The following is a 144,179-nucleotide window of genomic DNA, read 5'->3' on the forward strand; positions in this document are numbered from 1 at the left end:
AGGCTACAGTAGATAGCCTACGTGTTAATTTTTCTCAAGAAAAAATATATCTCACATAATGCTGTAAACATACAGAGAGCCCTATCAGCTGGTATTAGTAAAGGTTAAAAATAACAAATCAAATATAATGCGGTTTTCATTATAATAACAATTATTTAATGATGACACAAGTAAAAATATAATAAATATGTAATATAGTGCACATATTTAGCAAAACAGGCAACTCCTCTCTTTAGCTATTTTTTTTTTCTAGTCAACTAACCTGCTATGGTCATTAAATTGCTTTCCTGAGGTAAATGTAACGTTCTTTGCCATAATTGTTCTCCTGCTGTTTTAGTCTGTGGTTGAAAAACACTGATTGATCAATATTATTTATGAGGCATATTATAAACCTTTTGGTAAGTTGTAACTTAGGCTACTGTATCTTTAAATAAAAAGTAACAGATTATCGGTTATAGCGATCTGTCACGTCACATTTACAAGCGCCAAAACGGTATTTATTGTCTGAATTTCGCAATAAAATGGACAGAACCTGAGAGCTGAGTGTTTTGGTTGTTGGTGTTCTGTTTCTCAAAGTTGAAGGCCATATCAGGAGAGATGTTCTCAAAGTTGATTTTGACATACTGGTCACTGGTTTGCTCGTGGTAAAAGCCCAGGGCATGATTGAGCTCATGTTGTACGATGCCACTGTAAATACAGCCGTACCTATTGAGGGAGACCACCTGTTTGCCACCAGTTCTACCTAGAGCAGAGAAGCACCTGAGAGGAGAGAGGAAATAAAGGGGTTAAATATTGATCTGTTAGAGGTCTGTTAAATGTTTCTTGTTGGTATAGTATGATTGTTCTCACCCATCTTTGTTGCCAATAACAATGTAGGCCTAGTCGGTCTGAGATGATCTGTCCACAGAGCAGATGCAGGTTTTGGCTGATCTATTGTGGCCTTATTGTTAGACTTGTAAACCGAATGTTGTAGGTTCGATTCTCAATACTTGCAGGAAACAACTGAGGAACCATTGAGCAAGGCACCTAACCCCAATCACTCCCTGGGCGCCGCAGTGAATGGCTGCCCACTGCTCTGGGTGTGTGTGTCCAGTCCACCACGGTTTACAGTGTGTGTGTGTGTTCACTACTCCTAATGTGTGTGCACTAACTTGGATGGGTTAAATGCAGAAGACAAATTCATGGTTTGCCATACTTGACCTTCACATCACTTCACTTCACTTACTCGGCTAATTATCAATGGAATAAATGGACATGAAACTCTTTTTTGATTTAGGTATATAATACACTATGTAGCCTACTATATCAAAGTATATGTGGAAATCTTTTATATTTAGCTTAAAATATAAATGTCAAGAAAATTACAATAATACAAAAATATGCAAATCAAAGCTTAGCGTGCTGACCCAATTGAACTAAATGCTTTTTATGGTTTACCCTTGGCGATAAAAAAAAAAAAAAAAAAAAAATCACACCCCCTCATTACAATGGTATGACCCGCATTGGGCTTACAAATCACTGTCAGCTGGGAGGGGGTATGTTTTTATGAACTTTCACATATATAGTAAGGCGAGTAAATCTTTTACTCTACGAACATTTTTATGATATTTAAGTTTTGTAAGTTACAAAACAATAGTTGTAAACGTCTAACTAGCATTATTTTATCAATAAACACCTCTCTAACCCCCCGCACTCCCCTGTAACGGACGGGTCCATTGTTTCCCCCCCCCCGTTCTTCTTCAGCGCAGGCGCATCAGGCTCTTGCCATCAGGGAGGGTTTTGTGTGTTGAGTTTGGACCTGCTATTGTCTTGCTTTGTTCTTTGGTTCAAAAAGCCGTTTTTTATCTGAATTCATTTCGGTAAGCCCACCATGTATTTTATATACGTATAATAAGCGTATACAGTTCAAACTTGAGTTGTTGTATATCCTTTTTTTATAAGGATGGCTGTTTTTTGGGCTAACGTTTATGATCAACTGTTTAAACCATGATGGCGGAGCTCGCGACATGATATCATTTTAACATAAACGATAATACCTTTAATAGTTCCCGTTGTTTAATGTTAATTCAGTCAAATATTGGCATTGCGCTCTTTTTGGTCTGAAATACTTGTAAATAGTGATTATAAGTGGCTCTTAAAAAATGTTTTGAGTGGTTAGGCCTCATTTTAGCCGGTTAGCTTTAGCGCGTGCCCGGCGCGTGAGTTGCAGTTCAGACCCCCCAAAATAATAATACATAAACGCTATTTAATACATTTATGCAGCAACATATGCAAGTAGTAATTAAACAAGTTTTGGATTTTATCTGAGCAATAATAAACCCTAACGTATATAATTTGCCCACGAGACAATGTGATTGATTACTTTCACGTTGGATTAATTAGCTGCTACAGGTTTCACTGGTACTAATTAAACTAGTTTATTATTAAAGGTTTAAATCGCTTAAAGTATTAAGGGTATTGTTTTGCGTATTTTCTATTGGAATGTTATTTTTGGTTTTGGAAATGTCCTGCCACATCTACATGCGGTTTCTTTGTGATTTTCAATGAAATGTTCTTAAACATTGCTATTCTTTTCATAGGTGTCTTTTATGAATAATCAAAAGCAGCAAAAGCCAACGCTTACCGGCCAGCGTTTTAAAACTAGGAAAAGAGGTAAGTAGCCTAACCATAAGGGCTTCTCAAACTGGGGTCCAGGGGGCTGTGATGGAGTACTAAGCAGTCCGTAGAAAAATTCAGAGAAAAACGGTGTGTACATTTTTACTAACAAGATATTTCAATGAGATTTAACTAAATATTCAGTAAAATAATTTTATTAAATTGATTTAGAGTCTGTTCATAAGACACCACTCAGCTAAAAACTGAAGTAAGCTGTTCACTTACATGACAATTTTTAATTGGCTTAAATTTTAAAATTTCACGATGTGGGTTCCTTTGTATGAGGATGATCATATTTGGGGCTTTGTGGTATCTAAAGCCTTTTTTGCATTTCATACTTCTATGAACTTAGTTATAGGAACTAGCCACCAGGGTGGTTCCCTGAGAACTAAATATTCCCCTAGGGCCATTTTCCTGGTTGCATTCGCACCGCCAGTAGGAACTCTGAAGTTGTGCTGCTTGTTAATTTTATTTTGATGGGTTATTTTGAGCCTGAGCACACAGCACTCCCATTCTCCGTTTAGCAATCCTGTCTAAAACATTATTCCATAAAACTGTTATACAAAGAAAATAGACAGTAGGTTATATGAAAAAATATTAGTGTTTGCCGCGTGGTTGAACAGAAATATATTAGGCCTATGTTTCACTTGGTCCCCTTAAAGTTGCGTTGGATTTTCTCCTTATCGTAAAGGTCGAGAGGTCCATCTATTAATGTTTGTAGAGTTCGTTCATGGAGTAAATATAAACTATAATCTGTTTACACATCTTTTTTTTTTTTTTTTTTTAAATGGCTGGTACTGGTTTCGTGTGCGTTCGGCCAATCAGCGTGCACTTATGCCGCTGGTAGTTGTTATTGTGCAGGGTTAGATCCTACTCTGAAGTAGGAGCTAGGGGTGGGACAAAATATCGATAGGGCAATATACCGTTGTCCTTCTCCGTCCGATACAAGAATTGATATGCTGGCACCAAATATCAATATTTTAATGAAGAAAATAACGCTCTAAATAAATTTCTCTGCTCCCAGCATCATTACTTCATGGCTTCTCAACAAATTAATTAGGGAATGTGAACATTGTTAAATGTCCTAAGAAAAAGATTTTTAACGGAATTGCGAGCAACAGTGTGAGTAAAATAAGTCCAAAGTCTGGAAAAACCTGCACTTAACCTTTTCACAGGCGTTTTGTTTTCATAGACCGATATCGTGATGTATCATTAAAGGATTGTCTAGCAATAGATTATCGCAGAATTGCTGTATCGTGATATTATCAGTATTGTGAGCCATGTCTCGTGAGGTACCCTGTAATTCCCACCCCTAGTAGGAGCTAATTTTGTTCCCCCAAAAGGCATTCCTATAGCTAAAATCATTCCCAGTTCCTGCGGTGTGAATGCGCCAAAAGGTTGGTACTTCCGCCATTAGTTCTAGGAACTATGAAAAGGTTCCTCTGGTGCGAAAGCCCCTCAAGAGATTAAACCCTTAGCCTCAGGAACTTCCTTGTAAAAAAAATAAATAAAAGTGCCGCCCATTTTAAAACGCTCATTTCCCCACAGATGAAAAGGAGAGATTTGACCCTACTCAGTTTCAAGAAAGTATTGTTCAAGGCTTGAACCAAACTGGCACTGATTTGGAAGCGGTTGCAAAGTTCCTTGATGCCTCTGGTGCCAAGCTCGATTACCGCCGGTATGCTGAGACACTCTTCGACATCCTGGTGGCTGGAGGAATGCTGGGTAAGCAACTGTTTATGGCTATTTCAGTGGGCTGGAATTGAAAAACCATCTTAATTCAATCTTGTATTTGTATATATAAATTTTTTTCAGCCCCAGGAGGGACTCTGTCTGATGACTTGACCCGTACTGAGTTCTGCCTCTTCACGGCAAGTGAAGACCTGGAGACCATGCAGGCGTACGCTCAGGTATTTACCGTTATAAACTGCTTGACTGGCAAATAGTCTCACGTTTCAGTTTGTTCTGATTTAATGTCACTGTGATGGATATAAATTGTACTTTTCGGCTTTCTCTTTACATGTTTCAACACATTCACCTTGTGCTGTAGGTTTTTAACAAGCTGATCAGGCGTTACAAGTACCTGGAGAAAGGGTTTGAAGAGGAGATTAAGAAGGTAAGCAAAATTGTTGAAATAAGGATTATCACGTATTTGTTAGTCAAACAAAGACCGCGTCATTATTCATCTGGAAAGTCCCATAATATCATTTTTTTTTTTTTTTTTTTTCTCACAGCTGCTGCTGTTTTTAAAAGGGTTCACCGAGTCAGAGAGGAATAAATTGGCCATGCTTGCCGGAATCCTGCTGGCCAATGGCAATATATCAGCCTCCATCCTGAGCAGCCTCTTTAATGAGAACTTGGTCAAGGAAGGTAACGACAGACTTGTTTATCAGCAGTACTTTCTGAGTAAAGATTATGTAAACTAACTCATCGTCTGGATTTTATTGTAGGGGTGTCTGCCGCCTTCGCTGTGAAACTCTTCAAGTCCTGGATCAACGAAAAAGACATCAACTCAGTTGCTGCTAGCCTGCGTAAAGTTGGCATGGACAACAGGCTAATGGTAAATATCGTACTGCAGACTCAACTCAGGGAAAATCTGATATGTAAATAATTGGGAGTTATAAAGGCTAATATATATATATATATATATATATATATAAAACAACATTTCCTTTGAATTTTCACATTGAAAAACACAAATATAGTTAGTTATTGTTTAGTTTAATTGGTTGGTTAGGCCTTAATTGCGTCTAGATGGTTTTCTGTAATCGATATCTGGCAACAGCACATTGTTTTTCTGCTCGGGCGAGCAATTCCTAGTAGATGAAGGGCTCATAAGCTTTGTTGCACCTCAAATGACAAGGAAATTGATAATTGTTAATATTCAGAAGCAAATTCCCATACTCATTCTCTCATATGGCTGGGGTATTGCAGAGCAGAGTTTGAGGTGTGCGCCGCTGCTGCACCGGTGTTCTGGAGTCTTTGGTAATTTACACATAGAAGCATGGATTGACAGAAGGGGGATAATTACGTTGTCACAGATTTAATGTTTTTGTTTTAAATAAAATATTGGAGTTGGTTTATTTTAAGAGAATATCTGACGCCCGTGGCAAAGTTTTGGACCTGAACTTTCTAAGTGGACCTGTGAAGACTTCTAGTTTTTTTTCTTACCTATCATCCTCTTGCCCAAAACAGGAGCTGTTCCCTGCCAACAAGCGTAGCTGCGAACACTTCTCAAAATATTTCACCGATGCCGGGCTGAAGGAGCTCTCAGACTTTGCTCGCAACCAGCAGTCCATTGGAGCGCGCAAAGAGCTTCAGAAAGAACTGCAAGAGCTGATGTCCCGCGGCGAGACCCTCAAAGACGTGAGTTTGTCTTGTCAACAGCTGTGCTACTTTCCCACTTTCAATTTAAAGATTTAAAACTTCTTAAATAGGCATCCAAATATTATGATTTATTTAAAATATTAAAGATTTTGATTAATATTCATCCATATTTTGGCTATGCAGGTTTATTGTTGCCGTAATCAGCTAATGTGTTTTTGTTCCCCAGATCATTGCCTACGTTCGTGAGGAGATGAAGAAAACGAGCATCTCTGAGCAGACAATGATCGGTATCGTGTGGACCAGTGTCATGAGCGCCGTCGAGTGGAATAAAAAGGAGGAGCTCGTCACAGAGCAAGCCATCAAACACTTGAAGGTATCTACATCGCTCATGGAAGCGGCATTACTTCCTTTTATTGAATTTTACCAGTAGTAATATTTTCTGCTAACTTGTTTTGCAGCAATACAGCCCACTGCTGAAGGCCTTCACCTCCCAAGGCCTGTCTGAGCTCACCCTCCTGCTGAAGATCCAGGAGTACTGCTACGACAATATCCACTTCATGAAGGCCTTCCAGAAGATCGTTGTGCTTCTTTACAAAGGTGTGTCTTCTGTACTTGATCCTTTCAAAACTATGCACTTAAGCCAAAGGCTTGCGACACTATGGTAATTTTGTACAAAAATGTTACTTGGCTAGTGGAATGCAGAGGTTATATCTGTTTTTTGAAGCTTTCTTTTTCTTGTTTTGACTGCCTGTAGCTGATGTTTTGAGCGAGGAGGTTATTCTGAAGTGGTATGCAGAAGCCCATGTGGCCAAAGGAAAGAGTGTCTTCCTGGAGCAGATGAAGAAGTTTGTAGAATGGCTGAAAAATGCTGAGGAGGGTAAGCATTTTTTTTTTTTTTTCTGTTTTAAATGGCTCATGATATTAATTTTGCCTGTTGTCTTTTTTTTTTATTACCAGAATCTGAATCGGAGGAAGAGGAGGCAGACTAAAACACAATGTCAGCAGAATGTTTTGTTACAGAAGTGCTCGTCTTTCTAATTTTATTTCTTTTTGGCTTTTTTTTTTTTTTTTGATTCTACCTCCTGTTTTTCAAACCATAACATTTAGATGTCATTTAAGGGCTTTATAACAAATGGTTAATTTTAACAGTTTTTTCTAATATAAAGGTTTACACTTAAAATAGCACAAAAGTTGTGGTCAACCTTTGTAATTATTTACTCACTCAAGGAACTTTTAAGTGTCAATACACTTTGGACATCTTAAATTATTGTTAAAATGATTCCTTTATGAATTGACATTCCATTGATTTTGATCAGGCTGCCTTGTTTGCTTTTAAGACTCCCTTTTCTATATGGTATTGATGCCTTCATGCCCCGTCATGATCAGTGTCCACAAAGGAAAGAACAGTCAGCTTGTCTCATTGTGATGTTATTGCCAACGGGTTAAGTCCTTCTCCCATAACATCCATCAGCGTTCTGTTCCCTGCCTATGAAACTGTACAGCGCTGAAAACAAATTGCTGATCACCCTGTAAAGACCCTTAAATGACTCCCAACCACTTCTATGATGTATCTCCATCTTATTTGTCACCAGTTTCTTTAAACTGAATAACTAATTGACTTTTTTTAAGAAATAAAGACCTAGAAGTATATGCTTTGTGTGTGGTTCATGCCTATTCTTAACATGCTGGTTTTTGAATGATTGTAAAATCAGATTTAAGTCCACCATTTTAAAGGGGTGTGCAATATGTCTTTCACAAGAGGGCACCGCAAAACCCAGGAAGAACCACATTCAGAACATGTTTTTCAAAAAATAATTTATTGGTTTTGAAAAAGTCACAAGAACAGACTTTTCTTGTACAAAAATATTTGATCATTAAATAGCAGCTTGTTTAATGTTTGGCATGTGCAAAGGACTACTTTTTGAAGACAATTCAAGTATTAGAATGACAGGCTAGTTTTTAAACTGTTTTAGAAGTAGGCCATATTGACATAATGCACTTTGACCTTTATTTTGGTGGGGAAAAATAAAATTACAAATGACTTACAAAAGCCATGTCACAGTATTTCCAGTGTAGTATGATACTTCCATTGCACTTTTTTTTTTTTTTTGGTTGCACATCTTTAGTAAAAGGAAAAAAAAAACTCCATTTTCACAAAGTGAATGCAAGAAAAAAAGTCATGCAGTCTACAAAAATACAGGAAAACCTTACAAGTGGAAGTTTTGATTTGTGCAAGATACACGGGTAAACATTGTGGATTATAAATGGCGATTCTCTACATCTTGATGCTTTTACAAAAGTAAAACTCACCCTTAAATATTAAAATAGCAGGTGCAGATTCTGAAAATAAACTAAATTGTAATCACAGTAAATGTTAGGCTCAAATTTGTGATTCCTCTTCTAATAATGTAAACTATACAACAAAAGTTTCAGCACATGTGAGAATTCAGTGGTGTACTTGAGTCTAGCGCATGATACAAGCCAGAAGCTGCTTGACCTTTCCCCCAAACCAGGGGAAGGCAAGTTTGGTCTTAGAAAGCCGTTGTCCTTCAGATTTTAGCTCCAACCATAATCAAACACACCTGAACAAGCTAATCAATGTCTTCAGGATTACTAAGGCTACAGGCAAGTGAGGTTTTTTTTTCAGGGTTGGAGCCAAACTGCAGGACAGCAGCTTTCTAGACCCAAACTTGCCTACCCCTGCCCCAAAACCATTGTTAAATTAAACTGCCCCTTAAGTCTTGCACACTTCGACAAGCAAAAGAGCTGCAGTTAACAATAGCCAATGAGAATTGAGGAACCAGAGGAATTACCAGCTACTCATGTCTCATAAATATTTTGGTTCCATTTGGTGCAAATTCATTCTCATATAACTATTTGCATGTTTGTAGGAGATACAATTGTGGAGAAAGTTTGTGTATTTGACAAGGGCCTCATTAATAAAATGTTGTGTAGAAACTGTCCTTCATTTGATCTTCCTATCATTTCTCCAATGTGCGTACGTGTGATTCAGAGAACTATCCTCTCTTCCAGATGTGAAATCGATAAATCGCAAATGATCTTAAAATTGTGTTAGTTTTCCAAATACCTGCAGTGCTCCGACTCCAAAGAACAAGTCTGTATGTCTGCTTAGACCCTGACGTGGCACTAAGCAATTTTCAAAGTCAAAGACTTTTAATAAACTAATAATGAACGTTGGCATGGATTTTAGCATACACACACTCTAAGATCAAATATGTGCATACGCACATTTTATAAATGAGGCATCAAGTGCACACTATTACATTGACAGCAGTCATGATTTGAAATGCAATCTTGTAGCATGCCCAAAGCCCTGTTTGCACCTGGTATTAAGATCACAAATTATGTTTGATTAACAAAGTTCGGGAAATGCACGTTCAGATATTTAACCTGATTAACACGAGAGGGGCGCATTCAGCCAATCAACCCAAATAACGATAAGAGGTATATCATCAGTATCCCTCCACCGCCCCATCTCCTCACTTCTAGTCGTAACTATTCTTATCACAACCGGGGGGGGGGGGGGTACTCTGGGTTCGGGCCACAATTCAAAGCTCGGAGCCCTCCCCCCAGAGAGCACGCCAAATACGCATAACCCATACTAAATTATATGCAAGTGTGAACTCATGAAGTGGACGACGCTAAATACAGGTGTAAACGGCCTGAAACGCTTTGAGCTTGTCCACTCGCATTCGACCGGATTGCTTTCGTAGTATAGATGCTGATGTTGTCGATTCTGTTCGAACAGCCACAAAAAAACTCCTGCTCTCCGCCTACTGACCTAATTCATAAACATTATGTTAAATGCGCTAGCCAGACGGGATTTAAACTTTGTTGGCTGAAGACCCAAGCTTGGTTTGAAGACAAAAAACCAAACCCAGCACAATGTTCTCTCACCATTCCTGATTTCTAACATACACTCACAGCGTTCAATGTGGTCTTGTGGCTGTCAGTGCAGAAACGAAAGCTGTTGCTCTCCGTGTGTTTTTCCGGCGTCTCCGGCGCGTTCATATGTAAATTGCAAAAGCTTATTTGTCCATTAGATCGAAAGATCTGAAAAAGCCAATACATTTACCCGCCCATGGACCTTACTATCGAAGAAAGCAGGACAGAAGTGGTTGAAAGTGGACAAAAAAGAGGTGTAAACAGGTACGTGTCTCCCTCGTCTACTTGTGATAAGATCGACCAAGACCAGGTGACCTTAATACCAGGTGTAAACAGGGCCCAACATGTATATGCTTGTGATTTGGACTTGTGGTAACATGGCCTTCTCTCACACAATGTCAATGGAATCCACAATACCGAATTTGGTGTTCTATGATTTATAAGCACAAGCTTCTCTTTTGTGTTTGCAGTGTGACCTTGTTGTACCCATTTCCCTGAGCATGCACTGATGCGCGCTTTTACACGACTAGTCTATGCGGCGTTATGTCTAGTCAAGTCTTTGCGGCGTTACGTCACCAAACTGGACTCAAAGAAAGACAGCAAGGACTGCGGGTAGCATTTGAGACAAGACTATATCATATTTGGGGTCAGGGTCATGACCCAAGGCTCGTGTTAGGGATCATGTACCTTGTTCCCAAGACATGGAAGATTATGTTCTCATTATGAAATACTTCCACCTTTAGCATTCAGTCATGCCACTTGAACTTTCTAATAAATATTTAGAATGCTTTGCCCAATCCAAGTTCTCGTGCTGAGGTTAGATTCTTGTGTGCAGTCTCCTGAGAGCCATGTTGGGATTGGGGTCCCAGCTTAGATGTGGAGACAAGAGGGAGGGGATGAGATTTTGCCTGCCGTTGTACTGACAGCGACTACTGCAAACCGCAAGGTTTCAGTTACCATCATGTGACGAGCAAGAGGCAGACACAAGACTGTTTTTTAAGGCAAGGGATGGTGTAGCTTACTATATCTGATACTGAAATAGCCTCCCACCAGGTGCAACATTACACATATTCTCTGGTTACATTAACCAATACACAGTTGATAAGGTGGCCACACATGCAGAAGCAACACATTTATAGGAAATGCAGAAAAAGTGCAGATTCTTCAAGAATCTTTTAAAGAAGATCTCTCTTCTTGTCGCTCATTTTGTCTGTCCTCAGAGATAAAAATAAAAAACATACAGCAGAAAGTCTTGTCTCTGTGCAAGGCGATGTCTCTATACATGTAAACAATCAGAAGTTGAGAGCTTGTACATAGCAGCAGTCAGTCAGAGAACTTCTGCTGTCACGCAGTTGTTTGCTTTTCCCCGTCTCTAAGCTGCAGAAGTAGATGATAATTGAAAGGTGTTAGAATTCACACATGCACAAATTTTATCATATCAGTTTACAATTCTGTGTGAAATACACAGGCATGCGTTATTGCTGTTAAACAGCTAAAAGGACAATTCGAGGAAAGGTAGTTGCAATACTACTGGCAAGTAACATGAAATCCAATAAAGTTTGGTATGCAAATATATTCCCAAATACGCCACAATTTCTGGACATTTTCAGGCAAGCCCAACCTGTAAAGACTCAACAGGTAGAAGTTGATAGTTTCGCCACCTTCAAGGACTCACCATTTTCCTTTGGTTACTCAGGCAAAAGGTGCAGATGGGTCGTACTGGTGGGGTTTTGAGGTTGGTGTTGCTTTGTAAGATGTTTTGATATTTTAGACACGGTTGCCCGTCCCTGCAGTCCTCCCCTAGCAGAAGCACGTTGGCCAGGTGTGAAATGTAGCTTGATGCCAATCGCAGAGTCTCGATTTTCGACAACTTCCTGTCGGCCGGCTCCGTGGGGATGAGGGTGCGTAGAGCCGTGAAGGCGGTGTTGACGCTGTGTGTACGGTCTCGCTCCCGAGCATTAGCTGCCTGCCGTTGTTTACTGACCCCTGAGAGTCTACGGCCTCCTCTGTGTCTCCCCGCCTCCCTGTGGCCCCGCGTTGGGCTCCCCGTGGATTTCTCCGAACTGTCGCTGCCGCTGTCGAGCTCATCAGGGTCGGAGGGTAAGCTCTGGGTATCGTGTGCAGGATGTTCATGAGTTAGCCCTCGTTCGCCTGCAGTGGACTTCATGGCGTGCAGAGACAGACTGGTTGTTGTGGGTAGTCCATGGCATAGATGCTGGCTGCCCATGGTGCTTTAAGCTGAGTGAAAATAGCAGCCGGGGGGCAGCTGCGTCTGATCCGGTGTCCAGAGATCTTCCGTGGCCCCGTGGCACTTCAGCATGCCATTTCTTGAATGACTGATCCCTTTCTGGATTTGTCCGCTACCATGTGGCTGTGGAAAAGGATGGACAGGTGGAGCTGAGGGGCACCTGTCATGGCCCAAAGAAGGAGGACGTTTGAAGATGTATAAATAAATGCACGCACTAACACACATACAGGGATTTGGATGTTTGTTACTCCTTTGGGCTGTAATATTTGGGAACCGGGTCCTCTGGGTGATCTTGGTGATTTGCTCTACTTTCTCTGACAAGACCCACCTCTGTTTTTGTCCCTTCATTCTAGTCCATTCATCTCTCGCTCCTGATATTGTTTGCTTAAAATATCATGTTCTCTATGGCTTAAACATGTATTTGCATGCTATATAATATGTATGCAATAGCTAAGCAACCTTGTTGTTTGACCCAGTGCTAAATTTAGCCCAGAAAAGTTTACAGACAGAGACTGTTGTCGTTGCCTGTAAAATTCGTATCACATGGGCTATGGGTCACTTCAGGTCCAAAAGGAGAGACACAGTTGGGACTTTACTGCACATAGGGGGCAGTGTTTCAAATCTGACAGATTGTAATTCAAAAAATCTGTTTGACATGCTAGCAATGAGAAAGACTGTGAAGAAAGTTATTGGAGAGCTTTTTACTTAAATCAATTGTGTTACTATCAATGTAGCTGCAATCATTTGCTTACTTGTAGGTGTAATGAACATTGGTGTTCTGAAAGTTTACATTATTTACGATTATTTAATGAGCAGCTTGTCAGTGCAGTGCGGCTGATCGGTAGTAAATGCTGCTCCACCTGAACGCCAGAGGGTGTCTCACGCAGACACGCCAAATATGCCCCACCGCATAAGAACAACAACACACATCATTCCAGGAAATCCCTATTGGGCATTATCTTGGAGAAGGATGCTCAACTGTCATTATGAAGTGAGTTGGGAGTAAAAGCATGTTATTAAATGTCTTTTGTTGGACAAGAGGTTCATAAATGCTTCTCATGTTTGGAAAGATGTTTGACACGTGTTGCTTTTTTCAAATGCACATAAGTGACTCAAACTCAGTGCTTTCAGATAGAGCAGCGTTTACCGAGCCGTACATCAATGCCAAGCAGCGCATAACATATAATCACAGCCTTTGTGAAAATCGGTTTAAGTGCGATTAATCGTGCAGCCCTAGTGTAGTCGTTTTCACAGATCCGTGTGAACTTCATTTTGACTCGTTGTCTGTACACGAAAAATGCAAAGGAAAAACTTTTCCATTATTGTACATCAGTGTCGCATAAATGTACCCTAAAAGTCTTTTAACCAGTAGCTGCAGTTAGTGTTAGCTTGTAGCTCACAGAATTAGCACTGTATAAGTGTGCTCTCTCTTGTATGCTGTCATCCTATTTCTCTTTAATGCCCTGTCTGACTGAACAGCCCAGGTGTGTCCATGTCTCTTGCAAGCGCATACTGTGTTCCATCTAAAAATATCAGTTAGAGTTCACCATATAATGCATTGCTGCTTTTTTGTATGCTAGTTTAGGCAGTGTTTTCATTTTTGGTTTATCTATTAAGTTAGTTACACTCTGTTATGAAAAACATTTACTTGATCATTTTTTATCTTTAGTCATATTCTATGGTTTAGTTCAGTTGTTCATGTCCTCCAGAGTTTAGCTCCAACTCGCCTCAACACACCTGCCTGGAAGTTTCTGACATGCCCAGTAAGACTATAATTAGCTGGTTCAGGTGTGTTTAATTGGGGTTGGAGCTGAACTCTGCAGGACAGTGACCCTCAAGGAGCAGGATTAGACACCCCTGATTTAGTTAGACTCAGTAGTAGGTCACTAGGCTCAAATTTTCATGTAACCACCACTAGATGTCAGTAGCACACCACTAGAGATTGTCATTCCACCTTTTAAAGGCAAGAAGCACAAACAGTGTGTACATGTTAATGTTTGAAAATTGGCAAGAATATAAGTGAACTAATGGGGCATGAAAACAAAAATAAAATCTAGTGTGCTGTTCCCATATTAGTGATTTAAAGTTCTAGTGTGGAAATTGTTTTATGAGCAGTCAAATCATAATGTATCGAACTTGTCGGGCCTTCATTTACATCTAAATTCCCAATGATTTCCCTTTAGCCTTTTGGTAAGTTTGTCCAAATTAGTTAACTGATAAATCTATTCTCTTATCCATTCACATGACACCTCTTTACTAATTTGTTTAACCCTCTAAGCTCTTCTTGCAGAGCTAACATGCTAACGCAATGCGCGTGCTGCATCCTCAATGAGCCGCCCGTGGCCCAAACATACGCTCCAACTGTTTTTTTGTTTATCCTGACAGCATCGCCTCTAATCTTTAAGAGTGCCTGCTGGGATGCAAAACAAAGATACGCCATTGTAATCCTCTGAGAGTTTGCTTGGCACTTAAATTTGCAGGTGAAAGCTCCTGGTAAGTTGCAGAAACCAGGCATTGGCTTATAGCAGTGGTTTCCTGGATACCCGCCTTCGTGGAAGCAAGTGGAGCATGAAACAATTCATAGTTGTATTGAACAGTTTTGCAGCTCCAAGTTTACATAGACAATATGACATAGTTTACACTCCGGTTCCAGTTGAGCAAAGGTGAGTGCCAATTAGCATTTTAAAGGCCTAACTTCCTGTGGAGCAAGATTATCAAGCTCTGTGCACACATTTTTTTTAAGCACCTGTTTTTAAACTCAGTTGGAAAGAGTGTGATTAGATTGCAAAATTAGAACTCTTTCAAAGCCTCAACAAAAACTGCACAGTCTCTGGCATCTTTCTCTCTATGGTTTTGGAGTGATTTTAAATACAGGTCACCATACAAAGGATGCCCCGTCCACCTACATAAATTCACACACTTTAACTAATCTATTTTGAAACCATGCCAGAAAACATAATCCAAGTGCTAAGGGCAATTGCAAATCATATCTGTGAGATGCTGGTCTACTGCACAGAAGCACCAAGAGACCATTAGCATCTAGTTATGCAGTGCATTTTCATGCTCATCCTACAGTATGTATATTAAATAACAGTCTATATTAGATAAAATGCTAAAATCACACTTACACTTTAAACATTTTAAACCATATTACTTCCCAATTAAGTGAAAAATTGGGTGAATTTTAAATAATTTTACTACTGTGGTTTGAGTTGATGTTGACATGTTTGCTGTTTGTGCTAACTGTGCTATGCTAACGTATTCAATGTTTAAGCTTTTTCTTATACCCCAATAACCCCTTCCATCATGTTAGTCTTTTGTAACATCCAGGTCCTTAAAGTTGATATGTAACGGATTAGATCATATCTTCCATATTGTGATGTACATCTGAGTGAAATGTATCATCGAAAAAGAAAAAAATGTGGGATGGGACAATGAAGGTGGAACTGAATTCGAGCTTGCAGTTGAATGTAAGAAAGGGGCATGGTTTAAGCAGACTAAATAATTGGAAAAGTCCGGCATACGTCACCAGCAGTGTTGACAGGTCCACGGTTTTCCTGTGAAATTAGGCTACTTTTACACTGTTGTCGCTGTGGATAGTTTTTGAAATCTGCAGGTTGTTGCGAGATTTTCACAGGGGAAACCCCCCGGAATGTAATTGAGCTAATTTTGATTAGCAATTGGGAGGGTTTTGTTGTGGAAACCTGGCAACCCTGGTCACCAGAGAGAATTCTGGAATTTCACTGGAAGATTGAGTTATGACATTTTGATAAAAAATGTGGGTAAAAAAAAGAAAAGAAAAGAAACTTATGCATAGGTGAATCATTCACAAGATTACAATTATAAAACAGAATAAACATCAGACAATATTAACAAAGGATTTAGTGAACTCTGTGATGTTTTATGGTTTTAATTTTGAATGAATCACTCTAAAGTTCACAACTATGTAACAGGAACAACCCATTAAACCCAACAAAAGACAGAGAGAGAGTGGAAGAGACAGAGTGAGAGACCATATAATAAGGTAAAGAAACATATGAAAGTCCAGCCTAGATGAGAGACACACTTCATGCTTTTATTTCTTCTGCTCGGCAGGAGAACCTTATGAGGGTCACTCTAGTGCCCTTGCTGACCATTAAAGGCAACTAATTGGAGCCCAGGGACAGACAGCTCTGAGAGCAGCAGAAGAAAAGTGTTCCCAGAGAAGATCTCTTCAAGGAAAAAAAGTAAATACTACTGTAGTTTTGGACCACACTCCAGCACCTTTTACTACTCAAGAGAAAGAAGGAAAAAGGAAGGGGGGAAAGTCTGAGGTGATGGGTTTCTGGACAATATTTGGTTTATTCTTGAGTCCTCATGCAAGAGATTTGATCTGACCAGAAAACTGCTTTTCTTTCTTCTCAGCTTTTCCCTTTTCCTCATCTAATCTCTCTGCTTGATGGTCTTCAGAGACTGCATGGACTATGGCATTTCAGTTTTAGCCCATTTGGAGACATAAATTTGTACCTAAATGTTACTAATCGGATTCTATAGACACATTTAGCCAGCTAATTAATGCAACAGGAATAATTTACAGTTATTATTGCAAAATATACCCAGACATGGTGATAAAGACCTTGACATAAAGCTGACGGCTCTTTTGTCACCCTGAATGTTTTTATTTTTGCATTAATGAGCGGCGTACCGTAGGTTGCTTGCTACAGTACATGAATACTTGCCAAATAAATAAATCACATAACTAATTGAACTTGTTAGATAAGCTAATCAAACCTAATTTACATTTATTCATTTAGCACTCTTTTATCCTAAGTGACTTGAGGAAAACATTGATACAATAACTTGTTTAGATTAGCTTAATGCTTATGCTTATCTACAATCTAAGATAACATTTAGCTATGAGGTAACATGTCTTCATCCATTTAAGTTCTTTGTCATTTCTTACAATTTTCTTGTTCTTCCAGTTCCAAGCAATGTTGAGGCCGCTTTTACTGCAATCTGTAACCACTTTAAGTCAGAATGTTTGCTACTGCTAATCAGTCAAGTCCATAGAAAACAATTTATTGGTACTCAGTAAAATATCTCACCTCATGGTTCATGTCATGTTCAAACAATAGATCAATAATCCTTCAATATGACCTCTAGACTAGTAAAGTGTGATTGAGAGAGCATATAGCATAAATTGGACAATCCCCAACAGGTTTAATTATAACACATGGCGTGAGAATCACAGCTTGACTAAAAGATGTTAGAAGGCTGTCATCATCCTCACCATAGTTAACACATCTCAACATGCTAAATAACAACACTGAAGGAGGTAAGAACACAAATATATGGCTTAATCTTCCTATGTGGCCCCATGTGCTTAAAGAGACCTTAAAACACATATTATTAAAGAAATAATAGTGCGTACTGCAATACAAAGTAAAGCTGATTACCTAAAACCCTCTTGACTAATGTTAAATAACTGTAACTTCTCGTGTCAAATTTCCATTAATAAATGGCTGCAATGTGGGAATTATAAAAGACACCAATGGTTAATTTATAATAATAGCAATATTCTATAGCATATTCTAGTACAAATATATTAGCCTAACTATTTAATATGCATTTTCTAAGTAGCCTAAGCATAAACTATGGCTGCTTTTAAAACATATGTGTACTGAGATTATAATTACGTACATGAATTATGCACATGACTGATTAATCGCAAATTAGATGCATTACCCAGAGGATATTTACACGATTGAAGACTTCATAGCGATAAATTTCTTTCTCAAGGTCACATTATAATTAGACATTTCCAAGATCTAAAGGACAGACTGAGAGCAATCTGTTGAACGTTAACTGGAAGAGAATTAAATAAATGCCTTTTTTATTAGGTTAAGAAGACTCCATAAAAAAGTTAATTTAGCCCATGGAGCTCAAATGTAGGCCACTTCAAAATCAAAAGAAAAACAATAACTTTTCATTATATTTCCGTTACTGTTATACTTTATATTTTTGGGGTCAAATGACTCAAACATTGTTTTGGTCCAACTTAAAGTAACAAGACAATTCTTCCCACGTCTTCATCTGTGTTGATACGTTTGTGAGGCAAACATAAATGCTGAATAAAAAGACATCGACAGAGACTATTTTTCTCCACGGTTTAGCTCCAAAACCACTAAGATTCAGAGCAAAAGAACAGACTTTGAGCATATGTTTGCTTGCCTTGGCAGACATTCAAATGAACATTTAACGCACGCGCGCTTCACTCACTGTCTCTCTATGGAAGTGTCTGTCGCCGTTTGTCAGTAATTGACTGGCCTTGATGGAGTCAAAAGTATTACGATTAAAATCCAGGTTTCCGTTTTTCCCATAATCCTCATGTTTCTATTCCCACCCTGTAGAAGTTCACACCACCTGTGGCGGTAAGTCTGACAGTGAGATGATGAAATTCTTTGTCATGCCATCTTAACGGGAGGTACGAGACAGGGAGGAACGCCTCTCTGGGGAAACACACACACTCAGTCAAACACACATGGGCGGACACATTTGTAAGGTGCTTAAAGTTGTGAACTTGTTGCATTATCTAAACGTGCAGGATTTTTTAATGTCTTTAATTGAAGAGTTATCTGAAAATCCCCTATGACTTTCCGTAATACTTCGCAAAAGTCGAAAGCCCTGTGCAGGACGACAGGCAGGCCTTAAAGGGACCAGGACCAAAAATGAAAATTCTTTCATCATTTAGCTATCAGACCTTAGTCAGGTTGGAGGCCAAAATGAATTTTGCGTGGCTTAAAACGAGTAGTCTTTACAATGGCATGTGCTGTATGTTTTGGTCATCAGGTAATTTTCACAACTTTCAAAACAGTTTTGTGGCGTTTTTGTTTACTGATAGCACACGGACATATCAGAGATGTCTATTGGATGTCTGCATTTACATCTGCAATATGTATTTTTCTGAATGTTTTTGTTCATCTGCAATACTCTCAGATGTCATGTAGACATCTAGAAGATGTTTATGGTTTAGAATGTATGTAAAACTGCTCTTTCTTAGATGTTTATCAGATGTATTACACAGCAGATGTTTTCCAGATCTTTAGCAGACATCTCACAGACGTACCTGTGCTATCGCTATCCATGCAATTACAATGAATGGGGTCTGAGGCAAAAAAACAACAACAACAACTGGAATACTATGAAAATTATTACGATTTAAAATAGCTGTTTTCTATTTTAAAATATAATATGTGATGACAAAGCTACGGAGCTCCTACAGGGACATGGTGGTGGGGAAAAAAATGAGATGGGAGTAAAAAAAAAATATGTCAATGCTTTTGCGTTCCCCTGAGACGTTCTCTTTGCGTTCATTTGAGTTCCCGCACAAAAACCTTGGAGTTCCTTCACAAACAGTAACTTAAAAGTTTCTCTGGGGAACGCAAAACTTCTGCGAGAGAATGAAAAAAGTTTTGACGTATATTTTTTCCTCCCGTTTATTTATTTATTTATTTTTCACCATATGTCCCTTTAGGGTCTCCGTAAAACAAAGCTACATTTTCAGCATCATTACTCCAATCTTCAGTGTCACATGACCCTTCAGAAATCATCCTAAAATGCTGTTTGCTGCTCAAGAAACATTGCTTATGTTGAAAACAGTTGTTTTGCTTAAAGGATAATTCCGGTATTTAGCACTTTGAGTCTCTTTTCTGGTTTGTTTTGGATGAACTAGAGTGGTGGACACAGAAATTTTGACGATGGGTCCTGTCTCGACTTTTTGACTAGTTTAGAATCGCCTTTGACCGCTTCAGAGTGGCTGGCTACGGGCATGCACAAACATGTTCTTAAAACAACCCTTAACGTTCAAAACTGTGCAACTCACCGAGTGGTTAGTGGTGTTTGCTGATGTTCCAAAACAAGTAGAGTAGCGAAATACAGTTTCTGTCGTGTTTTATTTGCCATTTTGTAAAATTCCATTGATTTCTGTTGGAGGACTCATTGCTCGTTGATATTACTGAGCTAACGCTTCAGACTCAAATATCGAGCGGAAGTTTATACGCGGTTGTGAGGTATCTGAAAAAATAGTTCCACTATAGCAAATAACACGGATTGAAATCATACATTGCGCTGATATATTTGTTTTTAATCATCAACGAACACCACTAACCACTCGGTGAGTTGCAGAGTTTTGAAAACGAACGTTAAGGGTTGTTTTAAGGACATGTTCATGCATTCCAGTAGCCAGCCACTCTGAAGCGGTCAAAGGCGATTCTAAACGAGTCAAAAAGTCGAGACAGGACCCAAGTTCATCCAAAACAAACCAGAAAAGAGACTCAAAGTGCTAAATACCAGAATTATCCTTTAATATTTTTCCGTATTCTTTGATTAATCAAAAGAACAGCATTTATATGTATTTTGTAACATTCTAAATGACCAATTTAATGCATCCTTGCTATAATAAACATTGTCTTTCCAAAAATACACCCAACTTTTGAATGGTAGTCTGTGCTTTATATAGTTATTCATACTCAATAAATCAAACACTAATCGGCCTCCTTGCAACCCTTTCAAACCACAGTTTGAAAGCGTTAAACAACAGCGAGTTGTTTAATGTTTACCGTCCTTTTCTCTCTTTTTGCGCACCTCAGGTAATCGTATACAAACAGCTGGATTATTAGCTATGCATGAGAGGAACTATCTGCGACTGACTCATTAATGGCCGCCATCAATGGCCGTTAATTAGTTTAGATGCTTGTTTGTGTTGTCACCGAGATGTCTGTTTGTATTTGCGGTAAAACTGCAGCCACTGCACGCTCCGCCAGGCGTGACACAAACAGCATGTTTACGTGTTTTTTTTAACATTCCAGTCACATTAAAGGGGACGTCCTCTGAGAAATAGAGTGCAACTGAGTTTCAGGCCACGTAGTCGGAGGAAGGATGGCAGAGGATGCTAAATTGTCTGTGCCTCGGCTTGAATAACAAGAGAGATCGTTTTTCTGTCAAACTTAACTTTAAACTGCAACGCATTAAAAAAGACCTTCAGAAATCAAAGGTCATTTAGAGGTGAAGCGTGTCATTTCTGCATCACTAAACGGAATGACACAAATGTGAGTGGATGTTAGAAAGAAGTCAAAAGAGCCAAAAAATGTTTCGTGAAATACACTCATTTATTTCAGGAATCATTTTCACAAATATAGTAACGTTTGAAAAGCGTGAAAAAACATTATATTATACCTTATACATAAATTAATATTTTCAGATATGATATTTACAAATTGAAAACGATATTGTAACCCTGTCAGGTTAATAAGTAGTAAAATATGGGCCCAGTGTCCTCAGTGCAGCAATGACACCTCATGTCAATTCCCTTATCCTCTCTGGACAGGAAGCTGTAAAATAATTAGAAACTCTTAAAAATAAAGGTTGTTTATTGGCATTTGGTTCCATGGAAAGCTTTAAACGTTCATAGAGCCTTTCCCTTGCACAAAAGTTTCTTTATAATTTAATTTAATTGATTAAATTACCAAAAATGGTTCACGAAAACTGCCTTTTGGAAACTTTATTATTAAGAGTGTATATATATATATATATATATATATATATATGTTTTTCTAAAGAAAAAAAAGTATTTATTTATTTATAATTACCTTTCTAGAGCAAAGAGTTCCCATGTAGCCACTTCTACAAGCACACACATTTGGTCGGACACATCGGCTTCCATACAAACACCTCTGTTCACAGATTGCTGCAAAAAAGTTATATTTTAAGTCGTAGATACATTTTTGATGGTTGCTTCAGAACATTAGATTGCAAATTTAAGTCACATTGTCCATTTTTACGGTTAGTACATGGAAAATGATGGAATATGCACATTTGATGGCAGAAATGAAAAACATACAAATGAAACTATATTGAATATGAATTGTAAATATTCCTTGTCTGATTGTGAATAATTCCTTAGTGCATGTTTTTCCTAAAGAAATATATATTTATTTACATTTTTATTTATTTGTTTATTTTTTAACTCTTTCCCCACCAGCGTTTTTGATAATTTTCACAAACATTTAATGGCCCCAAGAATATTTTGTTGTATGAATATCTGAATATCTTTATTCACTTGAATGTGGGTAAATTTCATAAAAAAGACAACATTTTGATAAAAAAAATCAAAGACTAGAACGTAGTGTATATATATATATATATATATTATTTTTTTCACTCTTTTTTTTTTCAGTGTTTTCATCTGGAGATTCTTTCCTCTTTAAGAAGATGCGTAATAGCGCCCCCTACTGTAAAATGGAAAAAAAAATGGAAAATGATGTCAACGCGGGAAAGAGTTAATAATTAGTGCATGTTTTTCTAAACAAAAAAAGTTTTCGTGAAATTAGTTAACATTGCCGAACATAATGAGCCTTTGGTCGCTGTAATATTATTTTTGTCAAAAGTAGTGGATGCCAAACTCATGAGAACGCCAAAACGTACAATAATTTGGCCCCCGTCGCGCTTTACACCCTCATGACACCCGTCGCGCTTTACTTTCAGTAGTAAACGTGAATTCTTACTACCCTGCGAAACACAGATGATCTCTCTGTTTATCACCAACAACCGCAGAGCACAGGAACAGAAGAGATGCTATTTAGATTATTTTACAGAGAACTCGAGCGAGTCTTTTGAGGTTCACCGTGGTGTGGTTGTGGTGAAACAATTACATTTGGGATGGGAATCACTTACGGATTTGGCAGAGACTCCCCCTCCAGCCGGGACTACAGTGGCAGGTGTTCGGCCCCAAACATTCACCTCCGTTTAAACACTTCTGCAGACAAACAGCTGGCGGAACAGAAACAAATAGAGAAACAAGGCTCAAACCAGCAGCACACATTATCAAAAATCAAGCGTAGCGTCAGTTCTGGCAGGTCACGTTAGTCAAGCTCGCATCCGCTGACTCTCAGCTGATCCACGTCTACCTATAGGAATACGACGCCTATCACTGTATACATATACACTCACCTAAAGGATTATTAGGAACACCATACTAATACTGTGTTTGACCCCCTTTCGCCTTCAGAACTGCCTTAATTCTCCGTGGCATTGATTCAACAAGGTGCTGAAAGCATTCTTTAGAAATGTTGGCCCATATTGATAGGATAGCATCTTGCAGTTGATGGAGATTTGTGGGATGCACATCCAGGGCACGAAGCTCCCGTTCCACCACATCCCAAAGATGCTCTATTGGGTTGAGATCTGGTGACTGTGGGGGCCATTTTAGTACAGTGAACTCATTGTCATGTTCAAAAACCAATTTGAAATGATTCGAGCTTTGTGACATGGTGCATTATCCTGCTGGAAGTAGCCATCAGAGGATGGGTACATGGTGGTCATAAAGGGATGGACATGGTCAGAAACAATGCTCAGGTAGGCCGTGGCATTTAAACAATGCCCAATTGGCACTAAGGGGCCTAAAGTGTGCCAAGAAAACATCCCCCACACCATTACACCACCACCACCAGCCTGCACAGTGGTAACAAGGCATGATGGATCCATGTTCTCATTCTGTTTACGCCAAATTCTGACTCTACCATCTGAATGTCTCAACAGAAATCGAGACTCATCAGACCAGGCAACATTTTTCCAGTCTTGAACTGTCCAATTTTGGTGAGCTCGTGCAAATTGTAGCCTCTTTTTCCTATTTGTAGTGGAGATGAGTGGTACCCGGTGGGGTCTTCTGCTGTTGTAGCCCATCCGCCTCAAGGTTGTGCGTGTTGTGGCTTCACAAATGCTTTGCTGCATACCTCGGTTGTAGCGAGTGGTTATTTCAGTCAAAGTTGCTCTTCTATCAGCTTGAATCAGTCGGCCCATTCTCCTCTGACCTCTAGCATCAACAAGGCATTTTCACCCACAGGACTGGCGTATACTGGATGTTTTTCCCTTTTCACACCATTCTTTGTAAACCCTAGAAATGGTTGTGCGTGAAAATCCCAGTAACTGAGCAGATTGTGAAATACTCAGACCGGCCCGTCTGGCACCAACAACCATGCCACGCTCAAAATTGCTTAAATCACCTTTCTTTCCCATTCTGACATTCAGTTTGGAGTTCAGGAGATTGTCTTGACCAGGACCACACCCCTAAATGCATTGAAGCAACTGCCATGTGATTGGTTGATTAGATAATTGCATTAATGAGAAATTGAACAGGTGTTCCTAATAATCCTTTAGGTGAGTGTATAAGCTCCTTCAGTATTATCAGCAGCTATCGCGTTTCTCAGGAGCTATTACCCTCCTCCATCCCCAGCTCCTCCTCTCCTCAGACAGGATTTGGCATTCTGATTCCCCTTGAATCAGAATAAAACCTCGAATTATGTTGTACGTTAAAATCTTGAATTAAGGATATCAGAAATACATTCATGTTGGTTCTGTTTTGTTTGGTTATCGCTGCTCTCCTTGCTCTTATCCATGTTAGGCTGCATGGATGCGCAGGGAGTTCTTGACCAGAACAGAACCATACCGCCAACTGTATGCTAACCGTCAACCGTATTTGACGATAGTGGTCCTGACAGAAGTGTGGATTCTATGTTGTATAACTACAATTCTTCTAATTCCTGTTAAATGTTACATTACAACTGAGAGGTTTATGTTTAAAGACACAGTTAAATCATCTGGGAGAGTGGACCGTGTGCTCAGGGTCACTGGGGTCAGAGGACATTGCTGTGACTGATGGGTCTCATGTGTAAACTGGAATTTTTCACACTTTAACATTTGTTAACATGAGGTAAGGAGGTCGCTTCAAGGTCGTTTTCAGGATTAGGTTTGGTACTCACGTTTATCACATCTCTTTCCCCTCCAGCCTGACGCGCAGTCACACACATCTGGTCCGACGCATCGCCCTCCGTTCATACACACTGGTTCACACACACCTGTGGAGGAATGGGAATAAGGGAATGGGAATCCAGGTTTTTGCAGTCAGATAATCCAATGCATAATTTAGAGTTTGATTGGTCAAGATGTGGCTGAAATACTGATTTAAACTCTGACAGCAATAATAAAATACTAAATAAAATTAATAAAAAATAGAAACATTTCCTGTATTAAATAATTAAAAAAAGTAATATATATATTTTTGATAATATTATTAATAATAGTATAATTAATAATAGTACTTTTTAACGTTTTATTATTAATAAATTATTCATTAGTTGTGATTTTTTAAATGCGTCTTATTATTCTAAATACTTTTAAAGTGATGATTTATTATTAATAAATTAATAAGTTATGGATTTCTTTTGTATTATTTATTATAAAAGATGAGTATAACAATAATAATAATAATAAGTTATTGTTATAAATAATACTTAAAAAAATAATGCTTTATTATTCAAGTTATTAACAAGTTATACATTTCTTCAATTCTTTATTTTTATTAATAATACCATAACTACCTGTATAACATCAATAATAATAGAATTATACATATAAATAATATTTTATAAATCAGTGGCTTAATAAATTAATCATTACTTATTTTTTCTATTTTTTTTACCTAATAAATTAAATTCTTTACCTTATTATTATTATTATTATTATTAAAGTTTTCTTTATTCCCTCTGTATTTAAAAACAAAAATGAATTTGCCGTTTACTGTCTGTTGTGTGAAGTGTATTTGGATTTTCTTTTACACTTGACCTCAACATAAGGACATTGCCAACAGTTCTTCAATGTTATTTCAATTGGAATATTCATATAACGTGACCAAATTAATGAATCCAGTCCTGGTCCCATGTTTCATAATTCTCACAGTTAAATAACTCACTATCTTTGCTCAGATTCATCTCTTTTCCTCCTCGATCAGACAGGCCTTATGTAAACTCTTCAAGTGATGTCTGATCTTTGCTCCCAGAGCACAATTTTGATCAACAAAACAACTCTATGCTTCCATATGCTTTGATTTCACTCCCATCATGTTATGTGCTTCACATGGGGGAAGTACAAAACTTTAAGCTCATGGTTGGAGCTTGGTTTGAGGTTATACATGTGAAACTGACCCGACACCTGGTCCTAAAAGTCCTTTGTAAACACGTCAGGAAGACAGCACTTACTTTTCTCGCAGCGCATCCCAGAATATCCCTCCACACATGAGCAGATGTTGTTTCGTACACAGTGACCGCCGTTCTTGCAGGGTGGACTGCACACGGCTGAAAGAAAGAGAAGTGCGTAAGACGTCCAACATTTGATGAGTTAATATCAGACCTGTGTTCTTTGAACAGATGATGGATACATCAAACGGCTGTAAAATGAAATAAACGACAGCAAATCTGACATGACCATGAAAACGCACTCTAAAAGCTTCTACATTCCACCCAAACTTGAAGCAACCCAGACATTATGTCATTCCATATTAACAAAAACATCTTTACCAGATGACTGTTTCAAGCCATTAAGCGAATCATTCCTCACCACATGGAACTTCTATGAAGGAATCGATGTATACACATCAAACATCCTGAATCTAAGGCTATGACATGAGTGAAAGACTTCAATAGAATCCAAATGGTTTTTAGGGCTGGTCCATTTTATCGTTTTAAAGTGCAGTAGTCATACTTCACCCCTATGCTGTTAAGAAATTGATTTCTGGCCTCTGTAAGCTCTCAAAAATAAGGCAATGCATCAGGAAAATTGATTCAAAAAGAAAAGCCGTTACCGTTTTGACAGTGAGCCCCGTAGAAACCAGGCTGACAGGTGCAGGAGTTCGGCCGTACGCAGGTTCCACCGTTGAGACACACGGGGTCACACAGAGCTAAAGACAAACACATTTATTAAATAAAACAAAAATAAAACCCAGGCAACATTTGTGAGTGTTTGTGAGGTCAAAATCACAGCTCTGCTTTTGAAAAACTATGATTTAGGTCTTCAAAAAGACTAAAACTGACCTACTAATGATTCAAAAAGGAAAGTTATTTACTTTCACTTTTAAAAAAAACTTTTTGAAATTCTTATATTGAAATTGTACATGCCATGCTACAATATTGTTTATTCAGAAGTTAGTTCCAGGCTAGGTGTATAATGTAACAATAAACAATTATAACCTATAATATTTATCAATATGTCAGTGTTCCACTATTATAAAAAATTCGTTCATTGAAATAAAGCTAAAAGGGATAGTCCACCCAAAAATAAAAATTATCCCATAATTTACTCACCCTCAAGCCATGTATGTGTATGTTTCTTCTTCCAGCCAAACACAATTGGAGTTGTGTTAAAAAATATCCTGGCTCAACCAAGCTTTATAATGGGAGTGAATGGTAGCGAAGCAATGCGTTTTTGTAAGAAAAATATCCATATTTATTACATTATAAACTATAATCACTGGCTTCTGGTAATGGCTGGAAGAGTGACCTCTGGCCTATGACGTATTGACGAACGCGGAAGCACAGAGGACAGAGCAAAACAAACACTGGTCACGAATTAGAAGTGTAAAACGAGAATTTTTAAAAAGAAATGTCGGAGGAAATGTTTAGAGGCATCTCTTACATCTACTAAGCTTACACTACTCTGACATCCTACGTCATACGTCGGGTCAGAGGTCACTCTTCCACCAGAACTAGACTCCTGTACAGATGCCAGTGATTATAGTTTATAAAGTTATAAATATGGATATTTTTCTTACAAAAACGCATCACTTTGCTTCAGAAGGCCTTCATTAACCCCCTGGAGCCGTATGGATTACTTTTATGATGGATGGATGCACTTTTTTGGGCTTCAAAATCTCAGTTACTATTCTCAGTTGATATTTCTTTAAAGGAGAACTCCAGTCATTTTTAACATTGAGCTCATTTTTTTGTACATTTGGAGTGCTGTCAGTACAGAGAACAACGACAAAAATCGGTGTTGCCTACACCGTGTTATCCTCTTTTTAAAATTTGCACCCTGTTGACTTCAATGGGGCAAGTTTTAAACCTGCTTTTAGCCTCTTAACATCCTTGATGTGTCATTACAAGTGCACAGGTCATGTGAGTGATTCCTTCAGAGTGAACACGGGTGAATCTGACTGCAGTAGATGTGAAAGATATGAATAAAAATGATGTTTATTCAGCCAGCGCACATACCTGTATTTTCTTCCTGTTTTCAGTCGAAGGCCACAGTAGTCGATTGTCGAGTTCACGCGCGTGATCATAGGTACTAAACCTATAGTTCTCTTTAATATAACTCCGATTATGTTTGGCAGAAAGAATGAGGGCGAGTAAATCATGGGATAATTTAAATTTTTTGATGAACTAACCCTTTAAGTAAAATAAAAATGAAATATGAGATGAAAGTGTAAGTGTAAACTTTTTAAACATTGCCAATTCATTTATACACCAATAAGCAACGCTTGTGTTGTTCTAAAAACACTTACCTACACATACCAGCATTATATTGCTTCACCTTTTTGCTTTGTTAGGAGAGTCTGAGTTGATGTATATTGTTTTTTTGTAAAATGTTATTAATGTGAACAAAAACTTAATTTTTTACTCTGAGCTGGCTAGTAATTGATCCTCTCAGGTGGACGAGAGAAAGTTATCATCAGGCTGGAATAATGGCTGGTGTTTGCTCTGAGCCGCCAGAACGGAATGAAAAATGAACAGATAGAGGTTCTACAACAGCTAAATGCCACCAGGAAGCAGCACACACACATATGATGGATTTAGTGAGAAGAGATTGGTCCCTCTGGGAGCCAACCACACACTCTCTCACCTGTCTCGCACGATGGTCCCGTCCACCCCGCCAGACATTCGCACTCATCCGGTGATGCACACTTCCCTCCGTTTTGACAGTGACGGTTGCACACCACTGAGTAATTGAAACCAAAACACACGTAATGTCTCCTGTGACCACTAGGGGTGTAAGAGTTTATGTTTAACTTCCACATGGATATGAAATCCAAGCAAACATGATTTATCGGGACTCACTGGTTTCACATCTGGGCCCTACGAAACCATAGGGACATGAGCAGGTGTCTCGACCCACGCAGGTGCCTCCGTACAGGCAGGGCGAACTGCAGAGAGCTGCAGGAATATTCATACGACCAAATGCACACAAAATACAGTCATATTTCACACAAAGCAAACAGCTAACACATAACTCATCAAGGCTGCACAGATTATTTGGCACAGTTGCCTCTTTATGGAAAGGGAAAAAGGCACATATTTGCAGATTCATATGCTACTTCACACTATTAACCCACAGAAATGTAAAACGTTCAGTCTTTTTCCTGAACACAAAAGGCGTATACAAATAAAGATGTCTCCTACTAAATTTGTAAATACCACCTGACCGCCAACTAGCAATAAAGGTAGCCAATCATGGTTCATAAACAAAAGGTCATCGGCCATAGACGAGCCGTTTGATGTGTCCTGTCCGAACTTTCTGTTTAATAGGAAACACATCAACACGGGAATACGTACTTACCGCTATCACAGGTCTCTCCGTGGTAGCCTGACATGCAATTGCATATATCAGGCGCGACACATTTCCCTCCGTTCAGACAGGCTGGATTGCAGATAGCTGTGAGAATCCAAAAATGACATTATTCTACAATTGCCATACAAGTGTTGGTTTGTGTGATCATACAATATTCACAATATTATAAACCAGTGCGTGTTTGTTTGTGACCTATTTCACAGTTTGGGCCACTGTATCCCTTCTTGCAGCGACACGTGTTGGGGGCCGCACACTCCATGTTTCTACCACAGGCATGTCTGCACACGGCTGAGGGCACAAATGGCATGCAAACACAAATAACACATGGTCAGATTCACTCCATCAGCAAGCAAACACATATTTGCCTCCATCTGCGGCCTGGAGCACAGGAAGCAAGAGTATATACAGATTCTTTATGTACTGTACCTATTTTAAATGTGCCTTTCACTTTAAATTAAAGTGAGTTGTTGTAAAAGTGAAGGTGACGCCAGTGTTATATTTTTAGATAATTACCATGCTTGCTTTTTAAGATTCACCCAAGTTCTTCCTTCGAGCATTCTGAAACTACAGGGCTGATTTGAATAGTTGGGTAACTTTCACCGCATGTTTAATGAAAAAGCTAGATCCACTGCCATCTGCTTTGTAGCGCTCAACGCAAGACACCTGCGACTGTTTTGTGCATGTTCACACTATATTCATACCTTGAAGACAGTGCCTGAAAATAATCCATGAATGCATAAGTAATCATTGTTGAGTAAATGCAATATCATGGGGTTACAATAGCAAACATGTTTCTAGTGATTCTTCCACCCTGTGCTCTTAATTTTCTCAGGTTCACGAACCCACAGGATGGAGCGCAAGGAATGTATTTATTCCTCATGCCTAGAGCATGCTCGGGGAATGAGCTTATTGTTTACTGCAGTTACTGTCAGTTGTCAGTCTAAAACTCGACATGCTGCATACTTTTCCATAGTTTAGACCTCAGACGACATGCCCGCAGTTTGTTCACTGACCTATTGCTTATAAAACTGGCAATTACTATATAAATATTGGTAGTTCAGATCGGACTAGCTACCTTATTTACCCCTAGTAGTAGCTTGAAGGGTACATACTACTATAAGGTACTAATTAGGAGTGTGCACGAATTTTCGAATATTCGATCTGTAATTATTACTCGAATTTTTTTTTTTTTGAATTTTACAACGTTGCTTTGCTGGCCATAAATGCAGTGAATCCATGATAAATCCCAAGCACTAACTCGCAGTTATAATTAAATGCACTGGGTGGCGCTGTGGAGCGTGTTAACAAGTTGTGTGCATTTTATAACTTAATGTTGTCGTCTGCCTCGAGAAGTTTGGAATTACCTGAAAATTATCTTACTAAATGATCTTACAAAATGGAATTACTTTTGATCAAATTAATTAATTAATCTGAGTTATAATATCATCACCACAATGAGAAATCACATGAAATCCAAACAGCAGTCGAATGAGGAAAGGCAGCTGTCCATCACTGCATTCACAACTGCAGGAAAGCGCAGCTGGACCCCGCGTGATCCGAGATGATAACTTATCTAATAGCAAAATGATTTTGAGACATACACTTCCTTTAAGTTTCGTTGAGGGAGACAGGTTTAAGAACAGAAAACGCAAAGTGTGCTTTGTGTCTATGAAACGTCTGTCAGCACAGCGCATTTTCTCACTCGAGCATAAATTGCTGGCACCGGGGCCCCTGCATGTGGATATTATTGTTTTTCTCAACATAAACACGATAATCATATACTGACTCGAGTATATGTACGTTCTGTACGATATCTGGCGCAGTCTGCTTTATTAGCCATTTTTTTTTTCGTTCACGCTACTAGAGCTTAAATGCTTTTGCTCTTTATATTTTTGTTTACACATAGGCCTACTGTTTAATGTTTTCAACTAAAAGAAAACTTTAACATATATTGTAAGCTTGTTGTGTATATTACGGAAGCCCTGAACCGCAATGAAAAAAAAAAAAAAAATGTGTAAAAAAAAAAAAAAATCTAGCATTTCGAGATTAAAGTCGAAATATTTCAAGATTAAAGTCTAAATATTTCGAGATTAAAGTCTAAATATTTCGAGATTAAAGTCTAAATATTTCAATATTAAAGTCGAAATGCTAGATATTTTATTTTATTTTTTTACGGATTTTTTTTTTTTTCGTTGCGGGTCAGGGCTTCCGTAGTATATTGCCTAATCGTAAGCTTGTTCAGAAATGGTGACAAAAACGTAAAAAAAAAAAAAACTTAAATATTCGATTTTTATGAGCCTGAATATTCGAATGTAATATTTTTGAAAAAATGCCCATCCCTAGTACTAATATGCGCTTTTTAGGGGTGGATAAGGAATAAATATCTAGGGTACTGCTAAGTGATGTTGTACACTTTAAGGTGCAATATTTTCATACACTTCTGACAGTGTAAGTAAGTAATTTTTGCCCAGCCGTGTATGTGATGGATAAGTCTCTATTTTTGGGCTCACAGGACAAACTCAAAAAAAGTAATCTATACATCTAAAAGTACCTCTGCACATTCGGCCATCTCCAGTGTACCCCAAAGGACACCGACCGCATCTAGGTTGCCCGTCACCTGCAAGCTCACAGTGGACACCTGGGAAGCAAGGGACATCTGCACAGGTGAAGCTTCTCTCCTCTAACAGAACCACATTTCTGCTCTTGCTTTGGTGTTTACGGTTCTGAAGAGTTGGTTGGTTATCCAGAGATTGGGTGTTGCTTTGTTCACCAAGGTAGGTGAAGCTCCCCTGGGGCAGTGGTTGAGTCTCGTATGCGTCTTGGATTCCAGCCCCAATGCCTCCATCTGCAGAGAACTCAGTCTCCGAGAAGGAGAAGGAGAGGGAGGTTAAGGCTGCTGTTAGGGGTTGCTGGTTGTCTGGAGGTGTCAAAGGTCGAGATCGGGTAATTGTGGCCAGACTGGATTGCTGCCTCAGTGCCTCGACACGCCTCGAAGTGTGAGGTAAAGTGACTTTTCCAGGTGTGACACCCTCAAATCCATGTGCCGAGACTTTAAATGAAGCATCTCGCTCCTCTGGACTTGGAAGAACTTTCAGTTGATTGTGAGAGCCAGAGGGGAGTCTATCCCTGCTGTTGGTTGAGGCAGGTTTGCGTCCCGCCATCAGCGCCAACTCCCCTTTCCCTGTAACAGGTGGAAAGGTTGGCAGGTGGGGGATGTGAGAGGTGGCCTGATGGTGTGGGGTCCTCACTGGTGAGGATAGGCGTCTCTGAGGTTGCCTGAATGGAAGGACAGGGAGGTGCAGATGGGGAACACTGTGGGAGACATGGGGTAGGTTGTTCTTGGCTTGGGTCAGTTGCGGTGAGTAGCGGGGTGCTAGATGAGAGGACAAGGACTTATTACGCAAGATGGCAAGCAACTTGTCAAGCATATAAACAGTAAATACTTTTAGTTCAGCTTTAAAAAAAATACTTGTCAGCCACAGCAAGGCACGGTAAGGCTCATTACCAAGAAAAAAAAAAAGCAAGGACACCAAAATGAAAGGAAGAGATTGACTGTATTCTGCAGTTATCACTGACACAAAATCCTCTGGAGATCTTGAACAGCCCTTTGAAGATTTTTCACAATGAGACCACCAGAAAAGTGGAGTTATGATGAAATAGTGCTCAGTACTAGCTTAAAACCTTTGGTGATGCTGGTATATTTACTCATAAACAACATATAGCCGCTTTGGCCGCTCAACAAGAAGATTTATTCTGTCCCCCATCCACAAGCAAGGAACAAAGACGCAATACAACAAAACGCAATGCTAACAATAGAGACACACTGCCGTTTTTGAGTGTGTAGGAATCTGGGCCGCATGTGGCGACAATGAGGGAATTAGCAGAATGAAGCTGTTTCTTTTCTAGTTCCCACTGTGGCTGCTCATGGATTCACTTCTGATAACGGCACTATTAGGAATGATTCCAGCAGTGGCCCATTCACAAGGAAAATGTATTAAAAGTCATTACCCAGCTCTGAAGGCTTTTACCATCGTGCTGCGATACTGCAACATAGGAAAATGTATTTGAGGGATTTTTCTAGCAAAAGAGCAGATTAAGAAGTCTTAAAACATTTCCATTGAGTGAAATGTAACATTCTGTACTCCTGGGATAAGAAAGTATAAGATGCAGTCTGGTAGTTTTGCTTTTCAAATATAAAAAGAGAATCAAAGACCAAATAACTAAAACTCTTACTCTGTTCAAAAAAAACTTCATTACTGTCTTTCCTCTCCTCATCCCCTCTCTAAATTAGTTTACATATTCTTTTCCTAATTCCTTACTGTCTCTTTCTGTTCCCTATTCCCGTCAGCCAAAAACACATTGTGGGTCAGCAACCACCATGCCGCAGCCTGTGCATGACTGAGCATTAGACGTTTCCAGGTCTTAGTTATCAACCGTATCAAAGCACCTGTCGCGTTCTGAGGATTACGACAGCCTTGCTTCCTATTCGTTATGTTTTTCTCTAATTACTGGAGCTCTGCGCTTTTGGGAGATGAAACAAGGAGGATTAAGGATGGATTGAAGAGGAAAACAGTGACAGATGAATTTTTAAACAAAGCTAAAATGCAATTTAAGACTTCATGATGATGCAACAACTTTGAAAAAGTTATATTGTTTAGTTTTTTGTTGATTAAAGGAGCTATATATATTATAATTCAACTAAAAAAATGTAATCCAGTGACTCATTTAGGCTTTCCATTGATTTGAAGAACTGACAGCAATGTTTCAAAAAGTACTTACTGCTATGCTTTGATTGTTTCGTGCATGTACGTCCATTGCCGTGATAACCTGGTGGACATCGTCCGCAGACATAGCCAGTGTAGGGTGGCCGTAGGTCAATGCACTGAACACCTGGAAAACACGGCCTACTTGCACACTTGAATGTCATATTTAGTCCGTTGGGAAAACCTGCAGTGGAGAAACATGACATGGTTGCTTTTTAGGTTTGCCATAAATTTTGAATGCATGGACATTAAGTTCTGTCAGCCTTTACTCCTAGTCATTAGCATCTTAGAAGGAGATTGATGTGAATTTAGGTTCTGGATGCTCTGGTGCTTTCACCTTTACTTCAACTCCTACCAACAATTTCACAGTCTCACCTCCATATCCTACAATGGTTACCCAACCGCAACAGATTGGTTAAGGATTAGCTATGCAGGGAAATTGAGGTCTCGCTCATACACTAGGGAAGATGTGCTGATGTCAGAAGGTGTGAAGCAATAACCTGAAATTTTTACCTCATTTCCTGAGACTAAAAGTTACCCCATAGTTTTATAAACCACTAAACAAACTGGCATCCTTTTTACTCCACCGCATAGAGGCTACAAGACTCATCTGAGCACTTTTGGAGCGCAAGGGAAATGATTTTTGCTGCAGTATTTCACATCACCATATTTTATTGAATAAGTACGCCCTCATCTTGCTCACAATCACCCAGATGCATGCACCTGTTCTGTCGAGCTTCACGTGCCATGTCAAATAAAACAAGAAGCCTGCCCTCTGCCAGCGGAGCAGAGAAAGATGAAAGAGTTAGCAGCTGTCTTCCATTAAAAATAGATTTATCGGCCCTGTGATTACACATATCAAGGGTTATTGCCCGGGATTTTTGTCCCATTTTCGCAAGGTCAGCACAAATCCTTTAGACAACGACGGGATTTATTGGCCGAGGGGGTGACAGCTTGCATCCCCTCTGCTTGCCATCTCATTTTCCTCCATAAGTGTGATGGCAGGCAATTTGCAAGCCGGTAAGACTGTATTAGCAAGAGATGAGGTGCTCCCAAGATGATAGCGTCTTTCCAGAGTGTGCTATTTGTCCCCGTTCCTCAAACTCTGGCCTTACAGTAACTACCTTTCGGAAAAGATGACTCATGGGATAGCAAATCTTTGTGGACTTTACAAATCCCCTGTCCTCAATCTCAATCCTTTTGTTTCCTTCCTCGCATTAATTATGACATAGACAAGAAAGGTAAGTGCAAACGAGGGTTCGACAAGGACACGTATTGTTCAAATTGCTTCGAGTGCTGCCTGGGGACAAACGGCCATTGGGGACACTGTCTAATTTCATTTTCAATTAGTATTTACAAAAGGACAACCAGGGTACCTGAGAACGACAAGAATTAATTTAACCTTTGGGTTTGTAGCACACAGTAACTCAAATGTAAGAGTCTCTTTTGAGATCCTATTAATGAATGTTTCTACATTGGTAATAACCTTTAAAATACAGACAGCAATTCCAAACAATTACTCGGGGGTCCTTGTCTACATTGACCCTCTGAGTTTGTAAAATTAAAATGGTCTTTGCATAGAGTGAGAGAAACGTTGTGCTAAATCAGTCAATTATAGACAATCCACACCTTTCCATAAAAAAGGGCAATCCCAAATGAGATCTCTTGAATGTCACTATTGTTTATTTTAGACTGCAATTGGGATTAAGACGGTAACACATTATTAATAAATTCTAGTTCACATTTTTCTGTGATACCAAAGATACCAAAGTCTGCAATCTTAGTATTTCTCATGAAATTCTGAAAATCTTAAAATGATGCTATACATGTTAACTGTATAGCCCTAAAGTCTTACTGTATGCAAATACTGCCTCATCTGTCTCTTTTTCATTGCTCAAAACAATTTTTTGAAGAAAGATGATGGTGTGGTAATAAAATAAAAACAAAAAGCTGCAAAGATGTCTTTGCAAAGCTGGTTAGAGAACAAATATTCCCTTGGGAACCCCGTCCAGTCTCTGTGGTTGATGTCTCATCTTTCTATCTTTCCATTTTACTCCCAGAGGACATAACCCGAGGGAGTGAAAAGGAGAAGAGAGGGAAGATGAGGAGAGCGAACAGAGCCATAAAGCCAATTTACATTCCCCATACTGATGTCCTCCAGGAGCCTGTTGTGCCAGTCCCAGCAAATATCATAAGGCCCCTGAGCTATTTGCAACAAAGTGCTATAAACATAGGTCTTCTATGTAACACTTGTGCACTCTATTTCTTGTGTCTTTGTCTTTGACAGGTCTGTATGAGGAAAAGACCAAAATTCCAATCGTAAATCTCACTCCCAATCGTGTTCAGGTAAAATATATCTTATAATGATGCAAAACACCAGGTTTAACATAAATAATTTAACTGTTTTTGCCTAAGTCAGATGACTTCTGTTTACATCTGGTTCTTTTTATTTTTATGCTGAGAAAAAGACCCCAGTAATCTCAGTTTAGTCTCCTTTAGAGTTTATGTAACCAACAAGAATTTGATGAGAAATGTCAGAGTTTATATTTAAATATTATACTCTTGAGTGCAGACTGCAGTGTCTTGGCAAATGTGATGGAAATTTGAGACATTTTTTAGATCTCTTTCCAAATACTCAAGAAAATAATAGCCTATTACTAAGGTGTTTTTGCTCAGGAGATCTCTTTAATATCTAAGTTGTTTCTTTCAGACAGCAATGAGGGGTTCAAACAGAGATGTTAGTTTATGTTTGTGTTTTTTTCCCCTCCTCCATGTCTTCTCAAGAGTATGTTGGAGTTCATACTAAGACCATATTAATTGCAGACTCTGGTATCATGTCAAAATGTGAGCACAATTTGAGACATTAGATCTTTTCCAAAACTCTCAGGAGATCTCTTTAACATCTCAGTTATTTAAGGTAAAGAACAATGAGATTGGATGGATAGCAAATGGAGACAACTGTTTATATCTCGTGTTGCAGATTTTCTCCTGAGAAAAAGACACAAGTAATAAGTGTCTCCTCTAAAATGTAAAAAAAATTGAGATTTAAGACTTAACCGAAAATCTAATTTGCATCTCATTGCAGAAGAAACAAATTATACAGTATATTGAAGAGATCTCATTTGTGATTTCACTTTCCAACAGGATTATGCAACTGATTTGACTACGTGCCTCTTGACTATTACTCTTCGAAATAATGAGTGAGAGACGTCCTTCACCTAACCTTGTTCCGTCGAGTCTCACGGAGAGCGTGAATGCCCGGCATGGCTAATTAGAATCGCTAATTTCAGGCATTATACCAAGACGAGAGGGTAAGAGGTGTGAGCACAAAGGCATGCCAGCAGGGCTTGTCTTGCTTTGTGCAAAGCAGCTGGAGGAAAGTCATTTCCTGGGAACATCACAAACACAAAAAAAAAAACCCAGCACAGGAAATGACTCTAGGGGGATTGAACGGACATCACGCTGCGTCAGGGAAAGACAAAGAATCGTTTTCTGCAATGTCATGACACCAGCAGTGGGCGATTTGGCTCCAAACGAAACCCTCACAGTTTTGTTTCCTGGCCATCTGTGGACATGTAGAGCCAGAACAATGGAAACAACTACTTGCCAGTTCTCTGACTCGCTCTGGTGGCAGCTTTGGTGACCGAGGTCTTGCTTGGAGCTTCGTTGGACTCTGTCGAGAGATGAGTGGAGGTCGTTTTAGGAAGGGGGGCGGCCATTTTGCTGATGGGCCGCACCGCGGGAGCCACGGATGAGGATACAGCCTGAGAGGTGATGGGACGAGATGTGACCAATCTTGCTGGTGCTGATGAAAAAGAGAGAGTGAGACTGATTCAAAATGAACTCGACAGCTTTTGCTACTGATTCCACAAGCGTATAGAATAAAGGACAGAGAGTGGGGTAAGATGTGTCTCCCATTTTAATCTCGCAAACCGTGGACAGTTTTGTACAACTGGAACCATGATGTAAAACCTAAGGCTCAAAATAATTAATTGGTTTGAGTAGGGCCAACTCAAATTATACAAATTAGTTCCATTGAATTAACTTTTATGAGTATTTAGAACTTTCTTTTTCATTTGAGTTCACAAACTGACACATTTTAAGTACGTTGAATTGTTTTATTGTTTTGAGTTCTATGAACCTGTTTCTTTTAATTTAGACAAACTTAAATTTAACTGGAACTGGGCTGGGATTTCTATTTTCCAGCATGCTCTGCCATGAAACTCAAAAGGGAGAGTAAATGTTAAAATTAATGTTAAGTGGGAGATTTAGAAGTGTTTAATGTTTTGTTATGCTAGTTTAGAAGAGTTTCTGTTATGTTTGGTTTTTGGGGGGTTACCATCAAGGTGACGAGTGGAGCATGAGCTTGGTTTGAGAAGTGTATGTTAAATGTTTTATATTGCTGTACTCATTGAGCAAGTGCTATGCTATGCTGATGTTATCAAAGCATTAAGTCACCAATTAGCAAATAAACATTTATTGAATTAGCTAGTTACACTGAATAAAATGATTCGTTGAATTTACTAAAAATTTTTATCGTAAGTGGTTGCACAAAATTGATTTTAGCTACATTTAAACAAATGCATTAAGTTGAACTAAAATGTATTAAGTTCAACTTAATGCATTTGTTTAAATGTAGCTAAAATCAATTGTATGCAACCACTTACAATAATTTTTTTTTGTAAATTCAACTATCATTTTTTTCAGTGTAAAGCTAGGCAAGTTTCCACTACTAAAAATATATAAATTGAGATTACATGATAATTTTTAATTGTATAATTAGCTTACTAAAATATTTCAAGTTAAGAGCAATAAAAATGTATGATTACAAAATAAAAATCTGCAAGTTCTGCTTACTTAAACATTACATTTCTTAACTTAAAAAAATTGATGTTACTGATTACTTCCAATTATTTGAGTTTTGCCAACTTATTCGGGTTTACAGTGTACTACTACTGCCTGGGATTGCGAAAAACACACATAAAAAAAAAAAAAAGAGTCAACATTTTTTTACTAGACAAAGAAAAAGTGAGGTGTGGAAGCTTGTTTCTGCCCCTGAATAAAAATTAAAAAAGGGTAATTGCAACTTTTTATCTCGCAAATCTGACTTTTTTACTTGCATTTGCTATCTTACATTTTGCGATTCAGTTTTTTTTTTTTTTTTTTTCCAGAATTGCGAGTTATAAAGTCAAAACTGTGAGAACTCGGAATTCTGAGAAAAAAGTATTTTTTCCCTCTAAATTGGTCTTTATATCTCGCAATTGTGAGTTTATAACACACAATTCTGACTTTATAACTCGCAATTCTGAGAAAAAAAAGCTTCCATACTGAGGTTATTGTGCATATTGTTGTTCAGGAAAATAGAATAACTTTCTTCACCTTTGAAAAGACTGCAAATGTTACCACATGGGTATGAAAAATTACAACCCAATTAACAAGTTTTTGTTTTCTAATACAATATGTTCTGCGTAATACAGTATCTGATGGATGACCACAGTCCTTGTGGTTTGAGTTTCATTTTGGTTTCCACTGGAGAATAAAAAAAAAGAAGAAGTTTGATTGAAGATCATTTTGGCTCTATTTTCCCCATTTTCCAAGACTGAGACCTTGTGTAAGTTGAATATATTGTGCCGTATCCGGCTTGATACAACAACCACCTAGCAATTTCTACCGCTCTGAAGTGTTCTTTAAGGAAGAGTTTCAGTTTTGAGACTGTCATCTCTTCTCCTTGTCAGAGAAGCCACACACACCTAAGACGTTAGAAATGCACTCCATCTCTCTCTCTCCACATGGAAACTACAGAGGAGATGTTTTACCAATTATCACTGGACAAGAGCAGAGTCTGGCACAGTGTCCGTGTGTGCACAGGGTGGATAACTATCTTTTGCCATCTGGATTGTATTGCTCTCCCACCCGCAGTTCTGCTGGTGATAATCAAAGCGGGTCGGCAGATCCAGCTCTCTCTGTTCTGTTGTGTTTCTGTATGCTGCAATCACACAGATTGTGTTTGTAATAGTGGCCCGGGCCTGGATGAAGAAGTCATCAAATCGCTTTCCCTCTGATGGGGAAAAACGTGAACACAGAGCTCCTGTGAACGAGGGTTCATCGCTTGCAGATTACAGTCAAAAGACATTTGCAGAGCATTTTGTCAAAGCGCATGGAGGAAGATGGAAACCAGCTTGAGCAGCAGCGCATGAGACAAACACAACATATCTTTTCGTAAAACAGAAAAAAACAATCACTAGGTTTACGAGAGACTCAATAACAGTAGATGTCCGAGTTGATATGTTTGTATTCATGTTCAACACATCACATTTCAAATAAACATTTTTATTTAATTACTTTTAAAATATCAGGTGGTATTGTGTTCCTCTTTCCCGCTTTTAGAGGACAATACCCTCATGCCAGGCAGTCATTATGAAAAAAACTTTTATTCTTAAATACAAATCAGATATTGTAGAAGAAAAAAAGCTTAATTAAAAGACAAATTCTTGGTTTTTCAAATGAAGGTATGTGTAAAACACATATATAGTATGAAATCATTTACTCTATATATGATACATCACTTTTATTTTATGTTGCACACACTCTAATCACTCTCTAACATATAACATAACACATTTTAATTATGTCGAGCATTATGTCCACATTTTTTTCTTCTACAATATCTGATTTGTATTGTGAATGTCGTAATAGCCATTTTAGTGATTACAAATGTTTAGTCTTAACTAAAAATGTTTAAAATAAATTATATTTAAAGATTATATTTTATATTATATTTATAATTATTAATTATAATTAATAATTATATTTTTAAAAAATGAGTTAATAAAAATATAGAAAAAATATACACAGTTTTGTCGAGACAAAATATGTACCTGTTATTTTATTGCAATACACTATTCTGACTTCTGTTTGGTAATTCTGTGAGCATATTATACAGGGAAGCACTCAAGCTGAGACTTTGATGCTTTGAATTGAAAAGCCCTGTGTTCCCTAAAGAAAACCCTGGGTAGAACTGCAGGATTGTGCTGCTTTGGCCTCTGTGGGTGAACGTAAAACAAGAAAAGAAATCTATTTTTTCCCCCTTTTTGTATGTACAACAAAGCTGGGGTCATATTTTGTTTGGCACTTTTTAACTTTGTTCTTGCTCTTTTTTCAGAGGCAGACTTAAGAGGCAGAAATTTAGGTTTCTTACTTTTGCAGGAGATCCCATCTCCCTCCAGGCCCCAAGGGCAGGGGCCACACCTGAAAGAGCCGAATCCGTTCATACATCTGACTCCAGGAAAACATGGCCCTCTCACACACTCATTCACATCATCCTGACATGTAACACCTATGGACAGAAAACAAATATTATTATAATTATTATTAGCAATAAATGTGTCTGTACAGAGTCCCAAAAGGGAAATTTGGTTCTCTCGCAAATGTTTTGCGTTCCCCCAAGAAAATTTGTGTTCCCTTGCAAAACATTTGCGAGTGAACGCAAGGTTTCTCGGGGGATCTAAAAACATTTGCGATAGAAAGTAAAGGCTTTGAAATATATTTTTTTCTCCTATCTCAAATATTTTCCACCACCATGTCCCTTTAGGGACTCCGTACGTCTGTGTATTATTAGTGTTGTGGGTTTTGCAGCGACTCTTTCTGCAAGTTACATCTTTACTCCAGTAGGTGGCGTCAAGTGACTTTAAGAGTTATTCATTCAACAGATTAGTTCAAAACCCTGATTAAAGGTACAATATGTAACTTTTTTGCTTTAAAAATAGCAAAAATCACTATATCTATGTTATATATATTTTTAGCGCAATTTTCCACCGGACAAAATTGCGATTGTTAACTCATGATTTCTGTTCTGTCTGTGCGCACCAATCTTGCACTTCTATCTACTCCTCAACCAGACCACCTAGAGATTTCGGGTTTTCGGCATTATGTTAAGGAAGGTCTAATCTCGGGAACGCACAAAAAAAATCCAGGAAAAGATTTACTATCTCTTAGTGTTGTGATCCCATGACGTCAGAAAATTGCGCTAAAACACTCACTGAGTTTTTATTACTTGTTTTAGTTGTGTACTTACATTATCCCAAATGTTTCCAGCAACTTTCAGAAATTTGTAATTTAATTTGAAGACACGTCACGTTTCTTTATTTCCGTTTTGTCGCCGTCAATGGCGTCATATCCGCGTTATCCCTGGTTTCCGCTCGTACTGCCATAGCAACCAGAGCCCTCTGATAGTAACCAAGGCGACAGACGTGGACAACATTAGTTCGCAATGTCTATCTGCACGCTGTTGTTGTTTCGTTCAAACATTATGGACCATGGCAAGCAGACTTTGGATAAAAAAAGGAGAACTAAAACGAGAATCAATATCAGCGTGGTGTTTTCGAGATGCCTAGAGCTCCACATCCGAGACTTCGACCGATCCTACATGTACTTTATTAAACAGGTGAGCACATTTACATAAAACTAATCAATGTTATATAGTTCAACAATGATAAAATGTTAGAATATGATCTGTATGTTATTCTAATGTTGATCTAGCTTACTGCTAGTCTCATTCAGACAAACTAACACATTCAAATGCAGTTTAGTGTGATAGTGTAATGTTCAAATGAAACAGCGCTGCGTTACCTCACAAGTTTAATTTGTCTAATAAACTGACCTGTGAGTAGTAATTCTGCGTGTAGTCCGGTAGAATGAAATGTCCATATTCCTTTTATATCCGCGGGACTCGCGTCGCGTGTGGAGCTGATAGCTGTCACTTAGCAATCCCAAACTGCTTCATATCACAGTCGTGATAAAAACATCGATGTATTTACTCAACCATAACCATTATTAGATCGGTCGGCTTGACGTTGACGACAAGATCCATAATTCTTAGCAAGTGCTTCATCAAACTACGCCTTTGTTATTGTAAGAGGTTAGTGACCCCTAGCGGCGAAATTTACAAACGAAATTCACAAACGAAACTTTAAGGTGTGGTCACAATCGCGAAATTCCGGGCAAAATCTGCGTGCAGAAATCATTAGCCCTCATGAAAAATTTGCGTGGATTCATATTGGAATGATTGAATCATTCATTAACTACTAAATCATTCACAATCTGTTCAAAACACTGACTATGTGTCCGAAATAAAAACCCTCCCTACTATATGCGATGTCAAAATACATAGTATTCGAAAAACTGTGGGCAAAAAGCAACCTGATGACCTACTAATTCAGGTGAGTTTCTGAAGTGTGCATTCAATGGACACTTTACAATCCCATGAGGCCATGGGAGAGGATTTATGAATGGAGGTGAAGCAACACAACTGACTCTGGTAGGTCAAGTGACAATAACAACAAGGCGGATGTAGTATGTCCGAATTTCATTCATACTACACACATTCATACTATATAGGGCGTACTCTTTTAACAGTCACAAAGTAAATTCAAATGTAGAACCTACTCAGACAGTACGCGATTTCGGACGCAGCGTGATTCTTTTAGAAACTCAGCAATAAGTGATTGAATCATTCACTCAATCGATTCATACAAACACAATGATTCGCTCAAGAACGAAACACTAATGTGTGTTGCTCAGAAACGTGTCAATTTCTGCTTTGACTTTGGAACTGTTTTCATTGGCGGGGCACAAATACACATGTAACTGACAATACTGCATTTAAAACAGGTTTTTTAATATTATCTTTTTTTTAACCTTCTATAGTGAATTGTTTTTAAATTATGATATAGTGACTGCATAGCAATTGCCAAGCAACCACCATAATTGTGATGTCAAGTAGATATGTTTGTTTATTATTGTCACTGTGAAGAACAATAGCATTTAGAGTCAATGGTACACTTAAGACCTCTGAAAAAAATGCCTTTTTATCCGATAACTGTTATTCAGAGTTAAGCTTTATGCGTCCAAACACACTTCTCAGGTACAGAAGTTTGGTGCTAACCAAATATAAAGCACATTTGAAATTCAAATGAAAAAAATAGTGGCGAAGCATTGTTTCTAGAGAATGACAATCATTTCCTCCACTTCTATCCTCTACTAAAACATCAGGAGTCCATACCAAACACTGCTTTCAGCAAAGATAAAACATTTCTGGACCGATTCATCACGGTGTTTTGGCCTGTTTACTACTCCCAGTAGCAGAATAGCATACAGATACTCTTTCCTCTGTGTGGGTTCAGTAGCTGCTGGGCATTCGTCCATTTTTTCATTTGTATTTGTGTTGTTTGTGGCTTCTCTTAGAAGTGTGTTTGAAGGGGATCTTTAATAATGTCCAAACCATCTGCAAAGGCCCAAAGCGTTACGAGCAGCAGCGAAACACAAACTTTCATCCAATCAGCAGTGTCGGTTCATCTCACGCATGCATTGCCATTAGTGGAAATGGACAAACTCTTCTGACCTGGTTCTATATACGCTGTGCGTCCTTTTAAAAACCCCAAGGTAAAAAAGCTTGAGTCCTGACAGGAAAGCTTTTCATTTCAACTTCAATCAACAGCAGTCATTGCATTCAGCCAGGAAACACTAATTCACACATCACCAGTGAAGAGATTTCAACCACCAACCTCAGAATAGACAGTGTGCGAAAACATCAACAGTTCAGCAGCGTTTGTCTGAAATTCCCTGGCAAGAGCGCTTGTTGCTTTTGAGCCTTTTGTTTTCACCCACATATGTTCGGCTGCTTTCAAGCTTGGAGAAACTAAATGAGCTCGCCGGTCATAACTTGGGATGTTTTTTTGCAAGATACGAAACTGTAATTGGATCACAAATGAAACTGAGCCAAGAGTTTGTGATATTTTGATGACCTGCTTCGTAATCAATATGAAAAAAAGCACACACTAAAAATACAAAGCATTGACCCAAAGATGAGGTATAACTCTTAATTGTTCCATGTGGGTAAGGTAATGCTATATATATATATATATATATATATATATATATATATATATTCTCTGCTGAATTCTCGCTCGTAAAGTTTTGATGGATGCGGATTGTAATCAAGGTAAAGACACCTAAATTTACCTTGAAAAAAGCTTGCAGAAAATACAGTTTTGTGAGAATTGTCGTTGAATCTGATGAATATAGCAAACGGTTCTGGTTGAATCTCCTGAAATGGCCATTTATGTAAATTTAAGGAAGGAAAATCGAACATAATGGAACATAATTTGTGATATACCTGTGAGTCCAGTAGGACACTGGCATTCAAACCCGTCGACCAGATCTACACAGACTCCGACTCCACACGGACCGGAGCCGCATTCGTTCTGCTCATCCTGGCACAGGTCGCCATGGAAACCCGCCTGGCACACGCACAGGTACTCGCCGCTGCCCGCTGGATATTTGATGTTAGTCACACACGTCCCTCCATTCATGCAGCCACATGGCCGTACTATCACCTGTAACCGTGGAAATGTGGTCAGAACCGTAAGGTAACGCAAATAGAAATGAAACTAAATCAACTTTGTGTTTCAAAAACGTAGAATTATTAAATTATATATATATATATATATATATATATATATATATACACACACACACACATAGCCTACACAGTATATATCACTTAGTTTATTTATTATCAATTGCAATCAATATTGTCAATATTTATATATTATTTAAATATTTATATTATTTAAATATATATATATACAGATAAAGATACAAAAAAAAAAAATATATGTATATATATATATATATATGTATATATATATATATATATATATATATATATATATACATATATATATATATATACATACTATTATATATACCCCTATAATATAGTATCTTAATTTTATAACTTACAAAAATTACAATTCAGTATATAATATATACACTTAATATTAAAAATATTGAGGTATATAGTAGCTTGCTGGCTTTTTGCAGCAGTGTTGCTAATTGCATACTCTCTCTCTCTCGACTGCATCTCTCAAACTCAGACAGTATTTAATAAGCGCTAGCAGGCAGGAAGCAGATGCTTGTTAGCCGTCTAGGCCCCTCAAAGGATATGGAGAGGAGGACGTTTGTCTTTCGTTGCACCGGCTTGATGTGACACAGGACTCGGGAGAATCCCGGTAGCTGAATTCTGCTGTCCTTATGCCGTGATAAGATATTTAACATACTGGGAACTCTAAATACCAACTCAAATGAAGGTAGTACGATGATGCTGAATGATTACCATATTCATATAGTATAGAATATACATGAGACTCCAAGGATCTCCAGAGAATATTACTGTATTACCATGGTACATATGCAAAAATGCAGCATTTTAGTTGTCTAACGTCATCTAAGCAAACCTGTTGTTTACACGTCGACTGGACCATAATCCAGTCCTGTTTCAATTAGTAGTTTAATCTTTCTATGAATAAAGGACCTATCTTTGAATGAGATCATATGCAATACAAGCTTGGCATTTACATTTATTAATTTAGCAGACTCTTTTATCCAAAGCGACGAACAAATTGATTCACTAAAATGAATCAGATTTCCCAATGCTACACATGAGGGAGGAAACAGTTTAGGAGAGCATATTCCATTATTGCCTCAACTCACACAATAAAATATGACAAAAACACAGTGATGTAACACTTCGTAATTCTACAACTCTGCTCATTAGAAAAAGTAGCTTGTTCCTGAAAATGCAACACTGTTATACTACTAAAATGTAGTCAAGTTAGTATTGTCGCTGCTTTTATTTATATACTTTTTAATTCACTTATATATTGATATAGAATACATTTTATTTTATTTTATTTTATTTTATTTTATTGTTGATTCAGTTCTCCACTTCAACTTAATGATCTGTTAGAAACAAAATAACAGTTTACAGGCTTGGAACAACATAATTTTTTATTGAGAACTGCTCTTTTAAGACATCCCAGAAGAGGTTTGGATCATTATTACAAAACTAACATTATTATTTATAAAACTAAAGTTTTCGTCATGTTTCATAGAAATTCATTTCTGCCTTAAACATAAAAATCAGTCAGGCATCAATCTCTCAATGTCTCTCACCTCCGCGGTAAATCTGCTCCGGGCATCACACTCATCAGACACAGTAAATTGAAAACTGTGCGTTTCCTCCTCGTGCACTTTCCAGATGAGGAGCCCGGCTGGGGAAATTGAGGCCCCTGGGGGCCCCGTCTCCATCTGGAAGAGTAGGGCCGAGCCCTCTGGGTCAGTGGCTGTGAATTGGTACACAAAATTCTCCCCTAAAAAGGTCTGCAGGCCGTCCCGTGGCTTGTGGAAGGTCGGCGGACGATTAGCTGCGGAAATGAGAGGGGAATTTCAAGAAAGAATACTGTGAAGGAATCGCAGACTCCCAGAGCTGATCTTCAGTTGCCAGATGATATTTTACACGGGACCAATAACGATAACTATAAAGACGACTGTATAGACCTCCACGCCAACATATGATAAAGTTCTGTTTATTATAAGCATGCGCTGCAGTTTTGTCGACTGCCGCTTTAAAAGCTTGAGCTCTATCAAGCAGGATGGATTCTGATTGGCTGTCAGTGTTTTTGTCATTCACCAGCTGAAAAACGAAATGCTCTGAAAGTGATTTCAACGATATCATTCCTTTGTCGTTATCGTTATAGTTGTGGCGTGGATTTCCTATTCTAAGAATTAGAATGATATATATATATATATATATATATATATATATATACACTCACCTAAAGGATTATTAGGAACACCATACTATTACTGTGTTTGACCCCCTTTCGCCTTCAGAACTGCCTTAATTCTACGTGGCATTGATTCAACAAGGTGCTGAAAGCATTCTTTAGAAATGTTGGCCCATATTGATAGGATAGCATCTTGCAGTTGATGGGGATTTGTGGGATGCACATCCAGGGCACGAAGCTCCCGTTCCACCACATCCCAAAGATGCTCTATTGGGTTGAGATCTGGTAACTGTGGGGGCCATTTTAGTACAGTGAACTCATTGTCATGTTCAAGAAACCAATTTGAAATGATTCGAGCTTTTTGCATGGTGCATTATCCTGCTGGAAGTAGCCATCAGAGGATGGGTACATGGTGGTCATAAAGGGATGGACATGGTCAGAAACAATGCTCAGGTAGGCAGTGGCATTTAAACGATGCCCAATTGGCACTAAGGGGCCTAAAGTGTGCCAAGAAAACATCCCCCACACCATTACACCACCACCGCCAGCCTGCACAGTGGTAACAAGGCATGATGGATCCATGTTCTCATTCTGTTTACGCCAAATTCTGACTCTACCATCTGAATGTCTCAACAGAAATCGAGACTCATCAGACCAGGCAACATTTTTCCAGTCTTCAACTTTCCAATTTTGGTGAGCTCGTGCAAATTGTAGCCTCTTTTTCCTATTTGTAGTGGAGATGAGTGGTACCCGGTGGGGTCTTCTGCTGTTGTAGCCCATCCGCCTCAAGGTTGTGCGTGTTGTGGCTTCACAAATGCTTTGCTGCATACCTCGGTTGTAACGAGTGGTTATTTCAGTCAAAGTTGCTCTTCTATCAGCTTGAATCAGTCGGCCCATTCTCCTCTGACCTCTAGCATCAACAAGGCATTTTCACCCACAGGACTGCCGCATACTGGATGTTTTTCCCTTTTCACACCATTCTTTGTAAACCCTAGAAACGGTTGCGCGTGAAAATCCCAGTAACTGAGCAGATTGTGAAATTCTCAGACCGGCCCGTCTGGCACCAACAACCATGCCACGCTCAAAATTGCTTAAATCACCTTTCTTTCCCATTCTGACATTCAGTTTGGAGATCAGGAGATTGTCTTGACCAGGACCACACCCCTAAATGCATTGAAGCAACTGCCATGTGATTGGATGATTAGATAATTGCATTAATGAGAAATTGAACAGGTGTTCCTAATAATCCTTTAGGTGAGTATACACACACACACACACACACACACACACACACATATATATATATATATATATATATATATATATATATATATATATATATATATATATATACATATACATATATATGCACATATACATATATATATATATATATACACACATATATATGCACATATACACACACATATATATATATATGTATATATATATATATATATATATATATATATATATATATATATACTGTATATATATTTTTTTTTATTATTTTTTTTTTTTATATATTATTAATTAATAAAAACATTTTATTATATATGTTACTTAGACAGCAAAATGAGAAATGTCTCACATGGAACAAACAGGCACAAAATGAAAATCTGTTTTTGTAATATCTGGCATGATGACATTTGTGGGATAAAATCTGATTTAAAGCATCATGCGTTCGTTTCCGACGGTTATTTCCCACTTCTTGTTTCTTGAGAAACTTGACAAAAATCTCAACGTGGAGCAAAAATATCCATCTTAAGTGACATGCAATTATCCACAACAGAACCACAAAAAATAAACCAACCCTGATCTTGGAATATGAAAGCATTCTCTGCAACAATATGTCACTCATATTCAAAATCTCATTCTCGAGCAGCATGATGTATATGAGTTTGCGTGTTTCTGGCTGGGAAATGTCAACTAACAACAAAATGGATCCATAAATCTGTTCTGACATCATAAGGTAAACAAACCCAATGCATAATAACATGATAAAATTCAACTAAACATACTGTACCGTTGCCATTTTATAAAAACAAACATGCAAACAAAGTAAAAAAAACCCACAAAAAAACATGCTAATTGTTTCAAAATGGTCTGACGTCTATTTTTCTAATTTCCTCAGTTATGCAACAGTTCGGCTGCAGTACAAATGCTCATTTGAATCACTTAACATTTAAAATTTCTTGATGATCATCTCATCTAAATTTAATTTGTCTGCATGAATGAATGGACTCTCAATTTTGCCACAGAATGGTGAAAAAAAGGCATGGCAGAGGCACAAGGGAAATAACTATCAGGAAGATAAGTGGGTGTGAGGTGAATGGGTAATGTTCCTTCAAGCTGAGTGTGTGGTGTGTGTGTGTGCGGAGTCTTCAGATAGCATCAGTCCGGACCTCATTTGCAGTGCAGGCAAACAGACGGATGTTTACTGGTGGTTCTCGCTGTACACAGGAGTGTGGATGGGGAGTTTTTGCTGAAATTAAATGCAACATGATTCCTAAAGAACTTGACATTTGGTATGTTTGTGTTTGTTGCTTGCAGTTGTGTGTGTAATTGTTTTGCTATTTTGTTTTCTTCAGTTTTTGTAAAAACCTAATAAACCCTCTAAGATTTACATTCACTCTTAAATATGACTTGTGTGGTTGGCTTGTATATGACTTAAATATATTTTGTTATTAATCATAAGTTATTAAATATAATAAACATACACATTTGTGAAAAAATCAATAAGATACGTGAGGATGTGTGTCAGAGTGTTTTTACCACAGTAAAAGCTGGTTCATGTTTACACCACTTTGCATCATGCTCAACAACACCTCTTAGCTGGTAAATCCACTACAGTTCTCTTTGCCACACTAACGTCCAATACTTCATCAATGTCCTATAAACATCCTCCAGTGTTGCAAATGTCAAGTCTACTGAGACGAAAACAGTATTTAAAAGAACCTAATGAAATATTACACAAAGTCTTCTCAGTGTGATAATAAAACCAAAACTAAAGTTTATGACCTAATGCTTTACTTCATTTTTTGCAACGCTGTAAAATCCGGAAATGTAATGTCAGCAAATTGAAATTCACAGCTAGCATATTCCAGCTGACTCGCCACATAACATCTCTGTTTAGCTGCTGTAATAAAGTCAAAATCAAAGTAATAGCAAGACAGCGCATCCTTTCAGATCTCCCCTACTTTCTTTTATAGTTCGATAATGAATGATACAGTAAGTGCCTCACACAATATTCAGTTAAATACATGTTGTCAGTCAGTCTAAACAGCTCTTCTTTATTTTATAGGACTTTTTTAGAGCAGGGGTGCATGGGATTCGAACCTACATCTGCCATATGAACATCATGGCTCAATGCATCTGCAGCATTTTATGAAATACTAGACCACAGCTCGTATTTTAGATCTTTTTGAACGGATTTGTCTTTATTAGCACTAAATTAGATTTCAATTGGACTGTGCTGTAGAAGGTTGATGGGTCGCGTCCAATGGCTGTTTAGACTTGTAACTTTATTTATAGTGTAATGGTGTGCTTGTAACAAGTACAGATAATGTTCAATAATGTGAGCTATTGCCGTAATATCTCGGTTTGACTTCACATCGACTGTGTTTACCTTGATTAATGGACCAGGTGTATTTGGAGGCCGTGGAGTTACACAGGAGACACGGAACAGAAGGGCTGGAGTCTCCCTCGGCAAAACACATCCCATCTATATTACACGTCCTCTCCTGAGAGAGAGAGAGAAAGAGGGAAGAACTGTTATTATTGTTAATGAAAACTTATTAAAGAAGGTCTTTAAGAGATACAAACAAACTAAATTAATAATACTAACATAAATACATAACTGGGAAAATAATAAGATGAACTAAATTATATTAAACTAACCTAAAAAACTGAATCTAAAATAATAATTAAATTAAAATAATAATAAACTGTGACACTGTAATAAATTGAAAGTAAACTAAATGACATGAAACTAAAATAAAATAAAAATATAATAATAATACAATATAATATAATAAAAATAGAAAAACTGAAGACTAAACTACTAAACTACATTTTCATGGCTATATCAAAAATGTCCACAAAATAATTTTAGGGTTGATTTTTAGGGCTGTCAAAAGATTAATCGCGATTAATCGCATCCAAAATAAAAGTTTGTGTTTAAATAATATATGTGTGTGTACTGTGTATAATTAAATTTGTATATATAAATACACACACATGCTTGTATATATTTAAGAAAAATGTGTAATTTATATATAAAAAATAATATAATATAATAATAATATAATATTATATAAATTATATATAAATATATACAGTATATGTATGCAAATATTTCTTAAATATATACATGCATGTGTGTGTATTCATATATACAAAATAATTATACACAGTACACACACATATATTATGTAAACACAAACTTTTATTTTGGATGCGATTAATCGTGATTAATCTTTTGACAGCCCTAATTTTATTTTATGTCAACTTTAATTCAATTAATGAAAACGTTATAGCATTAAACATGAAAATGTGCTAGACACTGATACTAAACTAAACTAAAACACAACTAGAACATAAAAAATAAAACTAACAATGATAGCGAAAACTAAACTGAATAAAATTCAAAATAAAATAATGAATACAATCTAAAATTCAAAACTTTTATTATAACCCTAAAAATTAAAAACCTAAATCAAAACTAAATAAAAGGAAAAAATTATAGTGTGAAAAAAGTAACAAAATCAAAAATCTATTTGAATTTTTTTAATAATAATACAAAAAAATTCAACTATTATAACCCTGCTCATATTTTTATCCAAAGTGACCTTTTTGCCTTCAGTTTGTGCTTTCCCTGGGATCATTGTTGCCAAGTCCATGGTTTTCCAGCGGAATTGGGCTACTTTTAAATTGTTGCCGCAATTTACTTTTAAATTGTCAACCCTCGTGGGTTGATTTTCACCACTGTACATAAGATTTCAGTGCTCAAACACCCCCAAAACACCCCAAGACGTACAAATTCAATGGATAATTTGGCCTAACGACGCTTTTGACTGGCCATTGGGCTACTTTTGTTGCACAGACCTGGCAACCCTGCTTGGGATTCGAACTTACAACCTTGTTGTCGTTAGTGTTCAAATTTAGCCATTAAGAAAGAAAGAAAGAAAGAAAGAAAGAAAGAAAGAAAGAAAGAAAGAAAGAAAGAAAGAAAGAAAGAAAGAAAGAAAGAAAGAAAGAGGATTCCATGTGTGGAGATGCTCACGGTTACTGCGGCTCAAACCAACTTCCCCTGTCAAACCTTTGAGATAAAGCTCAGCCGTCTTTGCTATAAACCACCAAAGCATATAGCCTGGCACCGATAGCATCTCTATATTTCAAGTTTTTAATATCCAGTGGGACGTGTAAGTCGCAGCGCCCGGAGGACATGCGCGGCAAATCAGAGAAGATAAACACAGACCAAAACGGATCCACCTAGATAACTGATCTCTCACGGTGAGATTACATGCTATGTGGCAGTCGGAAACCCAGAGAAAGAAAGCAAGAACGAGCGAGTATATCAGGTGCTCAAGGGATTGGTTACTCCGTCAGTCTTTGGTCTCAATGTCGTGAATAATATCTGTTTTCCACATCCACGCTCTGGGGTTTTCCAACACACACCCTTGTGGCCTCGCGTATCGCTGCTGTCCTGTTGCAGTTAAGACAGTACACAGGCTATGACAGACTTTTTGCCTTTTGAGTTGTTAAACTCGCATCCTCAGCGACTTCTTTTCCAGTGGAAAATCCAGGCCATTAGTTGAGGAAGTCATTTCGCGCAGAGTGAATATAAAGTTCAGGATGATGGACAGATGGATAAATGAACAGAAGGGCCACAAGGGAAGTTGTGCAGGAACAATCATGGATGGTTTTAACACAGTACTAGAAACAATCTTCATTCTAAAGCAATTCAGAATCTGTTTAGAGGATTTTAAACCAAACAGGGGTTTCTGAACAATTACAGTATTGAAATATCTCTTCTTTATATTCTTCTCCACAAATTTTTGTAATTAATTCAGATCAAACTATACAAACTATACTTAAAGATAAATAGTATTAATAAATTATATTATGTTTTATTATTAAAATATATGAAATCTCCTATTAATATTATTAATTTTATATATCCAAGTGCTGTCAAATCGATTACTCACGATTAATCGCATCAAAAAGTTTGTAAAAAAATAAAATAAATAATAATAATTATATATATATATATATATATATATATATATATATATAACTTTTTGATGCGATTAATCGTGATTAATCGTGATTAATCGATTTGAAAGCACTTGGATATATAAAATTCATAGTAATAATAATAATAATTAGTATTATTATTTAAAATTATATTTTTTCACATTTTCTATGCTAATTGTTGATGAAAAACGAGGAATGGACGACTATTTCCAATCTATTGGCCTATTTAAGACTATATTATTACCTTCAACTTGCAACGTCCAGAGGGAATCACACACGACTGGCAAATACCGTCATAAAGGGTTAAAAATTTCCCCTTGCTGTACTGACGACCATCATTGGTCACCTGAAGAAGAAAAAAGAGAGATAGAGAGGTTTAAATACATATGATAAATACACAAATATACATTGTGAGTGGATGTGTGACCATTCACTCAAGGTCAAAAAAGTAAGTAAAACAATTTTATTTAATTTTTAAGGTGTGCAGTCAATCAGCCATTGTGTATCGAAAAATAAAGAAATTTTGTGATAAAGACAAACTAATTCCACATTATGCTGTTTATTACATGGCTTCTTATAAAAATTTGTTACTTGGTCTGACCAAGTTACTTGGTAAATTTGACATGAATATTGATTTGAGTCATTAAAAGAAATATTTTAAATATCTTTAAAAAAAAACAGGTAAATATGTGTGTTGCCATTGTAAGCAAAATAAACTTTTTCATTAAGATAATGCAAAATGCATATTCAGAAATATTTATGATCTGCAAACTTTCTAAGTTCATCCGCCACTGGCAGGTGATGCAAAAAAAGCATGTCTTCTTGTAACACTTCAGAGCATCTTTAGCAGCACTAGTTTGAGTAAATCCAAAAGCGAGGTTAATTTTTCAACCCCTCAGTGAGTGTTTAATCCCACAAGCCTTTGAGATTAATGCGGGCAGGAGTTTAGGTGGATTTCGAGATGTATTACCTCACAGATTCGTCTTTGCCCCGACCTTCAGAGACACCCTGTGGCTCTTTGAACATTGCAATTTATGTTAATGATCCTCATCACGGGCTATCCATTTTTTACATCAGTAAACACACTCATTAACACACACACACACATAGATCAAGGCCCACTTTGGGACCAAGCGATGAGGTCAATGATCACACAACCTGAATTGAGTTTACAAACTTTTTAATGTTTATGTTCGCCATATACTTAAAGATATAGTCAGACTGGTTTCCTATATGGGCCGTCAAAGCATAAAAATGATTAAAATGATTGTGTTGCCTTTATGGCTGTCATTCAGAACGGAAGAGCTCTCCTCCATCTCATGGTTTGATGATTTCGACAGATATAATATTTTAAAGCGCCCAGGTACGCATCATTTAGCTTGGCCTCAAACAGCGCGTGCGACCGGCATAAATTCAGGCTGATTTTAAGCGTTAAAAACCCATAACTGTGAAGGAGACTTCGTGTGTAATTACATTTTCGCCAATACAGAGAAGCTAGCGCTTCATCTTTCAATCACAATGGAAAGTTTAGAAAAAGATGGTCTGCTTTTATCAGACCGATGACATTTTGATTCATGCAGTCACTGCAAAAAATGGCAGTGGAAAATCAATCTCACGAACCCTTGGACATTTCCCTGTCCCTGAGATTGATGGACAGGTACCTTAATCTCCCATCTGGCATAGGGCTGCTCGCTGGCCGTGAAGTCCACCGTGTCGACGGCCATGTTGCCGAGTCGAGGGACGGCGCAGTCCACCGCTTTGGAGCTCAGGAAGGACGCTTTGGTTGTCCCTTCCTCTTCAGGGATCCAAACTCCATTTGTGTGCTAAAAAACATCAACAAAAAAAGAATTGATTTGTGGCAATAGAAGTACATTTTAGCATACTTTTAAAGCATGAAAATAATGTACTGTAAAATGTGAACTGGATGTAATGTTTTCAGACACTTAAAGCGTAACTCTCGCCAAAATGTGACCTAGGGTATTTTTGTGAATCTACCTGAGGCTAACTTTCGTTTAAAAGCATAATTAGGATGGAAACGCCACTTTTAAGTTTGACCGTATTTTCGTTTTCGGTCAAATTGCCTTTTGAATGGGAGTGCTTGGGGCACGACTATGATAGCATCAAAATCGCTATTTTTAAAACACTAAGAAGGCTCGACACAACATGAAACTTTGCTCGAAGTATCACCAGGGGCTCTACACATGAACTCCAGCATTGAGAACATTGTTTGTGTACACAGTGTTTACTAAAAAGAAAGATTTTGAACAACTCACTGTAGCTGTTGTTGTTTCCGTCCGCCGCCATTTTGTCCGTCAAAAATAGTCGATCTCCGAATGCAACGTAACAGGGAGGAGAGTAAAGATGGAAAGTTCTATATAAATTCACGGATAATTTATTGTTTTGTCGTTAGTGAAAATCAATATTGACCTTGTATTTGAAAAAGGATCCTCATCTAAGAATCAGTTCATTCGCATTCAGAGGTCGACTATTTTTGACTGACAAAACGCCGGCGGACGGAAACAACAACAGCTACAGTGAGTAGTTCAAAATCTTTAATTTTTAAGTGACTTTTTTTCTTTAAATTCAACAAACTTTTATCAGAAGATACGCTAAAACTTTAGGATATGCATGTCCTTCAGTTGTTTGAGATAAAACTCAATATTCACCTCTGACCCTTCATTGTTTGAGAGAAACAGAAACAGCTAGAATAATGAATGCCAAATCAATTTGTTAAAATGGGATGACCCCACACAGGAGGTGAAATGCCTCCTGGGAAAAGACAGCGAGAAAAGGGGTGGTTCAGGAATATGCGAGTGGTGGACTTTAAATGAGAGAAAAGCATAAAGGGAGCATATTCAGAATTACATGGTGGATACTTTTTTCCCCCCATTACATCTACATTTTTTGAGGTATAAAAATAATATAATTTTTATTTATTAACCTTTGGTTTAACCTCAAATGCATTTAATATGCTCCTCTGGCTTATTCAAAACCCACTCAGAAGTCGTTATTGAAGAAGACATGGCCTTTTTATAGATTCAGAAGTACTAACCTGTACAAGGTTAAGAATGATTTTGAGTTATTGGGGTCTCAGATTATGAGGGTCAAACCCAGCCCTGCAGGGCAGCGTTATAACATCATTAAATTAACTTCAAGTGTAAAGCTTTTAAGTAAAACAGACAATTTAATAAAAGGGCAACCAGCCGATAATCACAGCACATAATGTGTGCGTTTGCATGTTGTTTACCAGTCTTACCGCACCGTGTTTTCTTTGTATGTGCTCTGCTGTGTTGACTGATCACTGTATTTATTGCTTTCTTTATCTCATCAGATATCCCCCTATGTCGTTCCCCTCATTCTTCTAATTAAATATACAAACAGATGGCAAGCATGTATTAAAAAAAGCCATGCTAAGATTCATAAAAACTCTTTGATGAAATATTAAAGAAGACAGGCTTAGAAGAGTCGAACGCGATCTTAGCCATTATAATAAACAAAATAAAACGCAATTAAACTAAGTGCAAATAGCCCACCTTGTTGGCAGAGGCTATTTACACTAACTCTGCACACTGGCGTCTGGTTGGGCTAGACAAAAGTATGGAAGGATGCTGGTTTGTCAAAAGTAGCAATAGTGAGGCGTGTGTTTTGACGCTAAAAGTTTTGACGCAAATCGACCCGAGTTTGAATCTGACTTTTGCCAAAATCGCTCTACTCCCTTTTCCTATCACATATGAAACCGAAAAGGCATTTATTGTCAATAAAAATTAAGAATATTGTGGAATGTTTATTAAGTGGAAATAAAGTGTATTACGTCTGTTTAATAATAATGAGGTTTTTTTTCGGTTAGTGGTAGGGAGGGCTTTATTATGGAAGCTTGTTTTCGCCACAGAATAAAACATTTTAAAAGATAATTGCGACTTTTTATCTCACAATTGCGAGTTTACATCTCGCAATTCTGATAAAGTCAGAATTGCGTGAAATAAAGTCGCAATTGCATGTTATAAAGTCAGAATTGCGAGATATAAAGTCAGAATTGCGTGAAATAAAGACGCAATTGCGTGTTATAAAGTCAGAATTGTGAGATATAAAGTCAGAATTGCGTGTTATAAAGTCAGAATTCAGACTTTTTTTCTCGCAATTGCGACTTTATCACGCAATTCTGACTTTATAACACGCAATTGCGAGTTTATATCTCGCAATTCTGACATATTTTCTCAGAATTGTGAGATATAAACTCACAATTGTGAGATATAAAGTCCAATTCTAAGGAAAAAAAAATTTTTCACTATTTTTTCACAGAATAGTTTATATCTCACAATTCTGACTTTATAACACGCAATTGCGACTTTATTTCTCAGAATTGCGACTTTATATCTCGCAATCGCTACTTTATATCTCGCAATTCTGACTTCATATCTCGCAATTCTGAGAAAAAAAGTCACAATTCTGACTTGATATATCGCAATTGTGAGAAAAAAAATCAGAATTGTGAGATAAAAAGTCGCAATTATTATTATTTATTTATTATTCAGTGGCGGAAACAAGCTTCCATACTTTATTGTCCCATATATACTGTACGTCATAATAATTTGCCTAATAAACACAAATGAAATCATTCATGTCTCACCTTTAATCTGATCACGAGACATGCAAGGCCAGGTGAGTCGATGAAACCCAGCCCGAAAACCCTCACACTGTCACAGTCGAACTCACGTACATCACACAAACCACCGTTCTCAAGATCGGTGACTTCTATTGGCTGACCTGAGGAAACCAAAGAAACAGAGAATTTACAGTAATCTGAACAAATATGATATTGTTAGGGGTTTGTTTAAATAACCTTAAGAAGTGCATTAGTATTAGTTCCTTTAGTAGTCTCTAGGGGCGTGGCCTGTCCGAGGGGCGTGGCCTGTGAATTGGTATTGACATTGTATTTTTACCACTCAAGAATACACGCATATACACACTTGCTTGGTACTAAGCACGCAATTTTGGGAGAAAACTGATGCACTTTTCAGGGTTTCAAGGTCCCAACCAATGCTCCTTTGTCATTTATCTCAACGACCTCATACAAAACAAGTACAGGAAAAGTCTTTCAGTCGAATGAGACTGCAAAAGTCTGCAGTCTACTCATTGTTGATTCATTGAAAAGGCACTATAGGAGTCTCGTTAAACCCAGAAACTCTATTGTAAATTAATGTGAAGTCCTTAAAAATGCACTCTGCCAAAACATCCTATCCTTTGCGAAAACCACCAAATAAAGTTTACGGGACTCAAATGGAAAAATGCAACACTGGCAGTTTGAAAGACGCCAAAACGAAAGTCATTTCCAAGTACATTGCCACTAACAAACACACAAACCAAACAATCCAGGCTTTAAGCTATACAAAATATTCAGCCTGCTGGATTCTGACCTTGCCAGCCTGCATTTGCCATTAAACAGAGAACGGATACATACTGAAAATATTACAGTATAATTAGAGCTGTGGAGTATAATGTTCTCTATAACTGAGGTTCTTGAATAATGCAAACGAGTAAATATGAGCTTGTTTGGGCGTCTCTCAGGCCTTATAAAACACAACAACATTTAATATAGTTTCAGCGACAGGCTGAAATGACTGTACCGAGGCAGCATTACGCTTGCTTAATGCCATTATCACTCCCATCTTGACTCATTTCAAATCAGTGTTTTTATTACCAGAGCATAACCTTACGTTCGGATCTCCGCAGGGTGGAAGTTTATTTAAATCACATATCTGAGACACAAACGAAAATGGATGTTCTGGGACGGTATGCAAAACTAAACCATAAGTGGTGAATATCTAAAAAAAAAACGAGATGGAAAACAATAAGAGATATGAGAGAAAATGGTCCTCAGAGGAGAACAATTAAGCACAGAAGTGAGTGCTAATGAATTTTCGCCTCATCAAAGAACTTCCTCCAGATGGTCTCATTTTGTGTAATTTTACACTTGGTAAAAAAAAAATTGCAATAAAATAATTACAAAAACAAATCGCCCCCTAGCACTGTTTAGGAAAGATATACTACCATCAGAGACATTCAAGTTCATTTTAAATTATTTTTGAAGACAAATTTGTGACATTAGTACCACTTCTGAAGAAGAAATTTTGATATTAAATGTTTTGTTTGCTTAAAAATCTTAAAATCATATAAAATTATCTCATGTGATGCATTTTCATAAACATTTTTGCATGCATATTTAGCTTGTCATTTAATTTCTATAATATAATATAAATAAAAAATAAATTATTACTAATATATATATATATATATATATATATATATATATATATATATATATATATATATATATATATATATATATATATATATAATCACTATATATATATTTATATACCGGTATATAGTGTATATGAGTGTAATGCTGTTGACTCTTGGATGCTAATGACCAAAAAAGACTTGTTTCAAGAATGCTACTTGTGACATCTGAATTAAACAATTAGCATGTTATGTAAATTAAAAATCAATTAGCAAGCAATTAAAATGTTATTAGCAATTGAACCAAGGATCATTATGGCTTTACCACAAAAACTAGGACTTTAAAAAAAGCTTAATCCTCACTTCAGGAGTGCCACAGATATGCCTTCCTTATTGCCTTGGAGATCAACAATTTCCAGCTCAGCAGGTCAGTGAGGTGATTTTCAGACTTTCCCATGATTCACTCTGTTCCCGAGCTCCTAAAATGCAGTTCTCAACCAGACAAGCCTCGAGCATTGACGCAGTGTGCGCACACACATACACACACTCACACACTGTCCCTGACCGGCCAGGAAGGGAGCGTGAGAGATATTCAGGAGTTTTTAATCTCTGCCACAAGGGCGAACACTTGTGCTTTATGTTTGAAGAGAAATGATAAATGAGGAGCGATCGGATGACTCACTAAACCTGCCTGTAAAAAAAAAAAAAATGAGTCCGAGATGAATCCAAGCGGAGTCCTTTCTACAGAATGTGACCCCTGCCTCACTGCTGAATATCACAACTGAATGAAGGCAATAGTGAGGTTTTCCAGATTGTTCCACTATTGAATGAAACCCAGATATGCAGAGGTATTGAATCTGGTCTGATTGCCTTTTCTAAAGACTTGATTTTCACTCTACCTGGAATTATGGGAAATAAAGAGTAGTAGCGCCTTATTCTGAAATGATTCCTGGACACCTTTCATTGAGGCAGTAATAGCATAAAATGTGCCAGAAGACTAAGGAGAATATGTGTGGAAAACTGAAATCTAACCCTTTATTTCTCCTTATTTCTAGGTGAATCTAATGACCTCAAAGCCTGCAAATGTACCCAGGATGCACCATTCTTACATTACAGGAATCATTCAGGCAAAAATTAAAACTCTGTCATTGTTTACTCACCCTCATGTCATCCCAAACCCATATGGTGTTATTTTGTTGTTCTTAAAAGATTCAAGCTCTCATTATACAGAAAAGAGCTTCAAAATGCCCCATATTCTGTTCTACATGCAGAAAACAAAAACAGCATATGGGTTTGGAACATCATGAGTTCATAAATAATGAATGAAATTTCATTTTTGGGCGCACTGTCCCTTTAAAAGGGTCATGGAGCGGCATTAGTCTTGTTATACCATTCACATTTCCAAACATTCCTTTTCTAACAATATTCTGATTTGGGGCTTTTTGATGTTTGTAGTATAGTAGAGAAAATATCAAAAATGAGAGGGGGAATGGGGTCGGTTAATGTCACTTGCCAGATTTGATGTCAGCATCACGGCTCAATGTATCAGAGCACATGCGCTACTAGGCTAACTTCAGAACACTAGAAAAAAAGAATGTTGCACAGTACACTGTATACTAAAAAATATAGTAAGTGAAACAGTGGTATGCAGTTATCAACTTAAAATAAAAATGGTTATTGATTCAACTTTGTGTAAAAACATCTTAAATTTAGGCTTTCCAATCAAATATTGAGAGATGAAAAAATGGCTGTAAGTATTACTTTCAGTTCCTTCATCAATCTGGAATTGTGGAATAAAGTGTGCTATGTTGTACACTTTGATTAATGTAGCATGGAGAGAACTAGCATACAATACACAGTAAACATACACTATATACTACATACAGGAGAAATAATAGCATGCTAACACAACTATTCGCAAATCATGAGGCCAAAAGTTAGTACAAACAAAGTGAAGACGTGCAAAAATCCACATTTGACTGGATGAAGTGCAAATAAAGTCAACCAAAAACGCTTAGGCATAAATGTGTCATTGGCTTCAGACAAAAAAATAAAAAAAATAAATGAATGGGGTTCCCAGATGTAGAAGAGGCATCAGCCGATGATCAGTTGGGCAATTAAGCAGATTTATCTAGCCGTCCTCCCTGTGCTACCTTGCACGTTGATCCTAGCGTGGTTGCCATAAATCAGAGTTCGCTCTCGGAGAGGTTGAAAACCGTCAGTCTGTGATAAACAGCCCTCTCTAGCGCTCCTAATCTGCTCGCTAATTTGTGTTAAAACTGCCATTTCGTCACCAAGTCAGCCCCAGGGAGCATGCGAAAAACGTCGAGGAAGATAGCGGCTTAGCGAAGATCCCAATGCTAATCAGCAGAGCGGGCATGGGCGTCTGGCACAGTGCCAGGCGTTAGCATACCGGCATAACTATATCTCATTGATATGAAGGTTGGCTGGGAAAGCTAATGGCACTTCTGAGCCTCGTCGCTATTGCCAGAAACAATCAGTCGATAAACACGCTCAACGACTCTGCCGTTCCGAAAGGAGTTCCATGCATCATTTCAAATCATTCATATAATCAATAAAAAACACACTTGCACAAACGCAAGCCATCTGCAGTTTCTTTGAAGACATGCTTGAGGAAGTAGGAAATTATTCTTCGCAGAGTGTAAAGAAAAGGAATAAAGAACAACAGCATCCAAAGCAAATATGATTAAAAGGAACTGAAAGCGTACAACAAACAACAAGATACTAAAAATACATACTTGATGAAAAGAGCTGGCACAGAAAAAACAACAATTATCTAATGCCACAGAAATGCTCTGGCATTTTGACCACCATCTGGTAATGGCAGCTGTAGTGAACACTGTACTTGAGCCAAAGTACAGGATTTTAATCACAGACATTTGGACAAAAGAGCAGTACAATTCTGACCCATAAAGATACAACATCACATCACACTAGACAGTCATCCACTTACAAAACAATGCCTGTAAATGCAATGATACATTTCTGAACTTGTCACGTCAACTGCCATTTGTGCAGTACACAACTTTCAAGCTCTAGTGTTATCTATAGAGGCAAAAATAATAATAATAATCATAATTTCCTTCGAAATTCAGTGTATTGCATTTCACCCGCTTTTCCTTCAGGAACAGGAACTGATGTCACTTTTTAAACAGGAAGTGATAATGCAAGGATTTGGAAAAGGAAACCTCTCCGCAAACTCCAGAAGAAGTTCTTCTGAGAAAAAGAGTCTCCTCCAGAGTTTCAACAATCTATGCTAAGATCTACCAAGATTCTAAAAGATCTCAATATGAACTCAAACGTTCTCATCAAAATATTCCTAGACCAAATTATCTAAGATTTACTACAGTTGACTTTGATTTTATGTCTTTAAACTCTGGCACTCTGTTGTCAACAGTTGTCTCATTTGTGTCTCAACTATAAGGAACTTTAGGAAAAACACCTTAAAGTTGATACTTAACAGAAACATAACCTTAACATTAAGTCACCTGTGAATGAACAACCTCTGATCAAAAAAACTCCTCTTGGACCACAATTCCTTTGTAGAAAACAAATGAGATGAGACTCCATAATGTCCATTGATCGTGAGAATAAATATAGACTTTCCCCAGGCCGCCTGAACAAAACCTCAACAACTTTTATCTACAAATGTGGTCCCTACTCAAACTCCACAACCCCCTGCAGGTATGTCACACAAAACATGTTGTAATACCCCATATGGCTGCTTATTGATGGATATTTTGCATATATTAAACCCAAAGTGTTTCTGATAATCGAGGATCCCTAGGGGACCACATTTGAAGCAACAGACGGATGTCAAAACAATCACTTACTGATGGTGAGACTGCAGTCGTAAAAGCTGTAGCCTGGATAACACTGACATCCCCACTCTTCACATTGCCCGTTCCCATTACAGAAGTTCGGACAACGTAGGGCCGTTGCAATTTCCGCCAACGGTCTGGAAGCTTCTTGAGAACGATGGGTCCGGTTCTCCAGCCACTTTTTCTCACATTCGTTCTCTAGGAAGGGCACGAGTGCGTCCTCCCAGGCCAAATCATCTTTCAACTGAAGATCCAGGATGCAGAGATCCACAGCTTCTTCCAGGCGTCGACCCAGCAGACTCTTGCATGCCGTGCCCACAGTTGAGTTCGCCAAGGCCAACTGGCAGACCTCCAAAGCTTTGGCAGAAGTGAGGCCACTAGGTGTCGGCCAGGAAGGGTAGGCAGCTGGACGGCTGGAGGAGCGGTGGTCATCTGGAAAGAAGTAGGCAAAACTTTCGAGGTCGGTCTGGCTTAGGGCCTGGACAGTGTAAATGGGTAGAAAGTCAAAGGTTTCTCTCTTAGGCCTTCCACCCGAACTTAGTAAGGGCATCTTAAATTCATTCAAGTGAGGGGCGTCAACTTTAAATAATAAGTCCAATTCTAACTCCTCTACAGAAGGAGAGTTGTCTGCCTGACCTTGGGACACCTGAGACTCCAGTTTAGCACCTTTCATCTCGGCTAACTCTAACACCTCAGCCAACGTCTCCCGCTTCCGGACATTACGGGCAGAGATGGGTTTAATGGGGTACTCGGCAGTGGCATCTTTGAAGGGGAACAGGGACGTATAATCTGTGTCGTCGTGAGATAGGCAGCGAGAGACGGGAGGTTGGTTTAATAGGCCTTTGGAGGTGTGCACTGAATGGAGGGAAAGGCTGTATCCCTTTTGACAAGCACAGAAATTCCACTTTATCTCCTCATCCACGGCAGGTGGCGTGCTGTCAAACAGGCTCTCCCCAGGCGCGATCCTGACACGGAGAAATAAAACAAAAATATGACTGTCTCAAATCAGCCTTTGAATTTAGCCCTCAAGCACTGCGACAAGAGAGGATTTAGAGTTCGAGAAAGGTTAGCCCATTAGATTAGAGACTTTCCTCAACTTTAATTATATTTGACATTAAAACGAGCAAATCAAGGTTAAATGATGATGCAAACTCTAATCTGAAACCGAACTGCTCTCCACGTCTCCTAAATACTCCTACTTGAACGGCATATTTTACAGAAGCGTTGAGCTTGGAAACTTACATATATCTGCATATATTTTTGTCTTTTAGTTCTTACCAGAATATTTCAGACCAGGACTGCAGCTTCACCTTAAAGCAGGTCTAGTTCTGGAGGGCCAGTGACCTTCTGAGTTTAGCTCTAACTCTAAACAAACAAGCTAATTAAGGTGTTCAGAATTACTTGCAGAATTACAGGTGGGTTAAATTGAGATTGGTACTAAAGTCTGCAGGACACCGGCCCTCCAGGACTGGAGTTGAAGAGTCCCGCCTTAGAGGACCTTAGTAGCCCAGTTCACGACGGCTCTGGTTCTGACTAGATTTATTACCCGTCTTAAACTCAAGAGATCAATTAAGTACTATATATTGTTTCTTGTGAAAATAGAGACTATACGGTTGTTGTAAAAGCATCACTCACCTCCAGCCCTGAATGAATTCCACTAGGTCTTTGTCACGGTGGCTTGTGCCTGCAGGATGATGGAGGTCGTTGTGGCTGTTCCGGTCAAATAACCCACACAGGCCTCTGGTGGCGTTAAAGTCCTGACTTGGAGCCCTGACGGACAGACTCATTCCCCAATCACTGACGTCTGCTCGCACAAACGCCCCTGAGGCAAAGACGATCTGCAGGGATCAAACAAAAGTCCTTTAAATTCATACATATTTAACCCTAAACATTAAACTGAAATCATCTTCAAAATCAGGCCATGCTGACCATTAAATATGTAAGGCTAGTGTTTAGGTTGTGTCAAGTACTGTATTTTATTAAAATATGCATTTTTTTATTATTTTTTTTAAGAGAAAAAGAAAGCTGGAACCCAAATCTACAAAGAGAAAAAAAGTATTATATTTATTATTGATATATTTTGAATGGTTTATTTTTATATTTGATAAAAATTATGATTATGATTGATTCATTTATTGTTCATTTATTTATGCAAATATATATTTATATTTCACTGTCTGTCCATTATACTAGATTTAAAATCCAACATCATTACCTAATCTAATCTAGAGTTTACCCCAACTTCAATCATAAACTAAATGCACATGTTAGTAAAAGATCCCATTTCACTGCCAGCTGGTTGTGAGGAAATTAGTGGTGATTTGTCAAGAGTCTACATCAGAATATTACAAATCTAGATAAATGTAGCCATCACAAAACACTTGCTCATGCAAACTGTGTCACAATGCAACAATGACAACATCTGCTGCACTGACCGAACTTTAAAATCCTTTTGCAGGGAAAAGGCCTCTTTGCAAAACAGATGAGATCTGTGTTTACTTCTCAGACAGTTTCGCCAAGAAATTGAAAATCTGCCTGTTCTGAACATGATCTGTATACATTTCACAGTGAGCATGACTGAGATTTCCTGAGTTTGCATGTCAATGAGGGATCATACGCTCTATCGTGTATTGAGTCAAATCTAAAATATTTAATACTGCGAGTTGCAATAGTTTTGGTTCAGAAGTGACAATCTTTCTTTGATTCAATTGTTTTGTCTGAATTTTCACTGCAGCATGAGTTTACATTTCTTATTTTTAAAACCTATCCACATCAATTCAACATTATTAGCTACCACAGCACTGGAATGTAACCGTACCGTGACTTTCTTCCCTTGATGCGTCTCGTGGATCTTAATCTGATTGGTCACGGATGGTCCCAAGGCCTTGATGGACAAGTGCGGGCGTGTTTCCTGCAGCTGCCCGTTGCACATGTCAAAGGTCACAACCTCGTTGCCCTCTCGAGCAGCCATGCCGCAGGTACACGCCATAGCGTAATGCCGGCTCCCGCAATCCCACTGCCTTGTGTGGACTTCGAACACACGTTTTGTGCTTTTATAAAGCAAAAACGTGCCAGTTTCCTGGTTCTCATAGCGCCTGGGTGGAACAACAACTGATTAGTACTTACATTCAGTTTCTTACTGTAGCTTGATCGTTGAAGTAAATATTGGGGATGTCAAACGAAACACAGATAGATACATCCAGCTGGATCCAGTATTGCTCCAAAGTTTGATAGTCATCTTGTTTCTTTTCGGTGTTCTGTTTTACTGTGCTAAAAAGTCTTGGTGATTAAAACAGATGACATTCAGAAACCTCAGTGTGCACTTAAAAAAACCTTTAAAGACAAGACAGTAGCTGAAAGCAACATCTCAGAGGACTATTTGAACTTAATGGCGAAGTGGAGGAGAAGCAGGGAGAAAGAGTCTTTTTAAAAAGAACTGTAAGATAAAAAAAAGAGAGCAAGAAATTGAGGGAGCGAAACAGAGGCAGTAATTTTCACAGGACAGTTTCAGTATCATTTACTTTAATGGTGACCGTGATACTTTGCGGTTATTGCTCTGTACGTTTGGCATCACTGTAAACACACATTCCTCAATACATCTAGCTATAGTGTACACTTAAATCCATTGTCCAATCGGGCCATATGCGCCTCTCTACTGGAGGAAATTGTGGCACAGGGCCGGTGTCTGTCAAGGACACATTCACTAATGAGGACAGTTCCCGTACACTTTCATAAAGATCCCTCCTTCTGGGCCAAATTCAAAGAGTACAAGTGCTAAATCTGTGCCTCACAAATCTGAAATCCAAAGTGACCTTTCCATTTCTGCCTCATTACCTGAAAATGTAGCATTTGAGCATCTGTCATGTAAAAGTCACACAACTTACTGTATGTTGAAATAATCACAGGCTATCCAGCGCAAATGTCAAAGAAAGAAAGAAAAAGCCTTTGGTAAATTCAGTGTGTTTCTTGGGAATCGAACCCATGACCTTGGCATTGTTTGTTGGCTAAAAACTCATACATATTTTACCTGCCATCAAATTTGATGAAGTGAGGGTCGGTCAGGGAGTAACAGGTCGCTATTGGAACATCTTGAACTGTGATAGACTTTCATAAAGATCCCTCTTTCCAAGCCAAATTCAAAGAGTGCAAGTGATACATCTGAGCCACACAAATCTGAAATCCAAAGTGACCTTTACATTCCTGCCTCATTACTTGAAAATGTACCATTTGAGCATCTGTCTTGTAAAAGTCACATGACTTTTGTAAAATAATCATAGGCAATGTAGAATAATTCAAAACATCCAGCGCAAAAGCCAGTGAAGAAATAAAAAAGCCTTCAGTAAATTCATTGTGTTTCTTGGGAATCGAACCCACGACCCTGGCGTTGTTAGCGCAATGCTTTACCAGTTGAGCTACAAGAAAAAAGGGAACTTATTGTCTAAAAAAAGCACAAATATTTTACCTGCCATCAAAAGTAATGATATGAGGGTCAGTAAGGGAGTAACAGGTCGCTGTTGGAACATCTTGAACTGTGATCTGCAAAAAAGGAGGAAAAATGTTAATAATGCATTCATACTGGCAGCTTTTTGCATTACAAATTCATCTACTGCTTACATAGAAAAATGACACCTGACTTTTACAAAAAGCAGCACAACCAACTTAGGGAATTAACTGAGTGTTGTTATGCTCTCAAAACATTCGCAATTTAGACTATGCCGGCTCGTGCTTAATTATAACGCAGAAGACTAGTCTCTTCCCATTATTAAAGGGCACTGAGCGGCTTTCATGTTTACAGAAAACACAGATGGTGGTCTGGGTCCGGTGGTGACACATTATTTAAGTAGACTGGCGGTCCATGTGTGTTTACGTTTCTTTCCTTCTGAATTACTGCATTCTTGTCTGTCCTTTCGGTGTCTGTCTGGCTTATTAGAGGCTCTTTCTTTCTTTCAGCAGGGGTCAATTACGAGAGCTGTAAGGCCGCACAGTATACTTCAAATCTGGAGGGTTACAAAAAAACTAACCATGGCTGGGCACTACACTACTACTACACTGCAAACATTTTTTTTTTTTTACTCAGAATTTTTGTCTTGTTTCCTATTACAAATATCTAAATGAATTTTTCACTTTGTGTCTTTTGTAAATCCTGACAGTAGTTTTTTAACACCAAAAGAGGGTTTGTGCTGGCCCTAAGTCTTGTTTTCGAAAGGTTCAGAAATTTGCAAGTTTGTGCTTAAAACAAGACCACAGATAATTGCCAATGGGGTCAGAAAAAAAATCATCTTAATTCAAAGGGAAAAGAAGATTATTTTTGATTAATTTGATCAATTTTGGTACAGAAAACAAGACTTAATATCTTCTTCTACTGTAAATGTATCTTGATTTAAGAATGTTTAGATGTTTGTATTGGAGAATGACACAAAACACTGAGGAAGGAAGTAATGGCTCCAATTTTTGGAGGTGAAAAGAAGCATCAAAATACTGGAGGTCATCATGGGTCAAGTTGTAAAAGAGCAAAAAAAGTATATGACAAGTCCCCTCGAAAAACATTACCAATGTAAATATATTGTAATCTCAAGCGCTTCATTGTCCTGAAGGGCATTCCAAAGAGAACTTTGTGTTTGTCTTATTAAATTAAAGATATTAAGTACAAAACCACTCAAGCAACTAATATTACATTGTGAGATGCATGCTAAGCTTTCGCTAACCTTCAGTGCAGGAGGGTTGTAACCTCTCCAGAGGCGATGGCTGCCTTCGGTGGGCTGAGTGGAAAGGAAGCTGGCCCGGTTCCCGTCCCGGGTGAAATCAGTAACAGCGCTGAGAGTCACGGTACCCTGAGCACAGACGTTGTTTCGACAGGGCTGAGACATCAGCTCCACCGAGCAGGAAGATAAGGCCACGTTTGAAACCTCTATGACTACATTGTCTGAGACATTCAGACAGATTATCAGTAGATACATCCTCAAATGAAAGGGAAAACTCAAAGATAAAATGTTCTTGGGAGAAAAAAGTATAATTCATGCACATGGAGTCACTTTCAAAGCCTTTTACCTTCATACAGCTTAAACCATGACAAGACATTTTTATGAATACACATACAGTATTTGTATCAATATTCGGAAAAAATAAACAACTACATACTAATAATAATACATGCTAATATACACACACCTGATTCATGTACGCTGAGAGCAAGAGACACTTTGCAAGGGCGGTTGTGCTCGAACCCATGGCAGGGAATAGGGACTGTGCTGTGTACGGTCAAAACGTGCTTTTTAGCATCCTCGCGGATGTGGAGAACATCTGGAACAAACTGCAGAAAAAGTGTTGGACGGTTGGCCGAATCCAGTGTAAATCAAACATGATCATACAGCTCTGTTAGGCATGGATAGTTATGCAACATAATATTTGCAATGTTTCAATGAGTATTTAGCCAGTAATTATAGCTTCAGGCGTTGTGCATGATGCATGATCCATCATAATTATAAAGAATTAGATATAACCGGATTTACCTTAATTCCTGCGAAAAACCCAGCGCTTTCTTTAGACGCCGACTGCGAGCTGGAGGAGTTTAACAGGAAGGTGGACACACTGCAGGAGAACTGTCAATCAAACCAGACTGTCATGAAGGTCATGCGCTGTAGCGTTACCAATATGGAAATCAATAATGATTCACTTTTATTGGATCATTTTAATAATGAAATTAATAATTAAAATGTATACATGTATATCAATGTATATATTTGCGAATGTAGCATAGCTGATATGGCATTAAATATATGTATAAAATAAAAATGATAAAAATTAATAATAATATGTAATGGCATTTATATTTATATTCATTTATTTTAATGCCATGTTAGCAAGACTATATTTGTAGCAAAAAATGTAAAATAAAATAAATATTATATTTATTAATACATTTTATAGAAATTAAATATAAATAACAAAATATATAAATTAAATATTATATATAAGTATTAAATATATATCTTATTAAGTATTTTCTATATATAAAATACTAAAAATAATACAAAAGATTAATAAAATGTAATGGCATTATATTCTTTTATTTTAATGTTAGCAAGGCTGTATTTGAAGTAAAAAAAAAAAAAAGTATATATATATATATATATATATATATAAATATATAAATAAATTCATTTAAATTTACAAGGAACCATTATTTACAAAAAAAAACAAATAACAAAGTGGGGCCAAAAATCTAAGATATTTTTGTTTCATACTGCATCAATGTATTTGATGCCATTGACATTTACATGCAATTTCATGCCATATATGGAACTGAAACGAACTATGTTTGTTTGAATGTCCTTTTGTGTATGAATGAAGGATTTTCAGGTCTGTTTTGCCTGTATATGGGTATTATGGAGAGCTCAAGGTGTGTGTGTGTGTGTGTGTGTGTGTGTGCGTGTGTGCGTGTGTGTGTGTGTGTGTGTTTGACTAAACCCAGCTGTGACACATGTTTAAGAGAACCTCACAACCCAAACCAGAATGATGGTGTTTCTCGAACGGGGGCCTCTGTGATGTAAAAACACACAGGTTTTTTTATGACCACAGGTAGCGAAGCACATTTCAAACCCTGTCTTCAAACCTCCTTCGAACTTCACGTCAGAACAAATAAATCAGAATGAAATCAAAACGAACTTCTAGACAACGTTCCGCCTCAGTGTTATTTATGATTTGTATACACGTGGCCTCAATCTGACCTTTACTCTTTCATGACCCGATCTCACTTCCACTGGAGCACTTTCTGAACTCATACGAGAGGTCAAAGGGCATTATGACTAAAGACGGCCTTCACAAAAGACCCTTTCCTTTCTTGGTCTGGTGAGGAGCGAGTTTAACGGCTGTCTGGAGCGCATTACGCTACAGGGGAAAAAAATCTAAAGAAGACAAAATGATGGTGTTTTAAGACTCTGGTGCACCAGACGTGCCCTAAATTCGGAATCTTACACAATTCACACATATTTCTACCACTGCTGAAAAATTTGTACATACAAAAACAAAACAAAAAAACATTCAAACGTTTGTTTGATTTTAGTTCAGTTTACATATAAAACCTTGTTCTAGGTTTTCAACCTAGGTTCTCAATCATGCGAGACGCTTCTGGGAGGGAATTAAACCAAATCATTCTGATGACTTTGGCTCAGGCGTTTCAGAACGATTAAACCAACATTTGATATGCTGTGCGATACTATTGGTCCGCTGGTTAGTCCAGTTATCCAATCACATGCATTGTTGAGGCAAAGTCAGGTGAGATTTTAGTTGTGAAACAAGGCATTTGCTCTGTAAGTGTGTTTCCATCATAGTTCATACACGTCTTCTTATCAGATAAAAATTTTTTTTTGCTTCATTCGAACGCATATATTTTTTATGCGCATTTTTAGAATTAATGTGCATCTTGGCGTTTCCATACAGAGGTATTTTTTATCCGATATTCCCAAATGCTCATAAAAATAGGATGAAAACAGCTAATGTCTAACGAATTTTTACAAATTGTAAAAAAAAAAATATACGCCTGCATTTACTATATGTACGTCAAAAATGTCTTGAGACTGAATAATTCACCGATCGTTAGCAAACGTGACGTTTATTAGAGCAATTCGTTTGTGGCTGTAATGTTGTCTAGGGAACATGAGATGTTATTCCAGTTTTTAATTTTTTTTTATTCACAACATGAATGGATACATAACTATTGTCGTAACTTAAAATGAAAAGGCAGTTTGAAGCAACAAAACCACAGCCAATCAGAGCATATATTATGTTTAATATGCAGGACCAATGAGATTTTAATGTGGGTGGGGCTACCCAGCCTACAATATCTTTGTGTAACACTGGATTATTTTAGAGCACTTTACACTGAGCACTGTTGCCCTTTTTATCTTTCTAAATATATACTAAGCAAATTTGACTTTCCAAACTAAATGATACATTAAAAATAGTTTATTTTACCGTTTCTCCCAGTCTAAAGTGAACTCCGTCCATCTCAACTAGTGAGTACAGTCGAGTCGTTGTGTCTCGTCTGATCTCCACCTTCATGGTGTTGGAGGAGTATCTCGCCCACACCACCTGATACCCCACCGGCCACATGGACGTCACCCCAGTGAAGGAGCATCGGAGGTGGACGCTGCTACCGACCAGCTCTGGGGCCACCAGGGGTTTTGAAGGTAGTGAGGGGACGTTTGCTTCACAGAGGAGAACAACAAGGTCATGAGATGAAGTATAAATACAGAGATGTAATAAATCATAATAAAATTGCTAACATTGAAAATAACTTACCCTTACATAGACCGTTAACTTCGGTTTCACCAGGTGGACAGGATTTAGGTGTGTATTGTGAAGCAACTAAAAGAAAATAAGCATTATTTAGTCATATCACTTCCTGTTTACACTTTCAAAATATAATTGCCTTGTCTTGTCTTTTGACATATAGGAGGTCTTTGTACCATCAAAACATCCTGCAGGTTTCATAGCTTATAACATCCTCCTCATTATAAACAAAGCATTTCTTTAACCCAAACAATTTCCTTCTTCTTGTAGCCATCATGGAACTGTCATAAATCCGTGAAATATTGCTACATGAATCCAGTAATCTGATTTGCTGATTCGTCAGTCACCAGAAATCGATCCCAAACTAAAAATGACCTGAATACTCTTGCACACGGTTGATGATACAGTCATTTTTTTGGATCTAAGAGATGTTTGAGAAAGTGAGAAAGGACACATGGCTAAATAAAGAGAAATATTGATCATCCATACTAGAAATGAGATGGTAGTTTCTCTCTGGGCTGTTGCACAAGGAAACATCTTGTACTCTTCTACTGGTTCAAGTATCGCTGTATGTTTTAAAGTCTGTTACAGGTAAAATATGTCACTAAGACCGATTCAAATCAATCTACATAAGCAAACTACATTTAATTCTACCGTTTAATTTCAAACATCAAATATGTGGTTTCACCTTGAAATCTGAAAAAAAAAAAAAATGTAAATTATATTTTGCACAATGACCATGAATGCATTTTTAGGACATTACTATTTTTCCAATTGTGACATTGTTTTCATGACTATATAACATATTTTCACCCCACATGTTCATTGCAAAATGTTTTATTCTCATTGAAATGAGAGAAAAATGACAACATGATTGTATTTGTTGTAATGCCATGGTACTTTTAATTTATGCTGATTTAGATTTAAAAATAAATAAAAGTGAAAAGAAATAATCAATATTAATTCAAATATTATTGAAAAGAAAAAAATAAATAACTGAAAAATAACCATTGGAAATAAGTAATGAAGTAATGAAAATTTCCTGGGAAATTTGTCATGAAAATAATTTCTTGATATTAAAATAATATTTAGTCTTTAACACTTCCTATTTATTTTTACTTCCATTAGTATAAATAAATAAATAAATAAATAAAAAACATGATTTAATACATAAATAAAATAAAATAAACTACAAAATATAAAATATAAATTGTTTTATTTAAATAAATTAGATTTTCTTTTTCATTAAATAAAATATGTATTTATTTATTCATTTATATAGGGCTTTCTTTTTTGCCAGAAGATCCATTACAATTCCTGTTTATACTTTTAAATCTTATGAATAAATACAAAAATTAGAAAAAGATAATAAAACAATTATTTATTTGTTTGTTTGTTTGCTTTATTAAAAATGAAAATACATAAGTCTAATTTATTTTTTCTTCAGATTTTTGGGATGAAATGTGACCTGGGGTGCGTTTCCCGTACAACTATATAACTTGCTGCTTAACTACCATAGTACGATGCATCGTTGAAGAAATCAACTAGTCACGACTGTTTCCCGAAACCGTATGTCGCAAAGTATCGTTCAACCACGTTGGTTTATGACGTCTCGCACGTGGTGGACTAATAACTTATTTTAATGAATCTGTTTGAGATCGAATTAACACTAGATTTTTGTCAGACATGGCATCTGAAGACCATTTCTAATTTTCCTCAGTTATTTTGCTTTATTACCAGACTCAATATTTGGCTCGTTCTTACGTAGTAGAGCACGTTCGCACATGCGCAGTCTTCAAAAACGGTGCTTTAAATCTCTTGACAAACTAAAAGACGTAAATTACATTTGTATGTATTCTAAATAAATTACACGGGTTGTAGCCTACTGAATGTCAGCTTGCTTATAAGGATTTATTCAGTCTACATCTCATGTAAACTAGAAACTATACTTCTAACCACAGCTCGAGAGCTGTCGTTCCGACCACACAAGTTTGCGATGCTGTTTGCGAACATTCGTTGGAACGATGGTTTCGGGAAACACCAAATCGTTGAACTATACTGATAACGACGGAACTTGCGACCATAGTTGGCTAACGATGCTTTCGGGAAACGCATCCCTGGACATGATTTCTCAATAGTCACCACAGGTAAAATAAAGTTATTCATTTTAGGTATTTATTTTGAAATAGTGTTAGTAAAGTATTGAAAACCGAGTCACATAAACTGTGTACCTTCTGCACAGTATCCCATGCAACCTTGTGTCGGCTGCAGGAAGTACAGCAGGAACTTGCCACAGTTCCGGACCGAGATTGGGATGCGGAAAAGGCAGCAGTCTTTGGTGCTTCCGTGAAAGAACTGCCATGTGGCACAGGCCGAGAGCTGCTTGACCTCTCCGGGCCTCGGAAGAGAGCTGTCCTTCAGAGACAACCACACCGGAGCCTGCGTACCACAGCGGTTCATCTACAAAAAGAGACGGAGATAAAAAAAACTGCAGTTTGGAAACTGGTCAGATCTGATCTGAGACTTCTAACCTCAACGCAGTGGGTCGGCATCTCCGCAGGTTTGTTGTTTATGGAAAATCGGTACCATCCGGGCAGCAGAGAATGGTCACAGACCAGATCCTGTATCGCTGTGTTCTGAAGTTCAGTAGAGTCGAAGTCAACGCTTCGATATGCGTTCCTCAAGGTCCTGTATCCGCCGGGATAGCATTCTGGAGCTGGGAGAACCAAGGACACCATCAAACAAAGGCCTGTTTCCCTGAATTACAACCTTTTATATTCATAAAAGAGTTTAAAACAACCTTTCGGCAAAGACAAAGGTCAGCGCTCAGAAGACAGCGAAGGAGAAGGTCGAAAACTGTGTCATTCCAGTGGCTTGAAAACGTCACTCAGGTTCATTAAAACCCAAATGGGGGTTAACGTGACCTCCTCAGCGGCAGACGTTTAACCAGGGTAAAAATAACACACCTTTATCTGACCCCCTTTCCCTTGCTCATAACTTTACGCTGCAAAGGTCGGAGAAATCGGCGACGTGTGTCCGGGTCTCACGGCAAAACGGAAGGGCAAAAATAGACGTGTGACTTTCAGGCTAAAACCTTTTTAATCCCTTGCCATTTCTTCAGACAGCACATCTGTAACACCTTAACCCTTCTTCTTCGGGTATCTCAGAGCCGAAGTGGATCGGATGTCACCATCTCTGCTAATTACGCAAGAGCGACAGCCACTGTCTCACTTTTTGTATAAGGATGCCTGAGGTCACCATAACACTGGTAATCCTCTAATGCTCCTCCTGAACATGCTAATAGAAAGTTTGGACTGGGTGTCTTGTCATCTGTGTATAATGGAAGTTGAGACAGGGCAGATAGCAGCTGTTATAGACAAAACAGACTAGTGGGAAAATGTAGACTTTAGACAGTACAAAGGACTTTCACTTGGTTATAATGTCAGCAAAGTAACAAAACAAAGTTGTCAGAAAAGCACAACAAAACAAAAGAAAAAAAAGAAACAAAAAAATGCCAGTGAAGCGAAACAAAAAACAAAGATAAAAGCAAAGCAACAGAACAAAAATAAAAACAACAAAACAAAAAAAATTAAAGCAAAGCAACATCAAAACAAATTATATATATATATATGTTTGGACAAAATATACCATCAGGAAAATTTTAACTTAGGAATAAAAAATAAAATAAAATAAATAAAATAAAATAAAATAAAATAAAATAAAATAAAATAAAATAAAATAAAATAAAATAAAATAAAATAAAATAAAATAAAATAAAATAAAATAAAATAAAATAAAATAAAATAAAATAAACACCAAATCACAATGGCTGGGCACCATTTCACCTTAAAAATAGGTAACTAGCAATTACTATTAAACATAAAGTATCATATTCATACCATATAATATAAAAGGAGAAACTATTGTAGTATCATTTGCTGTGATTCCAAAGTTTACAATGGTTAAAATTTTAATTTATATATAAGAAAATAATAAACATACACTGTTGAAGGGGAGCAATAAAAAAAAAAAAAACTATTTTCATTTTAAAATATGAAGATCTAGTTTAACTTACATCTCCTCTCAGTGGCGCCTCAAAGACAGACTTTGTTCAAAGGAACACATTTCCACCAACCATTTGAAAGTCTTCATAAAGAAAAAGGGCAGATGACCTTTGACCGGCGTGGAAAAGAGCAGAAAATCTCTCCTCTAATCCTGTCTGCTTTACTGAGGGGAGACGAGGCCCGGTCTAGAGGGCTTTCTGCCCCACTGGAGCGCTGATGAGATCATGTCTCGGCTGGTTAAGAGTCCATAATGCCCTGCTCTTTCCAGCCTAATTCAAGGATCATTACTCTGCAATTACGTCCTAAGCTTTACTCTTAGAGGTGTAATGGGGCAGGAAGAAGATAAATATATTTTAGTGTTCATTTTATAAATTGTTAATAATGGTTTGGTGGGGAGATACTTGGATGATTTGAGAGGACGTTTCTTAAGGGGAGGTAATGGAGTTTCAAGGTGGCCGACTAAAAGATACAGATACCGATGAAAGTAAAAGCAGCTACTGGGTGCTCACTTTACTTTCCAAGCAAACATACATCCTTCACCGATTCAGAAAGACATATGCTGGAAATCTTCACTGTACTGAAAATATGTAGAAAATAGAAAAATAAAATACAAAGTGACCACAACAAAGTGCCATCACAAACGTGAAATAAAATAAAAGTATTATACAACAGCAAATTGACAACACATCCTTAAAATAACTAAAAGTGACACAGCAAAGCGACATCACAAACATGTAATAAAATAAAAAAATATCATGCAACAGAAAATAAAATAAAACTATTTAATTGCGACAAAAGCAAAATGACATCCTAACTGTAAAATAAAATATTATAGATTCATATAAATAAAATTAGAATAAAAACTGCAATGCAAGAAAAAAAAAGATTTTCATTCTCTCATTTATTCAACCTTAAATATATCACACCGAAAACTCAGAGAAGAGGTTCTGTGTATGTCTGAACAGAAAAGGTTATGTCAGTAGCTCATAATTAACCTATTTAAGACAGCAAGCCACATTTGGTATCTGTCTGATCTTGCAAGGGTGACAACCACAGTCAGATCTTGCTACGTAAGGTCAAAGGTTCCACAAACACTCGTGTTTTCAGCCCTCAAAGAAAAGCTGGGACAAGCGCTGCTGGGTAAACACCTCAGACGGCCCAGTTAATTTGTTGACTTAAGGACTGGGTGGATTTCAGACACTTACACAACTTTTGCGACAAAAACAGGTTTTCCTCCCATTTCATATTATTTCCATCAAAGTTTTGTGTTCACTCGAAAAGTTTTGAGAGATTGTATAATTTTTGTGAGTTTCTCGGGGAAAACAAAACTTTTGCGAGCGAAATATCAGTTTTGAGCTTGCTAGCATACGTTTGGAGAGAACGCAAACGTTTTGAGAGCAAACGTAAAGTTTTTCGTAGGGAACGCAAAATTTGTTTGACCAAAATACAGTTTTCCCTCCCATTTCATATTATTTCCATCACAGTTTTGTGTTCACTCAAAAAGTTTCGAAACGTTTTGAGAGATTGTAAAAGTTTTGTGAGCAAACACAAAGAATGCAAAACTTTTGCGAGCGAAATATCAGTTTTACGCTCGCTATTTACGTTTCGAGAGAACGCAAACGTTTTGCCAGCAAACGTAACGTTTCTTTAGGGAATACAAAACTTTTGCGAGCGAAATATAGTTTTTCAGCCCATATCATATTATTTACATCAGTTTTGCGCTTGCTAGCATACGTTTCGAGAGAACGCAAACGTTTTGAGAGCAAACGTAAAGTTTCTTGGAAGGAAAGCTAAATTTGTGTGACCAAAATACAGTTTTCCCTCCCATTTCATATTATTTCCATCACAGTTTTGCGTTCAGTCGAAAAGTTTTGAAACGTTTTGAGAGATTGTAAAGGTTTTGTGAGCAAACACAAAGAATGCAAACTTTTGCGAGCGAAATATCAGTTTTATGCTCGCTAGCATACGTTTCGAGAGAACGCAAACGTTTTGCCAGCAAACGTAATGTTTCGTTAGGGATAGCAAAACTTTTGCGAGCGAAATATAGTTTTTCTTTTCATCTCATATTATTTCCATCACGGGTTTTGCGCTTGCTAGCATACGTTTCGAGAGAACGCAAACGTTTTGAGAGCAAACGTAAAGTTTCTCAGAGGAAACGCAAAATTTGTGTGACCAAAATACAGTTTTCCCTCCCATTTCATATTATTTCCATCACAGTTTTGTGTTCAGTCAAAAAGTTTCGAAACGTTTTGAGAGATTGTAAAAGTTTTGTGAGCAAACACAAAGAATGCAAAACTTTTGCAAGCGAAATATCAGTTTTACGCTCGCTATTTACGTTTCGAGAGAACGCAAACGTTTTGCCAGAAAACGTAATGTTTCGTTAGGGATAGCAAAACTTTTGCGAGCGAAATATAGTTTTTCAGCCCATATCATATTATTTACATCACCAGTTTTGCGCTTGCTAGCATACGTTTCGAGAGAACGCAAACGTTTTGAGAGCAAACGTAAAGTTTCTCAGAGGGAACGCAAAATTTGTGTGACCAAAATACAGTTTTCCCTCCCATTTCATATTATTTCCATCACAGTTTTGTGTTCACTCAAAAAGTTTCGAAACGTTTTGAGAGATTGTAAAAGTTTTGTGAGCAAACACAAAGAATGCTAAACTTTTGCGAGCGAAATATCAGTTTTACGCTCGCTATTTACGTTTCGAGAGAACGCAAACGTTTTGCCAGCAAACGTAACGTTTCTTTAGGGAATGAAAAACTTTTGCGAGCGAAATATAGTTTTTCAGCCCATATCATATTATTTACATCACCAGTTTTGCGCTTGCTAGCATACGTTTCGAGAGAACACAAACGTTTTGAGAGTAAACGTAAAGTTTCTCGGAGGGAACGCAAAATTTGTGTGACCAAAATACAGTTTTCCCTCCCATTTCATATTATTTCCATCACAGTTTTGTGTTCACTCAAAAAGTTTCGAAACGTTTTGAGAGATTGTAAAAGTTTTGTGAGCAAACACAAAGAATGCTAAACTTTTGCGAGCGAAATATCAGTTTTACGCTCGCTATTTACGTTTCGAGAGAACACAAACGTTTTGCCAGCAAACGTAACGTTTCTTTAGGGAATGAAAAACTTTTGCGAGCGAAATATAGTTTTTCAGCCCATATCATATTATTTACATCACCAGTTTTGCGCTTGCTAGCATACGTTTCGAGAGAACACAAACGTTTTGAGAGTAAACGTAAAGTTTCTCGGAGGGAACGCAAAATTTGTGTGACCAAAATACAGGTTTCCCTCCCATTTCATATTATTTCCATCACAGTTTTGTGTTCAGTCGAAAAGTTTCGAAACGTTTTGAGAGATTGTAAAAGTTTTGTGAGCAAACACAAAGAATGCAAAACTTTTGCGAGCGAAATATCAGTTTTATGCTTGCTAGCATACGTTTTGAGAGAACGCAAACGTTTTGCCAGAAAACGTAATGTTTCGTTAGGGATAGCAAAACTTTTGCGAGCGAAATATAGTTTTTCAGCCCATATCATATTATTTACATCACCAGTTTTGCGCTTGCTAGCATACGTTTCGAGAGAACACAAACGTTTTGAGAGCAAACGTAAAGTTTCTCGGAAGGAAAGCTAAATTTGTGTGACCAAAATACAGTTTTCCCTCCCATTTCATATTATTTCCATCACAGTTTTGCGTTCAGTCGAAAAGTTTCGAAAAGTTTTGAGAGATTGTAAAGGTTTTGTGAGCAAACACAAAGAATGCAAACTTTTGCGAGCGAAATATCAGTTTTATGCTCGCTATTTACGTTTCGAGAGAACGCAAACGTTTTGCCAGCAAACGTAACGTTTCTTTAGGGAATGCAAAACTTTTGCGAGCGAAATATAGTTTTCCCTCCCATTTCATATTATTTCCATCACAGTTTGTCGTTCACTCAAAAAGTTTCGAAACGTTTTGAGAGATTGTAAAAGTTTTGTGAGCAAACACAAAGAATGCAAAACTTTTGCGAGCGAAATATCAGTTTTTCAGCCCATATCATATTATTTACTTCACCAGTTTTGTGCTTGCTAGCATACGTTTCGAGAGAACACAAACGTTTTGAGAGTAAATGTAAAGTTTCTCGGAGGGAACGCAAAATTTGTGTGACCAAAATACAGTTTTCCCTCCCATTTCATATTATTTCCATCACAGTTTTGCGTTCAGTCGAAAAGTTTTGAAAAGTTTTGAGAGATTGTAAAAGTTTTGTGATCAAACACAAAGAATGCAAAACTTTTGCGAGCGAAATATCAGTTTTACGCTTGCTAGCATACGTTTTGAGAGAACGCAAACGGTTTGCCAGCAAACGTAATGTTTCGTTAGGGATAGCAAAACTTTGCAAGCGAAATATAGTTTTTCTGCCCATATCATATCATTTACATCACCAGTTTTGTGTTCACTCAAAAAGTTTCGAAACGTTTTGAGAGATTGTAAAAGTTTTGTGAGCAAACACAAAGAATGCTAAACTTTTGCGAGCGAAATATCAGTTTTATGCTTGCTAGCATACGTTTTGAGAGAACGCAAACGGTTTGCCAGCAAACGTAATGTTTCGTTAGGGATAGCAAAACTTTTGCTAGCGAAATATAGTTTTTCTTCCCATCTCATATTATTTCCATCACCGGTTTTGCACTTACTAAGCACACGTTTCGAGAGAATGCAAAAGTTTTGAGAGCAAACGTAAAGTTTCTTTGGGGAATGCAAAACTTTTACGAACAAATGCAAAAGCTTTTAAATATAATTTTCCCCTTCCCATCTCATATTTTTTACATCAACAGGTATAGTGACTCCGTACAAAGTTATAAAGTTACATAAAGACATAAAGTCATGATTTAATCTGCCAAACACTATATTGCCAACTCAAGACTCAGCTCAACTCCAATAGAGCAAAAAATTCAATAAGAAGGATCCCGCTGAACCTAACAAGCCGCAAATAATCTTTATTTTAAGCATGTAGTGTTTAAGGATTGTTAAACCTGGAGAACTTTCACACAAGTTCAGTCAGTGTGTGTGTGTGTGTGTGTGTGTTTGTGAAAGGGCTGGTAAATGTGAGTTATCTGTTGTGACAGTCTGCCTCTCGGCTGAATGAAGAGCTGATTACACAGCAGGAGAGGAACAGCTCCAGATATTCACACTCTCCAGAAATTCTCATTCAAAAAATGCTTTGGCAAGTCTGGGTCTGTTACGTTTATGAAATACCAGTGACCACAGCAAACTGTCCTTGATATTAAAGCGAAAGTCTTTCACAGTTGCGCACAAACTCGTCCATTTCCTCCTCTCGCTCAGCCAGGACTTCACCCAAACCCTGAGGATTCAGAAACTTCTCTTTTTCACTCCATTGTGTTGATTGAGGCTTATGAGGGATGAGATCACATGACCCAAACGCACAGCTGTCAGACATTTAATAAAGACTGAAAAGTAAACGCTGATGATTCACAGGAAAAATATCACGGAGAAGGACTCGTTCACGGTCTGACGAGTGGACACCGCTGGGAGGACATTGTGTAATAGATGATACCAAGAATTGAGACGTTTAGTTAAATGTCTTGTGTACAGATTTGTTTATCCTCAAAACTCCAGACAAAATGAAGATTATGAAATAAGTACTGTTGTTCAGCACAAAATAATTAACATACAATCCTGTCAAAACCTTATAATGACATTTCTTACAATAATGTTGGTTCCAGTGACGTGCAATTAAAAAACCGAACCATTCCTGATATAGATGAACTGCTGAAATGTTTTACAATTTTGGCTAAAAAAGAAATAAAAAAAATGGCACAAAATTTGAATCCTTATCTTCCCTCAAATAACACTTGCGGAAAAATATTTACCTCAACACGCAAGGCCCTGATATACTTCAAGCGAAACAAACAAACTGGTGTGACGTCATTTAGAACAAAATCAGACCGAAACGAATTTCGTCTGGAGTTTGTTTCGGGAGTTCGAAACTATGGAAACTTGTTTCCGCCCACAGAATAAAAAATAAAAAAGGTAATTGCGACTTTTTATCTCACAATTATGACTTTTTTTCTCACATTTGCAAGTTTACATCTCGCAATTCTGACTTTTGATCAGAATTGCGTGATATAAAGTTGCAATTGCGAGTCATAAAGTCAGAATTGCGTGTTATAAAGTCACAATTGTGTGTTATAAAGTCAGAATTGTGAGAAATAAACTCGCAATTCGGACTTTTTTTCTCAGAATTACATGTTCATATCTTGCAATTGCGAGTTTATGTCTCGCAATTCGGACTTTATAACACACAATTGCGACTTTATATCTCGCAATTCTGAGAAATAAAATCAGAATTGCGAGATGTAAACTCTCAACTGTGAGGCTCTGCATTCTTTGACACGGAAAAGTTCTCCGGTTCATTTCTTCTGTTCAGCATGAAGACACTGGAGAGCTGCTTTATAGTAGAAACCGAAGTTGTAATTTTAATTGAAAGCGATGCTTTTCATGTTTTACACTGTAAAGCTGCTTGATTTAAAAGCAATATGTATAAAGTGTCATACATAAACGTGGCATGACTTGACTGGAGTGCCACACTGCAGATGTTGTGCAAACATCCACATCGCTATGATCTGATGCTTTCTTTACCTCTGTTTTCTCACTTCTATCATATTTTCTGTGTGTTCATTTTGTTATTGAGAAGAAAGCGCATATTTATATATTTTCATCTAAACCAATTCTAACAGATAGTGTGTGGGCAGCGTCGACATGTTCGCTAAAAAGGTATTTTTATACTTCTTTTTACCCCAAGCGAAGAACAAAAAAGAACTTCGCTGCGAGCATATCAGTGCCCCTTTATGAGACTGAGGGTCTCTTGGTCTCTAGATCTATAAATAAAAATGAAATACTTGTAATAACAATTTCTGTAATTACAAATTAAATTGATATGCACATGATATGCAGGCCAGTTGTGAAAGACCGCGTGAATGACTGCATTTACACAGTTCTATAACCTGTAATGGAGAAAAGGACAGTAACGATATCACAATCTCACTAATCAGTTTGACCCCACAATCTTGAGGCTCACATTCCCACAATTACTGCATCCCTGAGGCTTAATACTCACCTACTGACTGCTCTAATGACTGCTTAAAACATCTGCACAGACAGAGAGAGAGAGAGAGAGAGAGAGAGAGAGAGAGAGAGAGAGAGAGCCCGTCGCTTTCTCCACAGAGTACGTTCATTCTATTTAAACTGCGCAGACAAATTCTCCATTTGGTGCGAAAATGGATGTCAGTGCGCAGAGTTAAAGCAAAGTTTCGCTCAGATTTCAAACAGATGCTCAATCCCTCTGGAGAACCGGGATATTGCGCACTAATGAAAACAATGTATTTGGATTGAAAGCACGTTTATCTCAACACCATGTTCCTGACGCAGCCAGACAAAAATCTTATCCACAAAGTTAACAAATGTTTTAAACATGTTAGGAAGTAAAATTAAAATAGCCTGCATATTAACATAAAACTAAAAAACAACAACTATAATGATATCATATACATTAACAAATGAACAAATGCAGTTCAAAATAAATAAAAAAGATTTGAGGTTGGTCGAATAAAAAAAAAAACAACAAAAAAAAAACAGTTACATATAGTTAATAACAAAAACAAAAAATAAATACAGTATATATAAACAAATCAATGCAATAATACAAAAAAATAACATAAAATAGTTAAATAATAAATATAGTAGCATCATAAATATTGACATAAAATAATTGAAATTATAATAACAATACAAAAACATTTGGAGTTATATTTTTGTGCACAATGTTTGGGAATCTTTTGAAATGGGAATATGGTAAGTTCTTCAATAAACGAGCAAGCATTGCATTTCAACATTCAAAGCTTAATAGTTGCACGTGCAACCGCTAACACTCTAAATACAGTCACGTTATTTCCATCAATAGCGCAATCTGCTGCGCCACACCGAAACAATCATCTTAAACGTGCGCACATGCAAGGCATCGTATTGAATCAAAGCGTGTTTTTGACTTACCCAGCTGCGCAAGTAACCTCAGAGGAAGTAAACACAAGCACCAGATGCAGATGGATGACTTTAAAAATCCTTTTAAAACTTCCATGTCTGAGTCTCACAGTTGCGCGTTTTTCCACGGGATTCCCATCGGAAAGTTTTGTCAAGTTTGAACACTCAGCTCCTGTTGTTGGCATGTATTCCTCCTAAGACTAAGGAAGTTTCCTTGCGCACAACATATTGTCCTTAATTTATGGGCAGTAAGAGGAGTCTTGGACCATTTTTTCCCTTGTGTGTGCGCGTGTAAACAGTCAGCTGTCTTGAAGGAGTGAAGGGGGCACTTCTATAGTCAAAACCCCTCAATTAACCGAGAGTAGGAGGACACTAACAGGGTCTCTCTAGTGAAACAAACTTACAAAAAGCAATGAAAACCTCAGAGAAAGGTAATTTAATGAAGCTAAAATGGAGAAAAGATGATTATTTCCACATTAAATTGGGCGAAATAGCTTTTCCATGGGGCATGTTCTGCACAAGGATTCACACTGTTTAATAAGCTTCCCATTAGAAGAGAAAAAAGGGTTTTTACAGAAGAACTTTTTAAAGGTCCACAAGGAATTTGCTAATATCTAGCCCAATGCTTTTGACCTGATGGGTTACAGACAAAAAAAAAAAAAACATGCTGATTGCAAATAATATACCACAATACGCTGACAAAATGGTGCAAACACAATTTTCACTCAGAAATGGCTAAACTTCACTAATAATTACAAAGAAACAGCAAGTAATTTTTTATTTTTATTTGATTAAAGGCAGAACTTTTGCATTGAAAGTCTTAAATAGTATTTTCTTATCTTACAGTGTAAATCTGCATAGTTATAGCAAAATAAAAACTGCTTATTTCAGTATAAAAATCACTTTTATTTATTGTTTTAAAAGTTATGCTATCCTAACACATACTTCTGCTGCTGATTCAACAAAAATATAAAATAGCATTCAGCATGTAATCTTAGCATATTGTTGGGCCTATGGTTGAATATGAATATGAAAACTTAATTGAATAGAAGTTAATATTGTACAATAAACTTAAAAAAAATATTTGCTCACAAAGTCCAAATCCATCCTTCATCATGATTCCATTCCACTCCTCTTTCCACATGTAAAGTACAGTTAGTCAGTCTCAAACAAACCACAATACAAATGTCCTAAATACAAAAACAAGTGTAACCAAACACCAGCATGAAATCACATAAATCCATAGAAAATAATGGGATTACAAAACAACACAAGACAAAAAAAAAAAAAAAAAACAAGAACAAGCACAGGCCCATTTGTACTACAGCTAAAAAGCTACATGACAACCAATTAGGGCAGAAAACAGCAAACATAAATGATAAATAAATTATATATGACAGCCTTCATAATAAGAGTCCTCAAACCATAAAACATTAATCTGCTGCTAAGTAGGCCTGTCTTTCTCCCACTGTCCTGTTACCCCAATGTAGCAAGAAAAAAGTTATAGAAATCATTAAAATGTGTAAATTTAGTACTTGAGAAAGTATTTTGATTATTAGCACAGCTAAAAATGTGCTGCTTAAAGAGGTGTGAAAAAAAGAAGAAGAATATAACACAATGGCCAGTAAATACTTATTATGGACAGATAAATCTATATTTGAGGTGTCAAGCTGTTGTGGGATTTTTTTTTTTTTGAATGCTAACATGTACAAGAGCTTCATAGATGTTTGATACCTAAAACCAATGCACTGAACCGTAGAATAACTAAAAGACGATCTGAATATACAAATCATTTTTACAGTTAAAGGATTCTTGAGAAACCAGTGAGAAACCTTTATTTAAAATATGTTTTAGATGTTAGTCCTTGACATTTTACCACACTTTCAGTGTGAGTTAGTATCTGAGAATATCTGGCACTTTTCAGTATCAGCTGATTATCTTGGAAGCATCCAGCTTTTGGTCTCAAAGCTTCAGGCCACCACCTTGCCTCTCTGGGATTGTTATTCCCCAAACAAATTCCTGACTGGCCAAATGTGTATATCCATCTCAATCCCTTGGCACAGAGCGACTCGGATGCCACCTGGAAGAGGGTAAGATGGTTGCGCTGCCTGAGGCTGAAGTTTTAGCCCTTATATCCGCTTCTAATGCCTACAGTGTGGCTGAGAGCAGAAGTCGAGGTCCCTGTCATGAACTGGCTTTAGTGAAGGTCTTTGGGTCTCATTCCCCCTCAAGCTGTTGGATTAAAGTTCAAACCACATGCCAAGGAGGAGCCTTTAGACTTGGGCTGAAAAAAAAAAACTCACAATTGATGTGCATCTCTGAGAAGGGATTTTCCTTTGAGCTGCAGCTTTGAATAGAAGATCCCCAGAAGTTGTGATCAAGGACAAGTGGTATGTTCTGAAATCTTTTACCATCATGAGAGAAATATAAATGTTTTCACAGATCATCTGCCTGGGATGGAAAAAGCTTCTAAACTTTACTTGATTTTTTTTTTCTCAGCAACTGAGTCACTACCAGGCAACTACCATTTGATGCTTCATAAAGTCCATTAAGAGACTGTAAAACTAATACAAATTGAATGGTTAAGTCCAAATTTTCTTAAGAGACATGATCGCTTTATATGATGAACAGATTTAATTTAGGCTTTACTTACATATAAACATTCCTCACTGTAAACCCTAACACTCAAAATAATTAATTGGTTTGAGTAGGACAAACTTAAATTAAGTTGTTCAGTCAAATGAACTTTTATGAGTATTTAGCACTTTCTTTTTCTTTCAAGTTCACATAACTGATATCTTTTAAGTAAACTGAACTGTTTCATTGTCTTGAGTTTTATGAAATTATTTATTTTAATTTAAAATGGCTGGGATGTTTATTTATCAGCATGCTTTGCCGATGGCATTCGAAAGGAAGAGTAAATGTGTCAGGATACAGAGGTAAGTGAATCCAAACACAGCTTTATTCAAATAGACAAGAGTGCAAGGTGAGTATTCAGTGAGCTCAAGTGCAGATTCGGTGAAGATCACTCGGTGCGGGGCAGACAACAGGTGAGCATGTTCTCTTCAGGTTAGTTAATGTCAAGCAGTCACAGTTCATTAACACTTGTCTTTTCTCTTTCAGATGCAGTCGCTAGCAAGCGAGTTCGGAGGAAACACAGGTAGCTCGGGAGGATGCAGGATCACAGGTAACATGGAATCGAACAGGATTTCTGGAGACAGCAGAACAACGATACAGAGGTTAGTGTTTCACAGGTAAGTATACACTACTTCTCAGAAATCTGAACGCATCAGAGACGCATCAGAGACGCATCAGAGACGCATCAGAGACGCATCAGAGACGCATCAGAGACGCTAGATCATGGTCTGTTCCCATTGGAGGCTTGACCATGAACTGGGGCTATGGTGAGTGTTTTATAGTGCTTGATGAGATTACTGATGATGAACAGGTGTGTGTAATTAGTATTCCAGAGAGAGGGAGCGCATGTGCGCCAAAGAGGATCCTGGGGAATGTAGTGCAGAAAAGACAGACGGTGAACGTGACAAAATGTTAATGTTGTTTTTTTGTGCAAGATTAATGTTAAGTGGGAGATTAATGTTAGTGATTAATGTTTTGTTATGCTAATTTAGAATCATTTCTGTTAATGTTGCTTTTAGGATAGTTACCATCATGGTGACAAGTGGTGCATGCAGCTTGATTTGAGAGCAAATAAACCCTTTATATTGCTGCACTCATACAGCAAGTGCTACTGTATAACATACTATTGTTAACATGTTAATAAATTAGTACGTTAGCAATCTAGCTTGTTAAAGCTAGCTAAGTTTATGCTAATAAAAGTGTTCACAATGAGATTACGTGAAAGTTTTAAGTTAAATGTATGAATTAGTGTACTCAAACATTTCAAGTTTAGAACAATTAAAATGTATAAGTAAAAAATAAAATTCTGCCAGTTCTGCTTACTTAAACTTTGAATTTCTTAACTTAAAAAAAAATGAGGGAACTGACTGCATTACATTTTTGAGTTTTGCCAACTTATTCGGGTTTACATATCAGTTATAGTACTCAATCATGTTCACTTGACGTGTGAGAACCAATGAGATTCATTCTTGTGTTCCGCAACACGCTTGAACTAATGAGGCTTGTTCTTGCGCATCAAGCAAATACGGTTGAGCTTCTATGTTCGCTGATAATGTGAATAAAAGACCAAATTCAATCTGTTCATCATATAAAGTGATCGAATCTCTTCAGATAATTCAGACTAAACCGCTTGATTCATATGGATTGGACGTTAATTTTTCATCTTTAATGCACTGCTTAATAGTGCTCTTGTGTATCTGTTCTGTTTTAATGATGATGATATTTTCTAAATATGTGACATTGAAGACCCTACTCACCTTATAAAATTAATTATCTAAAGGCATTCAATCAGAAAATGAACTACAAACTTCTTCAGCTTAAATGTGAAAAAACATAAGTAGGACTTTTCAACAACAAGGTACTTTATTATAAAAAATGGCAAACCCTTCTGGAATTAAGCATGTCTTGAGATGCTAAATCAGGATCTTTCATGTTTTAAAAGATCATGCTGTCGCATAAAGGTGGCAGTTTAGGAAACCTGTCACTCTGAAAGCCCTCTTAGACCTTGAAATACAACTTCAAAGGTCTCTTATTAAAATGTTCATCCTTCCCATGCACAGTTTTTCCTTGGGAAGCAACCGACTGTCTGTGATAGCAGCACGAATTTCAGGTTTCTTTATTCTCAAAGCATAAAGGTATTGAAATTTGATTTAAAAAAGATGAAATTGAAATGACATTGACATACAATTAATTATTCTCTCAGTGCTATGAGAGACACTTTTCTGTCAGTTTAAGTTCAGATCTACAGAGGCCTATTTAATGCTAGCTTCTCAAAAGCTATTTTAGGCAAAAACTATTCTTATCAATGTCTTTCATGCTGAGCTTTTGACTGAGATTGTCTCGCTATCACAAACACACACGTGTTTTTCCCCCCATCTGAAACTGGCTTTTGTCAGTATGTTGTGTTGACAAGGCTCCAGTCTTGCTTTCTTTGCTCTAGCGCTCATAAACAAACTTCACAGGGGGTTGAGTGTCAAATCAGCAGGTAACAAGCCAAGCCGTCTCAATTCTCTACGACACACTGCCTCGTTTAAGCGAGTGTTGGTCATTTATGAAATGTGTATGCGTACATTCAAGCACAAATCCGTCAAAACTTTTGTAGGGTCCTGTTTCAATCGACACGCCGTTAACTTCAACAAAACTGAGAGGAAAATGATTCACTTAAACTCTTGCTGTGCTGATATAGCACACATAGGTTATAGTGAAATCTTATTTGGACTCTTGTAGATAAACTATAAAACTTAGCTTTCTTTACCTTTTGTACCATTTGAAAATTTTAGGATTTTCTTTATCAAGTTTCATTTAATTCATTCTGATTGTTAACCAAGTCATATTTGACCACTTCAGGCCTAAAGTATTAGGTTCTTCAGGGGCATTTAAACGACACCGTTTTCAACTAAAAACGTTTGACCATTCACTTACATGACAATGGTGTTTTGTGGGCCTGAAAACACCTTTGTTTATCACGACGATTATCATCATGGTGTAAACTACAATTTTTTTGTGAAAACTGTGACGTCATGCGCATGCATTTTACATGTTCAGTCCATAGGCGTCATATACTGCACTATATGTGTCAGTGATAATAATAACAACAATATGTGTACCTGGCATCCAACTGGCAATCTAACCATCCCCCAAAAATTCCCATCTGAGACTGGATTTTACCACCAGCTCTCCAAACAGTGGGGTAAACAAGGAAAAACCTTTACGACCGTCTGTTAAAAAGCTCTTTAAAGCTTGTGACTGTAAATGTTTTCAGGCCAAACCCGCAAAGACATCAGTGTCTGAGTATTATCAAGCTCAGGAAGGACTCTGATAGCTCGTCCTCTCCTAGAGCTTTCCCCTGACCGCTTCAAGCTACTTCACAAGAGAGAAAACATCATCCGGATGCTTTGATCCTAACCCTCTCCCAGGGAATCACAGACTACGGGGCTGAAACCTGTTCCAGATGTCACCCGTGATGTTTACGATGAGAAAACGCAAACTAAAACCACGTCAAAGGAGGAGCTGACTTCTCGCTACTGATTGTCAGTCATTCGATGACTTGCTGCTAATCCACTATTTAAATGGACATTTAATGTGTTTTTTTTTGTTTTGTTTTTTCAGCGTACACTAATGACAATCCAAAAAAGCCTCCATTTACTTTATTAATTAATATATATTTATTAAATATATATATATGTTTGGCATGGTAATGGATATGATAATGTTGATATGTTTGGTACTGCTGCTGTTGTTATTTCTGCTATATCAAAATCAAATACGTTTCTCTAACTTTCTCAAAATTATAATTTTTTGTAGTTACCAAGGCTGCATGAAAAATAACATTAACCAATAATATCACAAGCCACTTTTGATGAACCAATCAAATCGGAAGCATAATATCAAATTCCGCTCTGCATTATTTTTTCACTTAACACTGTTTCTGAGTATCACATTAAAAAAGTTAAAGTTGATGTGTGTAATGTTTTTGCTTAAAATTCTCGATTTAAAGGTATAGTGGAGGATCTTTCCGAATTTTAGATAAGACCCGCCCTCTCCACTTTTTGAATAAGTTTGATTGATTCACCAGAATGATTGACAATTAGGAGGACCAATAGTATAGGTGATCCACCCGGAAGTAAAAAATCCTCCGCTATACCTTTAATATGCAGAGAAAACTGAAAGTGAATTCATTTACATTGACCCCCTCTGTGGCAGTATCAAAACATTGCTTTGTTCTTAACCAATAGCTTGCGTTTGGGGCGGGGCTATCGGTTTGGCCAACCAATGAATGACAGAGAAGGGAGTGCAGAAATTACACATTTAATTTGTCATTAAATCTTTTTAGCGCAAAACATTCTTACAATTATTTAACACATTTTCTTCAGGTGTCCTATTTCAAAGCCAAATAAATTTTGAACAGGTAACACAGCTATGTACCCTAGCCTAGAGCAATAGGCGTAGATCTCAGTTTTACAGAGCCAGCCTCTAATGTTGCTGTACTGATGTCCTCAATCTCAGAGGTGTCTGAGAAACACTATAATGAGGGTATAAAGGGGTTTTATGGGCCCACATCATTCACAGAGCGAACAGCAGGACGTTTTGAGGTTCGTTACTGTAGACCGCAGGAGTTCTTCTCCACACTGGTGTCCACCATATGTGATTTATTGTTAATTAAACATCATTACAGATCAGGCTGGACCCGTTTTATGTAACCATGTGCTTAAAAGTTAATTAATCATCCTCCTCTATCAAAAGGTTAAATGTATACTCATTAATGTTAAATATCGTTTATATGATTTAAGATCCCTTACAAAAATGTGGTACCATGGTACAGCGATTTCATCAGAGAACCAAAGACACCCTGCGTCTCAGTGCCCATACTATCCATCCTAAGCAGTATGTGAGATTAAAATAAGTGTGTCCCAAAGCATATTATGTTGAAAAGAGTATGCCAGAAGTCCCCAGATGGTCTACTATTTCTGATGGATTTTCGAAGTGTGGATCCGTGCTCACTATAACAGTTAATATTCCCCACAACCCACTGCGCTTTGGAGGAGGAACTACAAACACGAGTAAAAAGTGTTAAAAAACTACAAAACATGGCGGATATGCGCGACCGACAGTGAGAGGTTTAGATAAAGGTTTGAGTGACTAATCAAAGTTTAACCTGATACAAAAATATTTATTTAATGTTGTCCGTGTTATATTTCATCTGCAATAACAATGTGGACTTTTATAAAGATCCGTTTGGCCATTAACTTTTAAAAGCATCATTATACATGAATATGAGGAGAGTTCTTTGCATGAAAGACCCGCGACTGAAGATCAATGTGCTTCTGCATTTCTCTGCGATATGGTAGGAAATGAAATTAAATGAAATGTGGAGGATTTTATCATTGACAAGTTGATTGACAGGCCAGTTTACAGTACTGTGACAGGATGCGTGTAACTAAGCGACAGAGAGCAACTGTTAAAGACGCTTGTATGACGTGATAGTAGGCTATGTCCCAAAGCTTATCTACTCTACTGCTACACATTCAAAAGTATGAGTTTCTCTTTTCACAAAAAGAGTACATACTTTTAGGGGATAGTATAAGTAGGTGAATTGAGACGCAGCATTGGTTTGAAATCGCTGGTGTTTCTAACGTCAAAAACTACCTTGTAACCAGAGCCATATGTAATCAATCATGTCAACGTGTGATCGTCAAGGAGTATGGCAAGCCGTTTTAACTTTTATTCATTTCCAGGATATGAATTCTTGATATCAACAATTGAATTTCAACTAGTAATATCTACGTATATACTAAATACTATATCTCTTGATATCTGTAATTGTATTTCACTAATGAAATGTCACAATAGGCTGCCATTCAAATTCAATTGTTGATATCAACAACTGATTTCTTACTAGTTGAAATTCCAATTTCAGACGGTGGTGCCCGTTCCAGAGACGGTGGTGTCCGTGCCGGTGTCTGTTCCGAAGAAGTTGGTGTCCATTCTGGTGACGGTGGTGTCCATGCCGGAGACATTGTTGTCTATACCGGAGACGTTGGTGTCCGTTCCGGAGATGGTGGTGTCCGTGCCGGAGACATTGGTGTCAGTTCTGGAGACGGTGGTGTCCGTTCCGGAGACGGTGATGTCCGCGCCGGATGCGTTGGGGTCTGTGCCGGAGACGGTGGTGTCTGTGCACTTGTCCGTGCCGGAGACGGTGGTATCCTTGCCGGAGTCGTTGGTGTCCTTGCCGGAGAAGGTGGTGTCCGTACCATAGACGCTGGTGTCCGTACCGGAGACGTTGGTGTCCATGCCGGAGACGGTGGTGTCTGTGCAGGTGTCAATGCCAGAGACGGTGGTGTCCATAACGGAGACGTTGGTGTCCGTGCTGGAGACATTGGTGTCTGTGTCGGAGACTTTGGTGTCCGTTCCGGACACGGTTGTGTCCATGCTAGAGACGGTGGTGTCTGTACCGGATACGTTGGTGTCCGTGCCGGAGATGATGCTGTCCGTGCCGGAGACGTTGGTGTCCGTTCTGGAGACGGTGATATCCGTGCCGGAGTCGTTGGTGTTCGTGCCGGAGACGTTGGTGTACGTGCCGGAGACGTTGGTGTACGTGCCGGAGACGTTGGTGTCCGTTCGGGAGACGGTGGTGTCCGTGCCGTGCCAGAGACATTGGCGTCCGTGAAAATGTAAATGTTGATATCAAGAATTAGCATTGTTACTAATGGAAATGTAATTCCTGATATAAAAAATTGCCAATTTTACTAGTAGAAATCTAATTCCTGATATCAAGAATTATCATTTTAACTAGTGAAAATTAAATTGTTGATATCAAAAATTCAAATCCTGCAAATGATTAAAAGTCAAAACGGCTTGTCTATTGCCATTCCCAGGATATAAATTGTTGATATCAAGTATTAACATTTTTACCAGTTGAAATGTAATTCCTGATCTCAAAAATTGCCATCGTTACTAGTAGAAATTGAATTCCTGATATCAATAATTATCATTTTTAACTGTGAAAATTGAATTGTTGATATCAAGAATTAATATCCTGGAAATGAATAAAAGTTATACCGGCTTGCCATACTAGGAGTGCATCTCTGAGCTGCTGTGAGTGTGGGGGCGGGGCTCATTTGCGTATTCATAGAACCACATATACTAAATGAGGCAAGGGTGTAGAGTTACATTCAAGCGATTTTAAGGCATGAAGAAAAAAAAAAAAAAGGAAAAAAACGTTTAAATATGTCATTTTGATGATCAAAGATGAGTTTTAAGGGATGAAGTTATTGACCACAGGTGGACTTTAAGTAACTTCTGATCTTAGAGCTGTTTTGGTCACTGTAGTGGGTGAATCAACGTCATCAGAAATATCCTGTCGCTTCACTAAGAAAACGGATCAAACAGACGTGGAGGTGGACGGTTTGAAGGCAAGTTCAGACGTGACACTGCATGTAAGATATGGACTGGTGCAGAGAAACAGAATGAGAAAGAGGGAAGATGATGCAGGGGTCAGCGGGGGTCTGTCTGGTTGTTGGTTTGTTGAAAGTCAATAAAATTTTCGCTGCGGGGGTTACAGCATCTTGATAAGGAGAGCTTCAGACTGTTGTTTACTGATACAATGTAGCAAATAGGCCTAGTAATTAAAACTAATTCAGAAGCCTGAATGCACAAGCACTTATTTATCTTGCTGCTGATCGGGGTGGATAATTTAATTATGTCATTTTTCAAAGCAGTAAAAAAAAAAAAAAGTAAAAACAAATAGCAAGCAAAAATAGAACAAGTCAGACTGCCAAAAGAAAGAAAAAAATCAATACAGTTTTCCGGTACACCATATCTAAAAATGCTTAGAACAAGATTTATAAAAAATAAAAAAAAAATTAAATGCATTAAGAGTAAGTTATGAGAAAATGTACGAAAATTTTATTCATTTAACAGTTAGGAACAACTTGAGGGCGAGTAAATGATGACAGAATTTTCATTTTTTGGATGAACTCTCCCTTTAATTGTGAGCAAACAACCTTATAAATACCCTAATACAAATACTACTTCTCGTAAAACCATGATTATACTACACAGAATAATAAAACACGCAATGTCACAAGCTCAAGGTTGAGAACCTTTGCTTTAACCAGCCTACATGAAATATCTTTTTTTGCTAGGCTATTTTTAAATCGATTTGGTCTGAACTGACCTGTGCAGATTTAGTTTATTGATTTGTGTCATGCTGTCAAACTCCAGCAGACTCATAAAATGCCATATCTGTGCACACCTATGAACACAGACACACACAATATTCCCTTCAAAACTGTAAAAACAAATGAATGACAGAACTGCGCAACACTGTTCATCTCTGGACCAGGTGCTTTCGCAGATAAGACCTGAGGAGGTGTGAGAACGCGAAAGCATAGGCCTAGATGAAAAATTCAAAACTATGATTTCTCAATCAAAGGTTCTGCAATGAGATTACTTATTAAAAGAAAATCAGGACATGTCAGTATTGATAATCTTAACAGTTATAGCCTAAAAATAGAGAGATGATGAAAATGGCATCATGCACATTATATTGAAAATACAAAGGAAATTAAACGAGATGTACTTTATGAGAAATAGTCACGTTTGATAAATTACCAGAAACATTCCTCCCTCAAGTAACTACGTCCTAATTAGTAATGTCCTCAAACAGAAGGTGAAGTATCCCTGTTCTAATTTAATCAAAGCCTGTTTCTAAACAGTAATTACAGCGATTAAGAAAATTAACTGTGTTTGAGGGGAAAAGGAAGAGGTTTTCTTCACTACTCTCGGCTGATTACAAGCCACTTTGAGAGCTGACTGGCAGCCAAATGTTTCACAGTTATTCCTGCACTGTAATTATTCAGAGTTAGCGCTCAGCTTCAAACCCACTTTTGAACTGCAGCCTCAAAATGGTGGGAATAATCACAGAGGTGAGCGTAATGACTTCTAATGGTCATATAAGAATTGTTAAATAATAGATGAAGGATCAGTATTGCCACCCCTGCTGGTGGCAGTCGTACCTACGCCATCTGACTGCAAAGAACATATTTCTCAATTGAAGGCCATTCAAAACTACACACATTTTGGTAACAGTTTAGAATAATGATCCGTCATTAAAGTTGTCATGAAATCAAAATGGACCCCATTTACTTTGTTAGAGCACATCACTAGAGCACTACCATTACTACATTTTTTTTTTTTTTAATTGTCGTGGTAATCTTTAGTCAAAATCTTAAAATTTGCTTAATAGATAACTATGCAAGAAGCAATGCAGGACACTAGCTGCTACTACTATTAAAGGTAGGGTAGACGATTTATTCCAGAAACATTTTTTGTTATGCTGATTGAAACTCTCTTCACATCCTAATAGCAATCACTTAAGTTAAGTGTATCTAAATGTAGCCTATTTATATGTGTATATATCATCAGTGGAAGGCGTAGGACCATAAAACATTCATCCAATCATTGCATTCGGTTCGAATGAAAATTCGGTTTCAAAGCTTTGAGAATTGAGAATTGAGAATACTATCTCAACAGCCATTTATGCAAGAAGTCCGAGCTCCAGCATGTAGCGCGATGACGTCATTGATATCAAATACGTAGTTGACGTTTTAACACACATGCGCTGTATTTCGACACGCACGGGCGCGATTACCAATTACATTATCCACAAATTATATTATATTTATAAAATCTGTATGACATATGCCATAATGGCTATAGTGGATGAATAGCCACTTACATTAAAGACATTAAACATTAAAGACATAAACATAGAAAAAACATTAAAGCTTTTACATTATGGCCCATTACAAGTTTCTTTCCTGGCAGCTTTGAAGATTTGCAATAGCCTAGATATGCATTTTGTGGCCTATTTTATCTCCAAACAATGACACTGCCCAAATTAGTGCTATTATCATCCATTCATAATTGTCTAAAACGCTCAAAACAACATCGGAGATCATAAGTTTAACTGTAAGCTATACACTCAATTTCAGAATATTAAGAAGGAAAAAGTCTGCCTAGAGATTGAGCGCTCTCTGGATAACGGTGCTATTTTTCATGCAAAGTAATGTAGGCTAATTAATAAGCTATCGTTTGTTATTAACTTATCATTATTATTTGTAGAGCATTTAACGCTTTATGAATAGGCCTAAAATGTCTTTATTCATTAGAACGTTGATCTATCTCTCAGGATTTCATTTGTATAAAAAATATAATTGTTTTCATTGTATTAATATTATTACCTGAATAGTCCCCAACAGTTTGTGAATTTGTTGGACATTGGGATGTTTTAACAGATCGAATACCAGACACAAAATAGTTTTTTCTTCTTGTCATCTTCATTTATTAAATCTCTTATGGTATAAAAAAGATGTCCCACATATTTTAGTATAACTCTTATAATCTATAGCACAGCGAGTGAGAGAGAAAATATATTTGATTAATTCATGAATGAATAAATACTACATTACATAAATATGATACAAAAATAACACAGAAGACAGTTAGACTATGAGTGTAAAAAATAAAGACAATAGTTATAGATATTTTCAGTCTATTTGTATTCATAAAGGACCAAATAAAACAAATAAAACAAATAATAATAATATAGGCTAGGTTATTCAAAACACTATATGCCACTATATATAATAAAATTTAAATATTCTATAGAAAGAAGAAAAGAAACCAATTCCATGCATATGGTGTAAAGTTAAACAGTCTTAAAAAAAAAACTTTAGGACTTTAGGTTACTAATTAATGCACCTTATTTTTAACCAGTAAAAACTCACTTGTGCAGCAGACAGGTCTCTGCATATCATCATTTTTAAGGACCTTTGGTGAATAAATTGTGCTTCTAATCTCCTGCGTTCTAAGTAGCCTATAGTTTTTGTGTTCCCATGTACACCGGCTGGTGTGTAACTGGGATTTAGTTTGACAGGAACTTTCAGTGCCCCCTGCTGCCTTTAAATACTCACAAAAGTTTTTGAAGAACTCCTGGGGACTTGAGTCGGACAACTCTTTCACTGGATTACCGGCTAGATTCATGCAGGTGACACAACGCGTAGATAAAACATACAAGACGTCTGGATTAGTGGATTCATATCATCATTTTGTTATCAAAGTTCTTGAAATCTGCAGCGAAGACCTTTGAAACCCTACTGAAATGAATATGAGAAGCTATACTGTAAGTTATAACCTACCTGCAGATATTAGCCGCTAATAAAATAATCTTCTTTGACTGTTTGACACACTAAAAAGTTCACAAAAGCAGAAATATGAAAGAGTAACACTTAGGAAAACTTTGAATTTGTCATTTTAGCAATGATTATGCTAGATGAGCTATTTCAATTTAAAAATAAATAAAATAATTGCCATTAAAGGTGCTGTATGTAACTTTTTTACTCTACTAAAGCATAAAAATACCATAATATGTTTGTAGATATTTAGGAAACATGCTAAGTTCACATTTTCGTTTCTCTGCAAATCACTTTACAGCCAGTTATTTTACTTAATATTTTAAAATAAATCTCAAATTATTTTAATTCATATTTTTCATTCATATTAAAAATGTAGAACGAGCTGCAGTTTATAACACATACATTTGACACATCGGTGGTCTCTTATATAAACCATCAGGGGGGTCTGCGTTCGCGCCCGTTGTACAAGCTGGCTCGCCAGATCCTTCTGTGGGCCAAGGAGAAACTCCTTTCTTTGAGGGCTATGTATATCCCGGGGTATTTAAATCAGGGGGCAGACATCCTGTCGAGGCAGGGGCCGAGGCCCGGGGAATGGAGACTCCACCCCGAGGTGGTGGAGCTCCTTTGGAAAAATTTCGGTCGTGCCGAGGTAGACCTGTTCGCTTCCAGGGAGACATCACACTGTCCACTGTGGTTCTCCCTGAGCCATCCAGCCCCTCTGGGGTTGGATGCCATGGTGCAGGCGTGGCGGAGGTCACGTCTGTACGCATTTCCCCCGATTGCTCTGCTCCCAGGAGTTCTGGAAAGGGTCTGTCGGGACGGGGTCAGTCTACTGTTGGTAGCCCCGTTCTGGCTGGCCCGAGTGTGGTTTGCGGACCTAGTGTCTCTCCTCGACGGCTCTCCTCTGGAGAAGCATGCTAGCGATTTGCAAAGATTAATATAAATATTAATATAAAGGTTAATAAAACGTTACACTCACTTCTTCTTCTGGAGGTGCAGCAGGAACACGAATAGTTGGTACCGATCCTTTTTTCAGGAGCAGCTTCTTAGCAAAACCAGCTTTATACTGACCCTCGTTTGTAAAGCAGTCTGGTGTGTGAAATGATTCACGCAAACATGAAAGCATTGACGTTGATCGTTTTCAGGAACATCAAAATGACTGCTGTGTTCCTTATTGCACCCAAGAACAGAACACCACAATCGCTTAGACGCCATTCTGCTCCAGCGTATCAACAATGACCGCGCGGACTATGATGACAGCTCGCTCACGAGCTGTGTTGAAATGCTGCTACCAATCAACAATTGTGGGAGGTGCGTCCGATCTTGTGACGTCACAAGATTGAACGGCTTGATTTGAGACAGGGGAAAACATATAAGGAGATAAAAAAAAAAACACTGGATGGATTTTTATCATTTTATGATGGTTGTGTACAGGCACTGCCAACACACATTTCAGTGCAATCAACTTGTAAAAGTGCATGTACCATTATATGACCCCTTTAACTACATTAGTTAGCATGCATGAACTAATAATAAACTGCACTTTGTAAATGTTAATTTCAACATTTACTGATACTTTATTAAAATATTGTAAACATTAGTTAATGCGCTGTGAACTAACAACAAACAATGAACAGCTTTATTTTTATTAACTAACATTAACGAAGATTAACAAATACAGTAACAAATGTATTGCTCATGGTTAGTTCAAGTCAATACATTAACTGATGTTAACTAAGGAACATTATTGTAATGTAAAGTGTTACCGTTATATCAAGCAAATGAAACATAAACCACAGAGATACATTCGCAAATCATTTATAAAGTACACAGTGAATCCAGACAATGTTGTCAAAAGAGCAGACGTCACCCTAGAAATGACCCACCGAGTTGTAACCTGTAACAGTATTAATCTGTGTATTTGTATGTAGATCACCCTGATGAGTTCAGACAGGCCGCTGCAGTTCAACCTCTGAACCGTAGACGACGGACAACTCTGATAGTTGTTTTAGTTTATCCCGCTTTTCCTGATGCTCCAGACATCTTGCTCTACAATCCCAACAGCTTACAGCAGCAATGACAACAACGCTGAGGGATGCGAGCAGAACTAAAGCTGAAAACTAATAAAACAAACACACAAAAATGTATATAAATTATTTGTATATGCAAATAAATATTAAGACTATAAAGCTTTATAAAAACATTATAGAATTATTATTTATATAAAACCAGTACACTCACCCTTGAGTAGAAAATGTGTTTTCCGGTCAGTTCTAGCAGGTCTGTTGCGTTCCCTCCAGTGGGTTTGCACCATTTTATCTGGAGTTCTTCATCCAAGACGTAATCTCCTTCCCAGTGTACCATGCCACAAGCGACATATTCCCCCTCAAACAACAACAGAAACATCCACAATGAAGGTGGAATCAGACAAAGTAAAAAGAGCCCAGCACAATGAGAAGATGACCGTCTGCAAGGCCTTTGAATGAACATCATCACAGCCAGAGCCAGGAGAGCTGGTGCAAGAAAGATGAAGCTGATCAGTATCATGTTAAACCCAGGAGAACATGGGCAGGAAAATTCCCGATCCATCAACTTCTGCAGTCCAATTAACGCAAAGCAAAAATGCAATGCACTGAAAGATGTGCTTCTTTCTAGCTTTTCTGGATTGTTCGAAAACCACCCGAGAAACACCATTTTTCATGGACAACGTGTAACAAACCACTTTAAAGATCACTGGCTTACTTTAGACGCACTGAAGAACTGAGACCTTTTAAACAGAACAGATCATTAATATTTGTTCACCAAATACTGTGTGACAGCAGAACTCATATCCTACAGCAATTTAGGATCTTTATTATTAACTGTTTGCAAGGTCATTTATCATACTATGAGACAAAGGACAATGCAAAAGGACAGTAGAAACTAATTATGTGAATAGGACTCAACTCCTTTCTTTTAGTAATTCAGATATGCTCCATTGAACCAAATTCTATCAAATTCATCAGAAGTAAATGAAATCTTGTTTGGCCAACAAAATGAAAACAAACAGCAAGCATTGTCCCATATCATGGCACATGACAATGCCATACAGCAAATATTTACACTAAATCTAGAGGACATTAGATGAAGTGTTCCTGGCTTCTCATATTGAACAACTGCAAAGGTTGCATAAACATAAGATATAAAACTGAATAAATGTCATGTATTACAAAAACAACAACAACATAGTTTTACTATTAAAAAAGAACCAGTGCAATCCAAGCTGTATTTTGACAATGCTAGCACAGTCTCGGTATTAAAAAATAAAAAAATAAAAAAATATCTGAAAACGCTCGAAACGCTGAAAACTGTTTCATGTTTTTACCTCAATGTGAAATACTATTCTCTGGTTTACTTGAAAAGATTTGCAGTTACTAAAATGCTGTTTGAAAACGCTGTGTAAATAGGTACTAAATCACATTATGCATTATTACTGTAATGAAATAATAAATGAACAACAAGGCAAACAAAATATTAATTTGTACAGGTTGTGGGTCAGGGAAAACATTTCATGGTCCACTAGTTCAAAATAAAAGTATCTAATTCACGAAAGACACATAGCACCCCCAGTGGTGACCAGGGGAAGTTCAACAATAGCATACTAATAATATTTGGTTACTTTACATAGCTGGCCTACTGTATTTAAAGGGATAGTTCACTTTGAAATTAATTTTTGGTATGTTTTAGCTTACCTCAAGGGCATCCAAGATGTAGGTGTCTTTGTTTCCGCAGTAGTTTCAATTTTGATATTTTTAGGTCAAACCGTTCTTGTCTGTCAGTCATATAATGCAGGTCGATGGTCACTGGCTCAAAACACAAGCACAGAGTCCAAATTAAAACAATTCCCCACGTCCAAATGAAACAATTCCCCATCATAAGTACACATTGATGGCCTAAGACAGTATAACAGTATTTATATCGTTGTTATCTCTTGAAAACAGCACACGTCCAAATGATCTGACGGCGCGGGCGGGTATAGATATATACATAGATGTCGCCTTGGCTACGGTTTCGTTCCAATGAACTGCAGTAGCGAAGGCGACATCTAGTGTATACATCTATACCCGCCAGCGGGCGGGTATAGATGTATACACTAGATGTCGCTTGGCTACGGTTTCGTTCCAATGAACTGCAGTAGCCAAGGCGACATCTATGTATATATCTATACCCGCCCGCGGACGTGTGCTGTTTTCAAGAGATAACAACGTTAATATAAATACTGTTCGTTTTCTCACACAAACCGCTCGTTTCGTGTCTTAGGCCATCAATGTGTACTTATGATGGGGAATTGTTTCATTTGGACGATGGGGAATTGTTTTAATTTGGACTCTGTGCTTGTGTTTTGAGCCAGTGACCATAGACCTGCATTATATGACTGACAGACAAGAACGGTTTGACCTAAAAATATCAAAATTGAAACTACTGCGGAAACAAAGACACCTACATCTTGGATGCCCTTGAGGTAAGCTAAAACATATCAAAAATTAATTTCAAAGTGAACTATCCCTTTAAGTAAAACGTGTTATACAAGTGAATATTTTGTATTTAAAGCAGAAATATAACATTTCTTGTCTGCCAGCAGATATATTCTCAGACAAAACTTACTGAAAAGAAACACGAACAACAACAGAAATCAGTCTACTTTCTTTATTTGTGAACTTGTGTCTTACACAACATATTCACACATGCCATATATATTTTTATATATCATGTGGTTGACAGGAGAGACAAGTGCTTGTTGTAACACTGGGCTTTTGTCACAAAGTCAATAAGGTTTTGACTCAAAAGTCCAATTACACAGGACAAGGGTTTTCAAGGTTTTTTTTTCAAGATTTACAAGTTTTTTTTCATAATCACCGGGTCCGGGCAAGTTTTCACCTGGCATTTGTTTTACATTTTTATTTAAAAAAATAGATGCAGTATGCAGTATGTGACACATCTTCTTTCAGTGCATTGAATTTTTGCTTTGCGTTAATTGGACTGCAGAAGTTGATGGATCGGGAATTTTCCTGCCCATGTTCTCCTGGGTTTAACATGATACTGATCAGCTTCATCTTTCTTGCACCAGCTCTCCTGGCTCTGGCTGTGATGATGTTCATTCAAAGGCCTTGCAGACGGTCATCTTCTCATTGTGCTGGGCTCTTTTTACTTTGTCTGATTCCACCTTCATTGTGGATGTTTCTGTTGTTGTTTGAGGGTGAATATGTTGCTTGTGAGAGTAGACAGTCTACTCTGTCTACTCTATGTGAGAGTAGACAGTGTTAGTGGTCATTCACAGGGAACAGGGTTTCTGTAGTGTGAAAAGAAAAAAATTCTATATAGTACATAAGTTGGTGAAAAAAAAAAGTAATAGTTCACTTCAGAATGAAAATTTCCTTATAATTTACTCCCACGTCATCCAAGATGTTCATGTCTTTCTTTCTTTCTTCAGTAGAAAAGAAATTCTAGCGAAAGGATCTATCATTTTCTATTAAAAAAATGTAAATTATATATATACTTTTTAACCACAAATGCTTGTCCTGCACGTCCATGATTACACGCATTACGTAATCACGTTGGAAAGGTCAGGCCGTAACCTAGGTTGAAAATATAGGGTAGGGCGAAAAACTCCATCTCATTTTCTCCTCCAACTTCAAAATTGCCCGCCATTGTTTATTTTACCTTTTATTTACTTTTTTTTTTGAAAAAGGCGTCTTTGCACGTTCGCTTTTAAAACACATAGGTACCTATGTCACGCGTTAACTTTCAACGTGATTATACGTAATGAGTGAAATTGTCATCACAGAGCTAGTGCAAGACGAGCATTTGTGGTTAAAAAGTATATATACTTAGAAAAAAAAAATTAAATGGCCGATGGTTTGGCTAGATAAAACCCTTATTCCTCGACTGGGATCGTGTAGAGCCCTTTGAAGCTGCATTGAAACTGTGATTTGGACCTTCAATCCATCGATAACCGTTGAAGTTCACTATATGGAGAAAAATCCTGGAATGTTTTCCTCAAAAACCTTAATTTCTTTTTGACTGAAGAAAGAAAGACATGAATATCTTTGATGACGTGGGGGTGAGTAAATTATCAGGAAATTTTCATTCTGAAGATAACTAATTCTTAAAGAGACAGTTCATTTATATAATTTGCAGGCCAGTTGACAGTCTTGCCAGGGTCCGGGACGAGATAATCTTAGATAATCTCTCCTTTTCCCTGGCTCTTCCTCTCCTCTGCATTAACTATGTTAACAAAGGAGAGTGCGCAGTGGGATGGGAAAAAACCCCACAAGTTGTCGAGACTTGTTTTGAAACATTCTAAAGGTGCATCTCAAACGGAAGGGTGCGGAAGGGTGCAGCTTAGTAAGGCTGCATATCTTGGCTGCCACGTCATCAATCCGTCTCATTTCAATCTGAAGGATCCTTGGAAGGCAACTTTAATTTTGTGTCCTCCATTTAGCTCATTTTGAAGGATGCATCAAGTGCATCCTTCAGGTCCTTCAATCACCCATAATCCTTTGCACACGTTCCAATTCACGAAAAAGAACAGACAGAAAACGAGTCTGCACTGAGTTCATTATAAAATGTAAGACAAAGGTTATCGGAGGTGATGGTAAAATCTTTTTTTGGTGTAATCAATCACTTAACACTAAACTGCCAATGATTTATGCCACTGGGAGATCACATACGGTTGTCATCCACTGTACTGCATTAATAGAAAGCCAGTTAATATAAAGATTTTTAATTAAGTATTTTTTCAAAATGAAGTTTAAATTGTATTTTCATGCCGTGACCATGGGGGCTTGAACATAGCCATGCGCACTTACTGTACTAGACCGTCTCATTCTAGCGCTTATGATTAGGAGGAATCTAGCCTACAAGCCCCAGAGGGACTGGACTAGGAAGTACACTGCTTCACTAGGATGCAGCCTTCTGTTTGAGAAGCACCCTAAAAGTGTGGCGCTCATCGCAACAGTCAAAGATGTCAGTCTAGCGCATGTTTACATAGAAAAAACAATGAACTGCAACGCAGTGGAAGGCAAAAAGATGTTCTGTGTTAACGGCCACTTCTTGTGTTACTGTACACTCTTAAAATAAAATATCTTTATTGGCATATAGTGGAACCTTTCCATTGCACAAAAGGTTCCTCATAGTGGAAAAAAGGTTCTATAGGTTATTAAAATGTTCTCCACACTAAGAAAAAAATGGTTCTTGTAAGAACTGTTTACAGAGAGGTTCTTTGGAAAACCCAAAATGGTTCACTGCTGCAAAAAAATATGTGGAATCATTATAAGAGTGTAGACTAGCTTCTCATATCCTGCTAAATGTAAAATGTATTTCACAAATTACTTTGATTTTCTTCTGTGAAATACAAAAGAAGATAGTTTGTGTCTCTGTGTTTTTGATGTTTCGGATCTTCTTCTTTTGTGTTCACCAAGAAAGTAAGTCATTCATTTTTTATTAATATATGTTACACTATTTTCTGTACAACATTGTGGTCAACTTTCGTTGTGTTTATTTGTGCTTTATAAATAAATGAAATGAAATACATGTGTGGAATGTCAGAATTTTAATCTTTGGCTGAACTTTATGAGCAATGTAAAAAAAAAAAACATGCTTCCAGTAACTGATAAGGAAGTTCATCAAAGCTTCATCAAAACTCAAAAGCCAAAATGAATGAGTAAGGCTGACTAATTTCACATAAGCCCATCCTGCTTTCTACATCATTGTGATGAAATGCAGCGTATGTGTTCTGCACACATTTACAGTAGAACAAACTTCAGAGACTGTTCAGAATTAACATGAGGGCTGACTGCTTCCAGGAATAAGTGTAATTTGAGTTTATAGCATGGTGACTCATACCTTATGTGAGAAACAAACATGCAGCTATCTTTAGTTTAAACCTCCATTTTTGCTGTAGCTCTGTATATTTCTATGGTATCGCTGTCGAAGAGTAATTAGCTGGTAAAGTGGATTTACTTATTGTAGAGTTAACAAAAGTTATAATGGGCATTGTAATGTTTGAAGTGGATGCTCTAACAAATGTTTGATTTTAAAACGAGTAGTTCATTCATATATCCGTAAGATCTACCTATAATACAAACCAGAAGACAGAACACAACAAGTGCATGGCACTGAAAAGGAGCGGGGCTACATAACGTCTATACAGTTAGCAAGGAGTTGAACATTAGATCAGGGCCCGTATGTATAAAACTTCTTAGAAATGCTCTTAAGAATAGTCTAAGCTTTGACTTAAGTGTCAAAAAATTCTTAGTAAAAAGTCACCAGATTCAAATTTATTCAAATAGTATTTATTATATATATATATATATATTTTTTTTTTTTTCACATCAAAAACATTAAAAAAACCCAAACAAACAAACAAAAACAAAAACAAGAAAAAAAACAGTGTTATACATTTCACAAAAAGAATGTGATGGACAATTGCCGAAAAACCCTCAAGGGGCTTAATTAGTGGCAATCTCCATAGAAACAATTATATTTAACAAATTAAAAACATATTGTAATACAATTTAAAATTGGATTTAAAGCACAAACCCATATGGAAAATTCAAACAACTTAGTAACAATAATTTTACTCTCTGTTTAAACTGTTCTTTAGAAACCTCAACAAATGATGGGGGGAGACTATTCCATACCTTTGACCCTCTGTATAATATACTAAACTGTGTTTGAGTCGTACGAGAGTAGGGAGGCCTAATAAGACGACTACTACGAGTCGGATACTGATGAAATTCATTATTAAAAATAAAAATATTACAAAAATGCTGGGGAAATAACTTTTTTATAGAGCTATAAATGAATAAAGCAATTTGAAGCTGATTCACTTGGTAAACACTAAGAATACTTGCCTGAGCAAACAGTGATTGGGAGGAGTGTCTACGATTTACACAAAATATTATTCTTAAAGCTCGCTTCTGAAGTCGAAAAATAGATTCTAGTTTAGTTGGATGGGTACTAGCCCAGGCAACATTACAGTAATTGATATATGGATACAACATTGAATAATACAACATAATTGCAACTTTTTTGTTAATCAAGTGCCGGATTTTTCCTAATATACCGACCACTTTGGCTATTTTTGTACTTATGGCACTAATTTGAGGTTTCCAAGATAAAGAGTCATCTAGTATAACGCCGAGGAAACGAGCAGATCTAACATTGTTAATGGAGATATTATCAATTTGAATTTTCATTGAAAATTTAAATGTGTCAGACTTAATACCAAACAATATATAACTTGTTTTTTTTATGTTAAGTGACAATTTGTTGGACTTGAACCAAGTAGATAACTTGTCAAGTTCTTCATTAACTACTTTTATTAAAATTTCTGTTTTTTTATGAGAATAAAATACACTTGTATCATCTGCAAATAAAATTTTAGAAAGTTTATCTGAGACATTAGGGAGGTCATTAACATATAATAAAAATAACAAAGGACCCAAGATGGAACCCTGTGGTAAGCCGCACTGAAGGGGAAGGAAAGGGGATTCTGTCCCATTATAGTTAACAGATTGATATCGGTCTGAAAGATAACTGGTGAACCAGAGTAGTGACTTGTTTTGTATACCATAATGTGAAAGTTTTTTTAACAGGATGGAATGGTCAACGGTATCAAATGCTTTTGAAAGATCCAGAAAAATACCTATAGTTTTTTCATTTCTATCTTTTGCTTTATATATCTCAGTCAAAAAATGGACGAGTGCCATGTAAGTGGAATGTTGTTTCCTAAAACCATACTGGTGTGCATATAAAATATTATTTTTGTCCAGATGTTTAATTAATCTTGTGTAAACAAGTTTTTCAAGAACTTTGGACAGGGCTGGTAACACAGAAATTGGTCTATAATTGTTAAAAATAGCATGGTCATCTTCTTTATAAACTGGTGTAATTTTTGCTATTTTCAACTCTACAGGTACTATTTTCAACTCTACAGGTACAGGTACAAGGTCCCTTGGTCTAGGGAAAGATTATAAATATAAAGTAATGGTTTAATGATATCAGGATAAATTGCTTTTAATATTTTACTGTCAATCATATCATGTCCGGGTGAACAGTCTTTTAAATTAATAATTATATCTCTGATCTCATCCTCGGTAACAAAAGTAAAGTTAAAATCCTCAGACACTGGAAAATTCATGTATTCTAGTGGTCCAAAATGACTAGGTGGAATTTTAGAAGCTAATGTTGGACCTACATCAGAAAAAAAGGCATTAAATCTTTTGGCAATTTGTTGCGGATCTGAAACAATAGAATCGTCAATCTTAAATTCATTTGGTAACTGCTTTTTAGAATGTGTTTTATTAAGAATACAATTAATGGTTCTCCACAAAGAAGATGCATTATTTTCATTTTCGACTAATTTCCTATTATAATAATGGGTTTTTGCTCCTCTTATGACATGATTTAATCTGTTTCTGTATTTTTTGAATTGCAACAGATGAAATGGAGTAGGACAAAGAATGTATTTTTTATATAATTTATTTTTGATTTTCAGGGACTTTATAATAACTGGAGTTATCCACGGTTTGGACAATTTGCGCTTCAGAGGCACTGATTGGAGTGGAAAACATGAATTGTAAACCTGAGTAAAATTTTTTATAAACAATGAAAAGGCCTTCTGAGTATCTACTTTTTGATAGATTTCACTCCATGATATTTGCCTTACAGCGTGTTTGAAATTTATCAAATTTCTATCACAAAAAAATTCGTCTATATTTAACGTTTTGTAAAGGGGGGCAATTTTCCGTCTCATCAACAGTGATCAAAAATATGGGACAGTGATCAGCCACATCAATGCACAAGACACCGGATTTCATAGTCTTATTATACACATTAGTAAAAATATTATCTATACAAGTTGCTGAGGTATTAGTCACTCTGGTGGGAACTGAAATCATAGGATTAAAGCTATAAGAATACATAGTATCAGTAAATTCTTTAATTAACATATTTCCCTGGCTATTTTCAATATTAATGTTAAAGTCACCCATTATGTAACAATTTTTCCTTTCATTAGAAATGATATCCAGTACATTTGAGATGTCTGTAATAAATGCAGAGAGGTCACAATGGTCTATAGATACATAAAATTATTGCTAATTTAGTTTCTACTGCTACTACTTCCGAAGAAGAATTAAAAAGCTTTTCAAAGTCACATCTTTCTTTATAATGTAGACTAGAATTGATAAACAGAGAAACCCCTCCACCCACCCTTCCCTCTCTACATCTAAAAATATGTTTGTAATCTTCTAAATGAAAATTCCCAGCTATTTTGTCAGTCAGCCATGTTTCAGTAAGCCCTATCACATTAAAGGTATAATTTAAATTTTCAAGGCAAATGGATAAACCCTCAAAGTTTTTAGACAAACTACGAACATTAATATGAAGGAAAGAAAGATCATTTCCAGTACTAAGAGATTTAAAAAAGTGTTAAAGATGTTGTAAGTTAATAGTTGTGCTCAGAGTCAATTGTTTATTTGTAATAACACAATGAAACATGCCAAATTGTACAGACATAATTTTTAGCATACAAAGTGTAGATTTAAAAATCTTGCTTTCCCCTGTTGTTTGATTTCATGGAAACAGACACCAGTTATTCTGTCAAGAGATCTATCTATCTATCTATCTATCTATCTATCTATCTATCTATCTATCTATCTATCTATCTATCTATTTATTTATTTTATTTTATTTTATTTTATTTTATTTTATATAAGACATAGGAGGAAGACACAATGGACCAAACGAAGGTCAGTCATCTTCTCTGCCCTAGACAAAGACTTTTAGTTCTTATGTATGCTGAACAGAAAAACTGCATTACCAGAGAAACATTTGGTTCCCATTAACATAGGAATGTATCCCATTATGCCATCATATACATTTCATTCTCTAACTTCAGCACACTCAAAGTCACCCAAAGTCTCCCCCACATATGATTCACAAAATACAATGATTACAAATGATTATGAATGTATATAAAACGTATAAAACATATACATAATACTACTGATTATGAATATTAATAAAACGTAATAATAATACTAAAAACAATATTAAATGATGAGATTTGAGTCTTCACAAAGAAATTATGAACATGAAAAAAAAAAAAAAAAACGAGAGGACAATGAAATATTAATAACTGACTTTGTTGCAGACAAACTTTCATAAAACATGCTGGTAAGACATTTTTTCTTAGTAGGAGGTTCAGACAATATTTGTCATTATTCTCTAGTGATTAAAGATGAAGTGCAAAGTAAATTATTTAACTATAAATTGGTCAGGTAGGCAACAGAAGAGACAACAAAGAGAGAGCATGTTTCAGTGAACAGACATGTAATTTTATAAATCTCATAAGCTTGATGAAGTCATTCAAATCATTAGATATTTAGAAGGATAAATATTGATTAATAACTTGATTAACAACCACTCAAAGGATATACATTGAAGCGGCAGTGGATTCAAGAATCCATCCCGTCACCAAAAGGTTCTTTGGGGAACCACAAATTGTTCTTCTTTGGGTGTGTTCACACTTGTATTTTGGTTCAAATGGTTCGTTTGGTCCGGATCAAAAAAAAAAAAAGGTCCTCTTAGCATTCACATCTGCATTTTATGGTATATGTTCTCAACCTGATTGGTCGGCTTTTATTGCGTATATTTAAATTATCTCGACAGAACTTACGGAACATCCAAAACAATGCTTTGTGCTGGGCTAAATGTGCTCGTTGTATGTGCGTAGCCTTCATATCATGAAATATTGACCAGCTGAGAACTCGAGAAGAGCTTGTAAAATTTGTAAAGGAATCAAAACAGCGTCAGGAATCCATCTGTCACACACAAACAAAGATCTGGCATGAGGAGACACGTTTCTGATGCCTGTACAGAAATGTGATGTGAAACATCTCGACTATGACGAGAAAAAAAAACATTATGCTTGAGCAATTCTGTCTTTTTAGGGTCGCATCTTGTGACATTATGTCCCTTTTTTGGTTTATGTAGATGTTTTTGGTGTGCATACTATTCAAACCACACCAAAGTTTGGAAACGGATTGAGACCCATCTTTTAATGGTTCTCGGTCCGCTTGTTTGATGCGCATGAGGGTTCAGATGGCAGCGTTCACACTTATTCAAATGAACCGCACTAACAGAGCAATCACGCCAGGGTTCGTTTGAATCGAACCAAACATACCAAGTGTGAACACACTTTGGATAGTTCACTTTGAAATTAAATTTTGGTATGTTTTAGCTTACCTCAAGGGCATCCAAGATCTAGGTGTCTTTTTTTCCGTAGTAGTTTCAATTTTGATATTTTTAGGTCAAACCGTTCTTGTCTGACAGTCATATCATGCAGGTCTATGGTCAGAGTCCAAATTAAAACAATTCCCCATCGTAAGTACACATTGATGGCCTAAGACACGAAACGAGCGGTTTGTGCGAGAAAACGAACAGTATTTATATAGTTTTTAACTCTTGTAACACAGCCACGTCCAAGTGATCTGAGGGCACGGGCGCTTCCTGCTGTGTGACGTGTGCGCAGACTTGTGTACAATGTGTACTTACGATGGGGAATTGTTTAATTTGGACGATGGGGAATTGTTTTAATTTGGACTCTGTGCATGCTCTTTGAGGTGGTGACCATAGACCTGCATTATATGACTGACAGACAAGAACGGATTGACCTAAAAAAATCTAAATTGAAACTACTGCGGAAAAAAAGACACCTACATCTTGGATGCCCTTGAGGTAAGCTAAAACATACCAAAATTTAATTTCAAAGTGAACTATCCCTTTAAGGCAGGGGTGTCCAAACTCAGTCCTGGAGGGCCACTGTCCTGCAGAGTTTAGCTCCAACCCCAATTAAACACACCTGAACCAGATAATCAGACCTTGATTATCTGGTTCAGGTGTGTTTAATTGGGGTTGGAGCTAAACTCTGCAGGACAGTGGCCCTCCAGGACTGAGTTTGGACACCCCTGCTTTAAGGCATTGCTGCGAAAACACCCTTTAACATTTATTTTTACATCCCTCCAAAATTCAGCTGTTTATTCATTTTTAGAAAAAGCAAGAAGTGGGTGTGTAGTGATGGAGGCGGTGGGGCTGAGCTCCACATCATGCTGTCTGTGTCCTCCATCGTGTCTCACTTTTCGTCCGAAGAACAACAACAGTCGACTTGGGCACCAGTCACATTTCCCACTTATGCAGCTGTCATAAATACCCACGGTGGCAAGCGACAAGACACTGAAGAAAGTGATCAAGACAAAACCTGCATACTGAAAGAACAGAAAAAAAACACATTACTTGAATTTGTATTCGTCCAATATAATTTGTCATTTTCGCTTTCTGACATATTGTGAGGTCAAGAAAGGATTAATTTAATATATCCTTTATGATATTACAATAACAGAACAAGCTCATATAGTATAGGATATTTACCTGAGATTGATGAATATATTTGCGAGTTAAATCTTGTGCCACGATCTCATTTTGCATCCCTTCAGTGGGTTTACACCACCGCATGTCTAGCTCATCATCAGAAACAAAAACTCCGTTCCAGTTTGTCATGGCACAAGCAACATATACACCTTCAAGTAACAAGAAGAAGATCCACATTACAGGTGGAATCAGACAACATATGAAAGCTTTAGGACAGCTCCGAGGAGTATCATCTTCCACTCGTTCAGGGCACTGAAACCATCCGTATTTCAGAGGCCTTAGAATGTGGAACATTATGACAAAGAGAAAAAAAGCAGGTCCAGTGAAGAGGAACACGGTTACCACTTCATTCTGATCATTTCTACATGGGCATTTGAATCGATAAGCCAGTCCAAACAAAAATGAAATTAAAAAAAAGGTCAATATAGCATAGCCTAAAACAGTACAACGTTTCATGTAACTTTGTTTCTCTTGAAGTGACATCTTCTGAGGGAAGTTTGATGAAGCTTTTGATTGCTTCTTTCGCTTTTAGTCCGGTTCAAAAGCAATTTGTAGTCTCGACAGATTCCCTTTAATGAAGAAGATGAGAATTATTATTCATAGCAGGAGAATGAAGCATATGGTTTTGAACATATCAATAGAACATTTCATTCTTAAAAATTAAGGTAATGTATTTGTACAGTATTGATAGTTACATGATAAAACTTTAACATTCATAGAACCTTTCCATTGCACTAAAGGTTCTTTATGTTGGAAAAAGTTCTTTACACTAAGAAAAAATAATTCTTTGACTGGTTAGGTTCTTTACCAAAAATGTTTCAATGGCACTGCTATGAAAACACCCTTTTAGAACTTTAGAATCTGTGTACAGTGTACAGAACAAATATGAATAAGGTGAGTCTGAATGTACAGTTGTATATCCTTGTTTTTAAAGCATCTGCATAGTTTGATGAACTTTAAAATTATTAATACTGCTGTTTTCTCTTCTCATCTCTTATTTTTGCACTCTCTTCACCTCTGCTGCTTTCAAGGTTGCCAGGTCTGTGTAACAAAACCAATCAAAAGTAGCTGAATGACCTTAACTTAACATCTATCACAGTTTAGCATTAGTAGGATATAAAATATTTCAATACAATCATTTCAGTCAAATATTATTTATGCAATATTTCAAACCATTAACCCAACTTATTTGGGACTTATCTTGAAGTATTTGATGGTATTATAGACTTTTAATATAATTGTCCAATTGTTTGTTTAAACAAAATGTAAATTTTCAGTTAGTGGTACCCCAGAGAGCATAAGAAAAAGATATAAAAGCATTTTCAAGGCAAGTCAATACCTGTGTCACATCACACGAAAAGACTAAATGACTATGAATTTGACTTTTCCTGAATCACATAATAAAGTCTCAAATAACAACCTACCTGCAACTAGTTTGAATTCACATCGACGTATGGGACTTTCGGAGTCTGCTGCACAGTGCTCTATACTGTACGTTTACCACGCCCTTTTCTCTTTCACACATTCCTTTTTAAATTGCTCCTCCTTTACGCAGTAGACATATGTCTCATGTTACACAAGCCCACATGCGCACAAGTGCTTTGCAGCAGCAATTGGCACAAGCCTGATGTTGGATTGATTCGATGCCTCGTTGAATCCATCAAGTGTTAATTTCGTTAACGAAAAATATGACGAAAAAAAATTGTCGACGCCTTTTTTTTCTATGACTAAGACAAGACGAAGACGAGGCGACAATAACGCCATTAAACGATAACTCTGTGACTTAAACAACATGCAATATCGTTGACGGAAAAATACGAGACTAAAATAGTGAAAAATAAATAAAAACTAACCAAAAATCTCGTTATATTGGTCAGCTTTTATTTTTGTTGCAATCCGCTGCAATATGCTGTTCATTCATTAGCAGAAGTTGTTGGTCTTTTCTTCAAGTTCAGAGCGTGATACCCAGCAAACACAGAACGTTGGCACAACGTACCCAACCTTCAAACAACGTTTTATCAACATGGCCAAAAGGTTGCTATAAATACATTGTGTGGTGAAGGTTGTTATGTAATGGTCATGAGAATGTTTACAGTCAGAAAAGTTCATTATATGTAATTCTGTGTGTTAACCCTCTGGGGTCTGAGGTGTTTTTGGGGTCCTTGAGATGTTCTGACATGCCCTGACATTTGTGCTTTTTTCAGTTGCTTATAAACATAGTAATGGCAAAAAAAAATTACACACTATTTAGCACAAACAGGGCTACCATAATATGTGAGCAACAAGAATGTACATGTCTGCATTTTTGAGAGAATAATGTTTATGCGTGGTTATTGAAAAAACTAAAAACTAAAGTTTCTGAAATAAGACCACAAAACACACACTAAATATGTGCCAATAAGACTTTTGTCTAATGGATGTCATCGCCTAGTGTTTTTTCTTCAAAATTATGTGAAAATCACCCTGCCTAATCCTTCACATAACACAATACATTGATTTGAATTTTGCAAAGCACTTTCTGTTTGGAAAGGCCATATGCGGAGTGGGCGTCACAGATCATGCATATGTAGTGGTTCACACCTGAGGACCGCATACTTAATGAGCCATTCATTCAGGTGAGTCACTGAGCCACAAGAATGCAAGAGCAACAGTTGGAAGCATCTCAATTCTTTTTTATTTTTCCACATATTGTGCTTGCAATTTGGCCTATAATATCCAAGGAAAACATGTAATTGTGCCGTTAATTCTCATACTGTATTTTCAGTTTTGGAATATTTATCCTCTCCCCAAATTTGTCACTAATAAAACACAATAAAAATTATTTAAAGAAAAGGCTTATATTTACCTTTTAATAGTTTGTTTACATCTACCTTGTAAATATTTAAATAAACAACAATTCAAGTGTAATCTTTCTTTGTACAAACTAAAGTATACATTTTATCATACATATTTCAAAGTTAAGGATTTGATTGATTATTTGATTATTTTTGACAAAAAAATTGGCAAATAAAAGCTTATTTGAGGTGGCAGATATTTTACAGTAAAAATGTATAATCTATCCAAAACTAATCAACGAAATGTTGTCTTTCATATGTCTGTAACATAGGTCTTTCATTTTTATTATAAGGAATATAAATGCTAATTTGCAGTTTAATACGTTGCTTATACAAATATATATATGTGCATACACACACACACATATACATGTGTATATATTTATACACAAAAATAAATTTTATTTATATTTTTTATATACATTTTTTTTTCCACAAATTGTGCTTGTAAATTGTATAATATCCAAGGTAAACATGTCTAGTAATTGTGCAGTAAATTCTCATACTGTATTTTCAGTTTTGGAATATTTATCCTCTCCCCAAATTTGTTACTAATAAAACACAATAAAAATTATTTAAAGAAAAAAAAATTATATTTACCTTTTAATAGTTTGTTTACATCTACCTTTTGAGGGACATTTTCCCTTATTATTATTATTCCTCACAGCGCTGCGAGACGGTGTAAACAAGTAATGATCTGAATAAACTTGTGTTTTCTTGAGCTGATATGGGGCTCGAGAAAACACAGCCCCTCACAGGTTTGCGCCGTGGATTCCCACGAGTCAGACGCGGATACTGTGTTTGTTTTAGGCTCGCGCAGTCTTCACTCGGACGCGCGCTTCAATCCGTTGTGGAGACTCTCTTTTCGTTCCAGTGAAATTACAAAACAAAATACACACACACACATGTCTCTGCCTGATATACAACCACTGATAAACATAATCTGATTTGACAAAAAAAAAAAAAACTATGAGTGCAGATTCGAACTCAGAACCTCTGACACGCTAGGCAAATGTTCTACCACTAGACCACTTGAGTTCACGTATTTACTCACGTGAAAATAATATTAAAATTAAGATACAATTAAAACAAAACGAAATTCGTTTTAAAGAATGGATTTGTGCTTTCTGTTTTGAAGTCTCTGTGAAAGTTTGAAAGTCTTTTAGTGCTGCTTCAGAGCGCTCGCGTCCATAATGGAGAACTGTCACGTAATATTGTTTTTTCCTCATAAATGCGAACATGTGTCAACTAATGCAAGTAAATTTAAAAAGACTTACCCGAAATATTATCCACGGCTGGATCAAGTCGCTCAACGTTCGTCGCTCAAAATACAAACGTTCGTCGTCAGAGTCCTGCTCTTCTTCTGAGCAAAATTTGAACTCGTGTCATCTTCCAACAGCACAGGAAAGTGAATAAATGAAACTTGCTGGTTTTAAGGCATTTCAGGGGGCGTTTACCTTATTTTGCATAGATCACCTCAGCTCATTATCTTATGAATAGCGCGCTCTGCGAGTGGGTGTGAACTCATTACCGATAATTAGGTGAGACGGGAGAAACTGTACTTCTCTTTAGTTTCTTACAGATTACATTGCAGGGGAATATTTGTTTTGAATGTGAATTGTTTTATTTAAAAGTAGAAATTTAAAGCTTTCTTTAGACGCATGTTTCATGGTTGTGTGATAAGTATTAGCTGAGTTTCAGTTCATTTTCCAGACTTGTTTCAAAAAGATTTTTGCGGAGACAGAGTGAGCTGAAAGCGCACCCTGTTTATTTTATTTATTTAAAAATAAAAACAAGGTTTTGATGTTAATGTGAGTGTACACAAAAAAAGAAGACCCTCTATAGTTTATAATCATGTATTTATTTTATTAATATGACCGTAAATGACGGACTTTTTTAAGTTTATGTTGCTTCTATGTGAAAAAAATCCAGCAAAACGCGGGGGCGCGTTTGCCGACCTCAGAGGGTTAAAAAGAAGAAAATAAGCAATTTGCTTTAATTCATAGAAGTACTTAAAAAAAGGGTGAAGAGCACATCATAATTCATGCCCATAAATAGAATACTGGTAAGCACTGTGATTTCCTGATTGAATGATCTATTAGCGATTACTTTGGTCTTCAAGTTAAAGAGTCATAAGATGATGCATTAGCACAATAACGTGTCAAAAACGGCATTATTTAAAAGTTACTCTGCTCATTTATTGTTGTACCTTGTTTTCATGTGGTTGCTATTCAAAGTTTGTGTTTAAGAGTTCGCCTGTTGATCGGGAATCGGTTGATTATGCCTGATGTATCGCAAGGGAAGCGTGTTGCACCTGCTCGTCCATTATTACACTGGACGTGAGGGAAGTAACACCGTGTCCTGTGTCTTATTATTCATTATTCCCCTTTCCAGGGGTGTAACATTTTCTGGAGGCACCGCTGGGATTGAGTGAAGCAGGGTCCGACTTCTGCCAAGAACAGACGTCCCAAGCTCTCATTCAGTTCCCTTCAACTTACCCAGGCAGGCGACATCGAGTGGATAAGACGGTGGCAGTTCGAGTGTCTACAACTAAAAGCAAAAGCAATCTGAGGTGAACCCAAGGTACCAGGAGCGCTTCTGTCAAAGTTAAGCACACAAGTTACTGCTGCTACTGAACACTAGATCGTTGCTGCAAGAAAAATGGAGTCCGTTGAAGTAGAGACATTGCAGTTGGAAATAATAGGACTTTTGTGTACACTGCCAGTAGAAAGCCTAAAAGAACTGTGTGATTTTCTAATCATTGCTGGGCCAGAATTGGAGCATGTGGCAGGAAAGAACAGAACATCACTCATCTTAATGATAAGTAACCATCTGCAAAGCGAAGAGTTACAGAAACTTGAAGATTTGGGAATGGCGATGCTCCTCTGCCTTAAAGACAAAATAATTGAGCTACAGGCTCAGACAGCAGCTGACCACGCAAGTGAGCCTCAAGCATCACCAAATAAAAACCCAAATCAGCCTGATGACACACAAGACAATGCACCAACAGAAAGCAGACCTCCCCAGGTACAGGTACCACAAAATGTTAAAGGTGAACAGAGGGTCCAGGCCACCAAACCTAGCCACAGAATGGCAGCCTCAGGTTCATCACTGGATCACATCCCTCCTCCTTGGCACAAAGAATTTAAAATATCTGGACAAATTGGGGAACCAGGACAGAAAGAGCGTCTCCCGTTTTCTAGCACGGCAGATCGAGCATGGTCTTCTCAAAGGGCTGCCAGAGACTGAGATTGTTGATGCTGTCATAAGAGCCATTGTTCCTGGGATGCAGTTGCGCAGTTATCTAGAGGGGAAAAGTGACCTCACACTGCCCACCCTGAGAAGGATACTCCGTTGTCATTACCAAGAAAAGAGTGCAACATAGTTATATAAACAGCTGTCTTCTGAAGTCCAGAGCATGAAAGAGACACCTCAGAGCTTCCTTATCCGTGCTCTAGATTTAAGACAGAAGATTCTGTTTGCCTCACAAGAATCTGAGTCAGGCCTACGATATGATCCAGACAGATTCCTCCACACAGTTATGACCGGCCTGCAGAACGATAACGTAAAACGTGACCTCCAGCCATTCCTGGAGAAAGCTGGCATTTCTGATGAACTCTTGTTTGAGAAACTAAATATTTCCTGTGCTTATGAAAGTGAGAGGCAGGATAATAAGAAGATGACAGCACCACAGCGGCCTGTAACCATTCATGCTGCTCATTCTAACCAGACTCCAATTGAGAAAAAGGAAAAGACAAGCCAGCTGAGTCAAAGTAAGAATAAGGTTGATATTCTTTCAGAACTGCAGGAGATGAAAGCTAACATGACCCTCCTGAAAGACCTTAAAGCTGAAGTGTCCTCTATTAAAGAGTCTATGCAGCAGCCCTCTTTCCAACAGCTGCAGCTGCACCCAAATCCACCATCAGGACTAGATGGCATCTCACCTCAGCTGACATCAGGCTACAATGACCCACCACTGACACACAGAGCAGCCCCAGCACCTGCAGTACAACAAGGCTATCTTCAATCCCCTGCCATGCAACACAGGTACCCTCAAAGCTCTGCAGCACAGCACAGCTATCCTCAGGTTCCTGCAGCAGAATATGGCTACCCTCAAGCCCCTACAGTACAGCACAGCTACCCTCCACCAAACCAAAGGTATGACAACCAACACTCTCATCCCACAGCTACACTGCGGTATAGGAGGAGATGCTATGGCTGTCAGCAGGAAAATCTGGAAGACTGCACTCACTGCTTTAGGTGTGGCAGCAACGAACACTTCTCAGCCGGTTGCAGAATGAGAAGATCAGGCCACCTCAGAGGAGGTCCTTTAAACGGGCAAGGGTTAGCCCAGCGGAGCAGGGAGTGACCACATCATCATCAGTGCCCCAACTATGTGCACGCTGTGGTGCACGTGGAAAAAAAATGTGAGGCTCAGACAATGTGCGGTATGTAAGCATGTTATATTGTTCCAAGGCATGTCAATATGAGCACTGGGTTGTTCACAGAAGTCAATGTCCAAAAATCTTGTGTTATGCAGTCCAAGCCAAATCACAAAAGAAAAGACAAGCTAAAGTTGCACCATTGGTTGGACAAAAATATCTGATAGACTGCCACATCCACGGCCAGCAGGTTACAGCTTTGTGGGACTCAGGTTCACAAGTGACTGTAGTTAGTGAACAATGGAAAGCAGATCACTTACCGCATGTGACACTGAGACATATTTCTGAAATCGTTTAAACTAATGACACTTTAAATCTGACTGCAGCTAATGGTGAAGACATGCCGTACAGTGGATGGATTGAGGTTGCATTCAAATTAACTGCAGGTGCAGGAGTCCCTACAACAGAAGTTGTTGTTCCCACCTTGGTGATTAAAGGTAACACTCTTGCTCGACCTATTATAGGTTCAAATGTTATTGGCCTTATTATTGATACAGAGTTACAGCAGAATGAAGCCAATGACAACCAGCAGCTAATCAGAACTGTTAAAGCAGCTTTCTCTGGTTTTGAAATGGAGGATGCTAAAGTATTTGTTGAGAGAGTTGCTGCTGAACAGCAATCACTGGAGTATGCTGTCAAAATGACCAGAGAGAATGTAAATGTCCCCAAACATACATCTGTAAAGGTGGAGTGCCGTGTTTTGACACCTCCTTTGCAAGAAGAGACAACACTGATCTTTGAGCCTAGTGTAAACCCGCAGTGGTCGGAGGGTCTAGAATTCACTGACACTCTTGTGAAACTGAGTAAAGGGAAAAAAACGTTCTTAGTTGTGGATGTGCAAAACCCAACAGATCATGACATAGTACTTACTGGCAGGACAGTTATTGGGACAGCACAGCCAGTTCAAGCAGTGTACCCAGCAACAGTGTTGGAACACCCCTGCTCTGCTCCCCCAGTAACAGTAAATAATATGGAAGTCAGTAAAAAACAAACATCTGCTACTGATTGGGATCCTCCAGTCGACTTGAACCATCTTAGTCCCACTGAAAAGGAAATAGTTAAAGGAATGTTGAGAGAAGAGTCAGAGTCCTTTTCCATTTCTGATGACGACATCGGCTCCATTGAGAACCTGCAGCTTTCCATCTCACTGAAAGACACTGAACCTGTGGCCAAAACTTACCTGTCTGTACCAAAACCCCTCCATCAAGAGATGAAGAACTACCTTCATGACCTCATCACACAAGGTTGGGTGCGTAAATCCACTAAATCCCCGTATGCTTCCCCCGTTGTGTGTGTTCGAAAAAAAGATGGAAGCCTACGTCTCTGCATAGACTACCGTGAGCTGAACCGTAAGACTGTACCAGACCGCCAGCCCATTCCCAGGGTGCAGGACATCATGGACGGCCTGGGAGGGAACTCATGGTTTTCGTTGTTAGATCAGGGAAAAGCTTACCATCAGGGATTCATGGCAGAAGAAAGCCGGCCTCTCACTGCTTTTGTGACTCCCTGGGGCCTATATGAATGGATCCGAATACCCTTCGGCTTAATGAACGCACCAGCCGCCTTCCAGCGATGCATGGAAGAATGTCTGGAGGGGCTCAGGGATGAAATTTGCACTCCTTATCTTGATGATGTATTGGTGTTCAGTAAGTCATTTGAGAGCCATGTAGAACATGTCAGGGCTGTGCTGAGAAGATTAAGAGCACAGGGTATAAAGTTGAAACCAGCCAAGTGTGAGATATTTAGACGAGAGGTTTGCTACCTTGGGCGTGTCATTTCATCAGAGGGCAGTAAAATCGACCCTGCTGATACCCTAGCTGTCAGAGCCCTAAAAGACAAGCAACCAGCCACAGTGGGAGAACTAAGAGCCATCATGGGTCTCCTCAGTTATTATCGTCAGTATATCCGAGATCGCTGCCCCCCTTTATAACCTCATGAAAGCTCCTGCTGACTTAGAAAGGAATGACAAACGTGGCCCCAGAACAAGACAGAATAAAAGAAAACAAAGTGGGGCATCTTCCAACCACCCCATTGTATGGACAGAGAGACATCAGCACTTGCTGGAGGAACTCTTGAATCACCTTGTAGAGCCGCCAATCCTTGCCTTCCCTGACTTTAACAAACCCTTTGTCCTACACACAGATGCTTCCAATCTGGGTCTGGGGGCAGTTTTATATCAGGAACAGGAAGGAAAAATGTGTGTAATAGCATATGCATCCCGAACCCTCACTGAGCCTGAGAAAAGCTACCATTTCCACTCCGGGAAATTGGAGTTCCTCGCCCTTAAATGGGCGGTGTGTGAAAAATTCAGAGACTATTTAATAGGCTCATCCTGTACTGTGTATACGGATAACAATCCGCTTACCTATGTCTTGTCCACAGCAAAATTAAACGCAACTGGATACCGGTGGGTTGCTGAATTGGCGGATTTTCACCTCACTATCCGATATCGACCCGGGAAAGAAAACACGGATGCCGACGTTCTCTCAAGGATGCCATTGGATTTGGATGCCATGATGGAACACTGTACTGAGGAAATGTCATCTCGTTCAGTACAAGCAGTTGTACAGTCAGTTGAGGACCCAGATTCCAACGTTGTGTGGTCTATGGCACTGTCCATTCAATGCAATGAAATTGGTAGGCCGGAGCATCAGCCTCTCTCTCCATCAGAGATTTGTCAAGCCCAGAAAGAAGACAAAAATATCAGCCCAGTTATTGAGTGTCGTCAGTTGAACAAAAAACCTGACAGTAAACAGCTGAAATCATTCAGTTCACAGAGTAAAAGGCTCATCAGTGAATGGGAAAAACTCACCTTAGATGATGACGGTGTCCTGCGTCGAAAAACAGCTACCCGAACACAACTTGTTCTGCCTGACAAGTACAAGGCAACCATCTTGAAGGAACTGCATGATAATATGGGGCACCAAGGAGTCGACAGAACCACCTCACTGGTAAGAGAGCGCTTCTTTTGGCCTTATATGCAGCGTGACATCGACCATTATGTGACTCGTAGCTGTTCATGCTTGAAACAAAAGAAACCCACCCGAGAGACTAGGGCACCCCTAACTAATATTGTGACAACCCAGCCTTTTGAGTTAGTGTCCATTGATTTCTTACATGTTGACAAGTGTGCAGGCGGGTACGAGTATATCTTAGTTGTTATAGATCATTTCTCCAGATTCGCCCAAGCCTACGCCACAACATCCAAGTCAGCAAAAACAGTGGCAGATAAACTTTTTAATGATTACGCATTAAGGTTCGGGTTTCCTCAACGTATTCATCACGATCAAGGAGGTGAATTCCAAAACCAGCTTCTGGCACAACTGAAAAAGACATCTGGAGTACTAGGCTCGCGAACAACGCCATACCATCCTCAAGGTAATGGACAGGTTGAGCGTTTTAACCGCACACTCATACAGATGCTGAGAACTCTCACAGAGAAGGAGAAATCAAACTGGAAAGACTCAATGAACAAATTAGTTTTTTCATACAACTGTACAAGATGTGAAGTTACTGGCTTTTCCCCCTTTTATGTCCTTTTTGGGAGGACCCCAAGGCTGCCAGTCGACATACTATTCCGTCTGACACCAGAAACCAGCACGCCTGATCACAGAGAGTACATGAGAAAGTGGCGTGAAGGAATGCAAGAAGCCTACGAGATAACAAGGAACAATGCAAGGAAATCTGCTGAAAGAGGGAAAAGAAACCATGATTGCAAAATAAAGAGCTCAGAGTTGGAAGCAGGAGACCGTGTTTTGGTCAGAAACTTGACTCCAAGAGGAGGAACTGGCAAGCTCCGCAGCCATTGGGAGGACACGATCCACAAGGTTGTACGATGTGTAAACAAGGATGCTCCAGTGTACGAAGTTGTTCCAGAACAAGGAAAAGGAAGAGATAGCAGAATCCTGCACCGCAATCTGTTGCTCCCATGTGACCATTTACCCCTTGAAGTTCCTCTCAAAGTTGCTAGGCCGAAGACAAAATCTTCAAAACAGACAAATGAACAGGAAACTAATAGCCAACAGAATGACAGCGATGAGGACTCGGAGGATGAATGGTTCTATTACCCACCTCCACAGCCCCTTCTGAACAGGACATGTGATGCTCCACAGACATGTGATGAGGAGGAACCCACCTATCAGCTAGCAGACACTGAGTCCACTAGAGCACATGATGAACAAGGACAGGAACATGACGAGGTGCTGCAGCTTGAGGAGGAACAGGGCAGGATTGATTCACAGGGCAGAGATGAGGCACCTGAGGAGCTGGAGACTCTTGGAGACAGCCTTGTACTGCCATCTATGTCACCTCCCCCATGTGAAAGTCACAGTGAGAATGTACAATTCCAAGACCGGCCAAGGAGAGGACGACGACCCCCAAAGCGATTCACCTATGATGAACTTGGTTTTCCAGCTTGTTACATCCTAGGACTCCTAGCCAGGCCCACATACAGGTGTGATCCTGTGCAACACTATGGACCCCACCAACCCGGGGCCATGTGGCCAGATCCTGATCAGATTTCCACCTATCACCCTGTTTTCTTGTATGGGTGATTTAAAAACATTTGATGGACTGTTTCACATCCACACACATTCACTTTTATGGACCCTTGGGACATTGAACACACACACACATACACTTCAGAACTGTTCTACAAATGGAACATGCCCAGAAACACACACACACTTGTGACTCTGAAGAAAAACATATAAACACATTCACAATGGACTGTTCAAGCAATTGTGATCCAACACACACACTCCATTGCAAAAACACAAGGACTTTGAGGTGGCCAAATGCCTTTATATGGACTGTGTACGGTTGCATTTTATGCACTACTGCTAATGGGACTGCTTTAATATTTGAATGTCGAGGACGACATTTGTGTTGAAGGGGAGTGTGTTGTAACGTAAATGCCTCTGGGTTAATGCGAATTAGCTCAAGGATATAGGGAATTTTAGGTATATTAATATTTATGACTCATATTCATAATTCATAAATCGCATATGCATTTACTTTATCAATTATAGGAAATGTCTCGTTCTGTACTGTCTGATCATTACAGTTAAGAAGAAGTATTCCTGTTTACAAAACTCCAAGAAAGTTTATCTTCTGGCCACGAAGACAAAACCCCTTTGGGTTTATAAATTAAAACTACCTTACTCAAAGTAGTTTTATAATATAGAGCCTGTAGCTTTATAGATCTTTTGTTTCATTGACTTTATAAAAAGTGGGTTTTCAAACACAGAGACAGTTAAAAGTATAAATGGGTTTATTAATAAAATGGCACACGCTAGAGATTATAAGCTACAAATATAAACGTACGTAAAAATGCAAACAATAAACAAACAAACATTTAAACAAACAAGAACATAAGTGATCAGAATGAAATGAAATGAAAGAAAGAAAGCAAGAAAGAAATATAGAGAAGGGAAAAGCTAGTAATTATTACATACAGAAACCTAGGTTCACGAGACACCGGGAAACAGCTTTTATCAGACAATGTACTTGCGATTCTGTGCCCTTTCGGGTGAGGCTGATGCTGAGGGTGGCGTCCTGTTTTTGCTGGGTCTTCCGGTGCCGCGAAGTTCGAAAAGGCTCACTGAATGTAAAGTTACCGGAAAATCAGATTCATCTCCCTTGTCGAGGGGAAAGGCGATAGGAACTTAGTTGCAAAGAACGGCAGCTACGACTCGAACATGTGTTGGTCCGAGGAGAAGGCCCAAAGCCTTCCCAGAGGTTCCTGGAGAAGCGTTGCCAGGGAGGAGAGGAGGAGGTCAGGGATCGAAGAGAGAAGAGAGTGAGAAGTGGGGGTCTGTCCTTTTAACAGACATCTGTTTACGCCCTGTTTTGTGACAGAGCGAATCAGCTCTCCTGATATGAAGCGGGAAACAGTCTTCTTTGTGTGAAGAAAAACACGCCCCCTTTTACCATATGTCTTATGAGGGAAAGGATTCATACTTAGAAATATGATATTTCCTGGAACAAATGCATATTATTGTACTTTGCAGTCAAGATTCGTCTCTGTGAGATGGAGAGGATTACAGAGATATCAATTATGACAGGTAAAGATTGGGGAAACATAACGTCACACTTATATGCATAATTACACACAAATAAAGTTTGATTAAACACACAATAAAGTTGTCAGTGTTTCCGTTATGGCAAGTGACGACACTTTGAGAAACATAGGAATACATATCAACATTCAGTGGCTTGTTATGTGGGGGAATATCTGTTTCAAAGTCCAGAGTGTGTGTGTGTGTGTAATGCTGGAATGCCTGCTTTCCTGGGTCGTAAAGTTTTATGGTCTGAGGTAGGGTTACAACAAGACACGACTGAGGAATTCCCTTCAATGAACATTTAGAATTCAAAACTATACTCTAGCAAACCAAACCTCTATCACACGTGCATATAGGAAGGTACACACATTATAAAGAAAAATAACAGATATTTATCTTATTCTCAGTTATACACAAAAGGGTGTTTGTGTGTGTGTGTGTGTGTGTGTATGTGTGTGTGGAATGTCACGAGTCTGTGAAAAGTCACAGGGAGTCCATGCTGAAATGGGGGTTTTAAAAGGGATTCTAAGAAAACAGGGTTTCCTTATGTGACTCAAATGTCCCTCGGGGGAGCCACAAAGATGCAATTTTGACCGTTCAAGCAGACTTGGAGACGCCATGACACTCGTTGTCTGTTTGGAGATCAGGATTTACTAATTTGAACAGCATGTGACCGCATGTCATAGTCATTGTCGTTACAGTGTAATGGTCATGAGAATGTTTACAGTCAGAAAAGTTCATTATATGTAATTCTGTGTGTTAAAAAGAGGAAAATAAGCAATTTGCTTTAAACGTACAGTATGGGATTTTTCTCCACTAGGGGTCGCTAACCTATTTACAATAACAAAGGCGTAGTTTGATGACGCAACATTTGCTAAGAATTATGGATTTTGTCGTCAACGTCAAGCCGACCGATCTAATAATGTATATGGATTACTGAATACATCGATGCTTTTATCATGACTGTGATATGAATTAGGTCGGGATTGCTAAGAGACAGCTATCAGCTCCAAACGCGACGTGAGTCCCGTGGATATAAAAGGAATATGGACATTTCATTCTACCGAACTACACGCAGAATTACTACTCACAGGTCAGTTTATTAGACAAATTAAACTTGTGAGGTAACGCAGCGCTGTTTCACTTGGTCTAACATTACACTATCATTCTAAACTGCATTTGAATGGGTTGAAATGTATGTGTTAGTCTGTCTGTATGAGACTAGCTGTAAGATAGATCAACATTAGAATAACATACAGATCATATTCTAACATTTTATCATTGTTGAACTATATAACATTGATTAGTTTTATGTAAATGTGCTCACCTGTTTAATAAAGTACATGTAGGAGTTGTCGAAGTCTCGGACGTGGAGCTCTCGTTTATATACTGTCTATGGGAGCTCTCGGCATCTCGAAAACACAGCGCTGATATTGATTCTCGGTTTAGTTCTCCTTTTTTATCCAAAGTCTGCTTGCCATGGTCCATAATGTTTGAACGAAACAACAACAGCGTGCAAATAGACATTGCGAACTACACAGTTGTCCGCGTCAGTTTGGTTACTATCAGAGGGCTCTGGTTCATAGCTCTGGTTGCCATGGCAGCACGAGCGGAAACCAGAGACAACACGGATATGACGGCATTGACGGCGACAAAACGGAAACGGTCCGTGTCTTCGAATTAAAATATTAATTTCTCTGGATTTAGAAGTTAATTGGAACTGTCGGGATAATGTAAATACACAACTTTAAAAAATATATAACATAGATATAGTGATTTTGTATATTTTTAAAGGGGTCATATAATGGTACATGCACTTTTACAAGTTGATTGCACTGAAATGTCTGTTGGCAGTGCCTGTACACAACCATCCTATCATGATAAAAATCCATCCAGTGGTTTTGTTTTAATCTCCTTATATGTTTGACCATCTCTGAAATCAAGCCGTTCGATATTGTGACGTCATAAGATCGTACGCCCCTCCCGCTATTGTGATTGACAGCCGTGTTTCAACACAAGACCCGCCCTGAGCAAGCTGTGACAGCCGTCGTCATAGTAGTCCGCCATTGTTGATATGCTGTTCTTAGATGTAATAAGGAACACAGCAGTCATTTGGATGTTCCTAAATCCGAGCCGTTGAAGAAGCAGTGGCTGAGTTTTGTTTTTGAAGCGATATGCCCAAAGGATTGACGCGGGGATTCCCTCACGGGGATTCCCCACGATAGTCTGTGCTTTCATGTTTGCGCGAATCATTTCACACCAGACAGCTTCACAAACGAGAAAAAACGGATCGGTACCAACGTGTTCCTGCTGAACCTCCAGAAGATGTGAGTGTAATGTTTTATTAACCTTTATATTAGTATTTATATTAATCTTTGCGAAATTTGCAAACCTTGCTGCAGGCTTCACGATGAATGCGTCTAAGGTTTACACTTAGGGTGCATTACGGCATGTTTTCTATGTACGACGTTCTCAATATAATTCATAATCCCACGTTTATAACGAATAACACGTGGTTATTGTGTTAGATACGGTCAGAGAATGTCTAATACGGTGTACCCACAGAACAGAGGGGCGGGGTGAGCAAAGCTCATTATCATTTAAAGACACATGCACTGAAACGGCGTGCTGAAAACAGAGCTGTTTTTGACCAGGTAAAATTAGTGTTTTCTTACAATACTAATGAGAATTTTTAATTAAAGTATATTACAAACTTTTAATTTAGACCCTAAAGAATCATATTAGCTTGTACAAAAATGGCATTATATGACCCCTTTAAAGCAAAAAAAAGCAATAATTGTGCCTTTAATTCATAGAAGTACTTAAAAAAAGGGTGAAGAGCACATCATAATTCATGCCCATAAATAGAATACTGGTAAGAGTAATAGCACTGTGATTTCCTGATTGAATGATCTATTAGCGATTACTTTGGTCTTCAAGTTAAAGAGTCATAAGATGATGCATTAGCACAATAACGTGTCAAAAACGGCATTATTTAAAAGTTACTCTGCTCATTTATTGTTGTACCTTGTTTTCATGTGGTTGCTATTCAAAGTTTGTGTTTAAGAGTTCGCCTGTTGATTGGGAATCGGTTGATTATGCCTGACGTATCGCAAGGGAAGCGTGTTGCACCTGCTCGTCCATTATTACACTGGACGTGAGGGAAGTAACACCGTGTCCTGTGTCTTATTATTCATTATTCCCCTTTCCAGGGGTGTAACAGTTACAGCGTTGTCACAATGTTGACATTAAGGGTGTTTCTCAAAACCAAGAATGCAAAGAACGGACTTGTGTTCTTGGGGAGAAAGCTCTTGCTAGTTGTTCTTGGAAGAATGAACTCACAAGGTGACGAGCACACAGAACGCTGCTGACAGTTTGAGACGATGTGTTCTTGCTGGTATTGCGCAATAATACCCCCACACAGATGCCGTCTGCAGTACCCAAACATAACGAGAATTATTGACGATAACAGCCAGGCTTTGTCGCCCATGCCTACCCTCAGCTCAACGGATTACTCTACAACTGTACGTATATTCATAACAATAAAGCTACACTTATGGAGATTCTCACTTCCGAAAACGTTAGAGCACATTTTCGATTCGCCATAAATTTTCTTAAAAATGCCAATATTTGAAATCTACACAGTTGATTTCTCGCATCAAATGTTCTCAGAAGTAAATTTAGTGATGAAATAGCGTACGAAATTGTAGAAAAATGACTGGCTGTATTGACCTGCCTCTCTTTCCTCGAATGCCGAAATAAATGCCGGGATATTTCTGCCGTTAAAGGGATACTTCAGGATTTAGCATTAAGCTTTGTATTAGTAGAAAACCTGTAGTATTTTCGAATTACCATGTTTTCCACCCTCATATCCCCCTGAGAGGAGAGATTTATGTATTTTTTGTCTGGAAAAAATCCTCCGATGACGCAAAAATCTTCATTTTGCGTCATCGGAGGATTTTCTGGCCAGAGGATAAAGACTACAGCCAGTAGATGGCGTTGTTCCGCATGTTTTCAGCCCGCCCATAGAGGGTGGGATCTCACTCACAGAATGTACACACAGTCAGCCGTCTTTCTTTGGAAGCTAAGCTAGCAGGCTCTTGTTCTGTGGAGAAAGCTGAATAGTAGGAGAAAGCTGAGTAAGTATGGGTAACCATCCTCCTTTTCCCGGACATGTCCGGCGGGCGAGGATCGTTCAAAAAGTCCGGGATTCGGCTTTTGCTTTCTGCGGTCGCCATTCATTGTTTACATGCACACCTCATGTTTCAATCTAACTGAATTCATTCCGATCGGTGAATCTGAATGTAGTGTTTACATGAACGCTAAACAAGTGATCGGTTGATGTGCGTTTTAACATTGCTAAGAAAATTCCCGCACCTCCGTTGCGAGACCGGCGCGTCTCAGTAATGACGCCACCGGCCTCGCGCCGTTCTCCCGCGGCCGTCAGCCTCGTCCTGCTCACCACAGTAAACATAATGAATGGCGACTGTAGAACGCAAAAGCCGAATCCCGGACATTTTGGGCGATCCCGAAATCCCAGGCAGACTCGTCACGGAGACTCACTGGTAGCCTAACCTTGTTTTCAACTGCGCTGTCTTACCGGTAGGCATGGCCTCCTAGGGCAGCGAAGCAAGTGCATTCTGGGAGTTGTTGTCTTTCATCCACATAAGCCAAAAATACATTTTCTGGCTTTTCTCAGTCTAGAAAGCTCCAAATTAAAAAATTTCTTCACATTTCTTCTACATAAATGACCTATTTTAAATACACATTCATCTTCCCAGAGGTGAAGTATCCCTTTAAGTTCACACAAGTTACCAACCTATGCATCTTCGGTAAAATGGGCGTCAAGAACACTTCCGGGATTTTTAACCGTTCTTGCCAAAATTCAAACTTGTGTTTTGGGACAGTACTTGGGCAGCGACTGATGACGTTTCACAAGTCCACAAGAACACAAGTCCACAAGAACACAAGTACAGACAAGAACGCATATTGAGAAACAGCCTAAACCACCGTTCAGGGCCATTGCTTAAGGTTGTGCCAACGGTGTCTTGACAACCACTGGACTACATATGTACTCATCACTGCCCTGAAGCGCGAAAATCAGCCTTTTAAATTTCAACCGCCCGTTGGGCTCATTGTGTTGTCTCGTTCTTCATCGAGCAAGGATACGTGCAGTATTGCGTTTTATTTACCTCAGCTAAATAAGATACGTAATTATTCAAACACAACCTACAACTTCATTTTCTAATGTGAATAATGTAGCCTCTCTTGCACTGTTTAGTTTTTCATTTCATTTGTCTGCTATTTAGTCTCATTCGTTTCTTTGCTCCTCTGGATTTGTGGATGTTTCCTGGACTGATTCCGTTTACCGAACTTTATCGTCCGGCTTTCGACTACTGTCTGCCATGTACTGAACCGGTTTTGTTCATTAAATGGTCTGATATTTGCTTTTTATGTTTTATTTATTATACTTAAAAGAAATCTGTATATTCATTTATTTCATTTTTTTCTTTTTTCACAAATGTATGACTTTTGGAAGTGCAATTTGATTACCCTGTATGCAGTTAGTTTTAATAAAGTTGAATTAACGTAACCTTCTGTAATTTTTACTCTTCAAAGTGTACACTTGCAGGTGTTGATTATAATTAGGCTAATTTACTGATAGCCCCATTACATAATAATAAGGATAAACAATATTTAAAAATATATATAATTATCTAACATCTGACTAATTAAAAATTAACGTCAACATTCTCCTCCAACTTCAAAATTGCCCGACATCGTTTATTTTACCTTTTATTTACTTTTTTTTGTTAAAGGCGTTTGACTTAGTCTTTGCACGTTCACTTTTAAAACACTAGGTTGGTACCTATGTCACGCTATAACTTTCAACGTGATTACGTAATGAGTGAAATTGTCATCACAGAGCTAGTGCAAGACAAGCATTTGTGGTTAAAAGGTATATATATTTAAAAAAAAAAAATTTTTTAATGACAGATGGTTTGGCTAGATAAGACCCTTAATCCTCGGCTGGGATCATGTAGAGTTCTTTGAAGCTGCATTGAAACTGCAATTTGGACCTTCAATCCATCGATAACCATTGAAGTTCACTATATGGAGAAAAATCCTGGAAAGTTTTCCTCAAAAACCTACAAGCCTAACAGGACTAGGAAGTACACTGCTTCACTAGGATGCAGCCTTCTGTTTGAGAAGCACCCTAAAATTTTGGCGCTCATCGAAACAGTCAAAGACGTCCGTCTAGTGCATGTTTACATAGAAAAAACAATGAACTGCAACGCAGTGGAAGGCAAAAAGATGTTCTGTGTGAACAGCCACTTCTTGTCTTACTGTACACTCTTAAAATAAAATATCTTTATTGGCATCTATAGTGGAAACTTTCCATTGCACAAAAGGTTCCTTATAGTGGAAAAAAGGTTCTTTAGGCTATTAAAATGTTCTCCACACTAAGAAAAAATGGTTCTCTTACGAGAGATACTCTCGTACTGCGTAGAATATGCTAGGGGAAAATCCTTTTCCACGAGAATACTGAAGCCAAAAAATTATCCTTTAATTTTGTATTAATGTAAAACGCGTTGCGGCAGCATACAGACATAGGCGAGGCAGCTCGCGCGCCTATTGGCTGGTCTGCTGGCAACTGCTTAAGCCTATCGAGCGAGACCTAGAGTGACGTCAGACCCAATGAGGGCGCTTTGCCGAGACGGGCGTGGCATTAGGTCTATAAATACCGCTCCCAGGCATTATTTCTCTGATTTTTCATCCTTCAGCGAAGCAACTCACATCGCTGGATCCGAGAAGAAGCCGCGCTGTTGAAGAAGCACCTCAGCGGGACGAGTCGACGAAGCTGCTGGCCGCGCCGCCTTCATCGCCTTCCTGCTGCGCTATCCAGCGCCCATATCCTTTACTGCACTGTGTGTGTGTGTTCGCCGGCGCGACTCACACTGTCTAAAAGAGCTGCGTCTTTTTCAAGATGCCTGCTTGTGGCTCGTGCAAAGCCACACTCAGCGACGGGGACCGCCATGTCATCTGCGCTTCCTGCCTGGGTCAAGAACATGTAGCTCTCGCGCTCGCTGATGGCGGCTGCCATCACTGCGAGCTGTTGCCATTAGCGACTCTGAGGACTCGCTTGGCACTGTTCGACGAGACTGCGCCCACACCTGCTGTTGTGCCGCGCCGTAAAAAGCGCCGCGCTCAGCGAATCCCGGAGCCCTCTCTCAGCCGTCAAAGCTCGCCGGTGCGCCCGCCTGCTTCTCCGGTTTCATCAGCTTCACTTCCGGACGGACAGCGGCCGCGGTCTGCCGCCGCTTCTGTCGATGACGCTGATGAGATTGACGCACTGCTACGAGAGGGGGATTCCTGCTCTCTCATAGCATCAGGCAGTGAGGATTGGGCGAGCTCTGAGGATCCCGCCCCCCCTGCCCGTGCTTCTACGGGAAAGAGAGCGAGCATTGAGGCGGAGCTCATGCGAGCCTCGGCCTCGAGTGGATTACGCCTGAGCAGCCTGCTCACAACCGGCTGGACGGCTACTTCCTGCCTGGGGAGCGCGTTTCACCTGCATCCAAGCCAGCGCCTTTTCTTCCTGAGCTTCATGAAGAAGTCGCTAAGTCTTGGGGCTCCCCTTTTTCGGCCAGGACACGATCCTCTGTCTCTTTGGCGTTCTCCGCTGTCGACGACGCAAAGAACAGAGGCTACCACTCCCTACCGCCGGTCGAAGAGGCTATTGCAGCGCACTTATGCCCGCCCTCTGCTGGACGGCGTGCTAAGATGGCGCTGCCCTCAAAAGCCTGCCGCACGACGTCAGCCCTGCTCCGCCGCGCTTTCTCCACCGCCGGGCAGGCCGCGTCAGCGTTGCACACCATGGCCACGCTCCAGATATACCAGGCCGATCTCCTCCGCCAGCTGGACGAGAGAGGACCTGACGCAATCTGCGTGCCGGACTTGAGGAGCGCTACAGACTTCGCTCTTCGCGCCACCAAGTCAGCAGCACAGGCCATTGGACGGAGCATGGCCTCGCTCACCGTGTCTGAGAGACATCTGTGGCTTACGCTCTCTGACATGACTGAGTCAGAGCGCACCGCGTTCCTCGACGCGCCGCTTTCCCCTGCCGGCCTCTTCGGAACCTCGGTCAAAGATTTCGCCGATAGGTTCGCTGAGGTGCAGAAAGCGACCCAGGCCATGAAGCACTTCCTCCCGAAGCGCTCCAGTTCTGCAGCAGGCCGTGCGAAACCGTCTGCTCAGAGCTCACAGCCTAAGCCTCCGCCCGCCGCCTCCTCTTCTCAACGCCGCCAAACCCAGAGCTCGAGACCGCGCTCTCGCTCATCCGGCCGCCGCCCCGCCCCGCGTGGCCCGCGGCAGAAGATTGCGTTGAAGACAGAGGCCCCGAAATCGTCCTAGCACGCCTAGGAAAGCGACGGTGTCCAAGTCCCGCTGCGGCCGGACTTCCACCAAAGCTTACCGCTCGTCCAGTTCCAGGAAATGTGACTGGTCCAGCATATTTAGCAGCCAACAAGCCGGTTCCATTACCCGCTTGCCTGCACACAAAAGCCGTTTTTACGGCTACCCAGATAAATCCCTTAAAGAGTGTATTTTCTGGTGTCCCGGCCACGGCCGACGGTGTTTCATGTGTAGAAAAAATGCCCACTACTCAGTGCCCATTCCTACACACAAGCACAGCCCTTCACACAGGGCCCACGCACATAAAATCGACTCAGATCGATTGCGCTTCAAATGTAGCAAAAGTGCCCACTACCCAGTGCCCACAAACGCTACTTCCCACATGTCTCACGGTCCCTGTAAATACAGGACCAGTATGCATATGCTCTGCTCACGCGAGCAATGCTGTAAAGGTGGTGTATGTGCCCGCTGCTCTGCGCCCACGCCCACACACAGACATGAAACTAGCCCAGCCCTCCTCCTCTCAGCTAAACACTGCGGAGGAGTCGAGCGCGGGCATTCTGCCCGCTGTTATCAGCGCGCCCCCTGCCTCAGATGTCATGAGCGCGACGCTTATGTCTCAGCACACAAAAGCCGCTGTATCGCGAGCCGATCAGAGCGTGCTTCGCATCCAGCCCCTAGCTACTCGCGCACCTGCGTGGGAAAAGCTTCCCGGGGTTTCGAGATGGGTGCTGAACATCATAAAAGAAGGCTATTCGCTGCAGTTTCGCCGACGCCCTCGCCGCTTCATGGCGCGCGTCGAGACCACGGTAGAATCGAAAGTAGCTCATCTACTTCGAGCCGAGATTTTGAAACTGTTGAGCAAAGGGGCTATAGAACCCCTATCTCAAGCTCAAAGCGAAGGGGGGCTTTACAGCAGATACTTCCTAGTGCCCAAAAAAGACGGGGGTCTCAGACCCATACTAGATCTGCGGCAGCTGAACAGAGCGCTTATGAAGCGCCAGTTCAGGATGCTCACAACCAGAAAAATCCTCGCGCACGTCCGCCAGGGGGACTGGTTTGTGTCAATAGATCTAAAGGACGCGTATTTTCAAATACAGATAGCGTCACGTCACAGGCGATTTTTGAGATTCGCCTTCGAGGGCCAGGCATATCAGTACACAGTCCTGCCTTTCGGCTTGTCCCTGGCACCCCGTACATTTACGAAGTGCATGGACGCAGCGCTCGCACCCCTCAGATTACGGGGCATACGAGTGCTGAACTATCTGGACGACTGGCTGATTCTAGCCCAATCTCACTCAGAGCTCGTAGAGCACAGGACCATTTTACTCGATCACCTCGAGAATCTCGGTCTCGCAGTGAACTGGGAAAAGAGCTCGCTTTTCCCCAGACAGATTATATCTTTTCTGGGAATAGAGCTGAACTCGCTGCTAATGACAGCACGCCTGTCATCTCAGCGCACACTGGACATTCGGCGCGCAGCCGGCTCGTTCCGCTGCGGCGCGATAGTCCCTCTCAAAGCCTTTCAAAGGATGCTCGGTCTGATGGCCTCAGCATCTTCAGTTCTCCAGTTGGGCCTTCTGCGCATGCGCCCACTGCAGTTCTCTTACGAGAGTTCTCTCGTACTGCGTCTTAGCTAAGACGCTGCGGGAAAAGTCTCTTTTCACGAATATTGAAGCAAAAAATTATCCTTAATTTTAATATTTGTAAAACGCATTTGCCACAGTATGCAGCCATAGGCAAGACGGCTCGTTTGCTCATTGGCTGTTGTACTAGCAAATGCATAAGCCTATCGAGCGCAGGCTGATGCAACATCAGACCAATGAGGCCACTTCCCGCCGACGCGGGCGTGGCCTCGCCCTATAAAGGTAGCTCGAAAAGGCTGACTCACTTGATTTTTCACCTCTTCAGCGAACCTCTCACATCGCTGGATCTCGGATAGGAAGCAAGCGTCGTCTGAGTGCAAGCACATCAGCGGGACGAGCCATCTGAAGTCGCTGGCCTTCGCCGCCTTCCACTGCCGTACCTGCTGCGCTTTCCGGCGCTCATATCCTTTTCTGTTTCTCTGTGTGTGTGTGTGTTCGCCCTGCGACACACACTCGTAAAAGAGCTCGCGTCTTTTTAAAGATGCCTTCCTGCGGCTCGTGCCGAGCCCCACTCAGCGAGGGAGACCGTCATGTCATCTGTGTCTCCTGCCTGGGTGAAGATCATGCAGCGCTCGCACTCGCTGACGGCGGCTGCCCTCACTGCGAGCTTATGCCTTTGGCGACTCTGCGGACTCGCCTGGCACTTTTCTCCGAGCCTGCACTCCCCGCCGCGTTGCCGCGCCGTAAAAAGCGCCGCTCCCAGCGGATTCCGGAGCCCTCTACAGCCCGACCGAGCTCGCCGGAGCGCCCGCTCGCTTCGCCGGCCTCGCCTGTATCACTTCCTGATGCTCAGCGCCCGCAGTCTGCCGCCGCTTCATCAGAGGAAGTCGATTTCAAAGCCGCGTCGGGGGATGAGGACACGTGCTCTCTGTTAGCTTCGGGCAGCGGCGATTGGTCGAGCTCTGAGGATCTCGCGCTCGCTGCTCGTAAGCCTAGCAGACGAGCCAACATCGAGAAAGAGTTGATGCGGGTGCTCTCGCTGGCCGCGACGAGTCTCGGCCTCGAGTGGTCTGCACCAGCACCTCCCTCTCGTACCCGGCTGGATGGTAGCTTCCTTCCCGGTGAGCATGCTTCTCCTGAGTCTAAGCCCGCCCCCTTTCTTCCTGAGCTTCATGAAGAAGTGGCAAAGGCCTGGAACGCTCCCTTCTCAGCACGAACTCGTTCGTCTGTTTCTCCAGCATTCTCCGCCCTGGACGATGCTAAAAACAGAGGCTACCAGTCACTTCCGCCGGTTGAACAGGCGATAGCGACGCACCTTTGCCCGCCCTCTGCTGGACGGCGGACGAAACCAGTGTTGCCATCCAAAGCCTGCCGCACGACGTCATCGCTGCTCGCGCGAATCTTTTCCGCTGCTGGGCAGGCTGCGTCTGCACTACACACCATGGCCACGCTGCAGATTTTCCAGGGAGATCTCCTCCGTAAGTTGGACGAGATGGGACCTGATGCAATCTGCCTCGCGGATTTGAGAAGCGCTTTGGATCTCACCCTTCGCGCTACTAAGTCTGCCGCTCAAGCTATGGGACGTGTTATGGCTTCCGCCACTGTGGCTGAAAGACATCTGTGGCTGACGTTTTCAGACATGGCCGAGTCTGAGCGCACCGCGTTCCTCGACGCCCCGCTGAATCCCACTGGCCTCTTCGGATCCTCTGTCAATGAGTTCATAGAGAGATTCGCAGAGGACCAGAAAGCGTCACAAGCCTTCAAGCACTTCCTGCCGAAGCGCTCCAGTTCTGCAGCGAGTCGTGCTAAGCCGACCCAGCGGAGCTCTCAGCCACAGCCCCCTCCTCCTGCTGCGTCATCACGACAGCAACGCAGCGCGAGACCCCGCTCTCGCTCTACCAGCCGTCGCCCCGCGCCGCGTGGCCCACGGCAGAGGATTGTGGTGAAACCGGAAGCCCCGAACACATCCTAGCACGCCTAGGAAAGCGCCGGTGTACAAGTCCCGCTGCGGCCGGACTCACACCCAAGCGCGCCGCTGTTTCAGTTCCAGGTATTGCGACTGTCTCAGCGTCTTATGCAACGCGCAAGCCCGTACAGTTGCCCGCTTGCCTGCACACAAAAGCCGTTTTCACGGCTACCCAGATATATCCCATAAAGAGTGTATTTTCTGGTGTCCCGGCCACGGCCGATGGTGCTATAAATGTAACGCTGATGCCCACTTCTCAGTGCCCATCCGTACACACAAGCACAGCCCTTCACACAGGGCTCGCGCCCATAAAATCGACTCAAGTCGATCGCGCGCACTGCATAGTAGACGTGTCCACTCCTCAGTGCACACGATCACTATGTCACGCACGTCTGACGGTTTCTGTAAAAACGAAACCTGTGCACGTTCGCTCTGCTCAGGCAGACAACGCGCCAGAAGTAGTAAAGGTGCGCGCTTCCAGCCCACACTTACTCACAGACGATATGAGTCCCACGGGACCCGTTCAGCCCTCCCTCACTCAGCTAAGCGCCATAGTGGGGTCGAGGACGAGCGCTCTGCCCGCTGTCATCAGCGCGCCCCACGCCTCGAATGCCACAGACATAACGCCTGTGTTACAGCACACCGAAGCGCTTCCGTTGCTCAGCCAACAGAGTGCGCTTCGCATCCAACCCTTAGCCATCCATGCAGATGCATGGGCAGCGCTTCCAGGGGTTTCGGAATGGGTGCTAAGCATTATAAAGAGAGGCTACTCGCTACAGTTTTATCGACGCCCTCCCCGCTTTACGGCGCGTGTCGGAACTACGGTGAATTCGGAAGTAGCACACCTACTCCGAGCCGAAATTTCAAAACTGATGAGCAAAGGGGCTATAGAGCCTGTATCTCATGCTCAAAGCGAACGGGGGCTGTACAGCAGATACTTTCTGGTCCCCAAAAAAGACGGGGGCTGCAGACCCATACTGGATCTGAGACAGCTGAACAAAGCATTAGTGAAACGCAGTTTCAGAATGCTTACGACCAGGAAAATCCTCGCGCATATTCGCGAAGGAGACTGGTTCATGTCAATAGATCTGAAGGACGCGTATTTTCAAATACAGATAGCGTCACGTCACAGGCAATACTTGAGATTCGCCTTCGACGGTCAGACATACCAGTATACAGTCCTGCCATTCGGTCTGTCCCTAGCACCTCGCACATTTACGAAGTGCATGGACGCAGCGCTCGCCCCTCTCAGACTCAGAGGCATGCGAGTGCTGAACTATTTGGACGACTGGCTGATTCTGGCTCATTCACGATCAGAGCTCGTGGAGCACAGGACCATGTTACTCGATCACCTCGAGAAACTCGGTCTCAGAGTCAATTGGACGAAGAGTTCACTGAACCCCAGTCAAACGATTTCGTTTTTGGGCATAGTTCTGGACTCACAGTCTATGACGGCGCGGCTGTCGCCACAGCGCGCGCTCGGCATTCAGCGCGCAGCGAGATCTCTCCGCTGCGACGCGTCCTTCCCGCTCAAGACGTTTCAGAAGATGCTAGGTCTCATGGCCTCAGCATCGCCAGTTCTTCAGCTGGGCCTGCTCCGCATGCGCCCCCTGCAGTTCTGGCTGAAAGCGCGGGTACCACGCAGAGCGTGGACTTCTGGTCGATTGCGTCTCAAGGTCAACCAGAGCTGCGTTACAGCTCTAGAACCTTGGACGGTGAACGACTGGTACCAAACAGGTGCAAGCCTGGGGACTTCCTCGAGAGTGAGAGTGGTGTCCACGGACGCCTCCACCTCGGGATGGGGAGCGCTGCTCGAGGGCAGACCGTTATATGGCCTGTGGTCAGAACGGGAAAAGCTCCGACACATCAACTGTCTGGAAATGCTGGCAGTAGAAAACGCGCTGACACGTTTTCGTCCCCAAATCAAGGGCCACCACGTCTTAGTCCGTTCGGACAACATGTCGGTGGTGTCCTACATAAACCGCCAGGGCGGTCTCAGATCCCGAGATCTGTACAGGTTGGCGGAACGCCTCCTGGTATGGGCTCAGCACAACTTGCGCTCGCTAAAAGCAGCTCATGTGCCTGGGATACAGAATGTGGGTCCAGACAGGCTGTCCAGGAACAACATTCCCGCGGGCGAATGGTCTCTACACCCACAAACAGTCCAGCTGCTGTGGGAGAGATTTGGCAGAGCGGAAGTGGACCTCTTCGCGTCCAGCGAAAACGCTCACTGCCCCGCGTTCTTTTCCAAGAGCGAAAGCGCGCTGTCCCAGAGGTGGCCGCGCCGCCCGCTCTATGCTTTTCCCCCCGTCTCCCTCCTTCCAGAGGTGATAGAACGTGTGAGGGAAACGAAATGCTCAGTACTGCTTGTAGCACCACTCTGGAGGAACCAACCTTGGTTTCCAGAGCTGATGCAGTTGGCAGACACTGCCCCATGGCCGGTGCCATTGAGAAGGGACCTTCTCTCGCAGGCCAGGGGCTCGATTTGGCACCCTCAACCGAAGTTGTGGGCCTTACACGTGTGGGCTCTCAACGGTTACCCGCTGATTTCTCAGTAGGAGTGCTAAATACTATCACTCAGGCTAGAGCACCGTCGACTCGACGGCTCTATGCCTCAAAGTGGTCGGTATTCTCCAGTTGGTGTGGGGCTCGGGGATGCTCACCCCTCGACTGTGAGGTAACGGAGGTTCTCTCCTTCCTTCAAGAGCTGTTGGATAAGGGCAGAGCCCCATCCACGCTCAAAGTTTATGTGGCGGCTATCGCAGCGTTCGCTGAGACAACGCTCGGTCAGTCGATAGGAAGGAACGATTTGGTCATCCGCTTCCTCAAGGGAGCTAGGAGACTGAACCCTCCCAGACCCCCGTCGGTCCCTGTTTGGGACCTCTCTACGGTCCTGGAGGCCATGAAAGGTTCCCCTTTCGAGCCCATCCAGACGATTAGTCTCAAACATCTGTCATTTAAGACAGTGTTTTTGCTGGCCCTTGCTTCAGTGAAGCGCATAGGGGACCTGCACGCGCTCTCAGTGAGCCCGTCGTGTCTGGAGTTTGGGCCTAGTGACTCGAGAGTCATACTCAAACCTAGGCACGGCTATGTGCCGAAATCCCTCAACACGCCGTTTCGGGCTCAGGTTATATCCCTGTCCGCCCTGCCGGTGTTAGAAGAGGAAGGAGACTTGGGCTCTCTCTGCCCTGTCAGGGTTTTAAGAGCCTATGTGTCTCGCTCTGCTGCCTTTAGACAGACTGAGCAACTATTTGTCTCGTTCAGTGGACGTTCCAAGGGAACGGCTGTTTCGAAACAAGGCCTATCCAGATGGATAGTTGACGCCATAGCGTTGGCATACACCTCCAGGGGTCTTCAGTGCCCGCTGGGTGTCAGAGCGCACTCCACGAGAGGCGTTGCCTCTTCGTGGGCCTGGTCTAGTGGAATATCTCTACAGGATATTTGTATGGCGGCAGGCTGGGCCTCGCCGTCTACATTTATCAGGTTTTATAACCTCGAGGTTCCCGCTTTGCAGGCTAAGCTGTTATCGGTGTAATTGAACACTGAGAATGCAAGCACAGTGCGTTACTACTATCTTACGGGCAGTTTTACGTAAGACCTATATTCCCACTTTAGTCAAGAGTGTCTTGTCTAAGTGATGTCTTATATTACGTCTGCAGACGCAGCCACATATCAGAACGGAGAGTTCCTCCTCTTGTTCTAGGACTCTATGTCAGTCCCTCTGGTGATTGTGCACTGTAAATCCTGGGTCAGCCTCCAGGTTTATGGTTGTTAATCCCTGCACGCACGGCGTCTTACATTGGGTTCCCGCAGCGTCTTAGCTAAGACGCAGTACGAGAGAACTCTCGTAAGAGAACGTACTCGGTTACTAACGTAACCTCGGTTCTCTCTAGAAGAGGGAACGAGTACTGCGTTCCCTGCCGTGCGTACGATTCACTTTGGTTCGCTTCTTCGTTGAAATAAATCAAGTGAGTCAGCCTTTTCGAGCTACCTTTATAGGGCGAGGCCACGCCCGCGTCGGCGGGAAGTGGCCTCATTGGTCTGATGTTGCATCAGCCTGCGCTCGATAGGCTTATGCATTTGCTAGTACAACAGCCAATGAGCAAACGAGCCGTCTTGCCTATGGCTGCATACTGTGGCAAATGCGTTTTACAAATATTAAAATTAAGGATAATTTTTTGCTTCAATATTCGTGAAAAGAGACTTTTCCCGCAGCGTCTTAGCTAAGACGCAGTACTCGTTCCCTCTTCTAGAGAGAACCGAGGTTACGTTAGTAACCGAGTACGTTCTGGCTCAGAAAGAGAGTACCACGCACAGCGTGGGCCTCCGGTCGGCTTCGCGTCAAGGTCAATCAAGCATGCATTGCAGCTTTGAAACCTTGGGAGGCAAAAGACTGGTACCAATCAGGTGTAAGCCTGGGGACTTCCTCGAGAGTGATGGTGGTGTCCACGGACGCATCCACCTCGGGATGGGGAGCGCTGCTCGAGGGCAGACCGCTTTTTGGCCAATGGTCAAAGCAGGAGAAGCTCTTACATATCAACTGCCTCGAAATGTTGGCAGTGAGCAAAGCGTTCACGCGCTTTTGTCCCCTCATAAAGGGACACCACGTGCTAATACGTTCAGACAACGTCTCAGTGGTGTCCTACATAAATCGCCAGGGCGGCCTCAGGTCCCTGACTCTGTACAGGCTAACCAGGCGCCTCCTGATATGGGCCCGCAGCAACCTGCTCTCGCTGAGAGCAGCGCACGTGCCAGGGCTCCTAAATATAGGACCAGACAGACTGTCCAGGAACCAGGTTCCGACAGGAGAATGGTCTTTGCACCCACAGACAGTCCAGCTGCTGTGGAAGAAATTCGGCAGAGCGGAAGTAGACCTGTTCGC

At 39.1% G+C, this 144,179-nt stretch overlaps 3 protein-coding genes and 1 long non-coding RNA gene across 4 annotated transcripts; 1 reads left to right on the forward strand and 3 right to left on the reverse strand.

The window, feature by feature from the left end:
• The first annotated feature begins 1,589 nt into the window (after positions 1-1,589).
• Positions 1,590-7,632, forward strand: bzw1a (basic leucine zipper and W2 domains 1a). The gene is made up of 12 exons (XM_081384106.1): positions 1,590-1,859; positions 2,580-2,652; positions 4,204-4,380; positions 4,471-4,565; positions 4,706-4,771; positions 4,890-5,025; positions 5,106-5,215; positions 5,851-6,021; positions 6,209-6,355; positions 6,441-6,579; positions 6,737-6,859; positions 6,940-7,632. Exons 2-12 carry the CDS (start codon positions 2,589-2,591, stop codon positions 6,969-6,971), a joined length of 1,260 nt encoding a protein of 419 aa, XP_081240232.1. The 5' UTR covers positions 1,590-1,859; positions 2,580-2,588; the 3' UTR covers positions 6,972-7,632.
• Positions 7,633-11,085: 3,453 nt separating this feature from the next.
• LOC308701706 (transcription factor 15) lies at positions 11,086-12,254 on the reverse strand. Its single transcript, XM_081384107.1, has 2 exons — positions 11,564-12,254; positions 11,086-11,265 (listed from the first exon to the last, which is right to left on the reverse strand). Exons 1-2 carry the CDS (start codon positions 12,113-12,115, stop codon positions 11,233-11,235), a joined length of 585 nt encoding a protein of 194 aa, XP_081240233.1. The 5' UTR covers positions 12,116-12,254; the 3' UTR covers positions 11,086-11,232.
• A 9,012-nt stretch (positions 12,255-21,266) lies between these two features.
• Positions 21,267-85,943, reverse strand: LOC308702495 (von Willebrand factor D and EGF domain-containing protein). The gene is made up of 32 exons (XM_081385391.1): positions 85,698-85,943; positions 76,120-76,304; positions 75,820-76,048; positions 73,598-73,663; positions 73,271-73,503; positions 70,807-70,896; positions 70,466-70,607; positions 70,003-70,220; positions 68,760-68,833; positions 67,116-67,392; positions 65,933-66,135; positions 64,310-65,262; positions 58,843-58,979; positions 55,877-56,038; positions 54,460-54,561; positions 51,586-51,700; positions 47,344-47,594; positions 45,503-45,722; positions 41,528-41,665; positions 37,937-38,134; positions 34,346-34,513; positions 32,118-32,939; positions 29,759-29,854; positions 29,555-29,650; positions 29,056-29,151; positions 28,841-28,936; positions 26,808-26,903; positions 26,206-26,301; positions 24,931-25,026; positions 22,847-22,942; positions 21,763-21,860; positions 21,267-21,504 (listed from the first exon to the last, which is right to left on the reverse strand). Exons 1-32 carry the CDS (start codon positions 85,780-85,782, stop codon positions 21,484-21,486), a joined length of 5,955 nt encoding a protein of 1,984 aa, XP_081241517.1. The 5' UTR covers positions 85,783-85,943; the 3' UTR covers positions 21,267-21,483.
• Positions 85,944-113,543: 27,600 nt separating this feature from the next.
• Positions 113,544-115,441, reverse strand: LOC308702271. Its single transcript, XR_014031568.1, has 3 exons — positions 115,420-115,441; positions 113,996-114,564; positions 113,544-113,832 (listed from the first exon to the last, which is right to left on the reverse strand). It is a non-coding gene; the product is annotated as an uncharacterized lncRNA (long non-coding RNA).
• Between the last annotated feature and the right edge of the window lie 28,738 nt (positions 115,442-144,179).

This window comes from Scardinius erythrophthalmus, assembly GCF_964197995.2.
Source record: "Scardinius erythrophthalmus genome assembly, chromosome: 14".
NCBI lineage: Eukaryota > Metazoa > Chordata > Actinopteri > Cypriniformes > Leuciscidae > Scardinius > Scardinius erythrophthalmus.

Excerpts from the sequence above, each read along its gene's own strand:
- bzw1a (XM_081384106.1), top strand. The coding sequence starts at position 2,589 with ATGAATAATCAAAAGCAGCAAAAGCCAACGCTTACCGGCCAGCGTTTT. Across the intron at positions 6,356-6,440 it reads AAGCCATCAAACACTTGAAG|CAATACAGCCCACTGCTGAA; the intron begins GTATCTACATCG and ends CTTGTTTTGCAG. Across the intron at positions 6,860-6,939 it reads GCTGAAAAATGCTGAGGAGG|AATCTGAATCGGAGGAAGAG; the intron begins GTAAGCATTTTT and ends TTTTATTACCAG.
- LOC308701706 (XM_081384107.1), bottom strand. The coding sequence starts at position 12,115 with ATGGGCAGCCAGCATCTATGCCATGGACTACCCACAACAACCAGTCTG. Across the intron at positions 11,266-11,563 it reads TGAGTAACCAAAGGAAAATG|CTTAGAGACGGGGAAAAGCA; the intron begins GTGAGTCCTTGA and ends CTACTTCTGCAG.
- LOC308702495 (XM_081385391.1), bottom strand. The coding sequence starts at position 85,782 with ATGGAAGTTTTAAAAGGATTTTTAAAGTCATCCATCTGCATCTGGTGC. Across the intron at positions 76,305-85,697 it reads GAGGTTACTTGCGCAGCTGG|CTCCAGAATGCTATCCCGGC; the intron begins GTAAGTCAAAAA and ends TGGTTCTCCCAG. Across the intron at positions 73,664-75,819 it reads CATGGGATACTGTGCAGAAG|TTGCTTCACAATACACACCT; the intron begins GTACACAGTTTA and ends ATTTTCTTTTAG.